The following is a 110,839-nucleotide window of genomic DNA, read 5'->3' on the forward strand; positions in this document are numbered from 1 at the left end:
AGTTGTAGCCCATTTCCTGAAGATGTCTGTGTGCGGTGGCTCTTGATGACCTGACTCCAGCTTCAGTCCACTCCTTTTGAAGCTCTCCTAAGTTCTTAAATCGGCTTTGCCTGATTATTTTCTCAAGCCTGCGGCCATTCCTTTCACTTGTACATCTTTTCCTACCACACTTTTTCCTTCCAGTCAACTTTCCATGAATATGCTTTGGCACAGCACTCTGCGAACAGCCAGTCCTTTCAGCAATGACCCACTGTGGCTATCCCTCATTGTAGAGGGTCTTGATGATCGTCTTCTAGACAACGGTCAAGTCAGCAGACTTCCCCATGACTGCTGTTGAGATTACTGACCTAAACCCAGTATTTATACCCTGAGAATGGTAATTTAATAGAACTTGAAATTAAATATTCTAATTTGAGATACAGATTTTTGATTTTGGCATTGAGATGTGCCTGTATATCTTTGTCTGATAAGGCATGTACTGTATCTCAGGACTACAGGCTGAATTTCGGTCTTTGGGGCGACTGCACTGACTGCGCTTGGCACGGTGAAGTCGCCACGATACAGGAGAGTGAAGGAGACGAGGTGTGGGGGGTCGTATGGAGGATAGACAACCAAAACCTGCCCAGTTTAGACCAGTTTAGACCGGGATTGTGAGGTCTCCCAAAATCACTCTTTCATCTTTAAAGATCATAACTTTTCATATTGTGATCAGTATTATATTGGATATTGCACCCTTTCCACAGAAAAAAAAACAAAAAAAACAAAACAAAACAGTATTTCATGTCCATTTATTTATTTTGTAAGTAGCTGTGCATCATGCTAATTTACTGTACATTATGTCCTATAAACATAGTAGAAACGATAACTGTTTAGTAAAATACAGTAGTCAACATTTGAAGTGAATCCAAAAAAAAAAGTTCAAAGTTGTCCTTTTGATCCACTTACTACACCTACTACTGTAGTACACTGGTTAAAAAAGCCATGATATCTGCTTCCATCATCTGCTTAATCAGATGAACACATACAGGCAAATGCAGATATAGTAACCAATATATTGTGGATCACTATTACATACTGTACAAAGCATGTATATATTTTGGATGTTTTACACAGGAACTAAAATATCTGCATTTAGGCATGTATTTCGTATCTTCACGTTTCAGACAGGAACAGGTTCATGAAGGTGCGTACAGCCCATTAGAGGTCAAAGTGGAAACAAAAGTGGAAATAAATGCTTCTCTGCTGAACGTACAAGATGAACAATTTCAGACCCTGTCCACCTTCACCACAGTATAAAAAGGTACATTTTACAGGCCATCATAAGCCTGAATGACCAAAACAAAGCATAAAGTTTAATTACAGAGCACAAAGTGAACACATCTCTGATCAAATATTAACAAGTGCTTTAAATTGAGATTCAAATGTTCTCAATATACTTATGTTTTAACACATATTATGCAAAAAATAAATAATCATAAACATCTGTGACTGTCTAGTTGCAAAACTAGACAAGTGTCAATGATGAGTCTCTTATCTCATCTAATTCTCCATCTAGGTTGTGTGTATAGGGGCTCAACTATGGATTGCTTCAAAACTATGCACAGAAGCTTCTGGCACTGGATACAAACAAATACAGTGGCACTTCTATATTATATCAGATTACAGACAAAGAAATGACCTGCAGGAAATTATGTGTATTTTTACTTTATCAAGTCAATTAATAAATACACATTTTGGATTGAAATATAATATGATTTGTACAGAAGACACACATATTGTTACAAACAATGTCATTATGTTAAAAAGGGAACCAGTATAAATGTCAAAAAGAACAAATAGGTTCTTTGTTTAATTTTAGATCAAGGATTGTATCATTCTGTAAAGTTACACAAACACATGTTTGATGATCACTATGGGTTTATGTCTGTTGATTCTGCTGAATTTGTCTGTAGTAGCTCTTTATTCACCATCAGCTGATCCAGAGAAGGTCAGACTAACATTAAAGTGAAACACAAAGTCAAATGTGTGTGACATTACTGCATCATTCACTTTAGAACAACTAAAACAAACTATATGAACTATTAGTGAGAGATAAACTAACCTTGTTTTCTAAATATACAATAATTAATGCAGTAGTGGGTTAAAACTCAAACATGGTCTTCATTATAAATGGATAAAATTATAAATCATCACTACTCACAGACATTCATATTGTTGATCACCCTTCAGATCAGACAGCAGCTTCAATCCTCTTTCACCAAGATTATTGCATGAAAGATCCAGTTCTCTCAGGTGTGAGGAGTTTGATCTCAGAGCTGAAGTCAGAGCAGCACAACCTTCATCTGTGACATCACAATCAATCAACCTGTTGAGATCAATGACAATCTCTCAGTTCAGGATCTACAGCTTTTTTTATTTTTTTTATGCTTTTTATGCGAGTATCATAATTCTCAAAATATCTAACTAGATGGGTGCTTGAGGAGGTTAATTTCAATATCATTAACATTTCTGAATATTTTAATTTGTTTATGGGTGCCAAAATCCTCTACACAACAGATTACATAGATTTAAATCAATGTTTCATCTCCATTTATTAAGTAGTTGTGTAATAATCAGCATAATGTCCTATTTTTGATTGTAAGAAGCTGATAAACAGCTCCTTTTCAGATGAGACGGAGATACTTGATAACTCAATTCACAGTAATACTATTCAGAAATACTGTTCCATCCATATCTCGACTCCTAGGGCCTCATTTATAAAATGTGCGTACGCAAAAATCCACAGCAAAGTCCATATTTATAAAAACGGTCTTTGATGTGGAAAAGTGCTTACCACCACGTCAGACGTACACACTTTTCCTTGTGGCAGATATTTAGAAATCTATAAGCAGCAGCAATAATAATTATAGTAATAATAATAATAAAAACTTAATAATAATAATAATAATAATAATAATATTAATTATCCAGATAATTGGCATTTTCCTTAATAACAGGCTAGCCTAGTTATTTATCCTGATAGACATTTATCTATTCTAATTTAATTAGTGTAGATTTATCTGTCACCCATTATTATTATTTTTTTTTACATGTGAAAATATCAGCATGGACATCAGCAAGATTGACCACCCTTATCAAAACTACATTGTATATCAGCTGGTATGTACAGTTATTTCTGTTAGGCTATATAAAAAGAACAAAAAGCAAATTACAAATAGTAAATTTTTTAAAAATCTTTTATCAAATACATAGGTTTATTTAACATGTATACATTTATTTAACATCTTTTGTTGTTTGATTAACATTAATTATCATTAAACATTAATGATAAGGTATTTATTTGGGGGCTACTGAATGCATAGATGTAATATACTGACACATATTCAGTTTTTTACCCACCTGTTTACGTACACTTAAGCCATAACCGATTGTATTCACGCGAGATACTCCACACGATGGGCATTTTGACATCTGTGTGTGCATGTATTTGACTATTCAGGCGCAAGGAGAACTGATCGCGCACACTGTTTTGTGTCATTCAGCGCGATTCCACCAATCCTGCCTTCACTAACAGCACGTTAATCGATAAAGAATTGTGATTGAATTGTAATTTTGTGATACGACGAGCTTGGCTACCTTTTTTTGGCTTTAGGCTGAAATTATATTCAACCCGCCAAAGTGGCTAGTAGGAGTGGCTGTCTTACCCACCACAGCTGAAATCTACCCTCATTTGGCAGGTTGGTGGGTGTTAATGTCAAGCCCTATATTATATATATATATATATATATATATATATATATAAAAATGGATAATAAAATAAATAGGCTTACACAAAATATGTTTCACTGTAACAATTACACATGAAGAAAACGAAAAAAAAAAAAAAAAAAACTGTAACAAGTGTACATTGAGTGATGCGCTCCATAAGTTAAAGGAAACCAAGACGGCTGAAAGTGCATCCTGTTTGGGTTTTTTTGTTTTTCTTTAAAAATTAAAGCACAATATTTTGATTTTATTGAGAGTGTACACAAATAAAAGTAAACCAGCAGTTTCTGGTTTTTTTTCTCAACACAGTTTTGACTGATATTTAGCGTACCTTAACTATGCAGCAATCGTTTTAAAAATAGCATGAAAAAATAACTTTACAAATAAATTGATTAAAAGAATACCCTACGCTACTTGTTTTGGTAATGGTTTTTCAAAACCCTTTTAGCATAATTACACAGCATTAAAGTTACATTTCCAGAGTTCCCAGAGAAGCTCCCAAAAAGCATCCCTGCACGAACCTCCAACAGGACCCCTAATTTCAGCCTTGCTAAAATTCTTTTTCCTGTCGATCGCCATTCTCAAATAAAGAATTTGGACGTTGAATGGTGCTCTTTTATATGCTTTTATATGCTTTTATATGCGTTTACAAGGCAGAGATCTGGAACCATTGAGCTGCGCACAATTTCAAGATTTTTTTCATTTGTGATTTATAGATTTCACATGTGAAAGAGAGGAGTATGCACTTTTTTTGTGCGCAAGTTCGTTTTTCGGAACACGTAGACACATTTGAGAAAAGATCTTAGATCAAATGTACAACGGTTTCTACACAACATTTTATAAATGAGGCCCCTAGTCTCTGAAGCAGTGTTAATTTTGGCAGCCATTTTTGATTTAGTCTTAGTCTTTATCTTCAGACGAAAATACTCCTTAGTCTTAGTCACATTTTAGTCATTTTAGTCTTCCATATTTTAGTCTAGTTTTAGTCTATGAAAAGTCATCACTTTTTGTCAAGTCTTAAGGCCTGTACACACCGGGACGAATATCGCACGCGTTTATCGTCAGCGTTTTTCGAGACGTTTTTTGTGTTCACACCCAAGCGATTTTCACCGGCGATGCGCCGAGTGAAAGTGCAAATTCACTCCCTGACAGTATGTGGCGCTTGTGCTTAACGGTAGTGCAAATAAACATATGATATTAATAAAGTTAAAGAAGATAAAAAAAAAAAAATGCATATATAAAATGGCATACATACATACATATATATATAGTGCAAGTGAACGGTAGTGTAAATAAACATATTTATGAAACAGACATTCTCAACTATATTTCTTGAATGTAAAAGGGAAAAAAAGGAAAAATACAGAAATAATACACATCTGTGGCAGAGCACCCATAGTGTGCGTCTCAATCAGCTCTCTACTTCACTAGTCAGGGCACTGATCAGGGATTCAGCCACATTCATTTAACATGGTATACTGACACACGACCTAGGAAGCTAGGGAGCTGTTTGAGATGCAGGGATAGTTTGTAGGGATCTTCCTCGTCTACTTACTTTCTCTTCGTCGTCTTGTGTGCTCGGCAAGACCGTTTTGTGCTTGAGCGCCACCAAGTCGTGTTTTACTGTAACTTCAGCAGCTCCAGGCACGTGAACAAAAGCGCCAATCTCATTGGTCGGCCAGTTTTTAACGCGGTGCGTCAAACCAAAAAAACGAACCCGAGGCGTTTTTTAAAAAATGACGCTTTTACGCCTCGCGTTTTTCGCGTCGGTGTGCACACTCACATTGGCGCCCGTTGTTTAGTCACGAGGCGTTAAACGTCGGCGAAAATCGCGTGCGATATTCGTCCCGGTGTGAACAGGCCTTTAGTCATTACTTTTAGTCAAACTACAGTTACCAACATTAATTTTGATAGTTATTTTATATATAGTCTTTAGACAAAATAGTCATTATAATTTTTCTCTTTAGACCAATTCATTTAAGCTTATGAAAAATTTGAATCAAGGTAACAGACTGTATTGAAATAGCACTCTTAGCAGTAGCACTTGTGCAATTGTACATATTCTCTTTTAGTGGTTCTCAAACTTTCTAGAGTGTCGTACCCCCTGAGGGATTTAACATCCTTCTGTGTACCCTCTCTTTTCCACTTAGACTGGTTACACATTTCCATTATGGGACAATATTTGCCTCTTCTTAAATTGATTTTTCCAGTGCATTTTTTACCTTTATGAATACCTTTGTAAAATAAATAATGCCTTCAATAAAATGTGCTGCTCTGCTGTGTTTTTTGTTGCAAAATAGAGCAAAAATACTGACAATATTGTTTAAAATGTACATCACTTAATATTACCCTTTTGTTTGTTGAACTGTTGTATAAAACCAATATTCAGGATATATTATATTATATTATATTATATTATATTATATTATATTACATTCAGGCAATATTCTTGCTAATATGATCAACATTAAAAACAGTAACTCGCAGAAGGGTATGTTTTTGTATCGAATAGAGTTTTAATCTTAAATCTACATGCAGTCTGTGTCTATATTTGTTCTTCATGCTGTACTGCTAAATCCCTACTTTTACAAAGGTAACGTTATATTGTCAAGAACAGCACTAATATAGCGCGATGCTGGCTTGTGTGGGTGCAGTCAGTTTTGACAGTGAAAGATGAAAGATGAGATAATTTGATTGAATGTTGTGTATATACAACATTTTACCTCTAGAAAAACGTTCAGTTTTCATGTTATTTTAAGGTGGAGTAGAATAAAATGAACGGCAAAGCTCAGCACTTTTCACGTACATCAGTTTGAGAACCACTGCTGAATCAGCCTGCACTTCGGTCCCAGATTTAGTCAGTAAACGAGCAGCACAATAAAGACCAACTGAATGATACTTTAATTTAAGTAGAAAATTTCAAATGAATGAACTCAAGCTTACTTGTCTGTGTTTTCAGATCATCCGCGCTTCTTCCTCAGTGTAGAGAGGGCTCGTGTACGTGGTTGCCAGATAGCAAAGATGAAGTAAAACATGTTCTTTTAACAGAAAATCTCTGATAGGGGGTTTAAATTCTGGAAATCTGGCAACCGTAAGTGTGACCGCTCGTAAAGACAGTCTGTAATGTTTTGTCTCCTTTATTAGACAAAAACAAAAGGTGATTTCAAAAGACTGATTTTGGTAAAGTTTTTAGTCTTTTAACCCTCTGGAGTCTGAGGCTGATTTGGGGCCTGGAGAAGTTTTGACATGCCCTGACATTTGTGCTTTTTTCAGTTGTTCATAAACATATTAATGGAAAAAGTGTCAATACACTGTATTCAGCACAAACTAGGCTACAATAATATGTGAGGAACATGTATGTACATGTTTGTGTTTTTGAAGGAATAACATTTATGCGTGGTTATTGAAAAAACAAAAAACTTAAGTCACTGAAATAAGGCCAAAAAAAGTATAGTAAATCTGTGTTTACAATACTTTAGGGTATTGGAGGTTGTAAACTAGAGTTTTTGCTTCAAAATTATGTAAAAATTATGCTGCCTACTCCTTCATATAAAACAATATATTGATTTAGTTTTTGTAAGACACTTTTTGCCAAGAAACACAGTATGTGTGGAGGCGTGAATCACCACTGAATAATGGGCCATTCTCACCTGAGAAGACAAAAGAATTGCATAGTAATGAGCTGAAATGACTTGCATATTAATGAGGCATTTCAGTCAGGTAGGCTGTGAAAAAAACCTTCTGTGATGTCTCAAGCTCATCATGATATATGAAACATACAGAAAAATATTATTACAATATAAAGTAATGGTTTTATATTATACTTTAAAATATAATGTATTTCTGTGATGCAAAGAGTCTGAATATAGGCTTTTAATTTAAAAGCATGCACATTTGGAGAAATATTGGATTCTCATATGCTTATGTCAATTTTCTATACAGAGGAGTTATATTTATTTAATATTCATTGTCATTACTATGAGCGCTGGTGTTTTCAATTCATACTTGAAGTCAGAGGGCGCTCTCTGTGCATTTTTAGTCCACAAATTCATCTAAAAGAAGAAGAGGCTATTCCATGAAATGAGTTTCCAATTCATACTGCAGCCGGAGGGCGCTAAAGAAACAAAAACTCATCTAAAATTCATCTATAGAAGAAAAGAAAACAGGAACTAACTGCATGTCTTCTAGAGCTCGCTAACCATGACTTTTACATCCAGATAAACACTTTTCAAGACAAATACACGATTGAGACGATGAATGCATGTATTGCCTCTGAATTTGCATCTGAATAGCGCTGGCTCCGTGGGCGTGGCCGCATTAGCAGATAATGAGATGAATCACGGACTTCTGACATGGCTCTCTTTTCATACAGATTACATAAACACAGAAGGTTTGTTTTCGATTTGACTTACATGATTTAAAACCTGACATCTTAATGTTTTTTTAGACATAAGTTTAATTTTTCTGTGATTAGTATTCACTAAGTTACAGTTCATTTTCTGAGAACTATCAGATTGGACTTCGTTCAGAGGGAGAGGAGAAATCACGATTCATGTTAGTTTTCTTTATTTTACAAAAAGCACAACATTTTGTTTTTACTCTGAGTGTATACAAATAAAAGAAGATATTCTATAGTTTCAATTGATATATTACTTATGTCTCTATGACAAAAAATGACGGAGTATTTTAAGTCTGTTTTGCTGCAATGTGAAAAAAAACCTGCAAAACGCGCCAGCGCGTTTTCAGACCTCAGAGTGTTAACTACATTTCAGCCTCGTCTTTTTTCGTCAACTATATTGCATGCGTTGTTTTAGTCATCGTCTCGTCTTAGTCATGGAAAAAAAGGTCGTCAACGAACATTTTTCGTCATAGTTTTTGCTAATGAAATTAACACTGCTCTGAAGGCTAACAACCCACTTGGAACTGAGGAATCATGTTCAACAGCAGACACACAAACCACATATGTTTACAAAACAGCTTATTATTTCCTTCACAGCATCCCTGAGGAATAGTGATGCGCGGGTCGGCTTTTTTTCCAACCCGCGGGTCCCGCTTTTATGACATTATTTGGCCCGCCCCGCACCACTGTATCTATTTTTACAACCCGCCCCGCCCCACACCCGCGACCATTTAATAGACATACTAGGCATTGTAATATAAATTAAAACAGCCTTTATTTCAGTCTGAAAGTGCTTGGAAACATCGCCCTGTAAACTGGCAACAACATACTATTATGAATATGAACCATAAATGATAATGATAAACAAGTGATATAAACAGACCAAACTTCATACTACTAAACATCATACTAATAAAGTATACTACAGAAAAGCAGTTGAGCCCAGAATATGAACACAATTCGTTTAATTTCACGTTGTGTTTTCCTCCCATATAAAACCGCTATAAAGAAAAAGCTTAATGTCGTTTAATGTAGCCTAAGTCAGAGATCAAAGATCAAATTCTGCACAAAACAATTATTCTATATAGTATGCTTTATTTGTATGGTATTTACTAAGTTTGGTTTGTTAATAACACTGCCTTAGTAAATTAAGCCACGTTAAGCTCTTTCACATTAAGCGTTTTATATATACACCTTTCAGATTTGTAGGACAACCGTTTACAGCCTACACAACACAACCACTTAACTTTTGTTTTATTTAACACACGGAAATGTTCATTTACTGTTTTTATGTTCACTGTGCAAAAAAAGAATGGCATCCACTGTACCGGGGTTTATTTCGCCTAGACTCCAGCACTCGGCCAGCAGAGCTGAATGTGTGCTCGTGGCCGGGATACAGAGAATCATTTTTGACACATTGGCAAGCACAGGAAAGGCGATTGACTGCGACTGCAGGAAGCTTAGAATGTCCTCTCCGTCCCAGAAGAACTGGCCCTCAATGTAGCGTTTTATTTTGTTTTATTTCTCCGTTTTTGTTGTCGTGGCTGGCGGCAGGAGCTGCTTGGCGCGCCGCTTTCGTGATGCCAAAGGTTTGGGGACATCACGCAAGTTACGTTACGGCCTTCGTATTGTAACCTTATAAAAAAAGCTAATAAAATATGTAAATAGATATTCCCAAATATTTAATATATGCTATAGGGAATTGCTCACAACATACATGATTTTTTTTTAATGACCCGCCCCAACCCGCCCCATAAATAAAGTGACAATTTCTTAACCCGGCCCAACCCGACCCCGTGGGGTCCACGAGTTATGAGACGACACGCGCATCACTGCTGAGGAATAAAAATACCCGTTTTGTGTGTGTGGCTTTTTTTTTTTTTTTTTTTTTTTACAGGGATTTGTCTCTCATTTTTTACTTGGAACATTTACTGATATGTGGATTAAACTATACAGATGATCCTACATCCATGTCAGAACTGCTGCAACTATTAACTATTTTTGAGTACCAGTGTGTCTTAGAGAGATGATTTACCTCAGTATTTCCAGTTTACCCTCCTTCAGTCCAGCAGAGAGCAGATTCACTCCTGAGTCCCCTAGTTTATTTCCAGACATATCCAGGTGTCTCAGGTGTGAGGGGTTTGATCTCAGAGCTGAAGCCAGAGCAGCACAACCTTCATCTGTGACTCCACAATCACTCAACCTGTAGAGAACAATGACACTCTTCAGTCTCTCAGTTCAGGATCTACAGCTCAGAGAAGCAGGAAAGCACTTTTAATTTTTTTATGTGAGTACCACAAAATTCTCAACACATCTATATATGAAAATGCACTGAAAAACTTCTGTTAGATATGAATAAAAATATTGTTATAATAATTATATTTCCATCATCCTGAGGTAACGTCTAGGTTATTAATGTATTCCCCATTCCCTGAAGGAGGAGTCTGACAATTTGGGATCTCGTCCCGAGAGCGAAGTGAAACCTCCTTCCCTGTGGGAGGAGGTTTCACTTCAGGTCTACCCCAAAAACTTTTCCAATTGTCTATGAACACTATATTATTCTGCGGACACCATGTAGACAGTCAGCCATTGAGTGACCACAGTCTGCTAAGTATCTCATCACTCCAGAGAAAAAGGAGGGTGCCAGAGCAAATTACAGTATCTGACATTATACTTGCGAGTACACGCACCTCTTTAATGTTAATCAACATTAAAAAGTTTATTGGCGATGTGAATATTAATCTTAGATTTACCTCAGTATCTCCAGTTTACAGTGAGGATCATTCAGTCCAACAGAGAGCAGATTCACTCCTATGTCTATTTTATTTCCAGTCAGATCTAGTTCTCTCATGTGTGAGGGATTTGATCTCAGAGCTGAAGCCAGAGCAGCACAACCATCATCTGTGACACCACAATACCTCAACCTGTAGAGAATAATAAATTTTTTTTCAGTGTCTCAGTACAGGATCTACAGCTCAGATAACAGGAACTTCACAATCAGAAAGACAGACTTAATCCATGGTATGATTAACAGGTCCAGTCATGAGACCCACTTCTACATGGTGCTTGAAGAGGTTCATTTCATTAAAATAAAAATGCAATCTTTTAAATTTTTTATTTGTATACTGAAAAATCCTCAACACATTTCCAAGTGAAAAATACTGGAGAAAAAAAAAGTGCAGTGAAAACAACTAAGAAATCAATCAAAATTATTGTATGTTAATTATTCTTTGAATATTATCTTTTTATTGACCCTTGACTCAGATACAGATTATCTATATAGTACAGACTCAATTTCCCAGTAGACTCAATCTCCCAGTTTAAAGATTCATCTCTTCAGCCAAGCATTCACATAATGTATCTCATATCCTTGTACTCCAGTTATATCAGATCAAATGCACATGACTATCTTTGCATAATGTTATGAACAGCAGCTATGCTAATTATTTTCCATTTACTTTTCTGTTTTATCTCTGGATGCCCATCCTGAGGTTAACTAGAGAGAACATCAGCTCCAGTTTGGATCCAGTTTCTTATGAAGACTACAGATGCCTCAACATCTTTGAAGAGATGACTTGAAAGGACTCCAACTCCTGATAGGACTTCAGATGATGCAAACTGTATCAACATGCACTAATGCTAAATTTTTCTATATATCCTATTCATTTTTTTAACAACATGTATTCTTCATTGAGCTCATCGTTTCTGCATTCAAATTATTGCGTTGTTTAAACTAATATATTGTTAGCTTACTGCAATATTTGTAGAAGTACAATTCTGAAATACATAACTTTGACACAGTCACCTCTGATAACAGATCACTCTAAATTGTAATGTAGACATGCTTTTTCTGTGAAGCTGCTTTAAAAGGATATGCATTGTGAAAAGTGCTACACAAATAAATGTGAAATTAACTGAATACTAGTTTATCAGATTTCTTGTTATTTTATAAGAAATTCTTGTGAGATAATTTCATTGCACAGTGAGTTTAATTCTGTCATATTTCCACCTCATTTTATGTAGCCTGTGAGTAAATGTCCCAAATGTAGTGGTGAGGACAGCTGACTGCAATGTCTCACCCACCAATCAGTTAGCGATTTCCTTGTGAATATTAATGAGCCTTCCACTGTCCTTCTATGATGTTTGGAAAATGTGCATCCCATAAAATGAACTGAATACATGTATAAATTGCATAATATAGAGTACATCTGTAATATTGCTTTCAGAGCATTGAATAATTATTCAAATCAATAGTAGTCTGAAGTGGATGCAGTTCTGAAAATAATGACCAACGAAACTGGTCTTACATTTTCAGTCAGTCTTTTAAAGGGTCCACACAGCCTGGCAGAAACTGGGATTGACACTCCTGATTTGTTTAATAAGCAGTTGTGTAACAAGTAGGATAATATATAATGTATAGTTGGTCTCCACTTTATATTAGTTTGCAAATGATACACAACTTTATTTTTCAGATGAGACAGTGATAATGGATGTCTAAATGGACAGAGAAATGCTATCCAGCCATATGTAGACTTGTCTCTGAAGACCAATAAACATCTGGAACCGAGGAACGATGTTAAACAGCAAACTTACAAAACATGTTTGCAAAACAGCTTTTTATCACCTTCACAACATATCTAAGGAATAACGAGACATTTTTTGTAACAGAGATTGTCTCTCCTTTTTACACTTCATACATTTATTGACATGTGGTTAAAACTCTACAGACAATCCTACATCCATGTCAGAACTGATAAAACTATAAATTATTTGTGAGTACCAGTGTGTGTGTGACTCTAAGAGAGATGATTTACCACAGTGTTTCCAGTTTACAGTCAGGATCCTTCAGTACAACAGAGAGCCGATTCACTCCTGAATCTAGCAGTTTATTTCTAGACAGATCCAATTCTCTCAGATGTAAGGGGTTTGATCTCAGAGCTGAAGCCAGAGCAGCACAACCTTCATCTGTGACACCACAATCAATCAACCTGTAAAGAACAATGACATATTTCAGTCTCTCAGTTCAGGATCTACAGTTCAGATAAGCAGGAACTTTACAATCAGAGACTTAATCCACGACACAATAGGTCCAGTCTAAGATGAGACCACTTTCTACATGGTGCATGAAAAAGGTATTTCAATATCATAAAACATGGAATCTTTTAAAAAATTCTTAGGAGTACCGCAAACTCCTCAACACATCTGCATGTAAAAAAAATACTGAAACCTTGTAGTGAAAACAACTAATACATTAATCAGAAAATATTGTAGCCTACATGTTAATTGTTCTTTGAATATTATCTTTTTATTGACAGTTGACTCCGGTTACAGATTTTCTATATATTCCATGTGATAATTTCATTGCAGTGTGAGTTTGATTGTCATATTTACACCTCATTTTGTGTAGCCTGAGTTAATATCCCAAATGGAGTGATGAGCACCAATCAGTTAGCCATTTCCTTGTGAATATTAATGAGCCTATCACTGTCCTGCAATGTTTGGAAAATGAACATCCCCCAAACAATTTGAAAATATATTGTATAATGTATAGTATATCTGTAATATTGCTTTCAGAGCATTGAGCAATTATTAAAATCAGTAGTAGTCTGAAGTGGATGCACTTCTGGAAATAATGACCAATGAATCTGGTCTTACATTTTCAGTCTGTCTTTTTAAAGGGCATATTGCAGGTTAGAGCCTCCATGAGTCAGTGCATAGAAAAATAATGTAGGAACTACATTTCTTTAAAAAATAATTATAAATTCGCTACTGAGGCTTTAGGAGTAATTTCTGTGAGAAAAGTTTACTTCCGCATCTGAAAAATGCCAAACTGGAAGTGACATAATGGGAGGGAGTGCAGTCAATTTAAACAATAGGTAAACAATGGATTGCAATGACTGTTCGGTCACTGAGGAAATTGTAAATGTTTATTCATACTCGTATGACAATCCACATCCATAAAATTAGCCTGCTGTGCGGCCAAGAGAGCAGGGACAGGCCAGGACTAGACAGAACAACGGTCAGAGAAGACAAATTGAGTTGTGGTGTGGTGTGAGGAGAACCAGTGGAGATGTGGTGTGAGGAGAACCAGTGGAGAACAAGGCAGGAGACAAGTGTTAGCTTATACAGGTGCTGGTCATATAATTAGAAGTTAATATTATATATATATATACACATATATATGTTGATTTAAAGTTGATTTATTTCACTATTCACTAATTTCATTCAAAAAGGGAAACTTGTATATTATATTCAATCATTACACACAGACTGATATATTTCAAATGTTTATTTCTTTTAATTTTGATGATTATAACTGACAACTAAGGAAAATCCCAAATTCAGTATCTCAGAAAATTATTGTGAAAAGGTTCTATATTGAAGACACCTGGTGCCACACTCTAATCAGCTAATTAACTCAAAACAACTGCAAAGGCATTTAAATGGTCTCTCAGTCTAGTTCTGTTTGCTACACAATCATGGGGAAGACTGCTGACTTGACGGCTGTCCAAAAGACGACCATTGACACCTTGCACAAGGAGGGCAAGACATAAAAGGTCATTGCAAAAGAGGCTGGCTGTTCACAGAGCTCTGTGTCCAAGCACATTAATAGAGAGGCAAAGGGAAGGAAAAGATGTGGTAGAAAAAAAGTGTACAAGCAATAGGGATAACTGCACCCTGGAGAGGATTGTGAAACAAAACCCATTCAAAAATGTGGGGGAGATTCACAAAGAGTGGACTGCAGCTGGAGTCAGTGCTTCAAGAACCACTACGCACAGACAGCAACAGACAGCGTCAGAAGAGTCTCGCCTGGGATAAAGACAAAAAGGACTGGACTGCTGCTGAGTGGTCCAAAGTTATGTTCTCTGATGAAAGTAAATTTTGCATTTCCTTTGGAAATCAGGGTCCCAGAGTCTGGAGGAAGAGAGGAGAAGCACACAATCCACGTTGCTTGAGGTCCAGTGTAAAGTTTCCACAGTCAGTGATGGTTTGGGGTGCCATGTCATCTGCTGGTGTTGGTCCACTGTGTTTTCTGAGGTCCAAGGTCAACGCAGCCATATACCAGGAAGTTTTAAAGCACTTCATGGTTCCTGCTGCTGACCATCTTTATGGAGATGCAGATTTCATTTTGGCACCTGCACAGAGTGCCAAAGCTACCAGTACCTGGTTTAAGGACCATGGTATCCCTGCTCTTAATTGGCCAGCAAACTCGCCTGACCTTAACCCCATAGAAAATCTATGGGGTATTGTGAAGAGGAAGATGCGATATGCCAGACCCAACAATGCAGAAGAGCCGAAGGCCACTATCAGAGCAACCTGGGCTCTCATAACACCTGAGCAGTGCCACAGACTGATCGACTCCATGCCACGCCGCATTGCTGCAGTAATTCAGACAAAAGGAGCCCCAACTAAGTATTGGGTGCTGTACATGCTCATACTTTTCAGTTGGCCAAGATTTCTAAAAATCCTTTCTTTGCATTGGTCTTAAGTAATATTCTAATTTTCTGAGATACTGAATTTGGGATTTTCCTTAGTTGTCAGTTATAATCATCAAAATTAAAAGAAATAAACATTTGAAATATATCAGTCTGTGTGTAATGAATGAATATAATATACAAGTTTCACTTTTTGAATGGAATTAGTGAAATAAATCAACTTTTTGATGATATTCTAATTATATGACCAGCACCTGTAGATATATACACGTTAGCTAATGATATGTAACACTGCTCAGATCACAATATTGTACAGATTATCATCATGTATCAGGCAATAGCAAAGCTAGTACTGATCATGTATAAGTTTTGATACTAACCAATAACAGAAACTAATAATCTTTGATCAGGTGTAGGTCACACTTGTTAATATCTGTAAAAACTAACGTTACATGATATAGTGGTTTCTCATCACGACTGATTTGGTAGTTAGCAGATGTTTAAATAACAAGTCTTGTGGTGCACAGTTCACGTTTTCGTCAAGCTGCATCTCTGACGGATCCGTGACCATCATGTGTCCCGCCGATGGCCGGACCATAGACAATATAGTGTTATTGTATGTGTTTAAGTTATCCTTTATTCATTAATTCTGTGTCATGAGTTTATGTTGTGCCGATTTACTGATAGTGTGAGGATGTATTGAATGTACATAAATGGCATGAATGAAATTGCAGTAATTACATTACCAGCACATAATTCAAAACCGTTTTGAAAAGTGTGAGACGTCCAGAAGTCTATCAGTTCGCAAATGGATCTTGCAGAGGGGTTAGAGATGGGCCCCGCCCTTTCTCTGCTTTTACCTGCTGGATCCAACACTTCATTTCAGGAGGTAGAAGCACGCTCTGCGGTTTCTTCTGCCCCTGGTGAAGCGCCGGTGCTGCAGCAATCTAGTTCTGAGGAACTAGACACTGTTAGCATAGACCCTTGTGACATTGAGGACTCACTACCTCACACACAAGCATATGAGGAGCTTGTGGATGTTGTGACCAGAGCTGTGGCTAGATTGAACATTAGTTGGCCAGCTGAGAAACAAAAAGCCTGTCAGTCGAGTCTATCAGACGAGGGCTTCTTGCCGTCACGGTCACAACCTCCACGCCGGGGCTTGCCTTTCTTTTCCAAACTCCACACCAAGGTGTCGAGGTCATGGAACAGACCTGCCTCCTATCGGGTCTTCAGCCCTCAAATCTCCAATTATAGCAATATTGTAGGGCTGAAAAGGCATGGCTATGGGGAGATCCCTCAGGTCATATACATCTAGGATGGCTTGAGAGTGAGTAAATCATGGGGTAATTTTCATTTTTGGGTGAACTAACCTTTTAAAGTGACAGCATCCAAATTTACCTGCTGTCATTATTAACAATAAACAACAACAACAACAACAAAAAAGATAAAATCTCTCACTGCTCTTGCCTGAATCATTTTTGTAACTAATTAATTTTGTAACTTTTAATAAATGTATATTTAATTTACACAGTAAAGACTATGCATAGTTTTTTAAACATTTGATTATATATTTTATGTAGTATTTCTAGTGCTTAGTTTTTTAGGTAGGTCCATTTCATTTGTGTCTTTTTCTATTGTAGTTTGTTTTCCTTGCTCTTTCTTTATCACCCTTTACTTGTCTTCAGTAAGCTTGAAAGGTTTTTTAGGCTAGCATTAGTTTTTTTAAATATTGAAAATGGTGATAAGAATTCTGAAATTTCAATGGTATCAAAAATTGATATCACAATGGAGTCACGTGATGCAGGCGGTGAGGAAAGATGTGCTCTAGTGAGCTCCTCTGACTAGCTATATTATTAAGCAAGAATCCTACATTAATCTCCCTAGTTTGTAGATTTTCAAGTCCATTAAGGAATTGGATGGGCAATGTTGTTTATGGCAGAACACAATTTGCGCCGAAAAGGACGTAAAACACGGCCAACTATCAACACTCCCGAAGCTAACGATCCTGACTCGCTACCCAACATGGCCGAAGATGTGGAAGGCGAAATATCGTTACAGACTCTGTGGAAGGAGATCAAAACCAGTAAAGAGGAAATTAGCAAACAAATGGACAGGATGACCAATGATATTCAAGCTAAATTGACCCGCATCGAAACCTCTATGTCAACTTTATCGGAACAGATGGTCGAGGTTGAAACTAGAGTAAGCACCACAGAGGATGACTTGAGAGATACTCGTTCGACAGTTACTCGCTTGGAGAAGGACGTCGCTTACCTTAAAGATAAAGTGCAAGACCTGGAGAACAGAAGTAGGAGATCTAATATTCGGATTGTAAACTTGCCGGAAAAATCCGAGGGAAGCAATATGGTTTCGTTTCTGGAACGCATCATCCCGGAGATCCTCAGCGTCGAGAACTTTCCGTCTCCTCCGACAATTGAGAGGGCCCACAGAACGGGAAATACCTCGTCGGATAGGGCAACTCCAAGGATAATTGTGGCGAAACTCCTGAACTTCAGAGATAAGCAGAAAATCCTTCAACTTGCGCGAGAGAGAAAGGAGGTTTTCTTTGACAACCGGCGCATCCACTTTTTTCCCGATTTCAGCGTGGAGCTCCAGAATGCTCGCAAAGCTTACACGGAGGTGAAGCGAATGTTGAGAGATCGGGAAATTGAATACTCCTTCGTATATCCTTCTAAGCTTCGGATCATGTATATGGGTAAAACAAAGTTCTTCTCCACTCCACTTGAGGTTAAGAACTTTATTGATTCTCACAGTAAGGATGCAGAGGCCTCCACTACGGAATGAGAACTGATACTATAGCCTACTCTAATGGCTTTCACATACAGTCTGTGGATATCCTGTGAGTTAAGACTATAATGTTTTCATGTAAGACTGTAAATGTTTTCCTTTTTATTTCCTTGACCAAAGGTCATAACAAGAAATATTATTTATGTTGTTGCCAGATTACAATTTGCCACTAAAATTCTTTTAGAGTACAGTAGGCTACCCTACTATTTGAATGTTTCCACTAGTTTGCAATGTAGTTTAATATTGGATTTATTAGCTTCACCATTTGTTCAATGTCTGCACCTAAGTACAATGTTAATAGAAGATATGAATATCTGACCAATTATAATTTAATTTTGTTTTTATTTTGTTCTGAATAGGGAGTTTTATCATGCTATGTAGGATACTAGCTATTTGAATATGGCTAGTCAGCATCAGCTACAAGTTCAGTAGCAAGGTTGTTACTAAGGCATAATTTGCCTTTTCTTTTTTTCATTCCTTCTTTTTTTCACATTTGAAAGTTAAAATTTTAGTTCATTTTTCACGCAACAAGATGCATCTTTCGCAATGGTATCATGTAGGAGTAGAAGAACATTATTATGTGTGTAGTGGAGATTTTGCTGTTATTTTTAAGATCGTGATAACTGGCTAAGACTTTAAACTGTGTTTCATGGAATGTTAGGGGTTTAAATAATCCGGTAAAAAGAAAGAAAGTACTGTCACATTTGAAAAGGGTTAACACGGATATAGCTTTTATTCAGGAGACCCATCTTACTGATCAGGAACATAGAAAACTCAAGAGAGAATGGGTTGGTCAGGTCTATTACTCATTTTCTTCCAGTGGTCGAGGGGTAGCAGTACTAATCCACAAAAATTACAATTTAACTTGATCAATACATACTCTGATACTGCTGGTAGATGTGTAATTGTTGAATGCGAGTTGAATAGGGAACATATTACCTTGGTAAATGTCTACGGTCCAAACCATGATGATCCCATCTTTTTTAGCAAATTACTATTACGATTAGCTACTATTGAGGGCAGTTGCTTTTTTGGTGGTGACTTTAATCTAGTTTTAGACCCTTCCAAGGATAGATCATCAAAAAAAATTCTTAAATCAAAAGCAGCAACCATTCTGAGTCAAGGGATGACTGATTTGGGGTTGTATGATGTATGGCGCAATCTTTATCCAGACCAAATTGACTACTCATTTTATTTAAATGTACATAATGTCTACTCAAGAATAGATTTCTTTTTAGCATCTCAATCATTAGCCTACCAAGTAAAAGACTGTACCTATCTTCCTGCATCCATCTCTGATCACAACCCTGTCAAGCTTACATGGGAACCAACAATGGCCCCACCTTACTCCAAAAAATGGAGATTTAAAACTTATATGCTGAAAGACCCAGATTTTATCCAATTTATGACTACTCATATTCAGATTTTTCTTGAAGCTAATGCTAATTCAGCTTCACATTCAACCATATGGGAGGCACTTAAAGCTTTCATGAGAGGACATATTCTCTCATATGGGGCTTACAAACAAAAAGAAAAGAGAGCTGCTTTAACAGATTTAGAAAAAGAAATAAGATAATTGGAATTAGAACATTCTTTGACCAATAATGATAAATGTTTATCACAACTTAATCAAATCGGGTCTTGCATAATAATTTGTGCACTCAGAAGGCCGAATCTATTATGGCAAGAACAAAATATCATTATTACGAATTCGGAAATAAGACTAGCAGATTACTAGCTTGGCAAATTAAAAAAGAAGAATCTGAGCGATATATTCACTCAATACAATTAGATGATGATAGATATATAAAAGACCCTAGAGAAATTAATATTTTATTTAAGGATTATTATGAAACTTTATATAAAACTGATCACAGTCAGGGAAATGCTGATGCTAAGAAATTTATTAATAAAATACAGCTACCAAAAATTGATGATGAAGATAACAAACTTTTGAACTCTGAAATAACTGAGAATGAGTACTGAGAAGTACTTAAAGCAATTAATGCTTTAGGAAATAACAAGGCCCCTGGACCAGACGGCTTCCCAATTGTATATTTCAAGTAATTTTCAAAGATGTTATTAACTCCCTTAACATGATTAAAAACATGAGAGAGGATTAAAGAATCACTTGAGAGAGGCTCACTTCCACACTTCGTGGAATTGGCCACAATAACTCTACTCCCTAAACCAGGGAAAGACAGGCAAAAATATGGGTCTTATAGGCCGCTAAGTCTACTCAATGTTGACTATAAAGTTCTAACTAAATCTAACTTTCCCTATTAATATACCAGATCAGTTAAAATATATAGCAAAACCACTGACACTGTGTACTAATGGGTTTAAATATTTAGGTATTCATATTGATCTAACTCATGATGAACATGATGACATGTTTAAAAAAAATTACTCCATACTTATGGAGAGAGTGAAAGATGATATGCAAAAATGGAAAGATGAACATTTTACCTAAATATCTATATAAATTTCAATGTCTCCCCTTGAACATTCCCAAATCTTACTTTAAGGAACTAAAGAGTGATTTCTGGATTTCTGTGGAAAGGCAAAATACCTAGAGTAAAACTTCTGAAACTCCAGGCTCCGTACAAGAAAGGTGGACTGAATCTTCCCAATTTCAGACATTACTATTTAGCTTCGCAATTTCGGCCTATATGGATCTGGTTACATTTGACAAGGTTGATACTAGCTGGACAGCTATAGAACAGTGGGAGATGAACTCTATTCCCCTAAAGGTTATTCCTTTTCTGGGGTCAAAAAGTGGTTTATCTACTTTTACTAAAAACCCATTAATACTACATTCATTTTCTGCATGGTTAGAATCGCATAAGTTATGCTGCTCTGGCATTGTTCCTCTAAGATATTTACCACTTTGGGAAAACCCTATTATACCTCATGGCATTGCTGATAATTCCTTAAAAGCATGGGTGAATAAAGGTATAAAGACATTGGAGGACATGTATGACAATGATTCTTTAATGAGCTTTGAATTACTATCCAAGAAATACAAAATACCAAAACACAGCTTCTTTAAATATTTGCAAGTCAGACATTGGATCAAAGAGATTACCCCAAGACTTTTCCTAAGATTCCTACACTATCACCATTTGAAAATGTTATGTTTAATAAAATTGTGTCCTCTCCAAGAGGCATTGTTTCTGTAGGGTACAGCACAATAACAAATAACTTTAAGCCTTTTGACAATGTAAGCTTGAAGCAGAGATGGGAAGTAGATCTCAACTGTAAATATGACCTGGAAGAATGGGAGTATATTATGGAAAGTATCCAGACTATTTTAATATCCACCAAACATAGACAAATTCAATTCAATATTTTACATCGAACATATTATACTCCTCAAAAACTTCATATGTTAAATACCGGTATATCTTCAAAATGTCAAAGGTGTAAAACATCTGAAGGCAGTTTACTTCATATGCTTTGGAATTGTCCTGTACTGAATGACTTTTGGGAATATATAATTTATACCACTTCAAAGATTATAGATATCCCAATTAGTAAACGATCCTAGAATTTGGATATTAGGGAATATTGATTTATTAGGCTCTTCTCAACATAAAAAGTATTTTTCACTGTTAGCAGGAACTGCAGGAAAAAAAATGTATATTAGTGAACTGGAAGTCGATTCATTCCCCATCCAGACAACAATGGATCAATGAAGCTTCTTTCATACTGCACCCCTGAGAAAATCCTTTTCAATGTTAGGAAATCTCCGAGGACTTTTGAAAAAATCTGGGGCTCCTTTCTGGAACATTTACCTTCTCTTACTGCAAACTAATTGTAATGTCATCTGTTGCGCTTTTTTTTTTTAATTTTTTTTTTTAGCTTTTTGTTTTGTTTTTGTATAAGAAAAATGAAGGTTGTAATGTTATGTGCATATGTATTTTTTCATGCATTATAAATGAAAATAAAACCATTAAAAAAAAAAAAAAGTATAAGAGTATCAGTGTTTGTGACTCGCAGAGAGATGATTTACCTCAGTATCTCCAGTTTACAGTGAGGGTCCTTCAGTGCATCACAGAGCAGCTTCACTCCTGAATCTTTTAGTTTATTTCTAGACAGACTCAGTTGTCTCCGGTGTGAGGGGTTTGATGTCAGAGCTGAAGCCAGAGCAGCACAACCTTCGTCGATGACACCACAATCACTCAACCTGTAGAAATGAAAAAAAAAAAAAAAAAAAAAAACATGTATAAAGGAACGGACACTAGTTTATACTGACAACAACAATCATTTTATCTTCTGCTGTAGAATCACAGTGCTGCTGTAATCAATAATGTGAATCTAACTCAGAGATTGGGCTCTAAATGAGTTCAGCGATTTAGATCAAATAATGATTATGTAAAAACATAACCAACACCACCTGATTATCTTTTAACTTTGCTTGTCTGGTTGGTTTTAATGCAGTTAAAACTGCCCAAACAAAATCTAATATTAAAAAGTCAAGGGTCAAGAGCTCAACTAAAACAAACCCTGACCTCGATGATGGTAACTTAAAAATTGTGATTTTCTCCTTTGGTGATTCTGCTTGTTATCATCAGGTGTCTTCAATAATGCTCAATCATCACTCAATTAATCACTTATTTATCTCATTAATGCTTCAGTGGGTAGAATAAAAATATGGCAGGACTTTTACTCTTTGGACCCTGGATTACCCAACTCTGTCCATGTCATCATATAACTCCAATACATCATATCTTCATTGGAAAGCATATATCTCCTCTTTTTTGCTGCCATCTTGTTACTCTTAACTAGGTTAAGACACCTCTCCAGCTCTCTTAAATAATTTAAGAGCTAAGACCTAGTCTTGACACTTAGGAACCTTTATGAATGACTCTTATTCTTACGTCATTCTTAGAATTTTGACATACTTAAGACTAAAATTTTACTCTGAGCGGCTTTATACATATGGGCCCTGATAAATGCCAATTCTCAGTGCCCTTAATGCACACTAAATGCACACTGTCTCTAATATTGCTTCTGAGCAGTATTTGCGGCTAAGCATATCCCACCATTCATCACATTCAGGAACTCACGTGGTGTGAAATCGCAAAATGTTGAGAAAAACTTTCCAGGTTCTTTCTTATGATGTTTTGAATTCAAACCGCTTATCCTCCTTTTAAATGTATAAACAAAGTTCTGGCATGAAACTCTAATGGGCAGGCTAATAGGTCCTTTAACTCAACCTACTCATAATCACATCATTATCTATAAGAGACAGATGATTGGTTCGTGCTGTATTTGTAGCCAATGAGCTTGTGCTCAATCTTCAAATACATGAGTTAGCATTTGTCCAAGCAGTGCAGCATGCTACAGAAATCTAAGATTAGTACATGGGTTTTTATACTACATCACTGTGCGTTTTTGCGTAGTCTACTCTATCGATTCCTATGTCACGTCAACAGTCCTGTTTTATCGCTTCGATAGAATTACTAAGCATATTATCAGCTAGCTCATATGCAATGTTGTATAAGGATACAGAGACAAGCTGCTCAAGAGCGCAAAAACAGAGTATACTATACAGATATAGTATATGTAGGCACAATTGGGATGGTAATTGGCCCTGGGGTCTTTGCCAGTGATAATCCACCCTTGCTGCCAGTAATATGATTTGGTGAAAATTCCCCCTTTTATTGCTTTGGTTAGAAAGCACATGCTAAAATCACAAATGTGATCATGTTTTATCGGTGTAGTGATGGTTCTCAGTGTTACTTACTGAACTGATCTGGATTCTTTAAGAACAGGCAACAGATTCTGAAGAACTTCATCTGCTGTATTTTGTGCTCCAATAAACTGGTTTAGATCAAAAACATCCATCTTCTGCTCTGATGTCAGCAACACATAAACCAGAGCTGACCACTGTGAAGATGAGAGTTTGGTTTCTCCTATTTCTCCAGATCTCAGATAATCTTGGATCTCCTTCATCAGGGAATCATCACCCAGTTCATTCAGACAGTGGAACAGACTGATGGATCTCTCTGCAGAGCGACTCTCTCTGATCTTCTGCTTGATGTACCGAACTGTTTTGTTTTTGCTGTAGGAGCAGCTTCCTGTCTGTGTCAGAAGTTCTTGTACAAGAGTTTGATTGGACTCCAATGAGAGACCAAGAAGAAAACGCAGGAAAAGGTCCAGATGTCCATTCTTACTCCGTAAAGCCTCATCCACAGCTCTCTGATGCAGCTCAGATAATGATTTTTTTTTCCAGTTTAAAATCTTAGATGACAGACTTTGTTTATTTTTTTCAAACACATTTCTTTTCTTCTTTGTAAAGGAGAGATGTGCATATAGAGCTGCTAGATGTTCCTGAATGCTCAAATGAACAAAGCAGAAGACTTTCCCCTGATACAAGCCCAACTCCTCTCTAAAGATCTGAGTGCAAAATCCTGAGTACACGGATGCTTCTGTCACATCAATGCCACACTCTCTCAGGTCTTCTTCATAGAAGATCAGGTTGCCTTTCACAAGCTGCTGAAATGCCAGTTTCCCCAGTTTGACAATCATGCTATTATCCTTTACTTTCTTCTCATAGTCCTTCTCATGTTTGATGTTGGTCTGAATGATTAAGAAGTGTGTGTACATTTGAGTGAGAGATTTGGGAATCTCTCCACTCTCTGCTTGACTCAACATCTTCTCTAGAACAGTGGATGAAATCCAGCAGAAGACTGGGATGTAGCACATGATGTGGAGGCTCCTTGATGACTTCAGGTGTGTGATGATTGTATTGGCCAGACTCTGATCACAGATTCTCTTCCTGAAGTATTCCTCCTTCTGTGGGTCACTGAAGCCCCGTACCTCTGTAACTCGATGGACACACTCAGAGGGGACTAGATCAGCCGCTGCTGGTCTGGAGGTGATCCAGATGAGAGCAGAGGGAAGCAGATTCCCTGCAATGAGATTTGTCAGCAGCACATCTACTGAGGCTGATTCATATATATTACACAGTTTCACTTTGCTCTCAAAGTTCAGAGACAGACGACATTCATCCAGACCATCAAAGATGAACAAGACTTTATATACATTACTGGATATTTCCATTTCTTTCATTTCAGGGTAAAAGACATGAAGAAGATCAAAAAGACTGAAATTTCTGTCCATCAAGTTGAGCTCTCTGAAAGGAAGTGGAAATATGAGATGGATGTCCTGATTCTCTTTCCCTTCAGCCCAGTCCACAATGAACTTCTGCACAGAGACTGTTTTTCCAATGCCAGCGACTCCCTTTGTCAGCACAGTTCTGATGGGTTTGCCTTGTCCAGGTAAAGGTCTAAAGATGTCACTGCATTTGATTGGTGTGTCCTCTGTTGCTGCTGTCCTGGATTGTATCTCAATCTGTCTCACCTCATGCTCATTATTGATCTCTCCACTTTCACTCTCTGTGATGTAGAGCTCTGTGTAGATTTCATTCAGGAGTGTTGAGTTTCCCTGCTTTGACGTTCCTTCATACAGACACTGAAACTTCTTCAGAAGATTTGATTTGAATCTGCTTTGGATCAGTTGAGAGTCAGGACTGAAAGATTTAAATAACAGATTAAAATATAAATGAATAAGGTGAACATGATATTAAATATCTAATTATCCAGAAATGTTTCACCTCATATTAATTTTTCCCTTAAATGTTACTGGGTCTTCCATATACAAGTCACCTTCCATGGACTCATATCTCAGCTCTGCTGGACTTTAATAGAATAAAGATAATGGAATTTAAACAATTCATATGGTTGATTTTATATATAGATAAACTTCACATAGAGAATCTATATACCTATAAATGTTGTACCTCAGATCAGTTGATGTGTGAATTCCATTAAATGTTATTATGTTGTCCTTAGACCAGTCACTCTTCATGGATACACAGCTGGACTCTGATGAGTTTGATCTCTGCCTGTGGAAACAACATTAATAGAGTAGAGACATTAGAATACAGATAGAATTGAAATGACAATTCACATGGTTGACTTTACATGCAGATAAACTTTACACAGATAACCAATTGTAACATAAGTCCATTGGAGGTGAGTATTACTGAACTCAAGTGCAGTTTCTTTATTACCATAAACGTGAACTAAATACAAAATAAACATGAACTTGACTTGACATAAACTTGATCAAAAACCATGAAACAAGAACCTCACCAACAATGGGATGCACGGACAAAGCTAGACCAAGGAACAATGAAACATGAGGGCTATTTATACACAAAACTAATGAGCAAACTAGGGACACCTGTTCACAATCAAACAATGAGCCAATGAAAACAGAACATGTTCACGCCACCTCGTATTTACCAGAATCTTGAGATGACAACACGTGACGACGTTTTCGGAGCTGTTCACATCCTCGGACTGGGAATTATACGTTTCTATGGCACCACCATCAACGCCTAAATGAATCTACAGTGGTCAGGTGGTACAGCAGCCACATGGTACATGTGGGAGCTTTCAGAAAACTCCCAGCTTACAACCTGTGATTATGAGCTCTGAGGACGTGAACGCTTTTTACGAGCCAGAATCTCGTAGTTACAGTAATTACGATATGGTGCGAATGCACCTCGAGACATGATCAAATGAGGTCAAAGAAGTCACATGACAGGAACATGAAACATGGCTAAGGCAAACTACAAAATAAAAGTAATGGAAAAAAAACACTGTTTCTTTACAGAAATGTTGTACCTCCGATTATTTGATGTGTGTTTTCCCTTAAATGTTATTATGTTGTCCTTAGACCAGTCACTCTTCATGGAAACACAGCTGGACTCTGATGAGTTTGCTCTCTGCCTGTGGAAACAACATTAATAGATATTAGAATAGAGATAACAGAATTGAAATGACAATTCATATGGTTGACTTTACATGCAGATAAACTTTACATAGATAATATGTAACATAAGTCCATTGGAGGCGAGTATTACTGAACTAGGGATGGGTAGTTTGATACCCAGTGTCGACACATGTCTCGAGTTTTTGACACACTAGTGCACAGACAAAGCAAGACCAAGGAACAATGAAACATGAGGGCTATTTATACACAAAACTAATGAGCGAACTAGGGACACCTGTGCACAATCAAACAATGAGCCAATGAAAATAGAACAGAGTATCACATGACAAGACAAAGCAATGAGAACATGACACATAAGACAAGGGGAGCACATGATCAAATGGGGGCAAGGAAGTCACATGACAGGAATATGAAACATGGCAAAGGGAAACTACAAAAAAAGTAATGGAACAAACAAACAAACACTATGTTTCTTTACAGAAATGTTTTACCTCTGATCAGTTGATGTGTGTTTTCCCTCAAATGTTATTATGTTGTCCTTAGACCAGTCACTCTTCATTGAAATACAACTGGACTCTGGTAAGTTTAATCTCTCACTGTGGAAACAAAAATTTATATGGTAGTGACATTAGAATAGAGAAAACAGAATAAAGACAATAGTTCTTATAGTTTTTACATGTAAATAAATTTCACATCTTGTCTATCCAATAGAAATGTTGAAGATTGCTGACATTGCACCAGGATAGTGTTACCAATTGTATAGAGCTGGGGTCTCCAATCTCGGTCCTGGAGGGATTTAGCTCCAACTTGCCTTAACACACTGCCTGGAAATTTCTAGTATGCCTAATTAGTAGGGATGTCCAGATCCGATCACGTGATCGGAAATCGGGCCCGATCATGTGGTTTCAGACTCGATCGGAATCGGACGTTACCTCCCGATCAGGACTCGGATATATATGTATATATATTCTCATTATTTTAACACATCTATAGTGATGCGGTGGCACAGAGTTAGGCCTGTTTCACACTGCAAGCGTAAGCGGCGCGTGAGTAGCGCATATTTTTTTCAGCGTGCATGTCAACCAACGGATGCATTCACACAGGCAGCAGGAGCAGCTCGTAAAGCGTCAGGCAGGAGCGTCTCGGCACCGAGTCTATCCCTGTGTCTCAATCAGCTCCCTAGGTCGTGAATCAGTATATAATGAAAGTGAATGTGGCTGATACCCTGATCAGTGCCCTGACTACTGAACTAGGGAGCTGATTGAGACACACGCTGCGCTGCTGACGCGTAATTAAAGTGAAAGCACACTTTTGATGGACAAAATAAATATAATTTCACACAAAAAGTGTTCAAAATGCACACAATACGCATGTCTAATGTGTTTTAACAAGAATTTGAGTATGACAGAAAAGAAAATTAAGAATCAAAAATAATAATAGAAGATTTACCCATTTAAACTTGTTTTTTATTATTCAGTTTGGGTTAAAGTATGGTGTATTATAAAAAACTAAAGTAAACTAGCCAGAAAATATGACATATATATAAACATTATTTTAGTTATTACACAGACTGCAGCATACCCAAATCAAACCAAATATATTTGTTTTTATATTAGCCTTTTTTATATTTACTGTTGCACTAAAGTGAAGTGAAGTGAACAATTTATGTTATTTATTACTTGATTGTTCAAGCTACCTCACAGAAGTGCTCTGTTTGTAATTAAATAAAAAATAAGGAACGTCCTGGATCTGTTTTTTTTCGCTCTTCTTTATTCTTTTTTTGATGTATTATAGAAGTATCGGATCGGGACTCGGTATCGGCAGATACTCAAAATCAAATGACTCGGACTCAGACTCGAGGGCAAAAAAACCTGATCGGGACATCCCTACTAATTAGACCTTGGTTAGCTGGTTCATGTGTGTTTAATTGGGGTTGGAGCTAAATTCTGCAGGACAGTGGCCCTCCAGGACCGAGTCTGGAGACCCCTGGTATAGAAACACTCAAGGTACTATATATTTGCATAAGAATTTGAGAAGACCACTCAGAACACATTTACATTTAGAAATTTAGCAGACAATTTTATACAAAACCATAACAAAAGCAATTTGTCCAGGAGCCAACAATATTCATATTATTCAACACCTTAACCATTTCAAATGCCCAGATCACCGCTATGTGAAATACAATGCATTTTCTATAACAAAATGACCATATGAAGATTTTGATGTACAGTACCTGTGTCCTGGAGAAAAATCTCCATCACAGAATGTCTCTTTGTCCTCCATGATTCATTAAATCTTCATTGAGCTGCATCTGATAAGTCACACTGACATACAAAAAGAATTTAAAATTCTTTACAGAACAGTGCAACCTAAATGTTATAGAAACCATACCAAAAATCATGTAAACAAAACATGACAAACAGTTTTGGGTTACAAAAGACATCATACTAAACTGCAACTATATCATAAAGACGTCAACTGTGTCATTACTGGATAAATCAATGATTTTGAACTGAATGAATGACTCAATGACAAATACTGTATATTTTAACAATAACTTGTCGCCACCTACTGGTATAATGATGTAATTAATAATAGGGGATTTAAAAGGTGATTTAGTCTATTTTGATTGCTACCGTAAACATCAGTTTATATTGAAATATAAACTTTTATCCCAGTAGGCTACTTCTGTGATCATGTTTAATTACTGTCACAGAAATAATGATACTGTGTAGCTGAAAAGACTATTTGTACATGACAACTGCTCTCATTGGCTCAGCGGCAGCGCCAATGCAGATTTGAATCGCTGTGATCTTAGTTACTTGACAAATGTTTAATAGTTGATCATGATCATGTCTGAATCGAGATTTTTTAATCATGTTTAATCATGCAACTCTGCAGGGTACAAGGGTGCTAAAGAAATCTTAAGAAAAATGTGCTCTTACTAATCCAATAGTGTATGATTGCAGAAAAAAAAATGTTTGAATTATATATTGATGAAGCAACAGATTTTGTGTGAAAATAAATCCTAAAATCATTTGTTTATAAATCTTATAAATGTATGAGGTGGCAAGCAGAGCCTTTTACTCCACACATGGGTAAGGCTCACCAGCATGGGGCAAAAGGCACAAAGTATTTAGGCTATACACATACTTAACTAAAATATTGTTTTTAATAATAGTTGATCAAAACAATCACTTTAGCAAAGTTTTTACTATATTCTGTAGGCCTATTTTGATATATATATATATATTTTTTTTTTGCCCTTACGGTCTACAAACAAGTTGATGATGCTGACTGTGCCACGGTCTCGTTTGAAGTTAAAAGGTGATTGTGCCTTTTCGGATGCCGTTCCACGTCTGTGGAATGATTTGCCGGTTTACATAAAGTTGTCTTCCCGTGTTGATGGTTTTAAAGCCTCACTGAAGACATCTCTTTTCTCTCAGGCTTTTAAATCAGTGTCAGTGTAATGTTGTGATTGAATGCGTTTTCTTGTTGGTCTATGCATTCTATTGTATCGCAGTCTTTTTGTGTTTAAAACTGCAGGAGCTGTTTTAAATGTGCTTTAGAAATAAAATGCCTTGCGCCTTGTTCAATAAATATACTGTCATTCAAATATTTTAATATAAAAATATAGTAAATATGATGGTTTCATATGATTATCTAAGATGGACACCCAAATTAATATATGATATTTACCGTAATGTCAACAAATGTAAAAGTCAGCCGTATTATCATATTAATTAGTTTAGCACCAACAGCAGCATTTTACCCCAACCATACTTTTACATATTCTTCTGTTATTGAAAAACTGTTGCTTTTATTAACAAAACTGAAAATCATAAAAAAATTAATTTGTCTCAAAATATATTAAATAATTTGACCGTGACATCTTGAAGAGACCGAGTGAAAAACGCTACAGTTGCTATAAACGCTACTACTACTCTTATTATTGTTATTATTATTATGCTTATGCTTATTATTATTATTATTCACTTGTTTTTGGTAAAACTAAATATATTCTAGATGTGGTTTCTAGAAGGATGTGGCGTCTAAACTGTCCCCGACATATGAAAATTTTTCCCCCAATAACCGTATGCGTAGGGCTGTATGTCAAACAAAAAGACAATTAAGATAGGCCTGTGAATAATACCAAGAAGAAATTAAAATTTCGTTAAGAATTGTTAAATGTTAGGCTACTTTATGCATTTAATGGTACATAAGGTAATAAGGAAGTCCCTGTGTGCACCTGAACACTCACCTTGATCAGAATATAAGGTTGACACGTTCTCAAAAAAATCCTGGTGTCCCATCAGAAGCACGTTAATTCCTGCGTAAGCAACTCTTAGCAGCACTAGTCACTTTGATGGTCTGATTTAAAGAATCTTGATTCCGTGTGTAAAATGGAGTCTGTACAAAATCAGTTTATGAAATTCACTTTCACTCTGACAGCGAAATGGTGCCAGTCCAAAGTCCGTGTTGTTTAGCCTACGCGTCTTTGACATTTTTAATCATGGCGTGAAAAAACAACGGTTATTGTAAAAGCTACGTTGAATAACAAAACCTGAATTAGAACCATAGCCTATAGCCTACACAATTTTTCATTTTATTTTACTGTAACCGCCAGAACCTGTTATTTTGACCTTTATTCATATAGGACAGAGAAGAAAGAAAGAGACCACAAGCGGGAACGCAATGATTTGGGGCGCTACACTCGAGGGTAGGCCGTTTCATATGGTTTTTAGAAAAGATCAGGTTAGGGTAGATCGACATACCTCAGGTTAGAGTAGAAAATTAAATGCAAATGATTAAATGCGTCATCAATTTTATATAGGCTACCTTTTTTTAGGCGTGCAAAATGATATTTTGAGAAACTATTTTTATAATCATACAAATACACATCCCAGCAAGCAATAGCCGTCATTTCACCGTCTCGGTTTACTATAGACCCGATATAGTCCATCTTATGTGTAACCCACTTTTAGCCAAAATAATCTTTAATTTGGTTACATGTCGTTTTTGCCGAAATAACTTATCTGTGTTTTTCATTTTGACGTGTTCATTATTTATGTACATCACGTGTTATCATGTGTAGGAACCGTGACATTTTAGCGGGTAACAGTGCAGACTCAGAGTAAGCCATGTTGTGGTTAGATTAACATGAACACATTTCAACAACAATTTTCAAGGTAATTCAAAGTGCTTTACATAAAACATGGAATTTATGGAACTGAAAATGAATCAGGTTGTTTTATAAACCAAAAAAACATTTTTTATTTAACTTTTTTTGTCAATGTTTTATATTTTTTATTATGTTATGTTGTAAAATATTCCATTTAAAAAAAAAAAGTTTATTTGTATTGTATTTGTAAAATTTAATTTTAATTTTAATTTTATATATTTTGTATTTTGAGTTCTTTTTCTAATTAAAACCTTTTATATTTAATTAGTTTGGATGGATTGTCATTTATGAGAACCTGTTATATTTAAGTGAAAATAATCCTTTAGCCATTATTTTGTTGTCTATTACATGTATAGATGTAGTCATTCATTAGCTGTATATTTGATGACTAGTCTACTCTTAGGTTATGGTTAGACGTCTATTAGATTTTCACTGACAGCCCAAATTTTGCCTCGTTTTAGCCTAGACGGCCGGGCTATGTTTTGACAGCTATTAGACGACTATTAGACATAAAAATGCTTGCTGGGATGCCTTTAAAACAGACATATAGCCTACTGAAATAGACAATGTAATTTCACACCAACATTTAGGTTGGTGTGAAATTACCAAGTGTATGGCTACATCAAAAAATGGAGAACACAGCATCCAAAGCATGCAGTTATACAAAGTATATTGTAACACAGTAAACAAATTTTGCAATTACAGTACAGTAATCACAACTTACAGTAGTAATTTGAATAAATTGTATACTGTAGGCTATGCACTGCATGTATAGTATTGTACTGAATATTACTGAATGTCTGTTGCACTTGCATACTGTAAAAATAAGTAGTCCAACTGCAAAAGCCAAAATGGTTTAAAAAGAAAACTAAATGAAAAGCATGTTACAATACACTCAAAAGAGTTGTGCAACAGCAAAATCAAAGTCAGTAGAGATTCATTCTGCCTCAGCATCACATCTTTATGTTGGGTCTGGTCTGAGGATTTTGTCCACATCACAGGCACTGTTTTCTGCTTATCTTGTACAGTTGGTTTGCTCCTTATGTAAATTTGATTTGTGCAAAAGACCACTGAAAAACAGGCGAATCTCAACATAACACAGACTGTGACGTAACAGTCGGGATCATTAATATGTACACCCCAACTTTTGCATATGCCAGCCCATGTTCAAAGCATTAGACAAGGCAGTATTAAAGGTGCCCAAGAATGCTTTTTCACAAGATGTAATATAAATCTAAGGTGTCTCCTGAATGTGTCTGTGAAGTTTCAGCTCAAAATACCCCATAGATTTTTTTAAATTAATTTTTTTAACTGCCTATTTTGGGGCATCATTAACTATGCACTGATTTACACTCGGCGCCGCCCCCTTAAATCGCGTGCTCCCTGCCACACGAGCTGTCGACTATATTACAGCGCATTTACAAAGTTCACACAGCTAATATAACCCTCAAATGGATCTTTACAAGATGTTCGTCATGCATGCTGTATGCATGCTTCAAATTATGTGAGTAAAGTATTTATTTGGATGTTAAAGTTTTATTCTGAGTGAATTTGAGGCTGTCCTCCGTGGCTAATGGCTAATGCTACACTGTTGGAGAGATTTATAAAGAATGAAGTTGTGTTTATGCATTATACAGACTGCAAGTGTTTTAAAAATGAAAATAGCGACGGCTCTTGTCTCCGTGAATACAGTAAGAAACGATGGTAACTTTAACCACATTTAACAGTACATTAGCAACATGCTAATGAAACATTTAGAAAGACAATTTACAAATATCAGTAAAAATATCATGCTATCATGGATTATGTCAGTTATTATTGCTCCATCTGCCATTTTTCGCTGTTGTTCTTGCTTACCTAGTCTGATGATTCGGCTGTGTGCAGCTCCAGACGTTAACTGGCTACCCTTGTGTAATCCCTTTCATAATGTTGGGAACATGGGCTGGCATTATGCAAATATTGGGGCGTACACCCCGACTGTTACGTAACAGTCGGTGTTATGTTGAGATTCGCCTGTTCTTCGGAGGTCGTTTAAACAAATGAGATTTATATAAGAAGGAGGAAACAATGGGGTTTGAGACTCACTGTATGTCTTTTCCATGTACTGAACTCTTGTTATTTAGCTATGCCAAGGTAAATTCAATTTTTGAATCTAGGGCACCTTTAATGTCTGGAGCTGCACAGCCGAATCATCAGACGTTCTGCAGGTAGGCTATTGTAAAGCAAGCAAGGACAATAGTGAAAATGGCAGATGGATCGATAATAACTGTTCATGATCCATGATATTTTTAGTTATATTTGTAAATTGTCTTTCTAAGTGTTTCGTTAGCATGTTGCTAATGTACTGTTCAGTGTGGTTAAAGTTACCATCATTTCTTACTGTATTCACGGAGACCAGAGCTATGTCGTTATTTTCATTTTTAAACGCTTACAGTCTGTATAATTCATAAACACAACTATTCTTTATAAATCTCTCCAACAGTGTGTAATGTTAGCTTTAGCCCTGTTAGCCGCAGCATACTATCAAACTCATTCAGAATCAAATGTAAACATCCAAATAAATACCATACTTGCATGATCTGGGGTCTCATTTATAAAGCGTGCGTATGCACAAAACGGGGCTGGAAGCGTGCGTACGCCAGTTCCCGCGCAAAGGTTGTGATCTATAAAAACAAACTTGACGGGAGAATGTGCGCACCTTTAAGCAAACTTTGAGCCGTGCGTACGCACATTCTGGAGACAAAAGTGATATGAATTGAGATAGTAGATGTGCTACTTTCGATCACTTTTCCAGTGACACGCTGTTTTATGACAGCGAGGAGTGCTGGGAGCACAATAATTCCTCTTTAAACTAAACTGCAGATGTTATGACAAAATATTTTTTTTGACGATCAGTGATCCACACTTAACTTCGATATTATGGAAGACACTGCTGGATTCGGTGGTCGAACGGTCCGTTGTCCAGTTTGAATAGGTCCAATGATATCTTACTGTACAGCCACAGCTGCAGGAGGTGTTGATGTCGTGTAGGATCTTCAAACAATTACCATTTGAAGGATATAATTTGAGGAAAACGGTAAGATTTGCATGTTTTCTTTTTAAAATCCTTTGTCAGTGACGCGCCGAGTCAGACAATTGTATTTACACTGCAATAAATAAGTAGGCCAATCTGTTTCCACTAAAAATAGCCTATAAACTTCCTAAAAGATATGTTCACCTCATCAGCAAAACTGCATAAATTTGATTTGAATTGTTTAAAACTATTCAAATACTATTTGGCCAGTGGAAATGAATGAATCAACTCTATTCTAAAAACCTTTATCTGAAGTATTTATACAATTTTGTTTTTATGGATATTTTGATATATTTATTCTAAAACATAAAGAGGATACTGGATGATCTTTATCAATATAATGTGTGGCACAAATGGCATTTATAGTCCATATCTAATATTTTCCAATGTCTTGTACCTTTGACGGTGTTAACCATGGTGTCACGTGTTTGGGAACGTGTATGGAAATGATATGCAGATGAGGTTATGCATAGTAAAACTAGGCGTCGTAAGCTCCATATATGGTGATTTCGGGGAGGAGACAGGGTGGAGATGCACATACGCACAATCTTCCGCTGACTGGGATTTATAAAGGGATTTGTGCGCAGGTTCTGGCGTACGCATGGTTTTATAAATCTGATTTTTTTTGTGCGTACGCAGAATCTAGCTTTTGCGCGTACGTACACTTTTAGTAGGGATCCTACGCACAGTTTTATAAATGAGACCCCTGATATGCTGCATCACAAACACTTTGTAAAGATCCATTTTGAGGGTTATATTAGCTGTGTGAACTTTGTTTATGCAATGTATTATAGAGTTGCGAGCTTGAGGGCGAGCATTTAAGGGGAACGCACTGAATCGGCACATTTTTAATTATTCCCCAAAATAGGCAGTTAAAACATTGTATAATAAAATATCTCGGGGGTATTTTGAGCTGAAACTTCACAGACACATTCTGGGGACACCTTAGACTTATATTACACCTTGTGAAAAAGCGTTCTAGGGCACCTTTAAGGTTTTACAGAAAGGGTGATTTTCGACAAATTGGTTTTGACGAATTGGGTTCAGAGAATGGGGGATATTCTGGACATGACCTGTTGACCTCAAACCTTTCATTAATACACCTGCAGGAGAAGGAGATGATTTCCACACACACAGATGACAGCAGGTATGTGTGTATATGACTGTGCTAGTGAAAGTTTCTTATAGTCTTATATACAGAGACAGAGCAGTTGAGCAATGGTGGCCCATGGTGAACCACATCATCCAGACATATCGAACACTCACCAGAGTTCTGGGATAAAACATCATCTATAGAAAGATAAAACATCACATCATCACTATCAGCATCAGAGAAGCAGTCAGATGATGTCACATGAGGGCGCTGTTATACAGCAAACCAAATGAGCATTAAAAGTGGAGGAAAAAAACAAGCCTGTCTGTCTATCTTTAAATACACTTTAATTTGCTGAGTCTGTCTGCTTATATGGTAAAGTAATTTGTTTACTGTTAATATACTTTACTGTATCCCTGTCAGGGTTAGTAGTACAGTTGATTGTTTATCTGACTATGACTGAGTACATACTGAGACAGGATGGGTCTGATTTTGCTGATGTATTAAAGCATGAACCCACATGACTGGGCTGTTGTTAATATGTGAGCTTTAAAGCTCAGTTGAACCTTAAAAACACTAGTCCCCGGTTTCTTGCTCAAATAGTTGGTGTTAGTGTTGTAGATCCCAGTTGAACAGTGATGTTTTGCTTAATTGAAGAGTTGGCAGGAATTACATGAAGCCCCAACTTTGCAAGTATAAGCTGGAGACGACATTTCTTCCAAGACAAATCTGAAAGGAAGGCAGAGATACAGGCTGACACAGTGAGGTCATCGGGTTGAAATGACAGAGCTGTGTGACGTCTACATAGCAATAGTTAGAGAAGTCATGTGACTTTATGATTATGCTCAGTGAGGATACATATATGGAGAAAAGAAGAGGAGCGAACAATGAACCTTGAGCCATATCAGTGATTAGCTGATGCGACACTCCTCTTCAGTAAACATTCAAACATCTGCCTGTGAAGTAAGATTGAAGTTTCTGTTCACTGACATCAAGAAAAGAGAAGTGGTTAGTGGAGGGAAGAGATGCCAACACCATAGAAGAGAAGCTTGCAGGGGAGAGAGAGGAGAAGATGCAGTGAAAGGAGACAAGGAGTTAGAGATGAGCATAAAGGGTGAGGGACAGAGAACTGGAGAAAGAAGAGGTCTGAGAAATTTAATGGAGTGACAAGATGCTTGTCTGTGACAGTAATGTGAGAGAATGAAGTCTGGCTGTTTATCTGCTCTGTGTGTCGGAGGGAAAGAGGACAGCAGCAGGTCTAGCTCTTCCATAAAGTTTCTCAGTTGACCTGAAGGATGACAGATGACAAATTTGGCTTGATTAGTAACAGTAATATTCAAAAGATGTTGTAGTGCAGAGAGAGGTGAGAGGGGTGAATTTTCAAGAGTTGGAAATAAGCAAACCTGTTCCCTCACCCTGCCTAGTAGGACGAGGGGTTTGGGAGAAAATGAAGCTGGTAGAGAGGGCTGAAAGAGTCGCAGTGTGGTCTGCTGAAACACAGCTTCAGTCAAATCCAAATGTTAAGTTCTGATGACAGCAACTATCACACAGTTGCATAGTCAGATGGAGAGAGTGACAGGCTGTGGTGAGGATGTACCAAGAGAACATAGGTAACCCTGCAAACATGCCTCTGTGGGGCCCATGCTGGCTTTTTGTGGGCACAGTGGGCTAGGGCCAGCCCACACCAAACCTAAACAGGCCCAGTACGGGCTTGCCCAGGTGAGGCCCACAGCTTTGGGCTCACTGCGGGCTCTCTGTGAGCAGCCCACACTAGCGAACTGCCCATATTAAGCCCATGATGGCCCAGTGTGGGTCAGCCTGTTCGGGCCCAGAGCAACTTTTTAAACTTTGGGCCCATGCAGGTTTTGTGCAGGCAGCCCACTTTCGTTTCCCATGCTCTGTTTGGCTGCTTTTTAAAATTGAATGTGAAATTCAATAAGGCCTTTCATTTATAACTCTGCACAGACAGAATAAAAATTAATAACAACTTACAGTAATTCACATTGTTTTATACAAACATATACAACAAATTACTGTATTTTTTTTTTTTTTTTTTACAGTATTTTCTGTTTTCTTAAATCACATACAAATGTATGTAAAATTACAAAAATCTGTTGTTAATACAATAACAAAACAGTTAGATGATAAAACGGTCAAATGACTGGCAGAAAAGTAAAATGTCCTTATTTAAATAAGCTGAAAACACTGTCACATGACCAGCAGCTACAGAACATTAAACACTAACAGATCTGTCAAGATCTCAGCATCTTCACTTATTACAATCCAGTTTGACTATTTCTTTTGTAGGAACTGTGGACGAACCAGACATTGAATCATTCAGTGATTTTTTTTTTTTAAACATAATCCTAATTCAGAATCAAGTTGCAACTCCAGCTCGTTACAGAGGATCTTGCTTAATTATCTTTACGACATCCTATGCCTCCTGACAGCAGGAGAAGTGACAAACCAAATGGTCACCCAGGAAGATAAATAGTCTTTGATCTTCAGATCAGAAGAAACAGAGAAAACAATGCAGGCCCATTTGTTTCTCTAAGGAACTAAAACTTTACAGGAAACCCAATGAAGACTGTTTTGCAACAAAAACTGCATCAAAATTGTTCCAAATAATTTTAAATGGACTTATCAAACATATTTTAACTGCATACATTTTAAATTGTGTCCACAGGTACTACCTGTAACTAGTTAGGCTCTAGGACACCCACAATCCATGTAAATGTGTTAACTCTTGAATGACTGACTGAAAGTATGCCTTATTTGGACTTAATTTGATTCTTGTCCCCTGTCCTATATCCTGACTTGAATGAAATCTGTTTAAAATGTATTGTATTCCATTTAATAGAAATTATGTTAAAATGACACTCTGCTGAAGCAAAAACAGGATGTAACACCTATGTGTTATTGGGGGCAGAGAAAGGCCCTTTTGAAACAGGACGATGTCTGATTGGCCAAAACTCCTCAGAGGTGTGACAAACAACTAAGTTTAAATTCTCATTGCCAGATAGGAGTTAGGTTAGTTCTGGTCAAGGAAAACAGAGCAACAGAAGAAAGAACCGGTCAGCCATGACCAGAGTACCAAGAACAATGGAGTAACAAGAAGAACAGACAAGCCGCTCATTTCAAGCCATCCAACTTCCACTCACTTTTCTTTTCTTTCTTTAATTTTCTTTTCCGTTGAAAGTCTCGTGTTCTAAGTTTCGCACAAAGTTCAACCAACGACTTCTGCCGCTTCAACTTTAACTCCAGCGACAAGGAGACTTCCCTTTAATTTTTCAGCAAGCTCAAACGTGATTGGGTTCTACCGAACACAACACGGACCTTGAATACCCTGCGACAACTCATCGACTTGGAAAACTCTTCTCTACATGCCAATGAGGGATATTCACATTCAAAGTCGACGCAAGCAAGTACCTCCAGATTAAAACTGAACTGGTGCATTTAATGATTCATGGTTCGCTCAGGTCAGATCTTCTGAAAAGCATAACTTTGCTAGGAATTCATCATATCACACTCTCTCTCTCTCTCCTAAACTCTTTCTCTCTCACTTCCTGTCTTACTGCAACGCGTATGAATGAATGTATGTATGTATGTATGTGTGTGTTCGTGGTAGATTAGCTTGTGTTAGAATAAATAAAGTCTTTTATAGATTTTAAAAGAAAGTGTCTTGTATTATGTGCTTCTATGATTTAATGTCTTAAACTGTGATCTTAAAAAGTTACCGTGCTCTAATCAGTGTTTTCACGATACAAGAGCTTATTACGGCTCGAGTAAATGAACGCAGGACGACTCAGTTGCTCGGTCGTAATCTAAACAACTCTTTATAATTCCCTATAAATATTTCATTTGAGCTAATTTTACTTCCAAGGGTGTTTTCCCTACACTTTCATACAAAACTTTTAGATATTGATGTTTTATTGAAAATTTTAAAATTTGAAGTCCCCATTATGGAGATGAACATTTGCTTTAGTTGGGCTCTTGACCCTTAACTGCCTAACTATAATGTTTCTCTGGCTGCTGTAACTATGTGTTTCTGAAGCACATTTGTTACAGCAAAAATTGCAGGAGAAATTCAGATCAGATGAAGTTGACTTCTTATCGATGATTCTGTCATTATGCAGTGGACAGATTCAAAGAGATTTACATTTTACAGAGTGTGATTTAGGATGTTTTTGATTCACAGATGCTTCTGCCAGTCATTGACCATTTCTTTTTTAACAATTTTTTAACTGTTATTTTAATTAATGGTAAATGTGTGGCACCCTGTGCTGCTAGATTTATTGTTGTAGATTAATAGTGCAGGCGCTGTGTGGGCCTAGTGAGGGCTTCCTGGGGGCTAAGTGAGGGCTGTCCGTGCAGGGCCAGTGCTAAGGGGCCAATGTTTTGTCAATGAGAAAATTCTCAGGGGCCCTGCGCTGGCAGCCTGCTGGGGGCCCTTACGCTAGCCCTAAGTGGGCACGTAAAGGGCCAGTGCAAGCTTGTTTGCAGGGAACCCGGAGTGCACTTCTATTTGATGACATGTTTATAATTCAACCTGCAGTAAACAACAGGGATGAACTGATGGCACATTGTTAGAGAATTACAGGAAGAAAGAATATTAAGGAAGAAGAAAGAAAGAGTTAGTGTAGCATGCAGTGCCTTGTTTGTGTACTTAATTGGTAGACTCGTACAGGTAAACTCATAGGTCTTTACTCAAGGGCTGTCTCATCAGTGTTTGCTAATAAAGTACTACCTCACTGATTGCATCACTGCTAAGTCCACCTCCTTAATTAACAGCTCAAAGTCTAAAATGAAGTGAAACTCCAATTCAAAAGCGCTAAACTAGTAACAATTAAAAGATCTTACATTAGTAGTTTTAGAAGTGCAGCTCAAATGCCTTACTAAAAACAGCTGCTAATTCAGTTCAACAAAACACAGCAAACACACTTCAGCTAATGTTCACTCTGACAGACAAAATGTTCAAACATGCAGTGATGAAATGCCATTAGAATATTGTTGAAGTTTCTTTAGGGAAGAATGGGAGTAGAGGTCTTTATTCCCATGGCTCTCCCGCTGGACCCAATCCGATTTCTAAATCTAGGAATGAAAGACGGGAACAGTCGGCACCGCACTTCTGGTGTACTTCGGACATGAGTGGGCAGTCTGACAATAGACCGGCCACTCCTGACATCTTTTGACAACAGTGTATCTGCACTTGTACTTGAAGTGAAGAAAACTTTTCAGCAGTGGTGGCATTCACACAGTTCCGTGCCCTGAGTAACCTGGCAAGAAATGCTCTCTTAGTGAGGTCTGATCGCGCTCTGACAACGGCAGTGATGTCTCGTGCTTATACTTCAATGAGTGCTAGACATCACTGCCGCTGTCAGAGCGCGATCAGACCTCACTAAGTGAGTGCTGAACACAGTTGGACATAGTGGTGTTTTAGAGGTAAAAAATGATATAAATACAGTTCGTTTTCTCACACAAACCGATCGTTTCGTGTCTTAGGACATCAATGTGTCGTCACGAGCCGCAGGGTTTAATTTGGATTTGTCTATGCAAGTTTTTTCCGACTCTTATTGTTCGAGTTCCCATTCACTCGCATTATAAGTCTGACAGACGGCAACGGTTGGAGTTAAAAATCATCATTTGTGTTCTACTGAAGAAACAAAGTCACCCACATCTTGGATGCGCTGGGGGTAAGCAGATAAACATCAAATTTTCATTTTTGGGTGAACTATGCCTTTAAGCTTATTTCTCTCTGTAACATTTTTTTCAGTGTTGGCAGTATCATGACAAATAAATAAAATTCTTGTATAACCAACATTTCATATTTGTTGTCACCAATCGCTCTCTTTCTTTAGGGGAAATTTAAATGTGAGGTAAAAACCTGCCACATTTACACATTTAGTTTTTTTTCTATTTGTTAAATTAAGCAATATATAAATGTTCAATGTTATTTTTGTTTACTGAAAAGAATGTCTTTTCTTCAACAACAATCAACAATGCATTTTTTTTCTTTTTTTGCACAGGGTTCTGAAACCTTTGCATACAACTGTATTATGCATCTTGTGTTTCAGACAAAAACACATTCATAAAAGTGTGTACAGCCAATTGGAGGCTAGTTTCTCTGCCAGACATACAAGATGAACAATTTTAGACTCTGTCACCTTCACCACAGTACAAAAATGTACTATTTACTGTCTATGCCTAGCATAACTGACAAAAGCAAAGCATACAGTTCAGTTTAAGAGTAAAAAGAGGACAAATATTAACAAGTGCATCTAATCTGGAGATTCAGATGTTCTCAGAATAGTTGTACATTTAAATATACAAGATTACACATCATAAACATCTATTTACATACTACCATGAAAAGTGTCAATAAAGAGTCTCTTATTCATCTGAATCTCGTCTCATTCTCCATCTAGGTTTTGTGTTTAGGGGCTTGCCTCAAAAATACTGAAGCTTCTGGAACTGGAGAAAAACAACTACTTCCATATACACCAAGAAATGGCATGCATGAAACAACAGTTTTTTGTTTTATAAAAGTTTTTGTTACATTTTAATACATGTAAATTTTTACATTTTTACAGGCTATTCAGATATAAGTTTTACACAGTGATTCATGTGGACAGTCATTCTGTCAGGACATGCTAACTAAAGTGTAAAATGTAATTTGATGTGTCCGTTTTCCCTCAATTTAACACTGTTAGAGCTCATCTGAGCTGGGTGGTTTCTCTCAGGTTTGTGGCCTGTACCTGAGGTCAAATAAGTTACATAATTTGTACACAGACTGCCATAAACAACTAGTAATATTATCATGTATAATGGGGTACCAGTAGAAATGTCACATCTGAAGAAGAAACAAATAGGTTTCCTTGTCTGACTTTGGATCAAGGATTTGTTTGATATGGAAAGTTACTCCAACACATCCATGTGTGATGATCACTATGGGTTTGTGTCTGTTGATTCTGTATATCCAAACCTGTAAGTAAAACACAGACAGTCAAATGTTTTACATTAAGGTGGGGGGGGGGGGGTGCTGTTCATGCATTCTGACTTATTAGTGTAAATAAGAGTTAAAGAGTTGCATTCTCATGCTAAACATGGCCAAAGTTTCAAAACACAAGTTGGACATAACAGAGTATTTCTGTGCCAAATACACTATATCTGGTTTGGGACCACGTTTTGGAGAGTTTTTTCGAGTATGGCCCTTTATCACGTAATGAAGGACAGAATTCCTTGTATGGGCACTTCTCCTTGATAAGCATGCGCACACACCCCACCCAGAGCAAGAGCAAGAGCACGGCCATTAACACGCTTCGTTCGGGATATGGAAGCCAAGAGATTTTTCAACAATGGCTGAGTCCTAATTCAGGGGCTTCACCCTTCAAAGGCTGCATACATCATTGAGGCGGTCTCATTTAAGAAAAATAACCATTAGATTGCAAAGTAAAGAAATTACAGTATTTTATACCTCACAATGAATATCAGTCAATTTTATTAAGGTTACTTTTCTTAAATAATACATCCTTGATGAAGTATTCAGCCTTCAATTGTGACCTCCAGAGGATGCAGTCTCCGAAATGAGACACAGCTGGAGTGACAGGAGTGTCACACAAAGGAGTGCGTTTTTGGTTGTGAGAGAAAGATTACCCTTTTCAGCTTCCCAAAGAACCCAGCGTTAAGGGAACAGTGGATGAAGTTTGTTTTTCTGGGGCAGCAACAGAGTTATGCGTGTATGTTTGTTTGTTCCCGGAATTTTGGTGATGAATGCTTTGTAAACAAGTCCCAGTTCAACGCTGGATTAGCTGATCATGGGCAGTGAGTAAAAGTACATCAAATGTCTGTTTTGTTGGCAATCGATGCGCAAGTGCATGTAATGTTAACAACACAAATGTTTTTGTTTCCTTTTTATTTATAATGATGTCGCAGCTTGCAGACGATCTCTACGTAAAAGCTGCATGTGCTCATGACTCTTTAGCTCCGCCCACGGCAAGCATGCCTCCAGGAGCTCGGCTTTTTTCAGAAAGACTCGGTACAGCATATCTATGTTTTATAAATATGATAAAACTAAAGACTTTTCAGAGATGTGAAGGATGCAATACTACTCTACAGGTACTCAAGATTAACATGAGATTGGTAGAAACTGTGTGTTACCTACACTTTAATGTATGATCCACTTGTAGGAACTACTAAAACTATTTGCACAATTAATGAGAAATAATAAAATAACACTGTAATGGTGATGGTGTCTTAAAATGTACATGGTGATGGTGTCTTAAAATGTACATGGTGATGGTGTCTACAGCATTTGGAACCAAGGCAGCCTTTTTGTTTAGCTGAGCATCCAAAAACCTCTCCAAACAAGTGTTTCTGGTTTATGTAATTTCATTGTTATAACTCTATGGGAAATATATTTAGATATGAGTGATGGATTATGGTGAGTTTGGGCTTTTAATCATGACAATCTGTGTGTAAATAACATTGGGCCATTATCCACTATGCATGTTTCATGACGTTATGAGCAAAAACGTCATGTGAAAGCAACATTTTTTTTTTCCTTGGCAACATGTGCAACTTTGAGGTTTTATGTATGATAACTCCATGGGGAATAACAATTATGCTTGTTGTATTCTACTCTTTGACTATCTGAGCTGTATGGTGTTTTTGACATATTACAATACATAGTACCAAAAAATATTTCATAAATTACGAAAACATTTTTTTTTTTTTCACTCATCACTAAAGAATTAATCAAATTGGCTACATGCATTGTAAAGTTCAGACTCTCTAAGCCTTAAAATGTCACTATTTTGTGTTGATCAAGGCAGTACTTTTAAAAAATATTATTATTCATTTTTTCGTGGCTAGGTGGTGCCCGTCTGCAGTACACTCCAGTTTAGAGGGACTACTCAGCACTCGTTATGAGTTCATCAAAATGGTTACATGCATTAAAAAGAGTTTATAAGCTTTAAAATGAAATATATTTTGTGTTACTCCATTCCATGCTTAGTAGTTTGGTTATGAATTATTACACTTTGGGTTAAAGGGGTCAACTCAACAATGCATTTTAGTCTGGCACTAGCCTTGAACCGGGGGCATTTTGGATAAAAATTATTAGAAATGACTATAATCTTGTTTTGAAATAAAGAAAAACATTAAGATTTCTCTTTTCACTTTATGGTTTGATAATTCATGCAGCAGAGGGTTAAAACTCAGACATGGTGTTCACAACACAACTCTGCTTAATAGCAATTAATAGCAACCAATTACAATTTGACCATATTTAATCATCACTACTCACAGAAGCATCTTCAGTTCATAATGTGGATCATCCTTCAGATCATAGAGCAGCTTCACATCTGTGTATCTTAGTTTATTACATGACAGATCTAGTTCTCTCAGGTGTGAAGGGTTTGATCTCAGAGCTGAAGCCAGAGCAGCACAATCTTCATTTGTGACACCACAATTACTCAACCTGTAGAGAACAATGACACTCTTCAGTTCAGGATCTACAGCTCAGATAAGCAGGAACTTTACAATCAAAAAGAGAGAATTGGCAGTCCACTTTAGATATTCTGCATTCTTTGCAAGTACATCTCAACTACCAGTCATTAGAGTGTTTTGTTCTGCGTGTTTTCTATCTCTCTTTTATCTTGCAGTGCTCCCAAATTAATCGGCAGGCTTTCCTCAGTAAGATTGTGGATTTGTTCCTGTGAGAAGGAATCAGATATACGAGTGGAGAGGAGTAAAGCACTCAGAGACTCCATTTTCCTCCATCCCAGACAAAACATCAATCCATTTCTTATTGAAATTGATTGATGTAATATTGTGAAAGCATGGGATCTGACATAAACTCAGTTGTGAACCATAAGAAAAACAAGAGTAAATCACATGTAACTCGTAGGGAGTTGGGCACCATTTTATTTGGAACACTTACCAGTTTTCTCATATTTTCATTAGTTCATTATTCTGGTAGGTTACTTGGTTTCATTTCATGACTTCTAATTTACATTAATATTTGTTGCTTCTTCCCCTAACCCTACACTGGGGGAGGAATCTAACACCCCAAATCTTTTTATTACCACAAAGAGTCAGGACCTTGGTTAAACATGCTTTTTACAGTATAGTGTCCCCATCACTATACTGGGGTATTAGGACCCACACAGACCACAGGGTGAGAACCCCTGCTGGCCTCGCTAACACCTTTTCCAGCAGCATCCATGTGTTCTCATCCAGGTACTTTAATACAATCTTACCTCAGTATCTCCAGTTTACACTGAGGATCCTTCAGTACATCAAAGAGCAGATTCACTACTGACACACTTAGTTCATTTTTAGATAGATTCAGTTCTCTCAGGTGTGAGGGGTTTGATCTCAGAGCTGAAGCCAGAGCAGCACAACCTTCGTCTGTGAAACCACAATCACTCAACCTGTAGACAACAATGACACTTTAGTCTCTCAGTTCAGGATCTACAGGTCAGATAAGCAGGAACTTCACAATTAGAAAGAGAGACTCAAACCACGGCACAATTAACAGGTCCAGTCTAAGGTCCAGACACGCTTCTACATTAGTAATTGGGAGTATTTATTTCAATTCTACCATAATAAATGTCTGAATCTTTTAATTTCTTATACAAGTACCCAAAAATCCTCAACACGTTTAACAGCAAACTCACAAACTACATGTGTTTGCAAAACAGTCTATTATCACCTTCACAACATTTTTAATGAATAACGAGACTCACCCGTGTTGTGTGTGAGGCTTTTTTTTTGTAACAGAGATTTGGCTCTTCTTTTTACACTTCATTTACACATACATTTACTGACATGTGGGTAAAACTCTAAAGATTTTCCTACATCAATGTCAGAACTGCTACAATTATAAACTATTTTTAGAATATTTATTGAATATTTATTGAGTACCAGTGTGTGTGACTCTCTGAGATGATTTACCTCAGTATCTCCAATTTACAATGAGGATTCTTTAGTACAGCAGAGAGCAAATTCACTCCTGAGCCTAGTTTATTTCCAGTCAGATCCAGTTCTCTCATGTATGAGGGGTTTGATCTCAGAGCTGAAGCCAGAGCAGCACAACTTTTATATGTGACATCACAATGTCTCAACCTGTGGAGAACAATGACACTCTTCAGTCTTTCAGTTCAGGATCTACAGCTAAGATAAGCAGGAACTTCACAATCAGAAAGATACTTAATCCTCGACAAGATTAAGAGGTCCAGTCTAAGGTGAGACCCTCTTCTACATCATGCTTGAGGTGGTTAAAATTCAATATCAAAATAATTTCAGAATCTTTTCATTTTTTATGCGGGTACCCCAAAATCCTCAACACATATGTATTATATGAAAACAGTTGTCACATATTCACATCATCCAATCATGTTTACACTATCATAAGATATAGTAAGTTAAATTATGTCACTTTGAAATCTAATTATGTTATTTGACAGCATACTTTTTGAGTCTTTTTAACATTTGTGGTAATTTTGTTTTCTTGTATATGTTTTATTCAGAGTGGGAGGAAAATGGAGAAGGATGCTGAGAGGTTTATACAATCTTACCTCAGTTTCTTCAGTTTACAGTGAGGATCCTTCAGTACAGCAGAGAGTGAATTTACACTTGACGTTCCTAGTTTATTTCCAGACAGATCCAGTTCTCTCAGGTGTGAGGGGTTTGATCTCAGACCTGAAGCCAGAGCAGCACAATCTGTGACACCACAATTACTCAACCTGTGGAGAACAATGACAATCTTCAGTCTCTCAGTTCAAGATATACAGCTAAGAGAAGACAGCTTTACATTCAGAATACCCCCAGAGCTCCACTAGGATAGTGTGATTCTCTGTGAGCCTCCATGCATGGTGTCCTAAGCGTGAGATGTGTTTAGTCTCCTCTCACTTTAGAGAGTCGTCATGCTGAGGCATCCACTCCTAAGAGCTCGGCTATCTACTGTGGGCGTTTTCAGGCCTCCTCTTGCTACAGAGTGTTAACTTTTTTGAAGCCTACACTCGCCAGAGCTCTGCTAGGAGCTCATGTTGCAGGTTGTGAGCCTCCCTGCACAGCGCTCTTGATGCTCCTTCATCCTCTCTCACACCATCTTTGCCTCAGTCTTCAGAGCCACCAACACCACCCCGGCCCCTTCATCCTGGGGCTTTGTCTTGTTCCCCTGGACCAGCGGTATCCCTGTCTCCCCAACCCTGTGGCTTTGCCTGGGTCTCCAACTTTCCCTGCTCCACCTCAGTCGGTCAATCCTCAAGCTCTTCCCACCTTTGGTCCTCAATTTCTTCATCAGGGCCCCTTCTTCAGACGTTAAGGTGTCAAATGCCGCCTCTTTTTGGAGGAGTGGGTACTGTCACAGTTTCACTCTTTTCTCCCTCCCCAAAGTCACACTCAGCATCCTCACTCTGCTCACATTTCCCAGAAAACTGATCACCTGCACCTGATTATCACTGCAATCAGGAATGCACAAATACCTAGCGCCCACATTCATTCAGTGTCTGATATTGTCAGTGTTTGCTGCCAGACACAGACTCTTCATGCTTACCTGTGGATACCTGGCTTCTATGGACTTCCTTGTTGGATACTTACCTGTACTGATCTCCTGTGTAAACCTGCCTCATTGTTCTCAATATTAGTTTAACAGCCCTGATGCTTTTATTGCCCTGTATGCTGTTCCATGTTATGTTCCTCACCATTCAACCTTCAAGTACAAAGAATGTTTATGACTGTTGCTATCCCTGTTACACCAGTTATATGTATGAATGAAACAATTAGTCAACATTTTCAACATCAGCAATAATAAAAAAAATTGACGACAAATATTTCTGATGTCAAATAATCTTTTGATCTCATTTGACCTATTTTAAGAGCTGAAATAATGCAGTTTGACCAGTTGGATGCTGATGCGCAATACTGTAATGCAGCCCTCCCAGATGCAATACAATGGAAGACGACACTGCACTGGAGTGCAAAAGAAGAGTGTGGCAAAGTTTAACATAATTACAAAAAAAAGAACAAAAAAAAAAGGCTTTCTTCAATGTGGCATGACAAAAAGCTATAGCACCCCAGTTCAAGCAGCAAAAGAACTAATAATCTCTTCCTCTTTACTACCAGTTATTGCATGAAATATACATGAATACATCGGAAGTTGTTAAAAGAAACAGTACAAATTATTGAAATGTACAATGTCTCATGTAATCGCTAAATCAGTTTTTAACTGTGGAAATACGTCAATAAAACAGCTTGTAAACAATGTCACATAAAGTAACATTTACTCAGAGGTGTAAAGTACTTGAGTAATTTTACTTGATTACTGTACTTAAGTATTATTTTTGGGGATTTTTACTTTACTTGAGTACGTTTAAAAATCAATACTTTTGATTAAATTTTTTGAGAAAAAAAAAGAGTACTTTTTACTTCTTACAATTTTATTTACAGTCAAAAAGTACTTATTTTTTGGAGATCACTTCATTCTATTTTCCTTTTGCTATTACCAAAACAATTGAATTGCACTGATGACCAGTTTAATTTAAAGGTTATTTATTCAATGAGATTCATTTTCACATTCCATGAAATTGATCAGACATGTTCATTGGTCCTTTGGAAGTGACGTCATGTTGCATCAATTACCACAATGCACAGTACCTTGACCTCAAAGAATATACACTAACAAGAAGCGACACTCAACAGAATGTTCCATTGCAACACCTGCGCCAGCAGCGGCCTTGCATTTCCGACATTTTGGGGTGAAGGCGACTTGGCAGTCCACTAGTTTCTATGGAGGAAGTCAAAAATCAGCCACAGAATCAAGAGCACCCGTGGCCAACAGTTCATCTGATGATGAAGATTTTTTCGCTTCTTTGAAACAGACAACACATGAAACCAGCAAAGAGTTGGATGGATATCTGGCCTGTGTTTCAGACACCAGTGTTTCAGGCACTGCAGGATTGATTTTTAGCCCCAAAAGAGCTAGGCTTGACACTCACAGTTTTGAAAATCAGCTTCTGCTTAAGTTAAATCCGAGGTTTTGCAACTTTGAGTAGCATGTTGCATACTGGCATTAGGTAGTAGTCTTATAGTTTGATAATTAAATACAATTAAACACAAACAGTTCTAAAGGAGGATAAAACTTTGTATGTGGTTCATTCACTTCATGTTTTTAGAGATTAAAAGCTTAAACAAGAATCTCTAGTTCCCATTCAGTCAGTCACGTTCGACGTTACGTTGATACTGACGTAATGGGGTCTCGCTAGGGAGCCCAATCACCTCCAAGGATACAAAACAAGCCAATGGGAATTGGCCTGTGAGATTTACATGCCGGGCCCCTCCCCCGGCATCCGGGTATAAATAGGGCCGGCATACTCACCTTCATTCATACTTTTGCTTCGGAGCTGATCGCATCGGATCTGCGCACTTCACCTCTAAAGAGTGAATTTCTAAATAGAGCAAAAAACAGCAATTATAATTGCTATAGGACACGGTCCTAAAAACAGCAATTTTAATTGCTACCTCGCTGTTTTTGTTCTGGTTCTGGTGGCTGCTCGAGTCTCTCCAGCTGGTGGGAAAGGCACGCTCAGCGGTGGGTGTGACGGCGCGCTGCCCACAGGACGGTGCTACACTCATCCCTGGGTGCTTCGGCTGGTGAGGTATACTGAAAGAGCAAGCACGGGCGATCAGCGTCTTTTTCAAGATGTCTTTTCGTCCGTGTGTTTCTGGATGCGGTCGTTTCCTGACCTCTTCTGACGGCCACGACCACTGTCTCACGTGTCTGGGTAGACCGCATGCTGAGTCAGCGCTCGTGGATGGTACATGCCCTCACTGCGAGGGCATGTCCATGTTGGTGTTGAGATCGCGCCTCTCCTTCTTTAACACGGAAGTGAGAGACCCCTCTGTCACTACCCCAGCGCCGGCGGCTGTAGCGGCCACCGGCCAGGCTAGTGCTCTGGGAGATCTGAGGATCACAGTGGGAGCCACTTCGTCGGGTCCGTCCCCACGAACCTCCCACTCCTCAACAACACCATGTGCCGTTGAGATGCCGTCTGCTGTCACGGGGCCCTCTTCGGGGGTGCCCCACGTCACTTTCGGCGCTCCGGAAGAGGATCGGATGTCGATCGCTGCATCGGGGAGTGGGCTGAACGGTTCAGAGTCCGACGATGACTCCGAGCTTCCGCCCTCTGGGGCGGTTGCTCAGTCGGAGGCGGACTCTGAGCTGACAGCCATGCTTGCCCGGGCCGCCGCGGGCATCGGGCTCGAGTGGAACCCTCCACCGTGTCCCGAGCGTTCGCGGCTGGATGACTGGTTTCTGGGGTCGGGGCGTAGCGCTCAGCCGCATCCCGCCCCAGTACCGTTATTCCCGGAGGTGCATGAGGAGCTCCAGAAGACCTGGTTGGCACCTCACACTGCCAGACTTCGGTCTTCTGCCTCCTCCACTCTCACTACCCTCGATGGAGGAGCCGCCAAGGGTTACGTGGACATCCCGCAGGTGGAACGTGTGATTGCGGTGCACTTGTGCCCGCAGTCCGCGGCCACCTGGCGGAATCGTCCGCGTCTCCCGTCCAAAGCGGGTAAGACCACGGCCGCTCTCGCGGCCAAGGCTTACTCCGCTGCTGGACAGGCGGCTTCTGCCCTGCACGCCATGGCTATTCTGCAGGTCCATCAGGCTAAAGCCCTGAAGGACCTGCACAAGGGTAGTGCTGAACCAGGGTTGCTCCAAGAGCTGCGCGCTGCGACCGACCTCGCCCTCCGGGCGACGAAGGTCACGGCACGCGCCCTGGGTCAAACGATGTCCACCCTGGTGGTCCAGGAACGGCATCTTTGGTTGGACCTGGCTGAGATGAGGGAGGTCGACAAAGCTCGCTTTCTTGACGGCCCCATCTCCCAGGCCGGCCTCTTCGGCGACACCGTCGAGGACTTTGCCCAGCAGTTCTCGGCGGTGCAGAAGCAGACGGAGGCCATCAAGCACATCCTGCCCAGGCGTGATGATGCCACCAATCCGCCTCGGGCTGTGCCTCCGTCTGCTCCTCGCCGAGGGCGTCCCCCTGTGGCTCAGGCTCCTGTGAGGTCGGAACCCTCCCAGCCTTCGCTCCCTCTCTCTCAGCCACTCCTTCCTTCGCCACAGGCGGGGTCTTGGCGCCCCAGGAACGCACTGCCTTCCCACACCACCCTGCCCACTCTGGGCCATGTGAGTGGACCCCACTCACAGCCCCGACTTCGGGACGCACTGCCTCCCGAGTTGGGCCACAGTGCTCCATGCTGCCCCCCCGTGGGTACTTCTGTTGTCCGGATGGTTCCACTCGTACGGAGCTTGGGGGCGTGGCTACGCCTTCCCAACCCGTCCCGTTGGCTCCTTCGGACAATCAGACTCAGCTACGCGATTCAGTTCGCCGGGCGTCCCCCCAGGTTCAGCGGCGTTCTGTTCACCTCGGTGACAGGTCCCAACGCCTCTGTCCTGCGGGCGGAGATTGCGGTTCTTTTGGCGAAGGACGCAATAGAGCCTGTCCCTCAAGCCGAGATGAAGTCTGGGTTTTACAGCCCTTACTTCATAGTACCCAAGAAAGGCGGGGGGTTACGACCAATCCTGGATCTGCGTGTCTTGAATCGGGCCCTTCACAAGCTCCCGTTCAAGATGCTCACCGTGAAACGCATTCTCACGTGCGTTCACGCCCGGGATTGGTTTGCAGCTATAGACCTGAAGGACGCGTACTTTCATGTCTCGATCCTTCCTCGACACAGACCGTTCCTACGGTTTGCGTTCGAGGGGCGGGCATATCAGTACAAGGTCCTACCCTTCGGCCTGTCTCCTCGCGTCTTTACCAAAGTCGTAGAGGGGGCCCTTGCCCCGCTCAGGGAGGTGGGCGTTCGCATTCTCAACTACCTCGACGATTGGCTCATTTTGGCCCAGTCCCGAGAGCAGTTGTGCGAACACAGGGACCTGGTGCTCAGTCACCTCAGCCAGTTGGGGCTTCGGGTCAACTGGGAAAAGAGCAAGCTCTGCCCCGTGCAGAGCATCTCTTTTCTCGGTGTGGAGCTGGACTCGGTCAACATGACAGTGCGTCTCACCAACGAGCGTGCACAGTCGGTGCTGAACTGCCTGAACTCGTTCTCGCGGAAAACAGCGGTCCCACTGAAACAATTTCAGAGGCTCCTGGGGCATATGGCATCCGCAGCCGCGGTCACGCCGCTCGGATTGCTCCATATGAGACCGCTCCAGCACTGGCTTCACGACCGAGTCCCGAGGTGGGCATGGCACTGCGGCTCACTCCGTGTGGTCATCACACCGGAGTGTCGCCGCACATTCAGTCCGTGGTCGGACCTTGCTTTTCTACGGGCCGGGGTGCCCCTAGTACAAGTGTCCAGGCATGTTGTTGTTACAACAGATGCCTCCACCACCGGCTGGGGTGCCATATGCAGTGGCCAGTCGGCGTCGGGCTCCTGGACAGGACCCCATCGCCATTGGCATATCAACTGCCTCGAGTTGCTGGCAGTACTTCTTGCGCTGCGCCGGTTTCGACCGCTGTTGCAGGGCAAGCATGTACTGGTCCGGACGGACAACACATCGACGGTAGCGTACATCAACCACCAGGGTGGTCTACGCTCCCGTCGCATGTCGCAACTCGCCCGCCATCTCCTCCTGTGGAGTCAGCGCCGACTCAGGTCGCTGCGCGCCTCCTACATCCCGGGCGAGCTCAATCGTGCAGCCGACACGCTCTCATGACAGCTCACGCTCCCGGGGGAATGGAGACTCCACCCCCAGGTGGTCCAGCTGATATGGAGCCGGTTCGGGGAAGCACAGGTGGACCTGTTCGCTTCTCGGGAATCTGCCCATTGCCAGTGGTTTTATTCGTTGACCGAGGGGACCCTCGGCACGGATGCACTGGCACACAGCTGGCCCCGGGCCTACGCAAATATGCGTTTCCCCCAGTGAGCCTCCTTGCACAGACACTGTGCAAGGTCAGGGAGGACGAGGAGCAGGTCTTGCTAGTTGCGCCGTACTGGCCCAACCGGACCTAGTTCCCGGAACTCATGCTCCTCACGACAGCCCATCCCTGGCGCATCCCCCTGAGGAAGGACCTCCTCTCTCAGGGGCAGGGCACCATATGGCACCCGCGGTGTTGTGCTTTCCTTCCTTCAAGAGGGTTTGGAACGGAGGCTGTCCCCTTCCACCCTGAAGGTCTATGTGGCCGCCATCGCAGCGCATCACGATGTGCTTGATGGCAAGTCACTAGGAAAGCACGACCTGATCATCAGGTTCCTCAGAGGCGTCAGGAGGTTAAATCCCCCTAGGCCTCGCCTCATTCCCTCCTGGGATCTCTCCATCGCCCTCTCGGGCCTTCGGAGAGCTCCCTTCGAGCCCCTCGAGTCAGCTGAGCTGAAACATCTGTCTCTCAAGACAGTGCTCCTGACCGCGCTCGCCTCCTTCAAGAGGGTTGGGGACCTGCAAGCATTTTCGGTCAGCGATTCGTGCCTGGAATTCGGGCCAGACTACTCTCACGTGATCTTGAGACCCCGGCCTGGATATGTGCCCAAGGTTCCCACCACTCCCTTCAGGGACCAGGTGGTGAACCTGCAAGCACTGCCCCCGGAGGAGGCAGACCCAGCCCTTGCGTTGCTGTGTCCCGTTCGTGCCCTGCGCGTTTACGTGGACCGCACGCAGAGCTTCAGAAGCTCTGAGCAGCTCTTTGTCTGTTTTGGAGGTCAGCAGAAGGGAAAGGCTGTCTCCAAACAGAGGTTGGCCCACTGGATAGTGGATGCCGTCGCCTTGGCGTACCAGTCCCAAGGCGAGCCGTGCCCCCTCGGGTTGCGAGCTCACTCCACTCGGGGTGTGGCTTCTTCCTGGGCGTTGGATCATACATTTTTTCACCATCTTTTTAAAATAATATCTGTTGCTTATTTGTCTTATACACATTGACAGTTGATTCCAAGCTACCGAGTATCTAAATAGTACAGTTCTCTTCATACAATTTGACTGTGCAAAAGGAACAACTAAATCACCAGAGCTGACCTGCCGAGTAATATGTTGGTGGCAATACCCACTGTACACCAATTTATCCACAAAAAATCTGGGATTGTTTTTATAGATGGCATTATGCATGTAGCACAGAAGACTTATCTTTAATTTATCCTGTACCTTCAGCCATACTAATATAGTGTGCATCTCATTCACACTAGTCCTATACGAACAGCCAAGAGCTACCCTGGCAGCTCTATTCTGTGCAAGTTGAAGTTTTTTCAAGTGCTCCTGTGTAGCACTGGACCAAATAACTGAGCAGTACTCCAGGTGTGACAAGACCAGAGACTAGACAACTGTTCTCATGACTGAGGGTGGACAAAACGGCACACACTTCCTAGACAAAGCAATGCCTCTGCCCATCCTGGAAACAATATGATTTATCTGATTAGTCCATGAGAGCTGATTATCCAGCTTGACACCCAAGAGTTTAGTTTTAGTAACCTGCTCAACCAAAATGGTATCAATAGTCAAATTTAGGTTACAAGGTTTATTTAACAAATGTTTAGTACCAAAAACAATACATTTGGTTTTGAAAATATTTAGAACTAATTTGTTCAAATTAACCCAGTTGATAATCAAATTTAATTGGTTTTGAAGGTTCAGACTTAGATTGGTGATTGAAGGAGATGCACAAAATAAACTTGCATCATCTGCATACAGTACAACTTCTGCATTTCTAACAACATGGGGCAAATCATTCACAAAAATTGAAAATAAAAGTGGACCCAAACAGCTGCCCTGTGGAATACCGCATGATATACATTTACTGTCAGAAAAACTACCATTAAAAAAATACTTGCTGAGTTCTACCATTAAGATAACTCCTTATCAGTGAAACAGACAATTGTGAGAACCCATAATACTTGATCTTTGACAACAGAATATCATGATCAATTACATCAAATGCAGCTGTAAAATCTAAAAGTACTGCACCAACAAGTCTTTTATCCTCCATATATGTAAGCCACTGATCAACCATATGCACTAATGCAGTGTTAGTAGAATGGCCTGGTCTATAGGCATGCTGTGAACTAGTAAGCAATTCATTTGATGTAAAGTACTCTAGCATTTGATTAAAAAGTAACCTTTCAAAGATTTTGCTTAATACAGGAAGAATATGAATTGGTCTACAATTAGAAGGAATAAACCCTGCCTTATCCTCTTTAAGTAAAGGTACAATTTTAGACTGTTTCCATAGCTTAGGAAACACTCCGCTGAGCACTGATCTGTTAAAGATGTGACATATTGGTTTGCACAAAATATTTGCAACAATTTTAAAAATTTTGCCATCAAGATAATCATTACCAGGCGTTTTCTCATCAGATAAAGAGAGAAGCAACTTCTTAACATTGTCCTCACTAAAAGTATAAAATGACAAGGAGCAAGTTTTCCCTCTCATAATAAATCTAACATTGTCACAAGGAGATTCAATATCTAACATTGTCATACAAGATTTTAATTGTTCTACTTTGCATATAAAAAATTTATTCAAATGATTAGCAATATCATATGGTTTACTAATAATGTCACCATCATTAGTCTCCATGTACATATTCAAATTATTTGGCTTTTTACACATCAATTCCTGTAATACTTTCCACAATTGTTTGCTATCATTCATAGAATTGGAGATTTTTTGTCCATAATATGCTTTCTTTTTTATGTTATTTAATTTTGTAGCTTTGTTTCTCAACTTGCGATAATGTGCTCTGTCTACATCACATTTTGATTTGAAGGCCAGATCTTTGACATTGTCCCTTTGCCTCATGAGGGACATTAGCTCTTCATCTAACCATGGAGCGCTGTTGATTTTTATAGATCTTTTCCGGAGAGGTGCATGTTTATCAACTATTTTACTAAAAGTGTCCATAAAAATGTTAAGAGAAGCATTTACATCCTCCTCCTGAAGAACTGCAGACCAATTTGAGTTATTGACCTCATCAACAAACAGGCTGGGATTAAAGTTTTTATACGATCTACGATACATGATCCTTCCACCAGATTTAGGAATTTTCATCATTCTTGAAATTGCTATTAGGTTATGATCACTGCAACCTACCCCCACAGAAACTGCTTGTGAACATAAATCAGGAACATTAGTAAAAATATGATCTATACATGTTGATTTAGACGTATTATCCATAGCAATTCTTGTGGGTTGTGTCACCACCTGTTTGAGATTGCATACATTAGCCATTGTAATCAACTTTTTATGCAATGAGCACTTTTTTGAAAACCAATCAATATTAAAATCCCCAAACAGAAAAATATCCTTATTTTGATCTGAAACCATGTCCATATTTTCACATATTTTTTGTACATACTCTGCATTTGAGTTTGGAGGTCTATAACAGCAACCAACCAGAAATGGCTTATTGAATGGAAGATTAATCTGTAACCATATTATTTCAATATCTCTGCACATTAAATCTGATTTAATTGTAGCAACAATATTCTCCTTTATATAAAACGCAACTCCCCCACCATTTTTATTTCTATCTCTTCTATATAATTTGTACTCATCAACAGTTAGCTGTGAGTTCTCAAAACTGTCGTCTAGATGTGTTTCAGATAACGCTAAAACATGAATATTTTCTGTTGAACAGATTCTTGTGATTTCATGAATCTTGTTTCGAAGACTACGTATGTTTAAATGAGCTAAAAGTAAACCTTTCTTTGACAAGTTTACAAATAAAGATGACATATTTACAAGAGAATAAAAACATCAATGAGACACAATTTAAGTTGGATAGTAAACATAGTCAGTTATTCTCTTTGTCCAATTGCAGGCCAAATAATGAGTTTATCATACCTTAGACTAGCTCTTTCACCTTTTTCTCTGGCTGCTTTCAGTTTAGGCAGCAATTCCCTTCTCCTTTGCTGCACCACATCTGAAAAGTCTTCGTTGATGTAAATATTTGTGCCCTTTAATTTCTTCGCAGAAAAAAGGATGCGCTGGCGATCTTTAAATCTCAGAAACTTCACAACAATTTTCCTCTGCTTTCTTCCTTCCTGGAACTGTCCCATCCGATGTGCTCGCTCAGTCTCAATTTTTGTACCATCGAGACCCAAATTCTCAGATAGCACTTGTTGAATCTTGATTTCTAGACCACTTGCAGTTTCTCCTTTTTCCTCTGCAATCCCATCAATTAGAAGATTGGATCTCCTGGACTGATTATCCATGTAGTCCAACTTAAATAAATCATCCATCTCCTGCTTTGACTTTGTAATGCTGCTTTCAAATGATTTGATTTTTACATCAATGTCTATATATCCTTTTTTCATGTCTTCCATGATGCCTTGAGTGAATTGTAGGCTTGTTTTCAACTCCTGGACATCTCTGATAACACCATCCAACCTTTTTGTGTTTCCATCCATGATTATTTGAATAAAACTCTTGAAGTTTTCTTGTTGCTGTTGTAGCATGTCCTTGTAGAATTCTTTCTGCTGATCCAGTAACTGGGTCAGTGTACTCATGGTCACAACAGCATCATCATCTGGCATCGCTTTAGATTTAGGAGGCATGATTACTCACTCTTACCACAATGTACCAAGTTAGATGTTAATGTGAGGATAGCTCTTCAGGCCTAACAAGGCCAGAAGCCTCCAAAGCGCAGTACAAAATGTTGCAAATTACAAAGCTCTTTACAGCTCAATGTTCTCAAAATCCACTGTATGTGATCAAAGTGCATATATTGAGCAAATCATTACATCTACTTGATGTAATGGTCCTTAATGAGATTAAGTAGATTTTTAATAGATTGTAAGCATCCAAGAACTCCAAGAACTCAGAGAAAAGGCATGGCAGCCATCTTGAATCAGACAAGGCACATTGTAAGGATTCTACCAGTAGTGGCTAGCTGACTATGTTCCCTGTATTGTTTACAACATTAGTTGAGAGACAAATTAACATACTGTACCTGATATAAATCCAAATGAATCAATATTGAATCAAATTGCAAGCTTATGAATAGAATTTGAATCATGATTATCATGAATTTGAACAATTATGTGCCAATGCCCAGCCCTAATAAAAACACAGTACCAGTCATTGAAGCAGTGAGACAATTGATGACTTCTGAGGGGGGCAAAAAATCTGAATGAGATAGGTCTATTCAGTTGGCTCAAAATTCATTAAAAAGACATTTTCAAAAACTATAGTAATTTATATAATTATTAGTTAGAATAGGTATATCTCAATATTTGCTGAAGACAAAACAGTAGTTGGTCTTATCACCCATGGTAAGGAAATTGCACATCGCAAGGAATTCAGAGCCCTGACACAATGGTGCCAGGAAAAACACATTTGACTTTTTTTTAGGTATCTGTCTGTAGCAGATTCTATTTAATATGTACATTGTGCACATTGTGATATTTATTTAATGTATGAAACTTCTTATGATTTATGGTATAAATCTCCCTCAATATTGCCAAGACTAAGGTGCTGATAGTAGACTTCAGAAGACAGAAAGGAGTACACACCCACATCACCATCAACAATGACACAGTGGACAGGGTCAGCACTTCTAAGCTCCTTGGCATGCATGACTGAGGACCTAATGTGGACAACACACACACAGACTACTGTGAAGGAGGCACAGAAGAGCCTCTTCTTCCTCAAGCGACTGAAGAGGTTGGGCATGAGCCCACATATCCTCAGGACTTTCTACAACTGCTCTATTGAGAGCATCTTAATTGGTTTTACCATAGCCTGGATTGGGAATTGCCTTGTTTCACCTTTAATTGTGAAAATTCTGTGTACATCACACCCCGTCTATATTGTATTATGTATAAAGTGTATTTATTGTATGTATAGTGTATGCATTGTGTTTTAATTATATGTCTCATTCTTTGTTCTGCATTGGCACAAAATTCCCACTCCTTGTACACTTGTGCCAATGATGTGAAAAGGAAAGTAAATATTTTAACTAATTACAAAAGCTGAATAATTGATAAAATCCTACTGATTAATTGGTAAAATAATCAACGATTAGTCAAATAATCGTTCTAATAATCGTTTGATGCAGTCTTAGCTTTAACAAAGCATTACTCACCTGTGGTGTTTTCTCCTCTGTTGGAACTTAACTGTTCAATAAACAACAGTAAACTTACAAACTACATGTGTTTGCAAAACAGCTTATTAGCTTCACAAATCTCTGAGGAATAACGAGACTAACCTGTGTAGTGTGTGCAAGGCTTTTATTACATAGATTTGTCTCTCCTTTTTCCACTTGTGTTTGGTGCATTTCCAAACATGTGGATACAATTCAACAGATGATCTAACATCCATGTCAGAACTGATACAACTACAAACTATTTGAGAATATTATTGAGTACCAGTGTGTGTGATTGTCAGAGATGATTTACCTCAGTATCTCCAGTTTACAGTGATCCTTCAGTACAGCAGAGAGCAGATTCACTCCTGAGTCTCCTAGTTTATTTCCAGTCAGATCCAGTTCTCTCAGGTGTGAGGGGTTTGATCTCAGAGCTGAAGCCAGAGCAGTACAACCTTCATCTGTGACACCACAATCACTCAACCTGTGGGGAACAAAGACACACTTCAGTCCCTCAGTTTAAGATATACAGCTCAGATAAGCAGGAACTGTATATTCAGAATAACCCCAAATACTCTCAAAATCACATCTATGCCCTGCAACAGAGCCTAGTGCTTTGTCAACATGAAAGTCTATCATTTACAGATGATACTCAACCAGAATGTGTTTTTTGTTGATGCGGGTGCCGTTGCAGTGGGCAATTCTGCTCTTGACCTCTAAATGGCGCTATAAACTTAGATTTTCACATATTATGGAGTGAACTTATCACAGCTTGTTTCCCCAAGTAACAGTCAAATGCGTCATGTGGAGATTAAAAAAATACTATCAATAAGATTTTTAAAAATCACATTCACATAACCACATGTAGTAAATGTAAGCACTTGTGTAAACAGTGAATTCAATTAATTCAAACAGTACAGTAAATGTCAAAATTGTGTTTACTTTTTCATGTACTGCGCATTAATGCAGTAAATTAAAAATATTTCTTAATATATGTTGTATATGTTATATAGAATTGTGAATTATATAGGCTACACTTTTGCATGGGGGTATTAAGTGTGATAGCGTAGTTTTCCCTACTACACTAATACCCTTATAGGAGTAGGCTTTGCATGGGAGTATTAACAGTGGAGAGACAATGGCATAGTGGGCAGCACTACAACACATGGTGCAACTGTGCTTTAAGAGATCCGAGTTTGTGTCCTGGCTAGAGGTTTTGCCTTCTCAAGCCAACATAGTTCATTTGAAATGTACATTTATTGGTTCGAAAAAGATCTTTGTTATTTATTTTCTGTCATTTTAATTATTATTAGGCTGTTTATTTTTTTGAGTGACAGTCTTTGTTTGACCATTCTCGAACCTAAAGAAACAACAGATTGGTAAAGCATTTGGTTTTGAGAATCACTCATGAAATTGAGATGAATGACAGTGATAACCAATGGATAAATGATAAAGCAACAGAAGAAAAACAACAAATTTCATGATTTACACATTTAGCACATTTAGTCTTGCACCCCACCGTGAAGCTACTGAATTGTCCCTCCCAACCCCCATATCTGCTAGGATAGGAGCATTTGAGGCTGACTAAAAACAAGAGAAGTCATGAAAGAACAATTCAGTCTTAAATCGCTATCCCAGACATTAGCCTAATATTTTTAAAGTGTATAGATAATGAAGGAATAAAATCATTCATGTCATAGTATTTATGTCATAAAAGTTTAAAGAATCAGATGCTCTGCTTGATCAGATGATTTACACAATTTTACTATGCCAGCTTTTGCCAAGCATAATAAAATGGTACAGACTTCTCACTCATGTTCTTTGTCACCCTAGGCTGCAGACACTTCACACACTTGCCATGAACAACATTTTCAACCCAATAATTAGTCTAAATTCCAGAGATCCTGCTAATCGTTTAAAAAATCTTTCTCCCTTTGTTCAGTTTCCCGCCACTTGTTTGTTTCCATAGTTACCTTCATTTTTATTTCATTTGTACCAGCTGTGTCTTGTTAATTAATCTTGTTTGCCTCTGTTGCCCTCTTGTGTATATAAGTTCTCAGTTTCAGTCTAGTCTTTGTCTTGTATTGATTATGTTATATGGTGTTTGTAGGTGTTATTTCCTGGTGATTTCCCTGTTCCTTGTTCCTAGTACTCCATTAAATGTTTTGGAAGATATTTCCTTCGTCGTGCATTGAATACTACACACCACCCATGACAGAATACAGGACCTAAACTGAAAGATGGACCTACCTGGAGTGCAATTGTTGTGCATGGACCAAGACCAGCAGTCCCTTGAGGGATAATATTTGTTGCTTGGTGTAAAATGGAAACTAATAGTAATTTTATATAGCCACTAAATGTAAGCCCAGAAAATAATGGTGTAACAAATAAATGTGTTTTAGAACTGCAATGTTTGTTCGGGATCTGAACCCGTGTCATTCATATTTCGGACCAATGCTTTACCACTTGACTTCAAATTGACTTTCCGCAAAATGGCCAGAACAGAAGTTCTCTTTTCCAGCAGTAACCAGCGTGTCTGCACATGTGAGATAATTCCTCACACTTCACAACAGTAAAAATAAACAGCTGGGATTTTTTTGGATTTTGTTTTCCCTTCATAATAAAAACCTTCATTTAAAAACTGCATGCTGTGTTTACTTGTGTTATCTTTGATTAATATTTAAATTTGTTTGATGATCTGAAACATTAAAGTGTGACAAACATGCAAAAAAATAAAAAAATCAGGAAGGGGGCAAACACTTTTTCACACAACTGTATGTTTCAGCGTAATTCAGCCTTCTATAAGACAAGATGTTGCTATTCCTTAAAATTGTGCTAGTTATGTGTTACATGTACATAAGCTATAGGTTTACCTTGTTATATTTGTCTAACCTTAAGCATTTAGGCTGTGTGTCCACAAAAGCATTTTTAGCCAGCTGAGAGCGCCTCTGTAGTGCAGCGTTTTTTTCAGTTGAGACACTTTGTTGTTATGATATGGAATATCCGTTGTAACTGATTTCACAGATAATTTGTTTCAGACTAAAAATGTCGACACAATGTAGAGTACTTGATATGTATGTTCGGAGACCAGCAATATTAATTTCTCATCCATTTTGTTCTGTTCTGATGTTGTACATCATGGATGTTGTGACAGTTGGTCGACTTGTATTTGTCCCACCCCTGCTTCACTCGGATTGGACGGCTGATGAGCGTTTTACTCAAAGTTAAACATTCTTCAACTCGAGGTGACTGGTAAAAACGCAGAGCGCTTAGCACTTGAGCGCAAAATAGATGCTCAGCACCTCGTTACGCTCCTGGAATTTAAAACATGGCGCTCCCATTGAAAACAATTGGAAAAATATGCTAGCCGCTGGAAAAAACACTTTGGTGGACACACGGCCTAAGTGTAATAAGTGTGTATATGTATGGGAAGTTGAGAGATTTATGCAGTTTTTCATTGTAAAATGTTATGTATGTTTAATTTGATAAAAGACTGAAATAAAGATACACATTCTTATTTTATATCTTTTTCAGCTTTACAGATGTGTATGTGGGTTGGCCTGGTCGAGCCCATTATGGAAGAGTGCTGTCCAACTCATATGCCACATGGCTGAAGCACAGGATAGGTTTTTTTTTTTCCATTTGAGGACTTTTTACATTTTAATATTATTAAAAACTATTAGCATGTAAGGTGTTTACAAGATTCCCAAAGCAACAAAACAGTTTTTGGCATGACCATCATTTTGAAATAATCACTATATTAATTATTTTACAGAAATCTACAGTGGTGAATGGATTGGAGATACTGGTTCATGTTACATGTTTATTATGATAATAAAAGTTAATTCGTTTGCCCGGCTTCTGTCACACAGTCCATCTTTCTGTGTCAGTTGAGTGACACAGCGGAGCTAGTTTGGGGCTCATCAGGATTCAGGCTACTGCTAAGAGGCACAGGATTTGTAGAGTGCACAAAATAGGTCCAGGAAATTCTGCCGTTTCCACTTTTTATGATGTATTTTTAGTATTTTCAGAAATTTTTCATGTATTTTAGCCTAAGTGTTTTTAGTTTGCTAATTACCTGTTTAGTTTAGTTTGCTCCTGTGTATGCCTTGCTCCCGAAGAAGGCTAATTATTTTATCATGGCATGACTAACTGTTCCTCTAAGCTGTCGACAAATCTCTTCATCCACCCAGATGAGGAGAAGTGCTTTAGTTTCATTATCACTCCAGTTTGACAACAGTTCTTTGACTTTCGTAAACAGAATGGAGTAAACGCGTCATCTGAGTCAGAATGTTATAATTGGCCCACAGCAGACTTCTTACATCAGCGTGTTCTGAATTTGTACGTGCTCATACTGGTAATCCCGTTCTTTGCTCATAAAGAGCACATTCCGGTAATTTACTGGGAACTTCTCATATTTTCAAAAATGTCCTGTTCACACATGATCTATTAACCATAATTTACCAGTAAAGACTGTATGTGTGAAAGGGGCTATTATTACAGTGGGAGGAGAATTAAGGAAGATTTTCCATACAGTCTTACCTCAGTATCTTCAGTTTACAGTGAGGATCTGTAAGTCCAGCAGAGAGAAGATTCGCTCCTAAAGCTCTTAGTTTATTTTTAGACAGATCCAGTTCTCTCAGGTGTGAGGGGTTTGATCTCAGAGCTGAAGCCAGAGCAACACAACCTTCATCTGTGACACCACAATCACTCAACCTGTAGAGATTAAAAAACATGCATGATGAACTGACACAAGCTACAACTGAGAACTACAAATGTAATTCATAATGTATGTAAAACACACATAAACAGGTTTACAGTAATAAAATAAAAATAATAATAACAGTGTTGCAAGTTTCCCTTCAGTTTTAGGAATCTGTAACTTCAAATACAATCCTACTTCAATTTCAACTGTAAGGAAGCTCTACAGAAGTTAATAGTTTCATTAAAGTCCCACTGTAGTCAATAATTGTATCCCTTAAAACTCATCTTTGATCACCAAAATTACATAATTAAACATTTTTTCCAGTGAAAAGACATTCCTCTAACTCTACACCCTTGCCTCATTTAATATACACAGATCTATGAATATGATAATTAACCTCCACTTACTTGCGCTAGCTCAGATGAGATCCACTCGGTCAACTCGGTTAACACTGCACAATGGTATTGCTTTTTACAAAGTCAGACTCAACGGTAATTAAAATGATTAGCGTTTTGCTAGACTATGTTATCAAACAGCTAATAATGTGTTGCTAATGTTACTCAAACCATGTTCCTGTTCACCATTTTATGCCTTCTAACAAACAGCATCCTTAAGGCCCGTTCACACCACCAGCAACTTTTTCACTGTATGTCGCTAGTCTCTGTACTGTGAAGTCGCTTGTGGGTATTCCTAGTGCTGTCGCTCTAATGTCATTGGTAAACTGCACATCTGATCATATCTATAGAAAATGCAATCTCAAATGATATATAAAACTAAGAAATCATTCTTATTTGACTAGGAATTAGGTTTAAAATAATTAAAAGTAACATTCTGCTGTTGTAGAGTGTTGTGACTGCAGAGCTCAGTGCATTAAATCATTAACTAGATTAACAATAGTTCTATCAACAAATGAAACTCACTCATACTGTAAAAAAAAATACTAAAACTGTTGTGTATTTTGTTAACGCTGTTTATTTAACTACATTTCCCATAATGCACATTGTTACGTGTTTCCGGAAATGTTCTGGTGTTACGTCTCTGACGCATGTGAGTAAACAGAGCAGTCACGTTGTGTGTGTATGTAGTGTGTGTATGTCATCCTTGCCTGCATGCGCCATTATAATCTCCTAAAAAAAAATACAATAAAGTGGCGATGAGGATCTTATTATTCTGCGTGTGTTGTGAAGATGTGGAAATGAATCGGCTTGATGGCGAGATCGCTGAAAAATGTGAAATAATAGTCTGCTGCTAAGCCACGTCTTGGCTGAAAAGGGGGGAGGAAAGACAACGATTCAGATAAGTGACTGAATTGATTGTTAAACGACAGAGAACAGCAAAAATGGCATCAGTTTTTGGAAAAATGAGTCCCTTTGATGAAAGCAGTGAGCAGTGGAGTTCTTACACAGAAAGATTTGAGTACTTTGTAGCAGCGAATGCTATTACTGAAGAGAAAGTTGTACCTACATTTTTAAGTGTGATGGGTCCAAAGACATATACACTACTGCGTAACCTCCTGTAACCAGAAAAACCTGGAGAGGAAACTTATGATCAAATAGTGAACACTCGTAAAGTGCATTTCTCCCCAAAGCCCTTAATAATTGCAGAGAGATTTCGGTTCCACAGACGAAATCAGCTAGAAGGGGAAACTGTGACAGTGTTTGTGGCAGTGTTAAAAAAATTATCTGAACACGGAGAATTTGGTGATGTGCTCAACGATACACTTCGGGACAGATTGGTATGCGGACTCCGCTGCGAAGGCATACAGAAAAGGCTGTCAACCGAGAGCAACCTGACACTACAAAGAGCAATTGAGCTGAGTGTGTCTATGGAATTGGCTGCTAAGGAAGCCCAGCAATTGAGCTCAAACAGTAGTGTACAAGATGGAGACTGAAAACCAAACATAAAAGCCCATGTTTCCATTGTGGTAAGACTGGACACTCACCTGTTTCATGCTGGTTTAAGGATATGGAATACTGCAGCTGTAAGAAAAATGGACACATTCAGCGTGCATGTAGAAATAAAACAGAAAAGGAAAAAAATGCAGCCAAAACTAGTATTCAGAAGGAAACTAAAAAAATAAATAAATAAATATTTGCAGTAGGGCAGGAAAACAAAGAGGGTACGGACACATCTAATGAGGAATTTCTCTTGCATGTGCTCACTGTCACAGGTGGAACCAAGGCTTACAAGGTCATCGCACTGCTGGAAGGACAGCCAGTGAAAATGGAGATTGACACTGGTGCAGCTGTGTGGGATGTAGACAGTGTAGGATGCGATATATACAGCGACCTGAGCAACCTGCCACTCAAACCACCTGATGTGGTCCTTAAAACTTATACTGGGGAATCCATGAGACCATGTAAGGACTCACCCAAGTCACAGTTGAGCTGAACGGACAAACACAAAAACTGCCATTGTATGTGGTCTTGGGTGATTACCCCTCGTTGATGGGACGTTCCTGGCTGGAGCAACTTAAGGTGGACTGGCCGACCATACATATGATGACACCAAAAACACTGGATCTTGAAGGTGTTCTTCAAAAACACACTGAAATTTTCAAACAGGAGTTAGGCAGCATGGAAGGATTCAAAGTGAAATTGACTGTGGAGCCGGGAAGCAAGCCAAAGTTCTTAAAGTCCAGGCCCCTGCCATATGCACTCAAACCTAAAGTAGAGGCGAGCTTAGTTGAACTTGTGAAGAATGGTGTACTGGAACCAGTCAGTGTGATTAAGTTGGCAACACCTATTGTTCTAGTTATAAAGAAGGATGGAGGCATAAGAATCTGTGGGGATTTTAAAGTCACTGTAAATCCAGTGTTGTATACAGAACAATACCCCTTGCCTCACATTAATGACCTTTTTGCTGGGCTGACAGGAGGACAAAAATTCAGCAAAATCGATTTCAACCAAGCATACCTACAGATGCATGTGGAAGAACAGTCCAGAGAACTTCTCACCATCAATACAAACAAAGGCCTATTTCGTTACAAATGCTTGCCGTTCGGAATTACCTCGTCTCCATCCATTTTTCAGCGAGCGATGGATCAGATTCTTGCAGGGCTTCCAGGAGTCGTGTGTTATCTAGATGACATTCTAGTGACTGGCACGGATGAAGAGTCGCACTTACAACACCTGGATGCTACCCTCGAGAGACTGAAATAACACGTATTGAGAGTGCGCAGGGATAAATGTGATTTTTTTTCCAGTTTTTAATCAAGTACCTAGGCCATGTCATTGATGCCTCTGGTCTGCATACGTCCCCATTCAAAGTTAAGGCCATCGTGGCAGGAGTCATTCATAAGAGCAAAGGAGACACTTTTAAGGTCAAATGCCCTCAATCATTTTGACCCTGCTCTTCCTATCCAGCTGATCTGTGATGCTTCCCCATATGGTGTGGGAGCTGTCTTGTCCCACATCATGCCCAATGGTCAAGAGAGGCCTTTGCTTCCAGGAGTCTGAGCAAACCAGAAGCAAACTATGCTCAGATTGAGCGAGAAGCATTGAGCATTGTGTTTGGAGTGCGTAAGTTCTATCAGTCTATTTTCGGAAAGAAGTTCACGTTGCTGACCAATCATCGTCCACTCACTGCAATTTTTGGCCCACACTATTGCATTCCATCTCTTGCTACCAGTAGGATGCAAAGGTGGGCGTTTGTTGTTATCTGCTCACAACTATGACATCAAGTACCAGAAGTCAGAATTGCATGGGAATGCGGACGTTCTGCCCAGATTGCCTCTCACTGACAGGGTAAAAGAGGCACAGGTGGCTAAAATCTTTTACTTCAGCTTGGTGGAAAGGGCACCAGTAACAGCTGCGCAAGTACGCAAGGGCACATGAAATTACCCTGTCTTGCAGAAAGGTTTGTCCAAACCATGAAACATGCCTTGAAAACTTCTCTTGGGCAGGCCACATTTCATCAACGCCTTCATAGCTTCTTGCTGTGCTATCGCAGTACTCCGGACGCGACTACCAAAGTGTCACCAGCGCATTTGTTGTTCAACAGAGAGCTCAGAACAAGCTTTGAGCTGCTTAAACCAGCAACACTCAAAGAAACTGTCTTGCGGCAACAAAAGAGTCAGGTACATCGAAGGAAGCTGTGAGCCAAAGACAGAACCTTTTCAACAGGCTCACCAGTGCTGGCCCGGAACTATGGCAGTGGTCCAAAATGGGTTACAGCTACTGTGGAGGCCCAGACGGGCCCAGTGTCGTACAAGGACAAGACTGCTGGAAATCTTTCCTGGAGGAGACACACTGATCAGTTGCTGGGTGGAGCCAGCACAATCACAGATCTTCCTGAGGTCACTGATGTCACCAATCAAATAGATAACAGTTTACCAACTTCAGTAGTCTCCACCACTGAGCCTATTATGACCTCAAATTGTCCATTTGTTAAAGAACCATTGTCAACGGTTATTCTGACAGAAAATGGAAACCGGTATCCAGTAAGGGAGCGGCGTCCACCTCAGCGTTTTTTGGATTACACTTAGTTAAGGGCTACCCTTATTGCTTTGGGGCAAATAATCCCCTAAGGGTAAGCTAGGGTCTGAGGTAGTCTACCCTCATTTCCAGGGAAATAGTTATTTAATATAAGAATTCAACATGAAAGACTCAATTTTCTGAGTTGAAAGAAAAAAAAATGTCTATGTTTATAGATTTGTTGAAAAGAGAAACTGAATTTTATAAATTCATGACTTCTGTTGGCACAGTTTAATTTGTAATCTTTGTGTTATACCTCAAAGAATAAGAGGGGAGGAAATGTTGTGTATTTTTTTAACGCTTTTTATTTAACTACATTTTCCATAATGCAAATTCTTACATGTGTTTCTGGAAACGTTGGTGTTATTTCTCTGACGCATGTGAGTAAACAGAGCAGTCACATTAAGTGAGTGTGTGTGTCATCCTTGCCTGCATGCGCCGATATAATCTTCTAAAAAGATATAATAAAAATGTCATTTGAATTTGACAAATAATCAATTTTCTTGTCCCTAATAATCAACACAATGCAGGGGAAACTGTAATATGAACTGCAGCAGTGCTAAATGCATGTACAGTCAAATCATATAAAATGGTTAAATCACTCCGGAACTATTCCTGTCTGTCTTGCCTGCACTCGAGATGGTGACGTGAGCTCCAGAGCCTTCACTCCTATAGGTTGTTGCTCGTGAAATTCGCTCTTCATTTGCATAAAGTTGAAATTTAAGAACTTTTGTTGGGTAAAGACTAGAAGGGATACAGCTACGCCACTGGACATTTTAATATTTATTTATTTAATTTCATAACTGTATTTGCTGTATTGTAAGGGTAGGTTTAGGGTTGGGGTACGTGTAGTCATTAATAAATACAATCTGATAAGTAGCAAATTACTTTACTGTTATTTTATTATGAAATTTTGCCTCACTTCTGGCCGTTGCTGTATCCCTTCTAGACACAACCCTTTTGTCGCGTGTCTCCCATCGCTTGACATGGCTACATTCTGTCGCCAACTGTCACTGTCGCTCTTGTTGCCGGAAGTCGTCAGCACTCCATTGAAATGAATGGGATCCTGATGCTTTGTCGCTGCGTGACGCTGGCGGTGTGAACGGGGCTTTATGGTCGGTGTCCACTGGCGATGGGCGGGCGGAGATTTGCTCGCAAACTACAATTCCTGTTCATCAAAAGGTGAGAAGCAGACCCGTTATAAACCCAAATACACTCAAATTAATTACATGAATTGATAAGTGTACTATCAGAGTATCAGAGTAGTAATAAAGATGTTTGTCATCGTAACGATGACAGTATTGCACACAAAATTAGCAGCTGTTCCGTGATCAGGCACGGTTAGCACTCACTCTGCATGTGAACCAGACTCGAGCCCTCAGGCATGGTTCAGAGCTTTGAACAACAGAACAGTGGAGAAAGGCATTTAGTTCATCATAACATCTGATCGTTATTTACATCTTACACCCGCCATTTTGCTAAATCTACCCGATTTTTCTTATTATAGAAAGCGTTATTTTTCTTGAAAAGTTGATAGACGATCAATACTAAATGTTCGCTTGCCAAACAGGTTAACTGATCGTAATATTAATGTGATCACATTAAGTATATTTTATTAATTGATCCAAATATTTATAATTAATTATAACTAGTTATAATTATTAATATTTATTTTGAGCTAATTTTCTACACTTTAGAACACTTTTCAACTCTTCAATGAAATTATCTCCTCTGCCCTCCTCCACCACCGATTTCGCTAGTTACTTCACAAACAAAACTACTTTCATCAGCAGTCAGTTCTCAGGTTCACACACCTAGGAACATAACATACCTCATAAAAACACACACAGCTGACCATCTTCTCCTTTTACAGAGAAAGAAGTTTCTAATCTTCTCCTCTCCAGCCAGGTAGTATCATGCCTTGTTGTCAATTACTGTAGCTGTACAGAGTGCAAGAACTAAGTCTAAGGGCCTGTTTACACCTGGTCTCCTCATGCATTCTCTCTGATCAGATAGCTATCTGATTAATAAAAAACAATTCCATTTACACTTGGACACATAAATGTGTCTCTGCAAAATGGATAAAAATCCGATCTTCAATTCCTGTGCTATATGCAGATTTTATGGAGTTCACATCACAAAAAGCAACAAATATGAGCTGCATTTTATGGATCATTAGCTAATTTCAAAATCAAAGGCTGCAATAGGAGAGAGCATGGCAACAGCACTAGTAAGATCATTTAGTCTCATTACTTTTAATGAACATGATTGTGTTGAGTGCCTGAGACTTAGCTACTTTCAGTTTGAATGCGGCAGTTTGCATGTTGTCTTGCTGAAGAGATACTTAACTCAGCTGCTGATCAGCGGCGATGCGTGATGCAGTAGCGATGTCATGCCTGAATATAACATGTTTCACATGTTCATTTTTTAGCATTTTTGGGAGTTAAATTTACATATGTGGTTTCAACAACCAGATGCATTGAGACTTGTTCAGTTTTGATTGGAATGCGTCACAGACCACATCCTGAAGTGGTTTGAGCAATCAGAGAGCTATTTGATCAGAGAAAATGCATGAAGTGACCAGGTATAAACCTAGGTAAGGCCCTAAATCATCAGTTCTCATCTTCCAGATATATCTGCAGGTTTTGACACTGTTAATCATCAAATCCTTCTGTCCACCCTCTTAACACTGGGCATTACTGGAACTCCACTTTGCTGGCTTGCATTATTACCTCACAGGTAGGTCCTTCAAGATTGCTTAGCGAGGGGGAGGTATCCAAATCATATCAACTGGTCACTGGGGTAAACCCCCAGTTCTTGGACCCCTCCACTTCTCCATATACATTACTTTACTGGAACTGATTATAAAGCACTTAACTGCATTCTGATTGAAAAAAAAAAATTCTCCTCTATGCTCTTACTATTCCTCTCTGTTCTAGCTTGTACTATCTTGAACACAATTTATGTCATTGTTATCTGGGAAGGTTGCTAATATACATACTTGACATAGGGCAACATATAGAGCATATAGTGCTGCTGTTTGTTACGTTGACAAAAAGTTTTAAAAGTAAATTTTTTTGGCTGATTTATTTTTTTTAGGCTGCTCTACCTTAGTGGTCTAATAGTGTTGGTCAATGTCAAAATGATTGAGATGGCCAATCAAAGAAGGTGAGTTCGTGGAAGTAGATGTAAGTATTAGACAACTGTTTTACGATAGAAATGTTCAGCAACCAACAGTTATAGACTATGTAGTGATGCAAACTACACAACTTTTTATGAAATTTTGCCATTTGGAATTGAAAATATGTGATCATGATTCATGTAATTCATTAATAAATGTGACGAGACAAGAAATGTTTACATTTTCAACATATTAGACATAGGAATAAGAGTGAATGTGAACAATTAGACCTGCAGAACCATTGTTATGTATTTGTTCCCTTAAATCCCTTTTAATCTTTTAATTTTTTTATTATGATTACTATTATTTATTAATAAATAATAGTGGAAAAAAAGCACAAGCACAAAAATTAAACATTTCCTCACTGATAAGACTCTGGAGATGGCGGTGCATGCTTTTATTACGTCATGTCTCGGTTATTGTAACTCATTATACTGTGGCATTTCCAAAGCTCAAATTGCCTGTCTTCAATTGGTCCAAAATGCTGCCTCTAGATTTCTTCTAAAAAAGAAAAAAAGGGATCACGCCACTCCACTTTTAAAGGCCCTTCATTGGTTGCCTGTTCAATTTAGAATACATTTTAAAATCTTATTGTTTGTCTTTAAATCATTACACAATCAAGCACCCGGCTACCTATCTGAACTGCTGCATCAGTACATCCCCTCGAGAAGCCTAAGATCTGGTGACCAGAACCTTCTTTTAATCCCTCACTCCAGACTTAAGCGTAGAGGTGACCGTGCCTTCTCTGTAATCGGTCCTCGCCTCTGGAATGACTTGCCAGTGGAGATCCGAATGGCCCCTAGTTTGACCATTTTTAAGTCTCTTCTAAAAACCCATTTGTTTTCTTTGGCCTACTAGGTTTTATATTCCTGCCCATTATATTTTCTATTTGTGTTTTATTTCTCTTTTTCTGGTTATTTGTTATTTGTTATAGCATGTTTTATGTGATGTTACTACTCTAATGATGCTGTTTCTCTTGTGAAGCACTTTGGTCAGTCTTGCGGCTGTTTTAAATGTGCTGTTGTCAGTGTGACTTACTGAACTGATCTGGATTCTTTAACCACAGGCAGCAGATTCTGAAGAACTTCATCTGCTTTATTTTGTGCTCCAACAAACTTATTCAGCTTAAACTCTTCCATCTTCTGCTCTGATGTCAGCAACACATAAACCAAAGCTGACCACTGTGAAGAGGAAAGTTTGGTTTTTCCTATTTCTCCAGATCTCAGATAATCTTGGATCTCCTTCATCAGTGAATCATCACCCAGTTCATTCAGACAGTGGAACAGATTGATGGATCTCTCTGGAGAGCATTTCTTCCTGATCTTCTGTTTGATGTACTGAACTGTTTCCTCTTTGCTGTAGGAGCAGCTTCCTGTCTGTGTCAGTAGTTTTTGTAAGAGAGTCTGATTGGACTCCAATGAGAGACCCAGAAGAAAACGCAGGAAAAGGTCTAGATGTCCATTCTTACTCTGTAAAGACTCATCAACAGCTCTCTGATGCAGCTCAGATATGGAATTAGATTTCTTAAGGTTTAAAACCATAGATAACAACCTTTGTTTGCCGATTTTGTCAAACACATTTCTATTCTTGTCTGTAAAGGAGATATGCGCATATAGAGCTGCTAGATGTTCCTGAATGCTCAGATGAACAAAGCAGAAGACTTTCCCCTGATACAAGCCCAACTCCTCTCTGAAGATCTGAGTGCACAGTCCTGAGTACACTGATGCTTCTGTCACATCAATGCCACACTCTCTCAGGTCTTCCTCATAGAAGATCAGGTTGCCTTTCACAAGCTGCTGAAACGCCAGTTTCCCCAGTTTGAGAATCATGTCTTCATCCTTCACTTTCTTCTCAAAGCCCTTCTCATGTTTGATGTTGGTCTGAATGATCAAGAAGTGTGTGTACATTTGAGTGAGAGTCTTGGGGATCTTTCCTTTCCATGCCTTCCCCAACATCTTCTCTAGAACAGTGGCTGAGATCCAGCAGAACACTGGGATGTGGCACATGATGTGAAGGCTCCTTGATGACTTCAGGTGTGTGATGATTGTATTGGTCAGACTCTGATCACTGATTCTCTTCCTGAAGTATTCCTCCTTCTGTGGGTCATTGAAGCCTCTTACCTCTGTCACTCGATGGACACACTCAGAGGGGACGAGATCAGCTGCTGCTGGTCTGGAGGTGATCCAGATGAGAGCAGAGGGAAGCAGATTCCCTGCAATGAGATTCGTCAGCAGCACATCTACTGAGGTGGATTCATTTACATCACAGAAACTCACATCACTCTGAAAATCCAGAGACAGACGACACTCATCCAGACCATCAAAGATGAACAAGACTTTATATTCATCACTTAATGGTTTCATTTCTTTGGTTTCAGGAAAAAAGACATGAAGAAGATCTGAAAGACTGAGTGTTTTGTCCTTCATTAAGTTGAGCTCTCTGAAAGGAAGTGGAAATATGAGCTGGACGTCCTGATTCTCTTTCCCTTCAGCCCAGTCCACAATGAACTTCTGCATAGAGACTGTTTTTCCAATGCCAGCGACTCCCTTTGTCAACACAGTTCTGATGGGTTTGCCTTGTCCAGGTAAAGGTCTAAAGATGTCATTGCATTTGATTGGTGTGTCCTCTGTTGCTGCTCTCCTGGATTGTGTCTCAATCTGTCTCACCTCATGCTCATTATTGATCTCTCCACTTTCACTCTCTGTGATGTAGAGCTCTGTGTAGATCTCATTCAGGAGTGTTGGGTTTCCCTGCTTTGCTGTTCCTTCATACAGACACTGAAACTTCTTCATAAGATTTGATTTGAATCTGCTTTTGATCAGCTGAGAGTCAAGACTGAAAGATTAAAATAATAAAGAGATAAAAGTTATAGTAAAATATATTAACACTAGTTAATCAAATAATTACACAAAGTCATACAAGCAACAGTGGCCTTATTATCTAATATTTAATATTTATATTCATTATGTTTTGGTGCTAAAACTGGTAGAGAAGAGGAAGAGATTATCGGTTCACATTTAATTCAATCAGCATTGAATTAAATATAAAGCATCAATCTCGTGATTTTAGAATTGATATTAAGATTGTTAAAGGGTTAGTTCACCCAAAAACGAAAATTCTGTTGTTTATTACTCACCCTCATGTTGTTCCACACCTGTAAGACCTTCGTTCATCTTTGGAACACAAATTAAGAGATTTTTGATAAAATCCGATGGCTCATTGCCAGCAACATCATTTCCTTTTTCAATTTCCCAAAAAAAGCTACTAAAAACATATTTAAAGGGGTGGTTCAGTGTTTTTTTTCTAGGCTTGATTGTGTTTTGGGGGCACAGTTTAACATGTCTTAATGCGTCGTTTTTTTGAAAACGCTGTATTTTTCATATATTTTAGCTTTATTCTACACCCGTTTCCACTGTCATATGAACGGCTTATTTGACTTCCTGCTTCTATGAAGCCGCTCCCTCCGACATACGCAATGTGCTCAGATTGGTTAGCAGGTTGGTAGCTGGCCCAGTGTATCGTGATTCGCTGAAGCGTCCGGAAACGCCACGCCACTTACCATTCGTAGTTAGCACTTAGGAAATGTAAATAATAGCACCTATATTGCTGTATCAAATTAAGCCAAATCAGACCCAGATGAAGAGGGTAAAGCAGAACCTCTGCAATCGCGGCTTTTAAAGGACGTTTATGAATGGTATTTCATTTTGTATTTGTGTCAAAGTGTTTAGATATGCTGTCACTGCTGTTTGTTAGCTTTCAATATACAGTTTTATCCTGATTAAAGCATTACTGTAGCCGAATACATGACTGAGTAGTCGCATTTTTGTAAAGGTAGCGTTTAATTTATAGCATGAACAACTGTTTGTCTATGAACATAGACGTTTGTTGGTGTTTGTTGCACTAGAACTTAGCTAACTGGCTAGCAAAAACGAGTTGCTCTTTGTATATGTCCTTGATGCATTAAAAATAGCAACAGAACTATACGTTTAAAAGACATGTACAAACAATAAAACATACTTACAGTTTGAAGCCAATAAACAGCAGCTTCTGCTTTTAAAGTAGGAACTGTTTCATCTTTCAGTAAAAACCTTTGTGCAAATCCAGCATTGAACTAGTGTAGATTATGGAAGCTGTCTTCAGCGCCGCATCCAGTGTAGAAAATATCACAGATTATAATGGGTTCTATTATCTTTTGACGCGTCGCGTCGTGCAGCTCGCGTTCGGTGTAAACAACTCTTCCGCTGTTCAACAACTGTTCCCGGGGGCAGTGTTTATGTTAATAGTAGGGGTGTCCTCGACTACGGATTTACATAGTCGAATCCGATTCGAATCAGATTGACTATATTCGACTGATAGTCGAATCATAAAGGGGGGGGGGTGTCTTGAAAAACAGCAGTCCGCTAGAGAGTGCGCACGGACTTTGAAATGTTGCGCTGAACTGTGCACGAGATGGAGCGGGACACGGAAAATGAAGTAGGCCTGGCTATAGTCTACCCGCGGCTTAAGACAACTTTTATTTTCTTTCACACACAGCACAGAGAAACATCTTATAAACCAACCAAACTGCCTGTCAAGTGATAGACGAAACTGACAATGATTTTATATATTTTAAACAAATGAAAGGCAATCTGGATAAACATTCATAGCCACGATGTACAGAACACTCAAAAAGATAGAGAAGAAAAGGAATAAAAACATTTTGGATAAATAAACTTTAAAATATATATATTAATAACTGCAGAAAGGCCACACCGCAGATAGATATACATTTCATATGTCTGCAAATCAAATTACATCGGCTAAATTGTCTGTGCGAGCAAGCTTTAACTTATCTACAGCGCAACATTGATGCACCAAAAACCAAAAAAAATTATTAATTTAATTTAAAAAAATTAGCCAATAATTTTTTTTTTATCAAACATTAATTTACAGAATTTAATTAGAACAGAATATACCATTCAAATAAATGAAAATAGCCTAATTAAAAAGATGAAATATGATCAAGTAAAACTGCAAAATGCAGGGGAACATATATTCAAAACACAAGCCAGAAATAGTTCAATTAAATAACCCAGAGGGATCAATAAATACATTAAAATTAAAGAAATTATTAAAACAACGAAAGTATAGCTAGAATTGTCAACTTGTCTTTTTAACTGCAGAGACAATAAACGCTGAACTGGAGTGGCAGTCTTTTTAGCTAAACATTAACAACATCCAAAAATCATATTACATCTGGCTGAAATAGTTTGAAATCACTTGTAGCTACCCTACCTGATTGAGAGACAAAAATCCAGTCTTTCACGCGATCTACCTGTGTTCGTTTGAGTCTTTTCAAATAGCGCGCTATCAGCTCGATGACAGGCCGGCAGAAGCGCGCCGCAGTGTTTGTCGCTGAGTTGTATAGGACATGAGCTGTTGGCACAACTTGCATCATACGTTTTTTTGATAATCTTTTACCATTTCAAAGTGCATCCAATTCTACACTTTATCCCATACATTGTTGAAGATTTAATCCCTGCCGTAAAGATGCTCATCTGCTGGTCACGGATCATGGAAGTGAAACTTAAATCGGTCACAGGTTGGATTTATTCACGCACATTAAAAAAATATTTATTAAAAGCTTCTTTCTTTTCACATTTTTATTTATAGTATTAACATAATAGGCTGTATGTTAACCTATTGGGAAAGAACCGGTATGTCTATGTAAAATCAGATATTGAGCGCCCCCATTTCTCTTCTCATAACACCTCTGCGAAGATTCGACTGTGACATTGGTAGTCGAATCAGGCTCCTCCTATCGAAGATTCGAATCGTCGACTATTCAGGGTCACCCCTAGTTAATAGCAAGGGTTTATGATGTCACCAACCCGGGAAGAAGCTTGTTGTAGTCCAAACCGGTCGTTTTTGCAGGCAATAAACTGCCATAACTTTAAAAGACAATATCTCCGTTTGCATTGAACTTTCAGCACTGTTGCAGATACTGTTGCAGATACTGTTTATGCTCAAGCAACATTACACACTAACTAAAGTTAAAAAAGTGAAATCGCATTGAACCACCCCTTTAAAACAGTTTGTGTGACTACAGTGGTTCAACCTTACTATTATAAAGAGACGAGAATAAAAACAATATCTAGTGATGGACGATTTTAAAACAACATGAAGCTTCGAAGCTTTACAAATCTTTTGTTTCGAATCAGTGGTTCAGAGCGTGTATCAAACTCCCAAAGTCACATGAACCATTGAAATTTCAAAACACTTATGATGTAACAAAGCCTCGTTTACCGATTTTGGCGCTCTGAACCACTGATTAGAAACAAAAGATTTGTAAAGCTACTCCCATTAACTGTTTTAAATATGTTTTTAGTACCTTTCTGGGCATTGAAAGAGGAAATAATCTTGCTGGCAATGCAGGCCTCACTGAGCCATCGGATTTTATCAAAAATATCTTAATTTGTGTCTTACAGGTGTGGAACGAAATGAGGGTGAGTAATAAATTACATTATTTTAATTTTGGGGTGAACTAACCCTTTAAAATGAAGATTGTCATACATTGAAAAATCTTTTTTACCACAGAACATTTTTTAACGACTTCTACAAGCCATACTGACAGTAAGAATGAGAATCTGAATGTTACAAGTACCAGTAGCTCAAAACATGAATCTAAAAGTCAAATTTTGATGAGGCTGTCTAGATAGAAATGCTGTACCTCAGATTAGTTGTGCGTCTTCCCTTTGTTATCATGTTGTACATAGACAAGTCACTCTTCATGGACACACAGCTGGGCTCCAGTGGGTTTAAGCTCTGCCTGCGCAACTGACTATAATTGAACATAGAAAACAATAGAGGGACAATAATTCATTTAGTTGATTTTACAAGGATAGAATGTTTTCGATGTGAATTTGATCTAAATCTATACATCCGTCTATCCATGTAGTCCACTGCTTCCCACACCTGTTCAGTGAGATGCGTCAGACATACTGTACAGAGTGTGTAGTGATAGGGCCTCCAGGATAAGATTAGAAAGCACTGATATAGCCTATGTGAGTTAAACCTTGGCAAAATTTGCCACTCGAAGTCAGGAGTTGAAAAAAGAGCCATCAAGCTGGACAATTCCTCTTTCCCATAGTGATAATTGCACAGTGTCTGCTTTCGTTGTCACATACGAGGTGGAATAGACATATTTTTTTTCAATTAATGTTTCAGACATTTATATGCAGCAATTGAAGATGTGTATTACAGTGCCTGTGTGTGCAAGAATAAAGTTCAACATAAGCCTTTACTACTTAAATAACAGTAATACTTTACAATAAGGTTTATTAGTTTAACATTAGTTAATGTATTAACTAACACGTACTAGCCATGAGCAAGACATTTGTTACTGTATTGACTAATCTTCATTAATATTAGTTAATAAAAATACAGTTGTTCATTGTTTGTTCATGTTAGTTTACAGTGCATTAACTAATGTTAACAAGATTTTAATAATGTATTAATATTACTGTTGAAATTATAATGTTGAAATTAACATTAACAAAGATTAATAAGTGCTGTATAAGTGCAGTTCATTATTATTTCATGTTAACTAATGTAGTTAACTAATGTTAACTAGTGAACCTTATTGTATAGTGTTACCTAAATAACAATAAAAGGGTCTATTTTTTCAGTTTTATTTTTATAATCATGACACAACATAGCATTAAGATTGCATGAACCATAGTAAAAACAGTTTTGTGTGCATTAGCGGAACCGAAGGTGTCAGAAGAATCATGAAACAGCTGTGTTGTAATCAGAGCTTGTGCCGCAGCTCTGGAAAAAGGTCTGATGGCTGACCCTGCTGTCTGCCCTCTAATCGCTCTCGTTGTACTTTGATGGCATTCGTCTCAGTGCAGGGCTCCAGACAAAAAAAAAATTCATTAAGGAGCCATTGGCTCCTATAGGGGGAAAAAACAGACACCAAATAATGTTTTTAAGAGCCACACAACAATGAACTTAAAATTTTAAATGACTTACTTTTAGTCATCCTGTTGTTTATATATGTCCCCTTTACAGTTTCAGCTTTTTCATCTTCTGACTTTTCTAGGAAATGAATGTCACTATTTTCACTTAATACTATTATAGTTTTTGTTAATATTTTGAATCCGATTAGATTTTTATATTGTCTGCTTTCATTTTTTGTTGTTTTAAATTTTTCTGTTTTAATTTGTTGTTTTTAAACATGTCTGTTTAGTTTGTATAGATTTTTATTTTAGTATTAACGTTTATTTCAAGCAATAAAAAATGTTTTTAATGGATTTAGTTAACTATAATAACCCTGATGCTAGTAAAATCTTTATATTGAATAATATGTGTCAAATAATGTTCTTAGTCCTTCCTTCCTGAAGCTACAACAGTGTACTTCAAGAATCAAATGAAAATAAATATAAATATATGGAAATAAATATATAAATATGTTAAATTTGGTTTGTGTAACCAAATAACAAATAGAGGTAATTGATATACATACTGCTTGACTTTGATTACTTTGAAATACTCTTATTTTGAAATGTATGTGCTTTACTTTTGTTGCTCATTCAAGTTCAGTGAGGATTAAAAAAAATACGTTGCTACAACAGTTTACAACACATTATAATATAAATAATATAAAGTAAACTTTGTCATAATTAAAGGGATAGTTCACCCAAAAATGAAAATTTGATGTTTATCTGCTTACCCCCAGCGCATCCAAGATGTAGGTGACATTTTTTCTTCAGTAGAACACAAATGATGATTTTTAACTCCAACCGCTGCCGTCTGTCAGTCAAATAATTGCAGTAGATGGGAACTTCATCTATAAGAGTAAATAAAGCTTGCTTAGACAAATCCAAATTAAACCCTGCGGCTCGTGACGACACATTAATGTCCTAAGACACGAAACGATCGGTTTGTGTGAGAAACCGAACAGTATTTATATCATTTTTTACCTCTAAAACGCCACTATGTCCAACTCCGTTCATGACTCCTTTAGTGATGTCTGATTGCGCTCTGACAACGGAAGTGATGTCTCGCGCATATACTTTAACGAGTGTCAGACATCACTGCCACTGTCAGAGCGCGATCAGACATCACTAAAGGAGTCATGAACGGAGTTGGACATAGTGGTGTATTAGAGGTAAAAATTATATAAATACTGTTCGGTTTCTCACACAAACCGATCGTTTCGTGTCTTAGGACATCAATGTGTCGTCACGAGCCGCAGGGTTTAATTTGGATTTGTCTAAGCAAGCTTTATTTACTCTTATAGATGAAGTTCCCATCTACTGCCATTATACGACTGACAGACGGCAGCGGTTGGAGTTAAAAATCATCATTTGTGTTCTACTGAAGAAACAAAGTCACCTACATCTTGGATGTGCTGGGGGTAAGCAGATAAACATCAAATTTTCATTTTTGGGTGAACTATCCCTTTAATCAGCATTAGTTCATAAGCAATCGGTTGACAAATGTGCGCTAATCATTGAACGCGAGCTGCTCTGAAGAACGCGCAACAGCGCCATCTGTTGACTTTAAAACATGCAGCGCTCACATTTAATTAAAGGGGTCATGAACTGCATTGGTTTATTGTTTTATAATGTTTCCTGGGGTGCCCTTATAATGTCAGTATGCTTTTTACATCCAAAATTGTCATAATTTAGAAATAAAAGGCATTTTGCCTACCCTGATTTTAGCCTCTGATTTGAACACTCTGTTTTAAGGGGCGTGTCTGCTGTGAGACTTCAGTGTAAACGCCCACTGCTGTGATTGGCTGACATCTTTGCATATGAAAAAACGTATTACTCTCTCTTTTACCGCGTTTTTACTATTACAGCTCTCAAGGTTAAGTCATCTGAAAAGTGTTGCATTATATTTAGATCGTGGCATGAAAGGTTGCAGAGATGAACACTGTGTAGCAGATCACAGACATGTTGAGCACATGAAAGCAGTGATCTCGTCATTGCAAGTCAATTTCTGTACACTAACAAATGCTTTCATCTTTACTAACAGTGCAAACGCAATATAACTAAAAGATTTGTTGAATAAAACGGGAGTTTTGCGCGTCAGTCACTGATAAACTCGCTCTGTTTGATTGACAGCTCCAACGATTACAAAGGGGGCTTTCTTTGATCGCTTTCTTTATATAATTTAATCACCATTAAATAACAGACTGTTTTCACTCTACTAAGAGAAACAACGCAAATTGATGTTTAGTCACGGGTTTTTACTGACACATAGACAAAGATCATCTGACTGTACATGAATCATTAATATCAGATCAGGCATTAGAATTAACTCAGTTACTGACATGTTGTTGCATTACTGTTGAGTCCAGGTACTGCACAATATTTTGTAATCCTCAATGGCATGTTTATTGCTTGGTAGCTCGATCTGGTTCAGCACCACATAGGCCTATGTTACTTAGGCTACCTATTCTATTGCATGTCATGCTCGAATCAGTGGGTGGGGCTAAACAGGCAGTGATCATCTTCAGCAGAGGAGGTGCTTGCTGCCCTTTGACGTCATAGATCCCCACTTTGTAAATCCTGTCGTTTTCTGGGTCTGATGTCAATTAAAGCTTTTACTGGACTAACAAGGAAGTTTTCAACTCTACAACTTACAGGATATTCTTGAAGTATGTTGACCTCTTATATGTCAAAAGCTCAAGGAAAATTTGATTTCTCAGTTCATCATCCCTTTAATGAAATTAATAATAATCACATTAGGGAGTATCGCGATTTGTTTTTCCATCCACAAAATATAAGATGCCTTAAAATGATCATTTATACTCGTGTTATACTGTTTAAGGCACTGAATACTTTTAATGACCTTAAATTTATGTGATGAGCATGACCGGAGTGGAATAATGAAAGACATCATCATGATTGATATTCAAAACGGTAAGCACGCGCTGCATTGTGTGTGTATCTGCAGTCTGTAGAGCCCACTTCCCCTTTGAATGATAAATATAGATGAATTTATATGAAGAAATAGGTAGTTGTCTCCTTTACGCAAGAACAGAACAGTGTGTTCAAATGCAGCTGTTTTGCACCGACGCAGGAGACGCAAGGTGAAACACAGTCGGCTTTCATCAGCCCTAGTTCTTTGGCTTCTGTTTGGTGTGTGATATTTTTCCCTACCTGTTCATATTTTGGCGCTCAAACTGTACTCGCAAATGTGACTGCTTTAGGTGCAGTCTGGAGCCCTGCAGTGACATATCTTCTACAGCATCTCAAGTCAAAATTTCTAACCAAGAGGCACTGCTTAAAGTCAGAACCCAATCAGTTTGTGCATCACCACATTAAGTCGAATACACCTATTATAAACAGAAATGTTGTACCTCAGATCAGTTGATGTGTTTTTTTGCCATAAATTTTAGAGATAACAGAATAGAGTTAAGAATGTATACAGTTGATTTTACGTAAAAAAAATTCCAGTGGAGACTCTGCTTGTCTATCTATCTATCTATCTATCTAGACAGAAATGGTGTACCTCAGATCAGTTGATGTGTTTTTTCCCTTAAATTTTATCATGTTGTCCATAGACTGGTCACTCTTCATGGACACACAGCTGGGCTCTGGTGAATTTGATCTCTCCCTGTGGAATCGACTTTAATAGAATATAAACATTAGAATAAAAATAATGTGCAAAGTTTGATGCTAAGCATTTCCCAGTAAAATACTGGCATGAAGCTGGCTTGATGCTGGACGTTCGAAATTCTCAAATTTAGGGACCGTCTCCAAAGTCATACGATCCAACTTAAATAGCATTTAAAGAGAATGACTTACAGTCATAAAACCAACTGTAAAGTGTTCATGTAGGTGTCAGGCACGATGCACACCTTTTAGATTTTTGATATTTAATAAAATAAACTGTGTAATCATATGTAAAAATTGCTATGTATTTCCTACTGTATGCTCATACACACAATATACCATAATTTAAAGCTCAATATCATTTGAAAAGAATGACTTACAGTCATAAAACCAACCTTAAAGTGTTTATGTTGGTGACGGGTATGATGCACACCTTTTAGATTTTTGATATTTAAAGGGGTCATATATTTCCACTTTCACAAGATGTAAAATAAGTCTCTGGTGTCCCTAGAATGTGTCTGTGAAGTTTCAGCTCAAAATACCCCACAGATCATTTATTATAGCTTGTCAACATGTAGAATGCAACAGGATGTTTCTGAATGGTTAGTTGATGAAATGATGTAGCTTATGTGGAGTTAACTATCTTAAAGTTATTGATTGCATATTCTGTCATGATAATCTATAAATCACTCGTGGGAACTGTTGTAAGATGCCTACAGAGCCAGAGAATGCTGCATGAAGATAGAACAGGTATAGTTTAGTTTAAGTACGGTTATAATTTGTCATGTTGTCATCTTGCTTTTATGACATGCTATTGCATTTGTGTTACATACAGTATTGCAATAACATGGTCCCACCCCCTTTGTTGCATGTTCCCGGGAAGAAGCTCATTGTAGTCCCTACCAGCCGTTTTTTGTAGTCCTTAAACAGCAATTAAAAAAAAAAATATCTCCCTTTGCATTGAACTTTGAGTGTCGTAACCTTACAGATGTTGTTTATGCTCTAAGAGCAACATCACACACTAACTAAAGTTGAAAAAGTTAAATCGCAATGAATCACCCCTTTAATAGAAATAAACTCAAATCATGTGTAAATATTGCTATTTTTTAACTACCATATGGGCCGTTATTTATTTTAATAAATATCAAAAAAGTGTCCATCATGCCTGACACTTACATGAACACACTATAGTTGGTTTTATGACTTGAAGTCATTCTCCTCAAATGATATTGAATTTAGAAAAGTGTACCAATGTCATTTGTAACTTTAGAGACAGCTTTAACGGCTATTGAACTAAGCAGTTTCACTTAGAACAAAAAGCTTAACATGGTTTATTGTGATGATAAAAGACCAAATTCATTATATACTATGTACAGTTAAGCAGATGAGCCCAGAATATTAACGCAACGTGCAAAAGCATCTTTCTTCCATGGGCCATGTTATAAAGAAAATGCAAGTGTGTGTTGTATGATTTTTTATTTTTTTTTTAATGGCAAAGCGCTTTCTGGGCTCATCTGCTTGTGTATATAGTATATATAGTGTTGTATATATTGTACATCAATAAGGTACAAGATGTATGTTCTCAGGTTAAGTGTTATTGGGGAATGAGGGCAACCCCAGTATTACAGCACAACGTTGCACAAGCTATGATAAGAATTAAGGAAACAAAGCAACCAAGAAGTAATTCTTCAGCATTCCTCAGATGTAATGTTTGTTATAGGCTACATAAGCATCGGGGGCAACACCATTATTATCTTGTTCGTGATAGAGAAATCTGCTTACATGCAGTATATACACAAGGAAAGTAATCATGAAGACATTGAATTAAACGTAAACACATCTTTTATGTCTTTATCAGCTTTTCCACATATATTCTGACCCTGATAAACATCAAATACACTTACCACTTGCTCTATTTCTGTAAATCCGTTTTTGTGAATGAATAATGATTCTCTAGCTGTTGTTTGGGTCTTCGTTAACAGCCGCTAGCGGCACCTGCTGGTAAAGGACGACTAACAGCAGATGGAGATCATGCATCGGCAATCTACTGCTATTCCTGCAGTTCCCGGATGTCCAATGTTGATTTTTTTTCGTTGAATTTGAACCACTGAATTTGTGGAAGCGAATTTGTAAAGCAAACTAAAATGGACCGAAAATTGTCTGTTGAATATTTTAAGTTGTATTTTTAAACAGACTGAATATGTTGGAAGTGAAAGCTAAAAGGTAAATATGAATCTTCAAATTTTTAATAATGAAAATGTGTGTGGCAATGTGTGTTTTGAAGCGAAATATTCACAGCTTAAATATACGACCATGTTGAATTTCAGCCTATAAAAATGTAAGCCCTAAAATACAATGCACTTGCCTGGCAAGGCCAGACTGATATATATTCTACAAGATATATCAGTCCGGTCAGTCTGCCATCCGTCGCGATTCGAGTCAACTCCAAAACGTACCGACGAATCAGATTCGTTTATTTCAGTGACGCAAACAGCGTCACTCTAGTGCGGCGAAAGTCCCTTCAATATCAACAAAGACTGCGCATGGGAGACCCGAGAGTTTGTTCTATTCAGCCGTGAATTCAGTTTAAATGACCAAAAACACATTAATTATTTACTTTTCGCTGTTGACTCTCTTGTCGCTTTGCTAACATCATATCCGCCCTTCTCTGATTGGTTTACTCCACTTCCTGTTTGCTCAGATTTGCTCCGCCCTAGAAATCGAATTGATTCACTGGCCGACCAAACTCATCCACTGGTACAGTGGTGAGGCTGGATTTTCCAGGCAAACAATGCACTAAAATGCAAGCATGGTTAATGCAATGCACATTTTTTTCAGTTAGTGCAATTCAACAAGCTTGTGCACTCAGATGTTTAATTGATTATTTTTTTTAAATATCTGTAATTTTCTCTCTTTCTCAGCGTCGTGCATTGCTGTCACACACTGGTTTATATGCTGCATGAGTCCTCATATATTTCCAATAGTGTTATCCAGAATAAAACGAGGACCTGATGGCAAGAAGTTTCGCAGTCTGTCTTTAATTTCAACACAACGCAGAAAACACACCGCTACATAAGGCCTAATCCTGGCTTAGTCTAAGCCTTGTCTGTGAAACTGGGCCTTAGCATATAAAGTACAGAAATGTTGTACCTCAGATCAGTTGATGTGTTTCTTCCCTTAAATTGTATTCTTTTGTCCAAAGACTGGTCACTCTTCATGGACACACAGCTGGGCTCTGGTGAATTTGATCTCTCCCTGTGGAATTGACGTTAATAGAATTTAAACATTAGAATAAAGATAACAGAATAGAGTTAAGAATGTATACAGTGGATTTTATGTAAAAAATAAACAATCAGAGTCTCCATGGGAGTTTTATCTATCTATCCATACAGAAATGTTGTACCTCAGATCAGTTGATGTCTTTTTTCCCTTAAATTTTATCATGTTGTCCATAGACTGGTCACTCTTCATGGACACACAGCTGGGCTCTGGTGAATTTGATCTCTCCCTGTGGAATCAACGTTAATAGAATTTGAACATTAGAATAAAGATAACAGAATAGAGTTAAGAATACAGTTGATTTTACGTAAGAAAATAAACCTCTGAATAAAAAAATGGAGACTCTGATTGTCTATCTATCTATCTACCTAGACAGAAATGTTGTACCTCAGATCAGTTGATGTCTTTTTTTTCCCTTAAATTTGACTATGTTATTCATAGACCGGTCACTCTTCATCAGTGTTAGAGGTAACGCATTACAAGTAACTTGAGGTAAGTAATCAGATTACTTATTTCCAAGTAACTAGTAAAGTAACGCATTACTTTTTCAATTTACAGCAAAATATCTAAGCTACTTTTTCACATTTATTGACTGACAGCTCTCTTGTCCCCATGTTGAGAGAGATAAAGTATTGTATTGTAGTTTTAGAGTAAATGTGAACATGCATTTACTCATCTCACTTGCAGGAAAACATTATTCCGCAAAATGAATAAAAACAGTGAAATGCAATCTCAGAATTGTACACAAACCTGTAATAATTAACTATATTAAATTACACAGATATACTTTATGTATTTAATATCACTTTATTAACCAACGTCTTTGCTGCTGATCTTCAGTGATCTAATTCAACCATAATAATAAGCAAAAATGACTTTAGATTAAATTTAGAAACAAGAGTTTTGAACTTCCTCCTCCTGTATCCTATTCTTCTTTAATCCAGAATGGCAGCACAGCTGAACAGGCGTAAATATTTCCTTCAGCCTGAGGCTCATTCATTTCAGTTTTGTGAAAGGGCCAAAAAACATTTGGCAAAAATATAACTTTGTTGTTGTTATTAAAAAACAAACAAGCAAGCCCAGCCAAGAAAAGGTAACGCAAAAGTAATGTAACACATTACTTTTCATAAAAAGCAAGTAAGTAATGTAATGTTACTTTTTTAGGGAGTAACGCAATATTGTAATGCATTACTTTTAAAAGTAAGTTTCCCCAACACTGCTCTTCATGGACACACAGATGGACTCTGGTGGGTTTGTGGCATTGACATTAATAGAGCAGAGATAACAGAAAAGAGACAAGAATTCATATGCTGATTTTAATAGTATAAACCTCACATAGATAATATTGTCTAAGAGAAGCTTTAGGTTGAAGAATGTTAACATGGCATATAGAAAATGTCACCCAGTGTATAGACACCCTCAGTGTGAGAAAACCATTTAGAACACCTTAACGTTCATTGCAAACACCCAGAATACCCCATTATGTGACATACAATGCATTTTCTATAACATCATGATCACAAGGATTTTAAAGTACCTGCATCCTGGAGAAAAATCTCCATCGCTGAATGTTTGTGTGTCCTCCATGATTCATTTATTTTTCATGAAGCCGCATGAGTAAGACTGATGAGTCACACTGACATAAGAAAAGAATTTAAAATTCTTTACAAAACAGTGCAACTGTACCATTTATATAAATCATAGGCAGAGATGGGACCAAGTCACACATGTGCAAGTCTCAAGTAAGTCTCAAGTCTTAACCTTCAAGTCTCAAGTAAGTCCCAAGTATTTTTTTCTTGGGCAAGTCAAGTCAAGTCAAGTCACAAGCTATGTCAAGTCAAGTCAAGTCAAGTCAAGTCCTGTAGTAGGTCAAGTCGAGTCCAAGTCAAGTCACCTTATTATTGTAATTTTACCTGCAGAATCTGATCTTAATAAAGTGAAAAGACAAGATATATGTAACTGTCAGTAAATTAAAATAATATGGATTTGCATTGTAAATACTCATGTTCAGTAAAATACATCATGGAATCAAACAAAATTGTAACTTCATAAAATTATTTATTTTTCACTTCTGCCAACAGTGTTTGAAATGTTTTAAATTTTCAACATTGAGTCCATAAAACAAGTAACAGCTTAACATCCAACAGACTCCTCTCTGAACACCTCCCTCTCTCTCTCTAAAACACAGTTTACATACAACATTAAACTTTGTTACATTTCTCCTCTCTCTCTCACAACAGCTTTACTGACATGAAAGGAGCTTTTGTTGTAGTATTGTTGTTCAGAAAATGTACATTATTTGGCACTGTATTTGGCATATCACGGTTTCGATTTTAGTTCGTTGGTAAAATACAACTTAGAGACCAGCTTTGTAGGCCTATGTTTTAAATTTTCGGTTTATGATGAAACTGTGGTGGCACAGGGTCATTGGGAAACACTGAATGAATGTTTAGCTGACAAATGTGCTAAAGTTGTAATATCAGCTGCAGAGGCGCACCGACACTAAGTGGGGGCCCCAGGCAAAATTCATAAATGAGGCCCATCTAAAAGATTTTATAGTTAAAATATCTTTGTTACCTAGTGATGTAATTATACAACATATAACACAGTCAAAACACATAACAGAACAAATTGTTTTTAATTTACAAAATTCGTCAACAAATCTTACTAATTAAATAATGTCAACTAAATAAATGTATTGATATTTATTTATATTAATGCGAGCTGGATAAACTAGGCAGGGCTCAATCCTTAGCTCAACGCTAAGGATTTTTTCTACTGGCTCGGTCGGGCCAGTGGTTCAAATTTTTACTGGCCCCACAACAAAAAAATTAATAAAAGTAAAAGACAAGAAAATGGGCCTATAAAATAAGCATATTTATTGTTTCCATTGTCTTTGTTACATTTAACCTAAATAAATAGGGTTATGACACCAAAAGCTACTAGATTAATTTATATTATAAATATTGTTAGACAAATAAACAGTAAGTAATAAAAGAGTAACAAATAATCAAATTACGAGTAATAGCACAAATAAATACAACAGAACAAACATATAAATTAAATAAATGGTGCTTTTCAAGTTTTTCATGTAGGTTTAAACAGAAGATTTTCAGGTACAGAAATTGTAATCTAATGTATAACTATAGAATTATAGAATAGATTAAGATTTATTAAAGTTAATCGGTCAAGAGCAGTTACAGATGCATAAAAATGTTTTAATGTTGAAAATATAAAACGTTAAATAGCCTACTGTTATTTGAAATTATTAAAAAAAATTAAGACACTTCAAATGTGAAATTAAACCCGCCAGTAGGTGGCAGCGAATCACTGTTAATGAGCGAATCATTGAGATTCAACCGATTCATTCAAGCGGCTGATTCACTCAGGAAGTGTTGCTCAGAGACGCAAAACAATTCTGTGGACTTTGGAACTATTTTCGTTGGTGAAATACAGCGAAACAGACGATTGGTGTCTAAAATGTAAGTCACTTGATATTAAGTTCTTGTTCATTAAACTGTACGCTGAATAAAATCAATATCACTTTTGTAATCATGATAATATTTGGAGAAAAACGGCACTCTTTGTTTAATCTTCATGCTTTCTTTTTCGCTTTTGCCTGCCAGACGTATATGTCCTCTTCATGTTTAATAAATTGAATTAGTCATTTTAATGTAAGTAAGCGCTGCGCCAGTTTGAATGCGGCGGCAAAAGCATAAACAAGCGTAACGAGAGAGGGGTCCCGATGCAGAGATGTCGCTGCGTCACTGCGTGTTATAATATTGATATTAACATTTCACATCATAACAAAAACCCTTCAACCGGACCGAACGAGAGTCTCGAGGCCTGCCGCTGCTCTGAGTGAGTGACAGGAGGCGTGTCTGTGTTCAACTGCGGTGTGCGTGAACTCGCTGTTGGAGAGAAGAGAGAGAAAGCGCTGCCGGTGTATGGATGCCTGTATGCAGTATATGCAAAGCCAAAGCGCAATGAAATAAAACATAGGCTATTGTCCAGTTTCATATGCTCAGTGACAGTCATTACATTCGGGGTTTGACTCAAAACATTCGGGGCTGAAGCCCCGGCAAAATCGGCTGGCGCCGCCCCTTGTCATGACAACGCTATTCTCAGCCTGCGCTCCAGCTGAGTAATCAACTTTATTTTTTAAAATAATCACATCATGTTTTCAGTTTGAATATAAAATATATAAATTAACACTCAAGTCATTCAAGTCATCGTGTCTCAAGTCAAGTCAAGTCCCGAGTCTTTAACTTCCAAGTCCGAGTCAAGTCTCAAGTATTTTATTTTTTGTCAAGTCAAGTCACAAGTCATAAAAATAGCGACTCGAGTCCAAGTCACAAGTCCCCATGTCTGATCATAGGCCTACCATGTAATCAAAACATGACAAACAGTTTTAGGTTAATTATCATACCAAACTGCAACTTAAAGAAAAGTTATATTTCTAAAATGTGTAGATAAATATATATAATAGTCAACATTTTAAGTGGATCAAAAAAGTTGAGAGATCAAGATGTTTCGTTGTGTACTTCCTTAAGTTAGTATTTTATAGCTACTAGGTTAATGCTGAAGTCACTTTCAAGCACCTCACCTCAGAAAACTCACCTTGATTGAGATACCTCAAAACGTTCGAGGCTTCCAAGAGCAAATAAAAATTCCTGCATAAACAGCTAAAAAGAATACGTTTTGCTTAGTTTTGACCTTTAAGCTCAGATGTAAAATGTCGCAGGTAAAACACATTCTATTTTCACTTTTACTTGCTGGCAGCAAGGAAAAACCTGTTTGTATTCGAGAGAACATTCTGGAATCCAGCTCAACCAGTTTACACCAAGTGCGGATATGAGAGACACAAGATAATAGCCTACGTCACCTATTTTTATAAGTAATCAACTTGAAAATTGAACATTATGATTCTATATTGCCAAAATTATTATAGTAAAGATAAATAAATTTGAAGAAGTGTGAATAAGGCGTAACAAACTTTTAAGATCATGCCAAACCGTAAATGAATTCAAAGAAACAGCTTTGTCACGTGATAAAACTGCTTTTATCTACATGTAACTTATTTAGAAAATAATAACAATCATGATGACTTTATATTTTAATAGCTATACCTCCTTGCCAGCTATACGCGTTTCATCGATTTATACAATAAATATTTGGTTTTGTCATGCTTAATTGTTCATAATCTTTCTCGCTCAGAGATAATATGGCCGTAGAGCGCCCTCAGGCGACCTTATGATTACATTACAATGAATACGCCTACAATGTGATTAACGAATATTTCTTAATTATCAGCTAAATTATCTCTTCCTTACTGTTGTTGTATGTTAACAACAATGCCACAAATTAATAAAACACTTAGCAGTTAGTAAAACACATTATTATTTAAACATTAACTAAATTGGGTTGTGAAATTATGTGAAAAGGACTATACAGAATACAGAAACACAGTGCAGAATAGGACAGATGTACATTTTAGAGTTAATTTATAATGATGGATTGCTTGCACATAACTCATGGGAATATTATATGGATTATGTATTATTTTGTTCATCACAAGTAGCCTACCTGTTATATACACAGCAACACATTGAAAAAATTAACAGCACTTGTCAAAAACATATCAGTAAACACACAAATAACCATTAATAGGTCAATTTCTTGTAAAAGTAATTTCAAATATTAAAAGTGTACAAAAAAAAATCTTTCACATTGTTACTAACATTCTGACATTTATCTTTCTCTACAGTTGTCTCTAAACTAAAACAAAACTATTTCTTTGGATAACAACAGTTCACCAGAAACTCCTTTTGGGGGAGAAAAAAAACATCCTATCATGTGGTTATTGATCATGAAATCCTGAATGAAGCGCATGAAGCAGTAATACTGTAGTCCATCACCTGATCTCTACCGAGCATCATGGGTAAAAAGATGGCAGCTAGATTACTGTTAAACAGCCTTCAGGTTTAATAACAGAACTGTGCAAAGTATATTTATGCTTTCATTCAGATAAGGCACAGCAGGTTTTATGTCCATATTAAAGCTGCTCAGATCCTTGAGAAAATATCAGCTGAGCCCTTTTCTGCTGCTCTTCTTTACTGGAAATATCTGCAGAGGTATAAATACTTAATTTGTATAAAATATGGTATGAACAGGGAACTGGGCATGAAACAATACCATTTTTAATTAAGTAACTTGAAAATATAGCTTGTATATATCTGATGCTTATCACAACAAAAACGTGATTTGTATGTAATCTGAAATCACTCTGTTTGTGCAACATCTGACCTGTTTGAATATTAATCTGTGGGATGTTCTGGACACGACCTGCTGACCTCAAACCATTCATCAATACACCTGCAGGAGCAGAAGATTAGATGATTTACACAGATGACAGCAGGTATGAGAGTGTGTATGACTGGGGGTGGATTATACATTGACACCCCTGAAAGTCAATGTATAATTCACACACTGTGTGTTAGTGAATGTTTCTCATACCCTTTATGGTAGACACAGGGACAGGGCAGTCGAGCGATGGTGTCCCCTTGAACCATGTCATCCAGACATATTGAGTCCTGAGATAAAACATCATCTACAGAAAGATAAAACATCACATCATCACTATCAATATCAGAGCAGCTGAGAGCAGCAGGAGTCAGGTGATGTCACATGGGGGCGCTGTTACAACAAAACAAATGAGCATTAAAATAGACTGGAGTTCAAAAACAAGCCAGTCCAGCATGAGAATAAGTGAAATAAGTTATATTTAAATTTTATATTAAATACTAAGTCTTAACCCTCAAATAATTTAAAGGGGGGGGGGGGGGGGGGGGGGGTTCTCTAAATGAACTGGTCCTCACAAAAATAATTGTACACACACACACACACACACACCTGTTTATCAGTCTCACACTACACTGACAACACAAAAAAAACAGGTCAGCTGTGTATTCATGGGAAGGCGCCTTCAGACACACGGCAGCAGCTCAAGACTGATTACAGACATAAACACCCTTAACAGGAAGTCAATCCATAAGACAGCTGTGCGCATGTGTGTGTTTGTGTTTGTAGCCTATAGTGGAATGAAAGTCTATAGAGGAACTGTATGGTGATGTGTGGGGTTTGATTCAGTTCCAATATCTATGTTACATGTGCCCTGGGTCTGTGTTCATCAACTTGGTTATATGGACTCCATTTCCCACAATTCCCCATAGAAACTAAACACACACTCACACCTGTTTCCCATCAGTGACACTTTATAAGCTGCACTCTAACACACACATTGCTGAGTATTGTCAAAGAATATACACTAACAAGAAGCGACAGTCAATAGAACGTTCCATTGCAACACTGGCGCCCTGGGCTGCGTTCCAGTTCGTTTTTTAAATGCCATTCCCTCGCAAACTTCCCTTGGTCTCATTGACTCGGATATACGTCATTGCTTACGTTGCATGAGTGCCCACTACTGGCGGAACCTTTGCAATGGGCTGAACTGGAACGTCCTAAGCCCTTGATCACTTGGAATCCGCAATGGAGCTGATTTATTATTTATTATTTATTATTTATTTTTCCCCTTACAAAATTGTTTAATGCAGTATTCTATATGTATATATGTGTGCTTCATATATATCATAGAATTGTTTGTGGTGGGGTAAATTAAACGTGATATGTGGTGACGTCATAATCGTGTTGCATTGTGGGTTATGGAGCTGCCTGAAGTGTACATGTGAAGTAGACTCATGCCCTTGGTTAAAATCGAGGGAGCGAGGGTCTGTCCATATCAATTTCCCTCGTCCACTTCACGAAGTGGAACGCACTTCAAAATGGCGGCAGGGATTCCCCCGAGGGGAAGTGTTTAGGGAAGTTCGCGAGTGCGTGTCTAAAACGAGTGGAACGCAGCCCAGCAGCAGCCCTGCGTTTCCGACATTTTGGGGTGAAAGCGAGTCGCAGTCCACTAGTTTCTATGGCAATATCAGCTGCTTTGTTAAAAAAAACGTACATTAAAGCTGAAATCCAACCTGAATGATGAAAACACAGAATAAAATACTATCACTAGTGATCATCAAATCCTTTTTACAGTTTATATTACACACTTTGTGTTTAAGTCTTTTTCACAAAACCTTTGCTCTCTAGAAACCCAGTCAGTTTTTGGGTTAAATTTATAAACACTTAATTATTACCAACATATGAAATTAAATTAAGGACATGCATCAGAAAAATTGGGAATGTTGGACAATAAATATATGAATATAACAGCTTGATTTTGCAATGTTGTCTAATGTCCGTTAAAGCAAAAGTGTCCAAAAGTGTGAATTATGTGATAACGGACACAGCAATACATCATGTATTATAAGATCATTATGTTTGTAGTGTGATCCATTAAAACGTACAATATAGCCTATTTCAATTCAGACCTAGATATTATTACTATTATTCCACTAGGTCTGAAATATGTTGTTCGCTTTAAATCATGATGATCTTAAATGTATTAATTAATAATTTACTATTAATAAATGTGTAAAGTTGCATAAAATGGAAATACTCAATATTATCAAATGGTTGAATGGTTGGATTCCACAACTGGTAAAATAAAACATATATAAGACAATACAACATTACTCTAGGAGCCATACAATTTACTAGTGACTTCATTTAAAAAACTGTTCTATTGCGCTTCTGATTTGGCAGTGATATTCACCGATTTGGGGAGCGTAAGATGTGAAGGATTCAATGGTCCATTTAGATTTTTCACCCCATAATGGCGGCTGCGCTACCGGATCGCCATCTAGTGGCTGTTAGCCAAAAAGTATCAAAGTGTCGCCTCTTGGGTTCTACTCTTTGGTATTGTTTAGCCCTTTGTTTGCATTCCGTCTGTTCCTTGTCCTGCCTAGCCTTGCCTGTGCTGTATTGGACTACCCGTTCCCATCCACAGGGGCGGACTGGCCATCTGTGTGATCTGGAGAATCACAGAACGGCCGGTACTCCAGGACGGCCGGCGGGCCGGCCCACCACCCGCCACGCACGCAGTCATCATCTGTTTTTTTCCCCCACTAATCACTCCAGTACTGTAGGTGGCAGCAATGCACCTTTAAGTTGGATGCCAGCTGCACTGGCCGTGGCCGCCAAGTAAGCAGCAAAGACATTAGATCAGTGGTCTCAAACTGCTGGCCCGCGGGCCATTTACGCCCCGCCCACCCCCTCTACCCGGCCCGCAACTGATCTCAAAAATAAAACATAATCCAGCCCGCTAAATTATTATTATTACTATTATTATTATTATTATTCTCTAGTTGCTACCTGTCTGATATGCAAAGAAAAAGTCGCCGTTCTAAGGGGCATTCACATATCGCGTCACATAAGCGGCCGCGCCGCATTCTCCTTTCCAATGCGCTTTCGCTCCAGTGGCGTCTGTTGTTGCTATGCAACCATGAGCCGCGCTCTCAATCGCTTCTATTATGAGCGCGCTTGCCTAAATTACAGTAAAAGCACTTTAAGTCATGAGCGCCGATTTAAACCACTGAAACGCATCCGATGCAGCCATTAAACGTTACTGATGCTCAAACGGCAACTTGGACAAATGTGGCCCAGCTGTGTGAGCACAAGCGCTGCAGGTGTCTGTCAAGAAACAGAGGAGTGTAAAAAATGTATTCAGGGATTGTATTTGTTCAGTACAGTGTTGTTCAGTGCAAGATTTTAATGTTATTTAAGCTAACATAAATTAAGGGAAAATACTTCCACTAGATGTTAAAAACTAATAATGTATGTAACAATGAGAGATTTTTATTTTTTTTGGCAAAATAAAGTTGATATATAGCTCCAGTTTTTTTGTTTATTTCTGACCCCTCCACGCCACAAGTGTTGCTGGTTTTGTTCCTAAATTACTGATTTTTTATTCCATATATCTTTTTGGATGTGAGAAGTCGCACCAAACTATTTCAATTAATAGTATTATATTAGTAATAGTATTATATAATTATATTACACTCTGTAACAATGAGAGAGACACTGCTGTTTACATTTAGTATGGTAAATAAGATATTTATAGTATAGGTATAAAAAATATTTTAGTAGGCCTAATGAAATTTGAAGTAAATGAGAAATAATGCAAAGGAAAGTAAATTTTCTGAAATGTTGCGCTTTCTTGCGCTTGAAGGATAATATGGCCCTCCTATGAGGTGTCAATCACAGAAACGGCCCCCCGACAATTTAAGTTTGAGACCCCTGATATATGAGTATTCAAGTTAATCTAATATGCTTTTAACACAACATCTAGTCAACATCAGTGCTATTGCTATAATTTGGATGGTATAGTATCATGAGCCACAATTAAAGTCTTGTGACACTCATGCCAGGCGTTATTGTTGTTGTTGTCGAGTTTCCGCACACCGATTGCTTTGGGCCGGGCCTAGTCAAAGTCTAGGGCCGTTTTTTAGTCCCAGTCCGTCCCTGCCCATCCATTACACTCTATTTGATTTAATATCGATTCATCTGGATATATATCAGGTACAGTATATGTAGAGTACAGGGAAAAAAAATTAACACATGCTGTTATAATACAGGGAAGCTTGTCAGTTGGTACTATACTATAATACTATTACTATAATATTAAAGGTTAAAATGAACAACTATGTATACAAAAAATTAAATTACATGCAAGTTAGTTGTTATAATAATGCTATAATAACTTTTTAATGACAATTATGTTTCTACCCCAATTTGTTTTTTGAAATATGAACATTTAAATGGTGGCAATCATAACTTCTTTTCATGATTTATTCAAACATACATTAAATAATGAAAAACAGGTTAACATGTTAATAAAAAACACATTGTTTGAATATATAGCATAGTTTGAATACAGCATATAAAGCCCTTGTACACTGCACATCAGGGACCAGATTTACAAAACATTCTTAAGGAAATTAATCTTAACTGCTGTTTTCCTCTTATTCTCCTATTTGGGAATACTTTGTATTCCCAAAAACATTTAACAATGTTGTAATATTTGTTTTTTATTAAGATTGTTCTAAAGACAAAACCTAAGAAGAATTTGAATGCCTGAAAAGAAAATGTTTAATGAATTTTTGAGTTGTTTAAATTATTAACCATTAAAACACAACTTCACATATAACACATATTACTATTAGTAGAGATGAACATGAGTAACTGACACCAGTGATGATCGATAATGTGAACATGATTGTTTATTATAAGTAACTTTTTGATAAACTCGAAATAAAGTATCTACTTTACAAAATCATCTCAAATTTTTATTTAGTTAATCGTTAACCATTTTTGGCAGTATTCAGCACATAATAACTATTTAAAATATATGGAATTACATTTGATCCAAAAATAATGAACGTAACTTTTCAAAAAAACTAATAAAAATATAAATTGAAACTGAATAAAATGTCTTTGAATCTTAAAAAAATAAATCGCAGGCAAAATGTTTGACTTTGTTTTTAATACACTGCATGTTTTGCTAACAGTTTCTTTTCTTTCTTTCACTGATCTTTACTTACAAAAGCATTTCCAGAGTTTTCATTTATGCTTCTGAAGTTTTCGTTTACGATCCCAGTTTTCGTTCGTCTTTCTGGCACAAATCTCTCGCGGGGGCGGGGCCAGCAGTGGTGTGTTCTCATTGGCTACTGAGTTTTTGATTGACAGCTTTTTCTTGACCTGGAAGTGAAGACGTCAGTGTTGTGTTTACATGTGGAGGTGAGCGTCTGTAAGCGGCTTCTTATTTCATTTTAGTGATGTAAAGATAGGCGTTTTTATTATTTTATCTGTATCTGCTGCTACTATAGTGAGATGATTTCTTAGGCCTAGCACAGACGAATGATATAATCATCATTATCATCAATCATCGTCGTTATCTGGATACTCGCGGTAAGACTTCGGTAAAGTTGGTTTTATATTCACACATTCGGACTTCTGATAAATTCAGACTTTCCAATAAATGTGCAATAAATTAATGTTTGCGAATTTTAAGCACCGACATGATATTGACAACCAACGATTGTCAACTTACAACATTTTTCACAGTCGATCAAAATAGGCAAGTATTGTTTTAATGGCATATTTACTTGTGAATGTCCACTGAATGTCCAATGTAGTGTGATTAACAAGGCTATTGAATACGGATGTCCGAATGTGCGAATATAAAACCAACTTTACCGAAGTCGTGGTAAGTCAGTATTTTTTACGTTTACAAAATCAATATAAGTAACTTGCTTTTGCGTTTTCAGATGGACAGGTATTTTAGAGCTAATTTAGAGCCCACTTTATACAGCAGTGTTGTCTTGATTTAACCCAATCATTACAGGATCTGGTTATGTACTGTACATACAGCCTTGGATTAGATCATATTTACTTCGGTAAAGTTGGTTTTATATTCGCACATTCGGACTTCTGATAAATTCAGACTTTCCAATAAATGTGCAATAAATTAATGTTTGCGAATTTTAAGCAGCGACATGATATTGACAACCAACGATTGTCAACTTACAACATTTTTCACAGCCGATCAAACTTGGGTAAAGTTGGTTTTATATTCGCACATTCGGACATCCGTATTCAATAGCCTTGTTAATCACACTACATTGGACATTCAGTGGACATTCACAAGTAAATATGCCATTAAAACAATACTTGCCTATTTTGATCGACTGTGAAAAATGTTGTAAGTTGACAATCGTTGGTTGTCAATATCATGTCGCTGCTTAAAATTCGCAAACATTAATTTAATGCACATTTATTGGAAAGTCTGAATTTATCAGAAGTCTGAATGTGCGAATATAAAACCAACTTTACCGAAGTGTCGATCAAAATAGGCAAGTATTGTTTTAATGGCATATTTACTTGTGAATGTCCACTGAATGTCCAATGTAGTGTGATTAACAAGGCTATTGAATACGGATGTCCGAATGTGCGAATATAAAACCAACTTTACCCAAGTATCATATTTAAAGGGGAAAAGGTAGTCTTTAATAATAATACATATAAAGTACTGTGCAAAAGTCTTAGGACACCATTAGATGTTGTTTTAGCAATGGTATAGTGACCATATAATTTTTTTTCAGACTTCTTATTATATGACTAGGAAATACTTTAAATTTGTAAGCATTATTAAAAAACAGGAAAAAAAAAAGACTTCTACAGGCTAAAGTGGCAAGTATTTAGTGACCTCTCCTTACACTTGAGTAACAGTGAGAACCTGGCTCTCTCAAACCTAAATGGAATGGAAAATGACTGGAAGGCCAAGAAAACTTTCAAAATCTGATCAGAAGTTTCTCCTTTGAAAAAACTGTAAGTCTAGGAGGTCACGTTAAATACTGATTTTTGCTTAAAAAAATCATTTTGTTCTGATTTTTTTGTCTGCATATTTCCTGTATTTTCTGTTTGCATTGTAATAAAGACCAAAAAATAAACATGGGTGGTCATTAAAACATTGCTAAAACAACAAAGCTAAGACTTTTGCGCAGTACTGTATGGCCAAATGCAAAACCTAATACATGAAAGTAATTATGGCTGAAATTATATATAATTTTTTTTTTTGAAAAATTTTAAGTCTGCATAATTTGTTGTGGGAATTCAAAGCAGTTTGTATTGTTAGATTATAATACATCTGATTTCTTATTTTCCAGGGAGTGGAGCAACATTTCCATTAACAAAATTCTGATGCTGACCCAGAGGAGGGAGTGGTAGCCCCAGAGATCCACTGTCCCCATCAGACAAGAATCTTATTTTGTTCAGACACATCACCTTTGACTGACTGGGATCTTGATCTTCAGACACCTGATATTATGCAAATATTTTAATTTTTTTGGAGCTCTATATTAAAACAAGACACAGTTCACAAACACACAAGAGGTTGTACTTTATTCTTATTAGTCCATACTGAACTTGGATTAGCATACCAACAACATATGAATGTTAAAGTGATAGTTCACCCCCCAAAAATTCTCATATATTTTACTCACCCTCATGCCATCCAAGATGAATATTACTTTCTTTCTACAGATAACCATGAATTAGGATTTTTAGGAAAATAATACGTTCCCTTTCGATACTTCACTCCTACTGCATATGGGGGAAAAGTCTCCCTTTTTCCCCGTCACTGAAGCCTTTTTCAATAACGCAGTGTAACTGCACCGTCATTGGTTCACTCATAGACAAGTTGTTGAACCAATGGCGGCGCGGCATAGCTGCGCGACCTATGGCGAGAAAGCGCGCGAACTTTCCCGCCGAAATGGGCGGGGTTAAGTGCTATATAAGCAGGCGTTTCGCCATAGGATTTCAGTGTTTTCTCCTTCAGCGACGACTTCTACTTCTCCTCGCTGATCTCCGCCTGAAGCCGAAGAAGCTCGCCGCCTTCCAGAAGCTCTCGCCGCCGTCTGAAGAGGCTCCCGCAGCGGACTCAGCTGGACTCGCCGGACGGAGACAGCGCCGGCGCCCTCGCTGACTGCAGCCCGCAGCGCCGTCTTCGAGTCGCCGCCTCCCGCTTCCCGCTCCCGGCCACTTCCTAGCGTGTCTCCTGCCGCCATCCGGCGCGCCTTCCTGAGGGCTTCTCCGCGGCTTATTGCCGCTCTAAAGAGCGTAAACAGCGGTTTTCACCGCTCCATTGAGCTTCCGCGGCCCTCGCCGCTCTAAAAAGAGCCCCCCAATCGCCGTTATCACGGCGGCGGCGTTGATCCAAATGCCGCGCCACTCATGTGGCACGTGCAGAGCCCCTCACAGCGAGTGTGAACGACGGTCACAGCGAGTGCGTCGCTTGCCTGGGCAAGTCCCACGCTGACGGCGCGCTCGCTCAGAGCGACTCATATTCCTGGCAAGACCAATCTGGGCGCGGACATGTTGTCACGGAGCAACATCCCCTCAGACGAGTGGATGCTCCACCCCCAGACGGTTCTCACGATTTGGGAGTTCTTCGGGAAAGCGGACATAGATCTCTTTGCCTCAGAAGACAACTCTCACTGCCCAACATTTTTCTTGAAGAAGGTCGATGCTCTGGCCCACGCATGGCCCAGCACGCTCCTTTATGCTTTTCCTCCGATCGCACTGATCCCTCAGGTCATCAGGCGCATCAGAGAAGACCAACACAGAGTCCTTCTGGTGGCCCCGCTCTGGAGGAGCCAAGTCTGGTCCTCGGAGCTGTTCAAGCTCTCCACGAGAGCCCCCTGGCCGATTCCCCTGAGACGGGATCTCCTCTCTCAGGCAAACAGAACGATCTGGCACCCACAGCCAGAGCTCTGGGCTCTACACCTCTGGTCCCTCGATGGGAGCCGACTAACCTCCCCGGGGACGTTCTAAATACCATTTCTCAGGCGAGAGCCCCGTCCACGAGACGCCTCTACGCTCAAAAATGGTCGGTCTTTGTTGAATGGTGTTCCTCACGCAACATAGACCCTGTGGAGAGTGACGTATCCTTCATACTGTCTTTCCTCCAAGAGCGTTTGGATATGGGGCGCGCCCCTTCAACGCTTAAAGTTTACATGGCAGCCATCGCAGCGTTCCATGCTCCTATTGCCGGCCAATCAGTGGGGCGAAACGGCCTTGTAGTCCGTTTCTTAAGGGGTTCTAGGCGATTAAATCCACCTCGTCCCCTTACTGTGCCCACTTGGGACCTTTCTCTGGTCCTCAGGGCCCTAAAGGGCAAACCCTTCGAACCGCTGCATTCAGCTGACCTCAGGTCCCTGACGCTAAAAACCGCTCTGCTACTTGCGCTAGCATCGGTCAAGCGTGTTGGCGATTTGCAGGCCCTCTCTGTGAGCCCTGCATGCCTCGAATTCGGACCTAATGATTCTAAGGTCATTCTGAAACCCAGGCATGGCTACGTTCCCAAAGTGCTCTCAACTCCGTTTAGAGCTCAGGTCATCTCACTTTCCGCTCTTCCTTCCTCTACGGATGAACGAGAGTTGGAATTACTCTGCCCTGTTAGGGCATTGAGGACTTATGTGGAGCGATCTCAGCCTTTCAGGCAGTCGGATCAGCTCCTTGTTTGTTTTGGTGGCCGCACCAAGGGGTCTCCGGTCTCAAAACAACGTCTCTCACGTTGGATAGTCGACGCCATTAATCTGTGTTACTCCTCCCTGGGTGCTGAATGCCCCATAGGAGTCAGAGCTCATTCCACTAGGGGGATGGCTTCCTCATGGGCTTGGTCCAACGGAGTTTCCATAAAAGACATCTGTGAGGCAGCCGGCTGGTCTTCGCCGTCCATTTTTGTCAGGTTCTACCATCTTGATGTCCCGACCTTACAAGCTCGGGTTCTTTCAGTGTGATTGGCGGCCCCTTATGAGTTCCGCCTCATACCGTTATAGGATTCATTTCCTTGTAGTGTAACAAGGGATACGGCGGCTTTGCCTTCTTACTTGTTTCCCTGGTCCCCTCCTGGCGTCCGAAACAAGTTTTGTCGTTCCCTGCCGTGGCACGGCGCGGTTGAATTCGTTCCCCATACGCAGTACGAGTGAAGTATCGAAAGGGAACGTACTCGGTTACTAACGTAACCTCGGTTCCCTGAGATACGGAGCGAGTACTGCGTTACTTGCCGTGCCACGAGGCTGCGGCTCAGAGTCGTCGCTTCAGTCGATTGGCACTGAAATCCTATGGCGAAACACCTGCTTATATAGCACTTAACCCCGCCCATTTCGGCGGGAAAGTTCGCGCGCTTTCTCGCCATAGGTCGCGCAGCTATGCCGCGCCGCCATTGGTTCAACAACTTGTCTATGAGTGAACCAATGACGGTGCAGTTACACTGCGTTATTGAAAAAGGCTTCAGTGACGGGGAAAAAGGGAGACTTTTCCCCCATACGCAGTACTCGTTCCGTATCTCAGGGAACCGAGGTTACGTTAGTAACCGAGTACGTTTTCGAGTCCTAAAGACACAGTAATCCATGCGACCCCAGTGGATGAATCAATGTCTTCTGAAGTGAAACAATAGATGAAAACAATACTAATAATTTAAACTGTTTTAATTATTAACAATCGTTTCCCACCAACCATCATACGTGTATGGGTTACAGTCCACTTATGGGCTCACAGAGATGGACTATTTTCTTAAAGATATTTGTGCTTATGTGGAGAATGAAAGTCATACAGTCAAACCAAAAATGTATTCAGACAACATGAACAATGAACATTTCATTCCATTAATTAATACAGTTTATTCTCTATATTTAAAAAAAAAAATGGTAATAAAATTAATTTTATGAATTTTACACATGTATTCTATAATAGGTGCTTGTGCATTTTTATAGTAATGTGCTGTATATCATGAGAATACTGTGCATTACATGAATATGCAGTTAGTGTTTTGTGGATTCTGGTCGTTCCTTTCACAACATAATTGCATCCAACACTTTCACTTTGATACCTGTGTGTATGCTGTAGTGACAATAAAGAATTTAAATTTATTTGAATTGATTCATATTTTCATTTACATTTATTCAACTGCCACAATTGAAACTGTTGATGATTGTTAAAAATCTACTTTTATATGTTAGATGATAATGTTAACTAAATAAAATAACTAAATAAAATTATTAGAATGATAAAAAATGGCAACAAGATCATTCTTTGTGTGGAGTACTGAAATGCCCTTTGAGATCTGTACCGTCTTACAGCAAGCCACGACTGTTATTTTCATATTGTTTGAATCCTTCAGAATTGAGTGATCATTAATTGTGATGGTGTATGTGCATATTCTAACAATGGGTAGAGTGATGGCCATGGTTGCTCTTCGGTAAAGTTGGTTTTATATTCGCACATTCGGACTTCTGATAAATTCAGACTTTCCAATAAATGTGCAATAAATTAATGTTTGCGAATTTTAAGCAGCGACATGATATTGACAACCAACGATTGTCAACTTACAACATTTTTCACAGTCGATCAAAATAGGCAAGTATTGTTTTAATGGCATATTTACTTGTGAATGTCCACTGAATGTCCAATGTAGTGTGATTAACAAGGCTATTGAATACGGATGTCCGAATGTGCGAATATAAAACCAACTTTACCGAAGTCATGGTAGCCAACCTTGATTACCTGGTTGGAGTGAGACTTTCTTGACGGCTGAATATATACATGTATATGATACTAGTATTCTCTTTAAATTGTAACAGCACAACCTAATCAGACCCAACAATAGAGAAGCATCATCAGAAATAATCAAATATTCTCCAAAAACATTGGACATTATGCAATATCTTCAGTATTATAACCTTTAATGTACAATTAAACCTCAAGACATTCTCTCTCGCGTTTGATCTCTCACGCTCCTAAAAGTTTATGTCGACAAAGTAGAAGCCGCAGATAAATACAGATCAAATTTTAAAAAAAAGCTTTAAATGAAATAAGAAGCCGCTTACAGACGCTCACCTCCACACATGTAATTGTAAACACAACGTTGACGTCTTCACTTCCAGGTCAAGAAGAAGCTGTCAATCAAAAACTCAGTAGCCAATGAGAACACACCACTGCTGGCCCCGCCCCCGCGAGAGATTTGTGCCAGAAAGACGAACGAAAACTCTGGGATCGTAAACGAAAACTTCAGAAGCATAAATGAAAACTCTGGAAATACTTTTGTAAGTAAAGATCAGTGAAAGAAAGAAAAGAAACTGTTAGCAAAACATGCAGTGTATTAAAAACAAAGTCAAACATTTTGCCTGCGATTTATTTTTTTAAGTTTCAAAGACATTTTATTCAGTTTCAATTTATATTTTTATTAGTTTTTTTGAAAAGTTACGTTCATTATTTTTGGATCAAATGTAATTCCATAAAAATACACAGTGCATTAAAAAACAACAACAGCAAGTGCTAAACTCCCATCAAGCCAGTCGCAACAAAAATAGTTTACGTTATGATGATTATGAATAATCTGCAGGCAGCACAAATAAAGGTGTTTTTCATTGAGTTGATCAGCGCATATTTGGCAAGAAACACCATACAATCAGATAAAAAATCATAAAGGGTGAGGGAATGTAGTGCCTCAAATATCACAAATACAGCTCTTACAGGGAATGTGAAGGCATGTCTCAACAGGTAAAAGTAGGCTACATATTAGGAATACTTTTAGCTGTGTTGCTATGTGTCATGAGTAAACAGTTGAGTAGACTAACACTATGTGTAGAGTGAATGCGACCGTCTCACTTGTTTAAACCCATAAAATGTATCTGCAATCAGCCTGCGACAGTACCCATGCCCTAAACTCTCACTTTAAGTTAATGCTGGAAAGAAACTGACAGATCTCAGTGGACCGCTCTCAATGTTTAGTTGGTGCCTGAGAGGCTCAATGTTTACATTTTTGGGGAAGGTATCTCATGAATGGCATACTATTTGTAGCCAATGAACAATAAACTGGGTTCAGAGTATGTATTTTAAACAACAACAACAAAAAAAACTTACATACTTCACCTTCAAATATTTAAGAATGTTTCAAGAACTGCACTTAGAAACATACTTAAGAACTTCTAAGAATTTTTCTTAGGAAATTGCCTGACTTAATTCTCAAGTGAATCTGTTAATCTGACCCCAGATTAGATATTTTGCACAGGAACAGTACTTACTCAAAATGCATAAAAATATTATTGACAGAGAACACACTGATCTTAGACTCTGTTTTCACCTGGTATGTATAAGATGTGTTTTAGTCAATCGGATAACAAGTAGATGAGGGAGACATATTCTCATTTACAACTAGAGTTTAATGCATCTCTTTTGTCCACTTTCAATCACTTCTGTCCTGATTTCTATGAGGGGAGGGTCTATAGGCGTGTAAATGTATGGGTTTTTTAAATCTTTCGATCTAATGGATGAAATAACCTCAAGCAATTTACATATGAACGCGAAAGGAGACAAGCTCAAAACTTTTTAGAGCCCTTTTACATAGGTGATCCGATCGACCAAAATGCATCCTAATAACAGGTGTAAACAGGGCCTAAAACTTTTTGAGCTTGTCCACTTTCCACCACTTCCAAAGGTAGTTGAAAACTCATTAGACCAAATTGCTTTCACAGTGTAAACACTCATGTAGTCAAATACATTTGAACAGCCACAAAAGACCGTCTTCTCTCCGTCTACTGACCTAATGTGTAAACATTATGGGAAGCGCTGTAGCCAGACGGGATCCAAACATTATCAGCTGAAGACCCAAGTTTGGTTTGAAGACAAAAAAAAAAAAAACGTAAATAACAATGTTCTCTTACCATTCAGGACAGAAGTTGTTGAAAGTGGACAAAAGAGATTAAATCATCAGGTGTAAACGGGAATGTGTCTTCCTCGTCTAATTGTGATCTGATCAACCAAAACAAATCTTATAAACTTCTTGTTTTTTTTTTAAACTTTTCTATAAAATCAATATCACATTTGCGATCATGATATTGGAAACCTGCAGTCTTGCTTTTGAGAAATTACTTGTTTTTGTTTGTTTTCACAAAGTCAGTGACATACTCAAAAACATCAGCTCTCATATCATTAAAACAACAGTAAAGATATTATCCTAGATGATAAATATTGCACACCCCTAATTTTTAACTCTTATGTTGGGTTGAAATCTATTGTACTGGTTTGAACAGACGTTACACAGATTGTCAGAAGAAACAAAGTCTTTGTTTTACTGTGGATCAAGGATTGTATCATTGTGGAAATTTCACAAACACATCCATGTATGATGATCACTATGGATTTGTGTCTGTTGATTGTGATGTGTCTGTAGTGGCTCTTTATTCACCATCAGATGATCCAGAGAAGGTCTGAATAACATCTAAAACCTGTAGTTTTAAAAACAGTCAAATGTGCATTAGATTAATACATTGTTTACTTTAGAACAACTAAAACAAACTATTAGCCCTATTAGTGAGAGATAATTTTAACCATTCATAATTTGATCTTTTAATTTTAGCAAGTATAACTGTCCTCTTTATGTCATGTTTTTATTTATGATAATAAAAGTGGTGATAAATGTTTACCTTTATCTTCTATTAAAAATGCACCAACTCAGACATGGTATTCACTACTCATCTGCTTAACAGCAATCAATTATAAAAATATAAACATTTTTAATCACCACTACTCACTGAAGCGTCTTCAATTCATAATGTGGATCACCCTGCAGATCAGAGAGCAGTTTCACATCTGAGTCTCCTAGTTTATTTCCAGTCAGATTCAGATGTTTTAGGTGTGAGGGATTTGATCTCAGAGCTGAAGCCAGAGCAACACAACTTTTATTTGTGACACCACAACAACTCAACCTGTAAAGAATAATGACACTCAGTCTCAGACACTTCTCAGTTCAGGATATACAGCTCAGATAACAGGAACTTCACAATCAGAAATAGAGACTTGATCCACAACACGATTAACGGGTCCAGTCTAAGGCTTCTCTGTGTGATTTAAAATGTGCAAATTGAATATCCCCATTAAGATACACAACAAAGACCACGTAAAGAGGGGAGGGGGGCTTTAATAACTATAAATATCAAGTACGGTAGCTACATATTAATTTTTATCATGGAAAAACCTGGATTTGGGGATCCTCTGCCATTCCTCCTTGCAGATCCTCTCCAGTTCTGTCAGGTTGGATGGTAAACGTTGGTGGACAGCCATTTTTAGGTCTCTCCAGAGATGCTCAATTGGGTTTAAGTCAGGGCTCTGGCTGGGCCATTCAAGAACAGTCACGGAGTTGTTGTGAAGCCACTCCTTCGTTATTTTAGCTGTGTGCTTTGGGTCATTGTCTTGTTGGAAGGTAAACCTTCCGCCCAGTCTGAGGTCCTGAGCACTCTGGAGAAGGTTTTCATCCAGGATATCCCTGTACTTGGCCGCATTCATCTTTCCTTCAATTGCAACCAGTCGTCCTGTACCTGCAGCTGAAAAACACCCCCACAGCATGATGCTGCCACCACCATGCTTCACTGTTGGGACTGTATTGGACAGGTGATGAGCAGTGCCTGGTTTTCTCCACACATACTGCTTAGAATTCTAAAAGCCAAAAAGTTCTATCTTGTCTCATCAGACCAGAGAATCTTATTTCTCTTGGCAAACTCCATGCAGGCTTTCATGTGTCTTGCACTGAGGAGAGGCTTCCGTCGGGCCACTCTGTCATAAAGCCCCGACTGGTGGAGGGCTGCAGTGATGGTTGACTTTCTACAACTTTCTCCCATCTCCCGACTGCATCTCTGGAGCTCAGCCACAGTGATCTTTGGGTTCTTCTTACCTCTCTCACCAAGGCTCTTCTCCCCCGATAGCTCAGTTTGGCCAGACGGCCAGCTCTAGGAAGGGTTCTGGTCGTCCCAAACGTCTTTCATTTAACCCTCAGGGGTCTGAGGATTTTTGGGGCCCTGGAGAAGTTTTGACATGCCCTGACATTTGTGCTTTTTTCAGTTGTTCATAAACATATTAATGGAAAAAGTGTCATTACACTGTATTCAGCACAAACTAGGCTACAATAATATGTGAGGAACATGTACGTACATGTTTGTATTTTTGAAGGAATAACGTTTATGCGTGGTTATTGAAAAAACAAAAAACTTAAGTCACTGAAATAAGGCCAAAAAAAGTATATTAAATCTGTGTTCATAAGACTTCTAGGTATTGGAGGTTGTAGACTAGAGTTTTTGCTTCAGAATGAAGTAAAAATTATCCTTCCTACTCCTTCATATAAAACAATAGAGAGAGATTTAAATTTTCTAAGACACTTTTGGTCAAGAAACACAGTATGCGAGGAGGCGGGAATCCTCATGTATAATGGGTGATTCTCACCTGAGAAGACAAAAGAATTGAATAATAATGACCTGAAATGACTTGCATATTAATGAGGCCTTTCAGTCAGGTAGGCTGTGAAAAAACCCTCTGTGATCATGCTAATAACAGGATTAAAGTCCACTCAGGACAAAAAAAACATGATTTTTGTGATCTCATGCAT

The 110,839-nt window shown here is 38.4% G+C and overlaps 2 protein-coding genes across 2 annotated transcripts; both read right to left on the reverse strand.

Moving 5' to 3' along the window:
• Nucleotides 1–776: 776 nt before the first annotated feature.
• LOC125275847 (NACHT, LRR and PYD domains-containing protein 3-like) lies at nt 777–29,549 on the reverse strand. The gene is made up of 12 exons (XM_048203155.1): nt 29,459–29,549; nt 27,714–27,818; nt 27,114–27,218; nt 26,222–26,326; nt 26,036–26,119; nt 24,164–25,951; nt 22,427–22,600; nt 12,979–13,152; nt 10,918–11,088; nt 10,200–10,367; nt 2,201–2,365; nt 777–1,993 (listed from the first exon to the last, which is right to left on the reverse strand). The coding sequence occupies exons 1-12, from the start codon at nt 29,506–29,508 to the stop codon at nt 1,960–1,962; spliced, it is 3,123 nt and encodes a 1,040-aa protein (XP_048059112.1). The 5' UTR covers nt 29,509–29,549; the 3' UTR covers nt 777–1,959.
• Nucleotides 29,550–42,859: 13,310 nt separating this feature from the next.
• Nucleotides 42,860–92,654, reverse strand: LOC125275856 (NACHT, LRR and PYD domains-containing protein 3-like). Its single transcript, XM_048203164.1, has 14 exons — nt 92,521–92,654; nt 89,438–89,536; nt 88,025–88,129; nt 87,772–87,876; nt 84,518–84,634; nt 79,722–79,832; nt 74,051–75,847; nt 65,194–65,367; nt 60,965–61,135; nt 48,153–48,320; nt 47,530–47,700; nt 46,833–47,006; nt 45,878–46,051; nt 42,860–43,555 (listed from the first exon to the last, which is right to left on the reverse strand). Exons 2-14 carry the CDS (start codon nt 89,485–89,487, stop codon nt 43,519–43,521), a joined length of 3,354 nt encoding a protein of 1,117 aa, XP_048059121.1. The 5' UTR covers nt 89,488–89,536; nt 92,521–92,654; the 3' UTR covers nt 42,860–43,518.
• Nucleotides 92,655–110,839: the final 18,185 nt, after the last annotated feature.

Source organism: Megalobrama amblycephala, linkage group LG9 (assembly GCF_018812025.1).
Source record: "Megalobrama amblycephala isolate DHTTF-2021 linkage group LG9, ASM1881202v1, whole genome shotgun sequence".
Classification (NCBI taxonomy): domain Eukaryota; kingdom Metazoa; phylum Chordata; class Actinopteri; order Cypriniformes; family Xenocyprididae; genus Megalobrama; species Megalobrama amblycephala.

What these genes read in the sequence shown, in the direction of transcription:
- LOC125275847 (XM_048203155.1), bottom strand. Translation starts at nt 29,508, where the DNA reads ATGGAGGACAAAGAGACATTCTGTGATGGAGATTTTTCTCCAGGACAC. An exon ending in AAGGGAAAAATTAATATGAG is followed by an intron (nt 25,952 to 26,035) that starts GTGAAACATTTC and finishes TAAATCTTTCAG; the next exon opens with TCCTGACTCTCAACTGATCC. An exon ending in TGTAAACTGGAAACACTGTG is followed by an intron (nt 11,089 to 12,978) that starts GTAAATCATCTC and finishes TATTCTCTACAG; the next exon opens with GTTGAGGTATTGTGGTGTCA.
- LOC125275856 (XM_048203164.1), bottom strand. Translation starts at nt 89,487, where the DNA reads ATGGAGGACACACAAACATTCAGCGATGGAGATTTTTCTCCAGGATGC. An exon ending in GATTTTTCTCCAGGATGCAG is followed by an intron (nt 88,130 to 89,437) that starts GTACTTTAAAAT and finishes TTGATTCCACAG; the next exon opens with GGAGAGATCAAATTCACCAG. An exon ending in TGTAAACTGGAGATACTGAG is followed by an intron (nt 48,321 to 60,964) that starts GTAAATCATCTC and finishes TGTTCTCCACAG; the next exon opens with GTTGAGTAATTGTGGTGTCA.